At 37.0% G+C, this 144,179-nt stretch overlaps 1 long non-coding RNA gene across 1 annotated transcript; it reads left to right on the forward strand.

Annotated features, from left to right (window-relative positions):
* The first annotated feature begins 3,017 nt into the window (after window positions 1-3,017).
* Window positions 3,018-84,087, forward strand: LOC132345190 (uncharacterized). Its single transcript, XR_009494385.1, has 3 exons — window positions 3,018-3,142; window positions 31,205-31,272; window positions 83,982-84,087. It is a non-coding gene; the product is annotated as an uncharacterized lncRNA (long non-coding RNA).
* Window positions 84,088-144,179: the final 60,092 nt, after the last annotated feature.

The following is a 144,179-nucleotide window of genomic DNA, read 5'->3' on the forward strand; positions in this document are numbered from 1 at the left end:
GGATACTACTAATACAGGAGCAAAATTTATCAAAATCTTAAGATTGTGTGCTTATAGGAGGAGAGGAGTGGCAGTGATGTTAAAAGATGAAGGGGGAAACATAAGCAAATGAATTAAAATGAGTAAAATTGTATAATAAAGGTGGCAGGTGTACCATAAACTAAAGAATAAAATGTATTTAACACCACACTCCTAAATGTATATTATACTGGTTTCAAAAGAAAGAAGGGAGCTCCCAACTGCAGTCCTTGCCGCAGCCATGTTGCTGATGGAAAGGAGAATCAGAAGCAACTACACCCACTGAAGCCCCGTCCTCAGGGAAAGGGATCTGGGACAGGATCACACAGCCCTCCAGGACCAAGGGGACCCATGTTTTCAGCAGCAGCAGAGTCTTACATTTCCTCCTCGGGGTAGAGGCCCAGTTCAAGGAGGCTTAGGTCCCTGGTCTGGCCTGTATAGTGACGATTGGCAGGAGAGTTGGTTATGAACCTCCTTTCATAGGCCCGGCTGAGGGGGTCCTTCCAGGGGAGGCATTCACAAAGAACTGAGAAACCCTTGAATCGTCAAAATTAGCCTCTTAGCGAGAATGCCTGCCAACTAAACTGGACCCCAGGTTGTAGAAGATAGATCCCACCACCCTCTCTACCAAGAGAGAGCCACTGTTGACACGAAGACCCCTCTGCCTTCTGTCATCCAGGCATCGGTGTGTCTCTGTGAGACCCTGCCTTCCCACCGAGGATGGTGGGAGCCCTCTATGGCCAACAGCCATTTATTTCTTCACCTTGTAATGGCTGCTGTGAGGCTATTCCACCTGCCACCTTCAGTCAGTGACACCCACCCCCAGAGTTGAGTTTCATCACTGATCCAATCTCCAGAACCTTGTCTGCAGGGCCCCATCTTTGCTCCCTTCAGCTGCTTCCTGGATGTTCTTCTTCCACACCAGAGTCACTTCCTGAGGGGCCTGCTTTTGAAGTCCATTGTGATCTGTGGTCACTGTATTTGGTGAAACTGTGCCTCGTCTCAAAGCTTTTCTCACTGTCTCTGGTATTATGTGACTTCCCAACACTGGAGTAAGTTTTTCTGCCAAAATGAATGAGACCCTTAGCTTCTTCTAGACTTTCCCCACCTCCTGACGTGAGAGAATTATGAAGCTTCCCACAAGACTGTCTCCCTGATCCTCCTCATCCTTCTCCTGGAGTGAGTTATTCTGGATATGACACAGCCCATGGGATTTTTTAGAAAGCTTCTGAGAGTCCTCTCCAGTCCACTTTAGTTAAACTGTGTCTTTGTGAGGCCACTAGCCCTTTTGTTTGGATTCTGTGACTCTCCACCTGGCCTGCCTTTGGTGGAACCTGGATGGTACTGCTTATTAAGGGTTATTGACTTTATTTGTAAATTCAGTATAGTTCAAAAGGTTTTTTTAGAAACCAGGTTAACAAAGGAGCAGACTATGCTGGTTAGCCTGGTGACAGTTTTTCACCACCACTGCCTATCACATCTGGGAAGCATATATTCCAAAATCCCCTTCTCTATGGTACTAGATTTAAGTTGGTCAATGAAAGAAAATTCTGTGAGATTTGGAGATGGATGTGAAATAGCAGCTGTTTTTCTCCAGAAGAGTATAATGACCATTCTGCATTTCTATAGACATTCCATGAGGGCTTCTTTGGTGGTTCAGCAGTAGATAATCCACCTGCAGTGCAGGAGATGCATGAGACAAGGGCCTGATCCCTGGGTCAGGAAGATCCCTTGGAGAAGGGTATGGCAACCCACTCCAGTATTCTTGCCTGGAGAATCCCATGGACAGGGGAGTCTGGCAGGCTCCAGTCCATAGAGTTGCAAAGAGTCGAATACAACAGAATCAACTGAACATGCATTCACTCGGACCTTCCATGAGCATCAGCTTGCAGTCACAGTGGACACACATACATTTTACAGACGTCCCGCATTCGTTTTCATTGTAATTTTGATGAAGTAAAGTGGTGGCATCTCAGGCTGCTTCATACGGCTTCTACAGTCATTGCAGTGCATTCGGCTGCAGCCTTACAGAATTCTTATGGTGGTTTCATGTTTTGTAAACCCTAATTTTTATTTACATCTCCGATTACGCTAATACTTGTATTGGTGCTGTGTTTCTTGACAAAACCAAAGTCTTTGAGCTCTGACCTTTGAGGAGTTAAAAGCAATGTTGTTTTTTTGGAAGCAGTTAAATCAATCATCAGAAAAGACTTAAAAATAAGCAAATAATGACTGGTGTAGTGGAATAAATAGTGTTCCTCCAAAATCATATTCACCTAGAACCTTAGAATGTGATCTTATTTGGAAATAGAGTCCTTACAGTGGTTAATGGTTAGGGATCTCAAGATGAATTCATCCTGGATTTAGGGTGAGTCCTAAGTCTAATGACTGATATCCTTATAAGAAGAAGAGAGGATACTGAGACTCATAGAGAGAAGACCTTTTGAGGATGATTAGACTGATGTGGGTACAAACCCAGGAGTGATAAGGATTGCAGAGAGCAAAAGAAAGTAGGGAGAGGCAAGGAAGGATACTTCCCGAGGGCCTTCAAAGGGAGCTTGACTCTGCTGATACCTTGATTTCAGGCCCCTAGCATCCAGAATTTCGAGAGAAGAAATGACTTGTTTCAAGCCAGTTTGTGGTAATTTTTATAGCAGTTCTAGGATATGAGTACAACTAATTTTGAAGCAAAGTTGTATTGAGAGTTTAGCCTGGCTACTCCTTAGGATGGTTGCCTCGGCAGTCATTTTGTTTGGTCAAGGGACCGGCAGGGACCTTAAACTGACACTAGCCTTCTTATACCAGTTCAAGTCCTAGAAAGCAGCCTCAGCATCACCCACAAAAGTAAGCTCCTGACATAACTTCCCCAATAGCCTTTGTGATCCGCAGTCTCCCCTGCCTCCTAGCAGCTGGATACTTTATGATGTCACTAGATAAGACCCTGTGGTGCTTTCCAAAACCCTTCTCTTTTGATTTGAATTGACCAAGCTGGCCCTACCTTTGAACCCAGACACCCTAATAAAGGCAAGTGTCTCACCTGGTTCCTGTCTCTCTCTTGGTCTGACTCTGCCTTGACCTCCTTTTGTGGCCCTTTGAGGCCTGCTCTGTACTTCATCCAAGACCTGTGAGTAGTAAACAGCTATTTCAGTTTTGTTTTGTCTTTTTTTTCCTGTGATGTTGTTGAACATAGCTCACTATCCAATACCCTGTGCTTCCCTGTAACAGCTGTTAAATTAGCAAGGTCCTAACAGCTTGTTAGGAAAGTTTTCCTCTTTCTTTTCCACCTGCATCATGCAGCATAGAGTATGTGATAAATATTTGGTGGCTTGAATCCTAGAATTTTTATATTGTAAAAATAACAACACATTCTATTCCATCAAAATTTATCATGTCTTCAGGTATATTATACCAAGGATTCTAAAGAAGAAAAAATTTGTATTTCATCATACCAATATATAATACCATGGATCAAAACATATCTACTAAAGCAGGAACTGGTAAAGTTTAAACTGGGGTTCTAAACTGGGGTTCTAACCTGGGATTCAAAAGAGACTGTATGGCCCACAAACCTGAAATCATTTATTTATTGTCTTTTTATAGAAAAAATGTTCAACCCCTGCATTAAGATACAATTGAATATAATAAAACATGTCATAATATATGATTTGCATATAACATATGTGCTAGGGTTTCACCATTATTAAAATAAAAACTTGTCTCCATTATGGTTTTCTTTTTTCATTTTCCAGAGACTGGAAATGTGCCTTTGGAATTGATTTGTCATTGTCCCACAGTCTCTATCTAATTACTAAAGTTCAGAAAGTGGTTGTAGATAAATGTTTGTTGAGTGATTATTGAGTTCATTCACTTAATCAGAAATTTAACAGTTATAATATATGGTTGAAATGTTAGAATAAATTATATACTGACATGTTATTATAGGTTTGCAATTTTACCATTAACACCAGTATAAGCATATTAACTGCAATGTTTCTTGATGAATCGATTGACAGATATGTGAAGATTGACACTGTGAGTCCAGATGAATCTTGTTGATGTCAGGAAAAGTAAAATCAAAGACACTACGAGGGCGTTTGAGTCTGAAAACAATGGGGAAAGCTCAAGAAGAAAAGGCTTTAGACACATGGGATCTTTTCTTGATAGAGAAATAAAACAAGCCTTCACACTGAGCAAGACATCCAAGGGGAAAACTGAGAGGAATTGTGATGAAATACTACAAATTTAAAAAGTTTTCAATACAAAAACAGACGAAATTAAAAGCTCTAGTTAGAGAGGAAAATAGAGACAAGCATGGGTTGACTCTGATTGTGACATATTTCCAGTCTAGAAAAAAACTGGCTGAAATGTAGAATGCTTTTCAGTGTATTTTTGTTTTTAAGTACAAATGTTAGTGGTTCTCAATCTTTGGAAGTGGGATTTGTAATTTAAGACAATGTTAGTTTTGATATTCATACAGGCCTGGGAGTCAGATAGGAAAAAGTTAATATTCTATCACAAATATTTGTGATTTACTATCAAGCCTCTCTTGTCCTGAGTCTGACATTCTCATGATGGCTCCAATTTTGACAACTCTTCTTACATGTTTTCCTTGGCTCGCTTTCCTGCCTTAGGAATCCGTTCAATACTGGGTCTGTATATGGATCTTTGCCTTGCTTTTGTCTTTTCTCCTCATTAGCTTTCCTACTTCTGGATGCCAGTATGGTAGCATGGTTGCTGTTGGCTGTAGATAAACTTCTCTGACAAAGGCTGCTGACATGCATTTCTGGTTAACTTCTGTCCTTGGGTCTCCTTGTTTTCAGCCTACTCCTTTTAGCTATTTATTCCTGTGTGTGGTGTCTTTTAGGCTGTGTTTTCTACACAAATGGCTCATTCTCCCCCAAATCTCCACAAATAATTCTGGGTCCTTGCAAACTAAATTTATAGAATCTACTGTGAGTACTACTGAATCCATCTCTTTTTCCCCTTTTTTTCTGTAACCATTGATCTGAAGTTTGCTAATGTTCTTTTTTTTTTTTGGCCTTGGAATATTTTTTTTAAAACTTTATATAATTGTATTAGTTTTGCCAAATATCAAAATGAATCTGCCACAGGTATACATGTGTTCCCCATCCTGGACCCTCCTCCCTCCTCCTTCCCCATACCATCCCTCTGGGTCGTCCCAGTGCACTAGCCCAAGCATCAGCAGATGAATGTTTGCTAATGTTCTATGTGGAATTCTCATTTCAATGGAAAAATATTGATTATGCAAATACCACTACTTAGTGTCGCTCTAAGTGTGTCATATATTTTGATAGAAACATAAACAAGATATTGGAAGAGTAATTATTTTTGCCTGGCAAAGCAGAGTGACAGTTGACCTGATTCTTCAGAGACATCAGCAGTAATAATAGCAAAAGTTGAGGAAGGAGCCTTCAAACCAGGTGGTAGACCAATATGATGTTAATAAAAGTCACAAAAGTTGATAGTATGTTTATGAACAAGTTGACAAATAAGATGCCATAGAAAAAATAAAAAGGAATAAGTAGGTTGGAGCCACATTAAAAACCAAGAATATAAATTTAAAAGTCCTCAAAGCACAGCGGACAACAAGCAACATATTTTGTTTTGGGAAATGGCATCATCATATTTTCATTTTAGAAGATGACTAAAAGACAGAAGGTAGTTTTTAATATTATTTTTAATATTATTGTACTTAAACAATAAGTATAGTTAGTTCTTTCCCTCATCTTGGCTTATGCTGTTTTTGTTTTCTAAGGGTCCATGCCTTCCCCTTCACCTAATAGTTAATGACCTGAATTCATTTACTGATCTCACATTGGTATTCTAATATTTTCTAATTGATTTCTGGATTTTGCATTAGACTCAGAAATAGAATTTGAGGACTATATATCTGAAATTTCATATTGTAATTATTCTGGTGTACGTTCTTCATCAGTCCATTGATTGGTCTGTAGCTGGTTCTTTTCTAATCATTACATATCTTGATTTGAGATAATTCAATCAAGGCAGTTACCTGCTCAGGAGTAATCCTGTAAGGGGATGACAGAGTATGGCATATGTGGGGAATTTGGCTGTTGCACATCCAAAGTGATGCTCTCAAAACTATGAAATGTACACTGGGCTTCCCTGGATGGCTCAGTGGTAAAGAACCCTCTTGCCAGTGCAGGAGACATGGATTTGATCTCTGGTTTGGAGCTGAGCGCCGAAGAATTGATGCTTTTGAACTGTGGTGTTGGAGAAGACTCTTGAGTCCCTTGGACTGCAAGGAGATCCAACCAGTCCATCCTAAAGGAAATCAGTCCTGAATATTCATTGGAAGGACTGATACTGAAGCTGAAACTCCAATACTTTGGTCACCTGATGTGAAGAATGACTCATTTGAGAAGACCCTGATGCTGGGAAAGATTGAAGGAGGGAAGAGAAGGGGACAACAGAGGATGAGATAGTTGGATGGCATCACAGTCTCAAGGGACATGAGTTTGAGTAAACTCCAGGAGTTGGCAGTGGACAGGGAGGCCTGGCATGCTGCAGTCCATGGGGTCACAAAGAGTCAGACACGACTAGCAACTCAACTGAGCTGAACTTGGGAAGATTCCCTGGAGAAGAAAATGGAAATCCATTCCAGTATTCTTGCCTGGGAAATCCCATGGAAAGAGGAGCCTGGCTGTCTATAGTTCATGGGGTTGCAAAAGAGTTGGACACAGCTTAGCTACTAAACAACAACAGATATACACCATATACAAGTAATTGAAACCTGTGCTTATTTTACAAACATCACTTTCTTTAATCCTTAAAATACCCTTACACATTAGTCCCTATATTACAGGAAAAATATCCATGACATAATTTTATACAAAAATAAGCTATATAACTTTGCATAAAATATGATCCCAATACAATAAATAGTAAGAAATAGTTTTATTTGATTTCCTGGAAAGCATTTTAACTTGTAGTTGACTTTGGTTTTATTTTTTAAGCTGAGATTTGTCAGTTTGAATGAGGCAATTAGTGCAGTTATTTATATTTTTATATACAATGGGAATTCTTGTACATAATTCTGATAGGAGGAATACATTAAAATTTAAAATATCTATGGTCATATAATAATATTACCTCCAGAATAATACTATTTCCAGTCACTCATAAAATATGTACATGAAGGAAATATAGTAGCCTTTGTTATATCCCTGCCAAGTGTCTGTAACAGCACTAGGGTTATTTTATACTTTGTAGTTTGATGCTTAGAGAATCCTATGGAGTAGACATTGTCCAGTTTTCAAATGAGGAGCCAAATCATCAGGTGTTTAATAACCTGAAATATTTAATAATCCCATTTTTATGCTACAGAGCTATGCATTGGATTGACTCCAAAACCCCAGCTATTTTCTTAACAAGTCTGCATCAATCTTAAAAAAAAAAAAAAAAATCCTGTGTAACAAGACAACTAGACGTCTTCTTCAAGGACAGCATTTTTATACTTTGGGAGATGTGATATAATCTCCAGATTTGACATGAACTCTCCCCAGTATCCCCTTGTCCTAACTCCATTGAAACTCCAGCATTCTGATATCTCTTCTTCTATCTAAGGAGTGCTAATTGTTGATGCCTCCTCTTCCATTGCCTTACCCACATGCACTCTTTATCCTCAGATGCATCAAAGAGGACAGGAGGCAGGTCAATGGAAACTGGCAATTAATGGAAAAGAAGAAATTCCAAAAAGAAAACAAAATGTCAGGAAGTGGTACCCACTCCTTTCAAACTGTGGCCTTAATGAATGCCTTCATGTGTGTTAACATGTTTCTACTTCTTAAATATTTCTTTGAATCTAGAAAAAACTCATAATTTGTCCCATGAGTATTTTATACAGAATAAAATGTTAAAAACTTTCCATGCAAATTAAATATATAAAATTATATTATACATGATATATTTGGCATCTTTAATAAGTAGGTGATGGAAATACAGTTTGAAAAATAAATTAGGCATTGAGTGTTTAAGTAAGATCTATTTAAGTAAGATCTATTTCACTTTCTTTTGTATATAGAATTACAATTTTGCCTTTTCCAAGAGTAAGATTCTAATATGTATAAAGACCAGGGCTTCCCTTCTGGCTCATCTGTTAAAGAATATGCCTACCGATGAGGAGACACAAGAGATGTGTGTTCAGTCTTTGGGTCAGGAAGATCCCCTGGAGGAGGAAATGGCAACCAACTCCAGTATTCTTGCCTGGAAAACTCCGTGGATGGAGAAGCCTGGCGGTCTATAATCCATGGGGTCACAAAGAGTCTAACATGGCTGGTTGTGTACGAATACACATGTATAACAATGGGTTTAGTAACCTTTCTAAAAATGGAACATGTCGATATTTTAATGAAAATTATTGGCAACATTATTTTGCTAATAAAGGTTTTTTATAAGGTGAAAATAACTTGATCATGTTTCCAGAGCTCTTGTTATTGTGGTTTAGTTGCTCAGTCATGTTCAACTCTTTGTGACTCCATGGACTGTAGCCCTCCAGACTCCTCTGTCCATGGCATTCCCCAGGCAAGAATACTGGAGTGGGTTGCCATTTCCTTCTCCAAGGGATCTTCCTGACCCAGGGATCAAACCTATGTCTCCTGCTTGGTAGCTGAGTTCTTTACCACTGAGCCACCAGAGAAGCTCTTTCAGAGCTCTGTTGTTGTTTAGTCACTCAATCCTGTCCGAAACTTTGTGACTCCATGGACTGCAGCACGCCAGGCTTTCCTGTCCTTCATCATCTCCTGGAGCTTGCTCAAACTCATGTCCATCAAGTCAATGATACGATCCAACCATCTCATCCTCTGTTGTCCCCATCTCCTCCTGCCTTCAATCTTTCCTAGCACAGGGTTTTTTTTCTTATGAGTCTGCTTTTTGCATCAGATGGCCAAAGTATTGGAGCTTCAGCTTCAGTATCAGCCCTTCCAATGAATATTCACGGCTTATTTCTTTTAGGATTGACTGGTTTGATCTCCTTGCAGTCCAAAGAACTCCCAAGAGTCTTCTCCAACACCACAGTTTAAAGGCATCAATTCTTCAGTGCTCAGCATTCTTTATAGTCCAACTCTCACATGCATACATGACTACTGGAAAAACCGTAGTTTTGCCTAGATGGATCTTTCTCAGCAAAGTAATATCTCTTCTTTTTATTATGCTGTCTAGGTTGGTCATAACTTTTCTTCCAAGAAGCAATAGTCTTTTAATTTCATGGCTGAGTCACCATCTGCAGTGATTTGGAGCCCAAGAAAATAAAGTCTGCCACTGTTTCTACTGTTTCCCCATCTATTTGCCATGAAGTGATGGGACCAGATACCATAATCTTAGTTTTCTGAATGTTGAGTTTTAAGCCAGCTTTTCCACTCTCCTCTTTCACTTTCATCAAGAGGATCTTTAATTCCTCTTCACTTTCCACCACGAGGGTGGTGTCATCTGCTTATCTGAGGTTATTAATATTTCTCCTGGCAATCTTGATTCCAGCTTGTGCTTCATCCAGTTGGTATTTTGCATGATGTGCTCTTCATATAAATTAAATAAGTAAGATGACAATATGCAGCCTTGATATACTCCTTTCCCAATTTTGAACCAGTCTTTTGTTCTATGTCCAGTTCTAACTATTGCCTCTTGACTCAAATACAGGTTTCCCAGGAGGCAGGTCTAAGGGCTACTAAAATATCACTTGTGAATTCCAGAATTCCATGAGCTTAAAGCTTTGAAATTAGGCAGATGTGATTCAAAGACAGTATATCTGTGTGAGCTTTACACTATTTTAAGCTCCCTGTTTCCTCTAATGTAGAGACTAATGTGTAAGTGTATTTCAAGGATTAAAGAAAGTGATCTTTCTAAAATAAGCACAGGTTTCAATCACCTGTGTATGATAGGAATGCAATAAAAATTGCTTTCTTCCTCCTTGACTATATTCTGCTATTTTCTTTTTCCTTCCTTCTATTCATTGTACAAAAAGCCTGCTCACTAGATAACACCTCTAATATCTTGCAGTTGTACACTTAGTTATACCTTAACTGCTCCACCTTCCTTCACCATTCACCACATGCCCTCTCAAAGTTATTTCAATCAGATTCTTTCCTTCAAAATTTACATACAGCAGGAGAAGATCTTGGCCAATGACACCCAAGGAACAAATATTGTATTGGGGACATATATTAAATAATTTATATTAATACTTTATATATTCCCCTCATATCATCTACTTTCAAATCACTACTTTCTCTCAAATTCTTAAAAAACAAAACAACAAAAACAATAGCAAACACCTCACTGACTTGTTTGTACCTTATGCCTTTCAAAACTAGAATCAAAATCAGGAGAAATTTCATTTTCAGAAATGCTTCGTAACAAAATTAATCACTAATTAACTTAATTGATTCAAATATGACATATCACAGGAAAGGATGAATACATATTTGGATGAAGCTGTCTATAGGACACCTGATATGATCTCTTGTTGACTGATACTTAAGGGGCCAATAATCACACTGGTCTTATGCTTGGTTTGTTTCTCTGTGTTTCATTCAACCAGATTCATGCAACAGAAATGAAAATCTGATTATAGTAATTCCACACTTAAATATATTGGTAGCTTCATGCAAGTTGCATTAGAATATAAGCTTCATGAAGGCAGGGAATTTTACCTGTTTTGTTCACAAACAAAACTCCAGCATGTTGAAACATGCCTGGAATAATTTAACAGTGTGTATTTGTTCACTAAAGCAACTTCGTTTAAGGCAATTTTCTGTCAGTCTCTCTACATCCATATATAGCCTTTGTATGTGTATATACACACATAAACACATGTAGTATATAGTTTCTGATGAATAATGTGTGCCATATATTGGTTAGCTAATATTCTTCTTCTTATTATCAGTTCACAAATGAGCCAAAAACATAAATAATTCACAGGACTTATTAGGGTCTGAGGAAATGAGTATTCTTATATATTGTTTCTGAATATAAATTGATACAAAAATTTTGAAAGAATTTTGACAAAATTTAAAATATACAAGTAGCAACTGATACTAAACTTTTATGTCTATGTATAAATGTATATGGGCTTCCCTTGTAGCTCAGTTGGTATTGAATCTGCCTGCAATGCAGGAGACCTGGGTTGGGAAGATCCCCTGGAGAAGGAAATGGCAACCCCACTCCAGTATTCTTGCCTGGAGAATCCCATGGATAGAGGAGCTTGGCAGGCTACAGTCCATTGTGTCATAAGAGTTGGACACAACTTAGCAACTAAACCACCACTACCATAGATATATATAGCAAATGCTTTCTATACCAAAAAATATACAAATAACCTAAAGACCATAATGGAGAGATAGGCTAAGTGAATTATGATATTTTTCTATAATGTGATAAAATGTAGATTTTAATGAAACTGAAACAATGTATCTGAAAACAGTTTTAATGATTTTAACAGATTTTATGTAAATATACTTAAGTAGAAAAATACAAAATTGTGCATATAATGTATTCCATTTCTCAATATAATGAATGCAGATAGGTGTATTTATCTAGTAACTGGCATATTCTGGAAGGAAAATAAACTATTGTTGATAGTAAACTCTGAGTGCAAATTGAACCTTGGAAAGAGAAATTCTACCTATTTTTATACTCTTGTGAACATATATACCATTTCATAATTAAATGATTTCAATTTTGAAAATAATCTCTCTCTCTCTACCTATATATATACATATATATATATACATATATATATATATATATATATATATATATATATATATATATATATATTGGAGAAGGAAATGCAATCCACTCCAGTATTCTCACCTGGAAAATCCCATCGACAGAGAAGCCTGGCAAGCTACAGTTCATGGGGTCCCACAGAGTCAGACACGACTGAAGCGAATTAACACATATATAAATTTTAACAATAGCCTAAGAGCTTCTTAAGTGAATACAAGTGACATTTCTAATTTGTTTGTGTATCTTAAAACATAGTTTGGCTTATATTAGACAATCAAGATTGTATTGAAATGCAATTGTATTTGGCTTTAAAAATTATATGAAGTAGATTATAAGGTTAGATATTTATAACAGGCTACTGGGAAAATATTTTGCCTATTGCTAGTCAGATGTCTTTTGAGTAGAATTTTACCCAAATTTCAAGAATGTGTGAGTTTGAGTAACATTAAACTAGCCATAAAACCTTCAACACAGCAGTGCTTTTTTCTTGAAAGTAAGTACACGCCTAAATTACTACAGCTATAGGTACAGCAGTATACCCGTAAAGAGCTATCTTTGAATTATCATGCAAAATACTCTACTTAGAAACTTAAGTTTCTAGTAGAATTCTCTGTAGAGTAGCAATGATATTTTTGGTCATGGAGCAGTGTAGAAAGGAAATAGGACCTGCTCTGGATCAAATAATCTCAAGAAATGTTAGCACTGTCATGTTCTTTTACTGAATAGCATTGAAAATAAAGATGTGAATAATTTTAGCTGGGTACCAATAATTGACATTTTGAGCAAGCCTTGCTTCTAACATTGTTTTTACTTATAATATGTTGTCAGGATATAGGATAACCACATGGTCAACAAAAAATGTTTTGAGTGCACAAGTGTGTGCCAAGAAATCATCCAGATCCTAGAAATCAAATCATTACCAATATATTTGGTCTTTGCTGTAACAGACATCTAGACAGATATTTTTATTTATGAAAATTCCCAAAACCTTATTATCTTGAATAGTAGACAGAGAAAAATAGGGCTTTGGGAGAATCTAACCTATCCTTGGCAGTCTAGAAGTCCTCTGGTGACAGCGACATTTAGGTTGCTGTATAAAAGATTATTGAAAGTGTTACACAATTAGAAGGAACAAAATGTGTAAGTAATCAGGGGCCATGACACCTTGTGTGTGGGCTCAGTCATTTCTGACTGTTTGTGACCCCATGGTCTGTAGCCCACTGGGCTCCTCTATCCATGGAATTTTCCAGGCAAGAATCCAGGGGATTCCTACTCCAGGGGATCTTCCCAACCCAGGGGTCAAATCCACATCTGCGTCTCTTAGATGAATGTGAAATAAGGCCACTTCTTCTGCAGCTTAGAAATCTGAGGATAAGATTGAGAGCAGGACTAGATGATGATGGAGAGGTACATGCTCACTCTCAAAGATATTTTCCTCATCTTATTATCTGCTATTTTTGTGTGAATTCTTTATGCCTGTAATACACATTTAAAACATTTTAGTACTTGTGTTTCCTGCATGCTTATACTAGTTACCAGGGCTATCATAAGAAAGTAACACAAACTAGATGCAATTTATTGTCCCAGTTTTAGAGTCTAGAAGTCCAAAATCAAGGTGTCAACAGAGTTGATTCCTTCTAACTGCTGTAAGAGTTTGTGTTCCATGCCTCTCTACTGGGTTGTGATGGTTTGCTGGAAATCTCTGTCATTCTTTGGCTTATAGATGCATCACCCCAGTCTCTGTCTATATCTGTGCCTCATGTTCTCCCAATGGATGTGTTTTTTTGTTCAAATTTCCCCTTTCTATAAGGATACCAGTCATATTGGATTATTCTTCTTGTTGTTTAGTTGCTAAGTCGTGTCCAACTTTTGGGACTGTAACCCACCAGGCTCCTCTGTCCATGGGATTTCTCAAGCAAGAATACTGGAGTGGGTTGCCATTTTATTTTCCAGGGGACCTTCCCAACCCAGGGATCAAACCCACGTTTCTTGTGTCTTCTGCATTGGCAGGTGGGTTCTTTACTACTAGCGCCACCTGGGAAGGTCCATATAGGACTAGGGCCCTCCCTAAAGACTTTGGGCTTCCCTTGTGGTTCAGCTGGTAAAGAATCTGCCTACAATGCGGGAGACCTGGGTTTGATCCCTGGGTTGGGAAGATCCCCTGGCTAAGGGAACAGCTACCCACTCCAGTATTCTGGCCTGGAGAATTCCATGGACTATACAGGTCTCAAGGAGTCAGACATGACTGGGCAACTTTCACTTCACTTCACTAAAGACTTGATTTTAACTTTCTGTCTCTGTCAAGACCCTGTCTCTGTCAAGACCTGTCTCCTAATAAGGTCACTGGGGACCTGAGGGCTAGAACTCCAAAGTATCTTTTGCGGAGGGAGGGGCAAATTTATATCCACAATAAGGTTAAACCTTAAAGTTTTATATAAATATAAAAGTTTCCCATGAAGTAGAAAGGTACTGACAAGATATTTTAAGCAAAAGGGACTGATGATAATTGCCAAGATGTTTTGCTCCTGATGATAATTGCTGAGATGGAAAAAGGATTTGGGATGACAGAAAGGAGACATCACAATGCATTATCCTGGGAAAGAAACTTAACTAAACTTAACCCACTTTCCTCCACCTTTTAACTGAGTTTGAAAACCTTCCCCATTTCTCATTAAAGCCAGTCTTGAACAACTGCTATTTCTTTGTGGTATAATAAAAGCAGTTTTAGTTAGTTTTTCTAAAATAATAACTAATATTGAAGAATGCTTTGAAATATTAAAAATAAGCCAGATAAAATGCTTGAAATAGAGCAAAGTGATTTTTAATGTATCTTAGCTAAAGATTATGGTATACTTGAAATTTGGAGTAATATAGACAAGTTGATGATCTAAGGGAAAATCAAAACAAAAATCTTCTTGAAATCTAAACCAAAGATTAACTGTGAAATTTATGAATTTTTAAAAAATTTGTTTCTTCTACTTAGAGAGCCCTTAGTTGGCTAAACTGTCTCCCTCAAAAAAGTATGTTGGTTATCTCTCCAAAACTCCTAATTTATCCTTCCTGCCCCTTCCCCATCAATAACCAATAGTTTGTTGTCGATGTCTGTGTGGTCTGTTTCTGTTTTGTATATAAGTTCATTTCTATTATTTTTTTTTTTAGATTTCACAGATAAGTAACATCATATGATACTATGATGAATTTTGAGAATAAATTGCTGCTGCCCTCAATCTACATTTTTTCTCTTGAAAAAGCTCATTTATTCTAGATTCTGATGAAATTTCATTTTTTCTGTGGTGCCTTTTCTGATTCAACCGATACATAAGTACTGGATTTCTCTGGTCTGTATACTTTCACTGTCTTTTAAAAACACTCTAGGCCAAACTAATTCCTTTGTAATATTTTTAGATATTTGTCTGGTGGCCTCTATTCTGAACTCTGATTCTTTTGTGGTTTAGATATATGTTCTAAGCCCCAGATGTTTTTCATCCAATTTTGATTAAAATTGAAGTTGATACCTGAGGTTGCAAATGTTAAGCTAATATTTGGTGATAAAACTTTAATGGTAATATTTAAGAAACTGTTCACATAAATGCTTTTGATCATGCAAAGCAAAGGATTTATCCATTATTTTCATTTACAAAGAAAGACAATAGTAAATATTTACATGGAAGTTATGAAGAAAATTAAGTGAAATCCATACTTATTCTCTATCTTGTTTCTTAAGAATATTTTTTTTCTAAAATGAGGGAAGGACATTTTCCCTAATATTGACAAATTTGAATAGTTCCAGGGACCATAGGCCTGTGGCCTTGAGATTTTGCATGTTTCTTTTGGGAAAGAATAACTTTTAGAATTATGGTAAACTTTTCATTCAAATTGATAAGCTTTGTTTGACATATTAAATTAATTATCTCACCACTCCCATGATAAGTAACCTGCTGATTCTGATCTCATTCATCTATTAGGGCCCTTCAGAGAAACAGAACTAATAGTTGATAGATTAGATAGGTTGATGATAGACAGAAAAGGAAAGGTATTTATTACGAGGGAATGGTTCGTGCGGTGATGGTACTTGAGAAGCCTGCCAATGTCTGAGAGCAGGAGGAAATGGACATCCAGCTCAGAAAGTAAATTCACTCCTCCTCCACTTTTGGGTTCTATTTGTTCCCTCTGAGGATTGGAGGATGTTCACCTGCGTTGGTGAGGACACTCATCTTCACTCAGTCTGTCAATTCAAAGGCCAATTTCTTCCAGAAAAGCCCTCACAGACATACCTAAAAACAATGTTTTATGAGCTATCTGGGCATACCTTAACCTCGTGAAGTGATACAGAAAATTGACAATCATGTAAAAGCTATTAGTGTTCTATAACATGTTTCATTTTCCATGTAAACTAAATGTGGCTAACAAATTCAACTTTAAAACACAGTAGTGAACACTGATTTTCCATCATATTGTAGAGTTTGTACAATAGTGTGATCTCGTTGTTCACCTGAAACATACTGGGCTTTTAGCAAATATATTCTGAGTGAATGTATCAGTTCAGTCACTCAGTCATGTCCGACTCTTTGTGACCCCATGAACCTCAGCACGCCACGCGTCCCTGTCCATCACCAACTCCCAGAGTCCACCCAAACCCATGTCCATCGAGTCAGTGATGCCAACCAACCATCTCATCCTCTGTCGAACCCTTCTCTCCTGCCCTCAATCTTTCCCAGCATCAGGGCCTTTTAAATTGACTCAGCTCTTCGCATCAGGTGGCCAAAGTATCGGAGTTTCAGCTTCAACATCAGTCCTTCAGTGAACACCCAGGACTGGTCACCTTTAGGATGGACTGGTTGAATCTCCTTGCAGTCCAAGGGACTCTCAAGAGTCTTCTCCAAAAAAAAAAAAAAAAAAAGAGAGTCTTCTCCAACACCATAGTTCAAAAGCATCAATTCTTCAGACCTCAACTTTCTTAATAGTCCAACTGTCACATCCATACATGACTATTGGAAAAACCATAGCCTTGACTAGATGGACATTTGTTGTCACAGTAATGACTCTGCTTTTCAATATGCTATCTAGGTTGGTCATAACTTTCCTTCCAAGAGTAAGCATCTTTTAATTTCATGGCTGCAATCACCATCTGCAGTAGTTTTGGAGCCCAGAAAAAAAAAGTCAGGCACAGTTTTCCCATCTATTTGCCATGAACTGATGGGACCAGATGCCATGATCTTAGTTTTCTGAATGTTGAGATTTAAGCCCACTTTTTCACTCACCTCTTTCACTTTCATCAGGAGGCTCTTTAGTTCTTCTTCACTTTCTGCCATAAGGTTGGTGTCATCTGCATATCTGAGGTTATTGACATTTCTCCCAGCAATCTGGATTCCAGCTTGTGCTTCTTCCAGCCCAGCGTTTCTCATGGTGTACTCTGCATATAAGTTAAATAAGCAGGGTGACAGTATACAGCCTTGACGTTCTCCTTTTCCTATTTGGAACCAGTCTGTTGTTCCATGTCCAGTTCTAACTGTTGCTTCTTGACCTCCATAATAGGTTTCTCAAGAGGCAGGTCAGGTGGTCTGGTATTCCCATCTCTTTCAGAATTTTCCACAGTTTATTGTGATCCACACAGTCAAAGGCTTTGGCATAGTCGATAAAGCAGAAATAGATGATTTTCTGGAACTCTCTTGCTTTTTCAATGATTCAGAGGATGTTGGCAATTTGATCTCTGGTTCCTCTGCCTTTTCTAAAACCAGCTTGAACATCTGAAAGTTCACGGTTCTCGTATTGCTGAAGCCTGGCTTGGAGAATTTTAAGCATTACTTTACTAGCGTGTGAGATGATTGCAATTGTGTGGTAGTTTGAGCATTCTTTGGCATTGCCTTTCTTTGGGATTGGAATGAAAACTGACCTTTTCCAGTCCTGTGACCACTGCTGAGTTTTCCAAATTTGCTGGCATATTTAATGCTGCACTTTCACAGCATCATCTTTCAGGATTTGGAAGAGCTCAACTGGAATTCTATCACCTCCACTAGCTTTGTTCATAGTGATGCTTCCTAAGGCCCACTTGACTTCACATTCCAGGATGTCTGGCTCTAGGTGAGTTATCACACCATCGTGATTACCTTGGTCATGAAGATCTTTTTTATACAGTTCTTCTGTGTATTCTTGCCACCTCTAATTAATATCTTCTGTTTCTGTTAGGTCCCTAACATTTCTGTCCTCTATTGAGCCCATCTTTTAATGAAATGGTCCCTTGGTATCTCTAATTTTCTTGAAGAGGTCTCTAGTCTTTCCCATTCTATTGTTTTCCTCTATCTCTTTGCATTGATCTCTGAGGAAGGCTTTCTTATCTCTCCTTGCTGTTTTTTGGAACTCTACATTCATATGCTTATATCTTTCCTTTTCTTCTTTGCTTTTCACTTTCCTTCTTTTCACAGCTACTTGTAAGGCCTCCTCAGACAGCCATTTTGCTTTTTTGCATTTCTTTTTCTTGGGGATGGTCTTGATTCCTGTCTCCTGTACAATGTCATGAACCTCCGTCCATAGTTCATCAGGCACTCTTTCTATCTGATCTAGTCCCTTAAATCTATTTCTCACTTCCACTGTATAGTCATACGGGATTTGGTTTAGGTCATACCTGATTAGTCTAGTGGTTTTCTCCACTTTCTTCAATTTCAGTCTGAATTTGGCAATAAGGAGTTCACAGTCCGAGCCACAGTCAGCTCCCGGTCTTGTTTTTACTGACTGTATAGGGCGTCTCCATCTTTGACTGTAAAGAATATAATCAGTGTGATTTCAGTGTTGACCATCCAGTGATGTCCATGTGTAGAGTATTCTCTTGTGTGAGTGAATGTATAGATTAACCATATAGTTGAAATTTTTAAAAAAGGCCTAGTAAAAAAGACCATATTTTGACAAGTAAGAATAGATTTAAATTGCTGAGCAATGTTTTAATTTTTATTTAAATTTATAACTCATATTTATATACTACAGTGATTCTTGTTACCATAATATTGGCTCATCAAGAGAGCCTGAAAATATTTTTTTTAATTTAATGTAATTTTATTTTTTAACTTTACAATACTGTATTGGTTTTGCCATATATCAACATGAATCCACCACAGGTATACACATGTTCCCCATTCTGAACCCTCTTCCCTCCTCCCTACCTGTAGCATCCCTCTGGGTCGTCTCAGTAAACCAGCCCCACGCATCCAGTATTGTGCATTGAACCTGGACTGGCGACTCGTTTCATATATGATATTATACATGTTTCAATGCCATTCTCCCAAATCATCCCACCCTCTCCCTCTCCCACAGAGTCCAAAAGACTGTTCTATACATCGGTGTCTCTTTTGCTGTCTCGTATACAGGGTTATTGTTGAGTCTTTCCATGATCTAAAATAAGCTGTTAAAACTTAGAATATAAAGGGTGACATGTTCTTCTGGTTTTGAAGCCTGATTCTCTCTCTGTCATGAGCATTAATCCAGTGTCAGACTATGCAGCTACTGAATCTAGGAGATGGGTGAGAAGAAAAAAATCTGCCATAGGGAAAATAGGACATTCATCAGAATATTCAGCCAGGATTCATTTTGACTGCACATGGCAGAAATCCAACTGGAACACATTTACTCAGAAAGCAGAATTTATGGGTTACCTACCAGGACTTTAGAAGTCACATAGTGTTAGCTCTTCTCAGAAATGACTGAGAATGGGGGTTTGAAATACATCACATGTTGCTTATTCTCTGCATCTTCACCTCAGTATTGTCTCTCATTATTCAGGCTTTTTACAGCTCATGAGCCAGTTCTCCATGGCAGTGCCCGCTCTCAGTCTAGTGCATTTCAGTTATGCTATGCAAGGCACATTACATATCATACTTCAGTTTTATGATTTAAAAAGTCCTAGAGGAATAAATTAATTAGCCCGATTTTGCTCAAGTCTCCAAAAATTGAGTTCTTAGGTATAATGATTAGTAATCCCCTCTACAACCTTGTAATTGGGGTCAACAGAGGAACAATCTCCCCAAATAAGAAGGGTCCATACTCTTCCTGGGATGTTCAGTAATTTAGAAAATTCATCAGTCTGAGACTGTGAGCTAGAATCGGATATCATTTAATAGGAAAAAACTACTACACTATAAAATTACTATTAACACAAAGCGGTCAAAAATGAAAAAAAGTTTTCTGTGTTTATGTGTTTGTGAAAGAGAACAAAATTTCATGTCTCACTGATTCTGAGAATAATGACTTTGTTTCTTCTTGTTTGTTTTAGAAAATGAAATCAGTAGCTAATGCTTTAGACTTCCATATAAGTGTTCGAGGTCTCCTATAATAAAATAATATTTAAACAATGATGAAATGATGAAGATATAAATGATAGGAAAGTCAGTCAAGACTAGATTTCCTAAGTCAAATCCTTGATATGGTATGAATTTAAATATCTCTTTCACTCCTTTTTCAATTCCTGACCTTTTCAATGACACTCTGAAACTGACTTAAAACTGTCCAGAACATGGTAAAACAGCCAGCTCTCATTACCAGATGAACAATTGTATGAGTGAGCCTGGGAGAGATGATACAAACTCAACAAACACCCAGCTCACCCATACACTCATTAGAACTAAAAATAAGTTTAAGACACTGAATTTGGAAATATTTATTCAAGAATCCTGAAATAATTCAAGTCCTTTTCAAGAAGCATGGAACTAGTCATGCTAGCAGAGTGGCCATAGAGATGAAGTTATAAGCATGTTGGAAACTGGTAGAAAATTGTGTAAGTTACCTCAGGGCACCCAGCATATGCTTGTCCTAGCTTGGATGCCCCAGAGGGGGCATTTTGGGCTGCCAGCCACATTGTAAGAGCCCAGAGCCTCTCTTGCTTTCCTAGAAACAGTGGAGAGTTACTACTGTCTGAGATATTTCAGGATTGTCTACCTTACTTCAGAGCCCCAGAATCAACACTATTGAATACTTAGGCTCAGTGACAAGGCCAATTACATGGCCAAGCTTCCAATAAAATCACCAGTCCCTTCCAGGGCTCAAACAACTCTCAGGGTGGTCTGGAAGACCTAGAGAGAGCCTCTTGCAGTTTTGGAGCCATTGAAAAAAATGTCCAATTCTACCTGGAGGCCCAGGAGCCATTTTTGCCTTCCTAGAAAAGTTGGAGAAAGTGTTACCCCCTGTCTGAATGTCCTGAGAATTTTCAGCCTCACCTCAAGGCCAGAGCTGTTGCTAAAAGTTGAGGTGCAGTGAGCGTGTCCTCAGCTTGGCTGAGTTAATGGGACTTTTCTAAATTCCTTTCTTGTCCCAGAAAAAGTGTGTGCTGCTCTGGAAAGCATAGAAATCTTTCTCTACTTTTATTTTTGAAAGCTGCTTACTGATTATTAAATTCTAAGCTGACTGTTTGCTTGTTTTCCTGCCTTCAACATTTTAAAGAGGTTGCTACTTCTGTGGCTCAAAACATATCTTAGAAAAATTGTGTTATTCTCATATCTGTTCATATATACATGATGTGTCTTCTTTTCTCCAGCACCTTTTAAGACTTTCTCATCACTTCAGTTCAGTTCACTTCAGTTGCTCAGTCGTGTCCAACTCTTTGCAACCCCATGAACCACAGGACGCCAGGCCTCACTGTCCATCACCAACTCCCGGAGTCTACCCAAACTCATGTCCATTGAGAGGGTGATGCCATCCAACCATCTCATCCTCTTTTGTTCCCTCCTCCTCCTGCCCTCAATCTTTCCCAGCATCAGGGTCTTTTCAAATGAGTCAACTCTTCGCATGAGGTGGCCAAAGTATTGGAGTTTCAACTTCAACATCAGTCCTTCCAATGAACACCCAGGACTGGTCTCCTTTAGGATAGACTGGTTGGATCTCCTTGCAGCCCAAGGGACTCTCAAGAGTCTTCTCCAACACCAGTGTTCAAAAGGATCAATTATTCAGTGCTCAGCTTTCTTTATAGTCCAACTCACATCCATACATGACTACTGGGAAAACCATAGCCTTGACTAGATGGACCTTTGCTGGCAAAGTAATGTCAACTGCTTTCTAATATGCTGTCTAGGTTGGTCATAACTTTCCTTCCAAGGAGTAATCGTCTTTTAATTTAATGGCTGCAATCACCATCTGCAGTGATTTTTGAGCCCCCAAAATAAAGTCAGCCACTATTTCCACTGTTTCCCCATCTATTTACCATGAAGTGATGGGACCAGATGCCATGATCTTAGTTTTCTGAATGTTGAGCTTTAAGCCAACTTTTTCACTCTTCTCTTTCACTTTCATCAAGAGGCTCTTTAGTTCTTCACTTTCTGCCATAAGGGTGGTGTCATCTGCATATCTGAGGTTATTGATATTTCTCCCAGCAATCTGGATTCCAGCTTGTGCTTCTTCCAGCCCAGTATTTCTCATGATGTACTCTGCATATAAGTTAAATAAGCAGGGTGACAATATACAGCCTTGACGTACTCTTTTTCCTATTTGGAACCAGTCTGTTGTTCCATGTCCAGTTCTAACTGTTACTTCCTGACCTGCATACAGGTTTCTCAAGAGGCAGGTCAGGTGGTCTGGTATTCCCATCTCTTTCAGAATTTTCCACAGTTTATTGTGATCCACACAGTCAAAGGCTTTGGCATAGTCAAAAAACAGAAATAGATGTTTTTCTGGAACTCTCTTGCTTTTTCCATGATCCAGCAGATGTTGGCAATTTGATCTTTGGTTCCTCTGCCTTCCTGGTTCCTTCTAAAACCAGCTTGAACATCTGGAAATTCACAGTTCATGTATTGCTGAAGCCTGGCTTGGAGAATTTTGAGCATGCATGCTGAGTCACTTCAGTCATGTCCGACTCTTTGCAACTCAATAGAATGCAACCTGCCAGCCTCCTTTGTCCATGGAATTCTCCAGGCAAGAATACTGGAGTGGGTTGCCATGCCCTCCTCCAGAGGCTCTTGCTTACCCAAGGATTGAACCCATGTTTCTTATGTCTCCTGCATTGATAGGCAGGTTCTTTACCAGTAGTGCCACCTGGGAAGCCCTCTCATCACTGGTTTTTAGCAATTTGTTACATTGTGCTTTGTTCTGATCTCCTTATGTTGCTAAAGTTTAATTGAGATTCTTGAATCTAAAATCTTAGCTCTATGCATTCATCATGTTTATCAAATTTGGAAAATTTTTGGATACTTGTAGTTCAATTTTTTTTCTGCAGTCGTCTTTCAAGAATTCCAACTACACATATATTAGACAATTTAGATTAATATACTTATTTAAAAATCTTTTTAAAATTTGTACTTCAGTTTGGAAACTTTCTATTTCTTTACCTTTAATTGATACCTTGTTTTACACTCTATTATCTTATTTATCCCATACATTTCAAATACTGTAATTTTCATCTGCGATTGACTGGGACTTTATGGTGGTGGTGGTTTAGTTGCTAAGTCGTGTTCAACACTTGCAACCCCATGGACAAATCCTCTTTCAGTGGGATTCCCCAGGCAAACATATTGGAGTGGGTTGCTATTTCCTTTGCCAGGGGATCTTCCTGACCCAGAGATTGAACCCAGGTTTCCCGCATTGTAGGCACATTCTTTTGCAACTGCACTACCAAGGGACTACTTAGTGCTTCTCATTGGTTTAGAGATATATCACTGAAGAAAATGTGTTTCTGAGTATTTTACTCAATGTCCCATGACTTATGAGGTTTCCCTACTCTGGCTGGGGAAAAGCAAACCATTCATAAGTATTCTGCAAAAATTCTTTGGTCTACTTCTTTCCAATGGTACTTCTTGGAGCCTTACAGAGTTTTACTTCAGGTTTGCTGAGAACAGTATTTAGACAAACATTTAAGGGTCACCTCTTTGCAGAGTTCCAGAGCTCAACCTCTCTCAAACTCTGTTTTCTCTGGTATTCTGGCCCATGGCTCTACTTAGATCTCCTTTCCCACATTCTAGTCTCTGTCTATTTAGCCTGTTGACTACAGGACTTTATTTGATCTTCTCTCCCTCTGAGGTGCCCTGGAATTAGGATCTAGGTAGTAAATTGGAGCAGTTATGGGTTCATCTCATTGTCAAATGCTTGCACTGATTTTTGTCCAATAATTAAATGTAGCTGTTTCAAATATTTGTCCTTTTCTTTTTTTTAATGTCTATGATGGGAGGGAAATTCCAATAGCAATTAGTTCTTCATGGAAAGTTTTTGTTTTTGTTCTTATTTGTGGCTGAGTATACTTGTTTTTTCCATCTTTTGAAGCATATTCTAATTGACCTTTTAAAGTTTTCTCATACTATATTATTATAGTTGCTGTGGGTGATTTAATATTTATAAGTTCTGATTCTTGCTTTCCAGGAGGATTCAAAAAATAAATATGTTAAAGACTCAGTAAGGGCTGATTTTTCTGGCAATTGATTGTTCAGTTTAAAAATCAAAAAGAACATCAAAGATTTGAGTGTGTCTAAATTGAAGAAATCTTGCCAACTGTGTGTTTTTTCAATTAGTTTTTCAGAGAACTAGAAGATTTTAAATTAAAAATGTAATTTTGATAGTTGATAATATTGAAGACTGACTATAGCAAAAATACCCCTTGTTATGAGCCTGTAAGGAAAAATCCAAGGAAATCCAAGAGAATCTTCAGATAAATTCTTAAACTAATAGAAGAGTTAATCAAGTCTGTAGATATAAGATTGTTGTTCTATAAAGTTACATTTATATAACATGCATAAGTTCTAGAGATCTGCTGTACATCTTGCCTATAGTTAACAATACAACATTGTGCACTTAAAAATTTGTTAAAATGGTAGCTCTTATGTGTCTTACCACAGAGCAAAACAAAACTAATAAAACAATCACAAAAACCACAGCTTTTTCATGTGGATAGATAGGTTTATTGCCTCAATTATGATGCAGGTGTCATGGCTGTCTGTATATATTCAAATCCATCAAATTTTAAACTTTAAATATGTGAAGTTTTTGTTTCTCTATTATAGCTCAAAAAAGCTGAACAAACCCCCTGTACACAATGTTCATAGCAGGTGTATCTTGACTAGGATGGCGGTTAACAGTGATAGCCCCAATTTGAAAACAGTCCATATATTCTTCAATGACCTAAATAAACTGTGATATGTCCCTGCAGCGGAATAACTGTTCAGATAAAAAATTAAATTGAAAAAGAACAAACAATTGATACATGTAACAACTTGGATGGATCTCAGGGCATTATGGTGAAGGAAAAAAAAAGCCAATCTCAAAAAGTTACATATTTTATATTTCAATTTATGCATCATTCTTGAAATGATGGAGTTAAAGAAATGGAGAACATATCTGTGGTTAGAGAAGGAGGGAGGTGTGACTTTAAAATATCTCCAGAGAGTTCCTTGGTGTTGACAAGAGAATTCTATATCTTGCTTAGGATGATGGTTATTTGAACCCTAATCATGATAAAAAAATTTATATAGATTTACACAAAGGTATACAAAAAAGAATTAGTGCAAAAACTGGTTAAACCTGAATAAAGTCTGTAGTCTAACTAATTTTTATTTCTTGATGTCAAGTTTCTGGTTTTGATAATGTAGGTACTATAGTGATACAGCTGTTACCATTGAAGGATTCTAGGTGATGGGTATATGGAAACCTTCTGCACTATTTTTACAAGTTCTGGCATCTATAGTTATTTCAAGATAAAAGGTTTTAAAGTATACTTAACTGTAATTTTGAATGCCAGCAAAACTAGAAAATGTCATTCAGAAAAATTATTTACCATAGCAATAAAGTATATATATATTTTTCTTAATGATAACTAATGATAACTGAAGGGAAAATAAATCTGTAAGACATTTATAAGAAAAAAAAACTAAACCTTTTTAAAACAATTCAAGAAAACTTAATACATGGAGAGATATACATGTATGTGCATGAAGAGTTAATATGATAAAAGTGTTAATTTTCCCTAAATTATAAGTTCTATGTAATTCTCATTAAAGTACTAACCAAGTCTTTAATGAAACTTGACATGCTAATTATAAAATTTACATGAAAGCACAAAGACCCAAAAATATCAAAGACACTCCTGAAGAAGTGTGAAGCTGGGGAATGTGTTCTATGCAAACCAAAATATAACAAAGATATATTGAATGCAGTATGGTATTCAAACAAAGATTTAAAAGATGGACCAAAAAGAATAAGTATCGTGAAAACACCCATGCACACGTGGAAAATTGAGTTACAAAGTAAGTAGCATGTCGAATCAGTGGACTCTTTGGAAATACGTTAAGGCTCTCAGTTACTCATAAAGCAAAACGTAAATATATAAAGCACATAGACTCAATTCCAGGTGTATTAAGAATCAATATATGAAAATGAAGAATTTAATTTTTTAGAAGATGAAAAATTATAATAATTGCCATCTTATTACTTCAGGATTGTGAGGATTTTCTTATATAAAACATATAAAAATCACAGTCCCTAAAAAATGATTAATAAAGGTCAACATAACCCGCTTACAACTGGATAACAAACAATGCTATAAAAATTGAAAAGATGTTCCAAGATCTTTAAAAAAGATTTATAATGATCTAAAAAAATACAAAATAAAACACAAGGAAACATTACAAACTGGTTATTCATTGAAATGGAACTCAAACCCAAAGTATACAGCTTCAGTAATAATCAGTGGGTTAAAATTAAAGCCACAATTATTTCATAACCACCAAACTATAAAACACTAAAAGTCTGACATGCTATTGTCATTTAATATATAAATATTCATTTATATAGGGAGCAATGTGTGATTTACACAAAGTATTTATAAGCACTTTGGATATCTACTTGCTCAGTTCAGTTCAGTTCCATCACTCAGTCATGTCTGACTCTTTGCAATCTTATGGACTGCAGGACACCAGGCGTCTGGGTCCTTCACCATCTCCCGGAGCTTGCTCAAACTCATGTTCATTGAGTTGGTGATGCCATCCAACTATCTCATCCTCTGTCATCCCCGTCTCCTCCTGCCCTCAATCTTTCCCAGCATCAGGGTCTTTTTCATTGAGTCAGTTCTTCGCATCAAAGAACTGCTAATATCTAATTCATATGACAATATGCAAAACCTATAGCTTGGCAATTCCTCTCCCAAGAATCATTTGAATATCTCACATTAGTATTTCTTAAAGATTCATAATAGCCTTTTTACTATAAAAATTAACCCGTTATTCATATTGTATGTTATTTGGTATATTTTTACAATGAAAAAATTTAATTGATGTATATTGTAGTTTCCATTCTTATTAGATTTTTAAAATAACATGCATCTTTGCAAGCGACTTTGAATGCTTTATTCACGTTCTACTCTTTGAATGAACCATGTTGTATTGCAGTTATCTATTACTTTTATGTTGGTAGTTTTACTCATGCCAGGGTTAAAAATTTATTTTTATTGTGTTTAGCAAAATAATTCCTTACGACTTTTTCTTAATACACTCTGTAGATATACTTTTCCATTCACTTTTGTTTTCTTCTTTATTTCCACTGAATTAGCTTAGCTTGTGGTTTATCTATTGTTTTTCCCATTTGCATTTTCAACAAACCATTGATTCATTTATTAGTTCTGATTTTCTGTTTTCTAGTTCATTAATTTAAGCTTTTATATTATAGTGTGTAGATTTATCCTTCAATTTTCCTTGTTCTATTTTTTCTGTATTTTTATCTAACTCCTTGGATTTATTTATTTATTTATTTTTAATTTTATTTTATTTTTAAACTTTACAATATTGTATTAGTTTTGCCAAATATCGAAATGAATCCGCCACAGATATACCTGTGTTCCCCATCCTGAACCCTCCTCCCTCCTCCCTCCCCATACCCTCCCTCTGGGTCGTCCCAGTGCATGCAGCCCCAAGCATCCCGTATCATGCATCGAACCTGGACTGGCGACTCATTTCATACATGATATTATACATGTTTCAATGCCATTCTCCCAAATCTCCCCACCCTCTCCCTCTCCCACAGAGTCCATAAGACTGATCTATACATCAGTGTCTCTTTTGCTGTCTCGTACATAGGGTTATTGTTACCATCTTTCTAAATTCCATATATATGTGTTAGTATACTGTATTGGTGTTTTTCTTTCTGGCTTACTTCACTCTGTATAATAGGCTCCAGTTTCATCCACCTCATTAGAACTGATTCAAATGTATTCTTTTTAATGGCTGAGTAATACTCCATTGTGTATATGTACCACAGCTTTCTTATCCATTTGCAGCCCTTCTTAGTTTGCATTCAGAAAAGAAAGTTTGCTTTCTATTTTTATATTCTAAATTCTAAAAAAAAAATTTTGTTTCTTTTATATTTATTTATATATTTATACTTTAAATGTTAAATTTATAAATTAAATATAAATTTTCTAAATACATTTATATTTTATTTGTTTTTTAATTCTGATGGAAATAAATTGTATTCTAATTAATATTTGTGTCTATTATTCTCCTTTCATTTCCTGTAGTTTTTATTCATGCATATTGAAGATCTTTGTTTGATTTTAAAGTCACTATAAAGTCTCCTTATTACAACCATCATGATTCTATCTCAACTTTTTCTTCGTGTTGTTCAGTCACTCAGTTTTGTCCTACTCTTTGCAATCCCATGGACTACAGCATCTCAGGCTTCCCTGTCCTTCACCATCTCCCAGAGTCTGCTCAAATTCCTGTCCATTGAGTTGGTAATGCCATCCAACTATTTCATCCATTGTCACCTTCTCCTGCCTACAGTCTTTCCCAGAATGAGGGCCTTTCCCAGGATTGTGGCTCTTCTCATCAGATGGCCAAAGTACCAGAACCCCAGCTTCAGCATTAGTCCTTCCAATGAATATCCAGGGCTGATCTCTCCCAGGATCAATTGGCATGATCTCCTTGTGGTCCAAAGAACCCCCACGAGTTCCTCTAGCACCATAATTCAAAAGCATCAAGTCAGGCACTCAGCACTCTCCACCGTCCAACTCTCACATCTGCACGTGACTGTACCAGAAAAACCATACCCCTGACTTTGCTCAATTTTTAGATTTTTCTTAATTATTTTTTATTACTATGATATTGAGATATTTGGAAAAATACTTATGACATATTTTCATGATTCAATTTATTATTTTTTTTAGAATACCCTTCTTTTTCTTGAGAAAAGTTTATCTCTCCCCTTAAGTTCAAACTGTTGATGTAAGATTATGCTTCTTGTTTTCTTTTTATTTGCATTTTCTGGATATGTCTTTAACCATCCTATGACTTACAAGTTTCTTGCTTTAGTTTTAACTTTGTCTCATATTTAACAAATAATTATTTTGTTCTTTGAACTGCTGACTACCAACATATATGTATACACGTGAGGGTATGTCTAGGTTTGCATTATTTCTTTCTTTCAATCTTCCTTTATAATCTTTGCTTGATTTGCATTGTTTTTGTCTTGTATTTCTTATATATTTCCTTCTGAATATTTGGGGGCTTACCCTTGGTACTTCTTTTCATCATTATATTTATTGCTTTATATGCAATATCAACTTTTATATAATGCTACATATTAATTATTTGGTGTGAATGATATTACACATAAAGAATTAACAGTTTCTATTTTCTCCTTCCCATTCTGCCTCAAGTTCTAGTTGGGCTCCTTGTATTTTGTATTTCTTTTATCACAGTATTTAAATCTGGCTTCATAGAATTTCATGGATAGGTTGGAAGAGAGGCCCTTTTAAAATATAACAAAATTCTGATTGTTTAGAACTTGTAAATTATTATTTAAAATTCCTGGTGATGCTAACATGTAGCTAGTGTTGTAAAATGACAGTAGATAATTTTTAGAGCATTAAAAAAAAAGGAATCCTCACCAGCCGCTATTCCTGGATGTGGCTTCACAGCTTCTTGTTAAGTAGGAAATCTCTGTAGTTCATGATCAAGGTGTGACGAGTGCAGTGGTTCATCTGTGTGTGTGTGTGTTTGTATGTATGTGTGTGTGTCCACATGTCTACATGTTTGTATGTAAGCATTTTTCTAGTATGATTTAGTTGTTAATGCTTTTCAGATGATATAGTTTGGCCGATCCAGGACACCATGCTATTTGGTTTAATTTTCCCTTTACAACCCCAACAACTGCTTTTTACAGAAGTAGTTTGTGCATTTGTTTATACAGATACCCTCAGCCAACTCTCAGAACTGCTAAATAAGTTTCAAGTTTCAACTCCTTTCAAGAAGGCTATTACAGCAAGTTCCTACAGCACAACTTTGAAATTCCAAGCAAGAAATACTTGGTCTTGACCCTACTTTTGAGGCCTTTTGGTCTACTTGACCTGAAAGATCTGCTTGTCCTGTGTTCTCCGAGGTGGTCTCATTCACCTAGTACCCTTACTTGCCCTTTTTACATGGCACATAGGGTTACAGGTATTGGCTAGTTCTTTAAAAAAATTTTTTTTTTCTCTGCTTCTCATTTACCTTTATTCCAGTGGTTTCAGAGCAGAGTGGGGTTAGAGAGAAATGTGCTTGGTCATATGAGTGTTTAAGAATTGTGAAAAGTGATTTTAAGCACTTTTAATTATAATAATTTCTCTTCAAGTATCTTCTTTCCCTAAATCCCTTTGATCACAGTTCCAGGTTCAATATTTGCTTTTTGTTGGATAACCAATAGATATTGCCTGGGTTAATGTATAGGATATGAACACATTCAAAATCTGGAAACATTTGTCTAATTTTTATATCAATCTTCAGCTCCCCTTTGTTTAGAAAATGAAAACAAAGATTGTTACTGAGTTTTGCTTGTTTAGTATTTAAAAGAGATTTCCCCTTAAATCTCCTTCAATATATCAACTTTCTGAAATATAGAATAAAATATTAAGATGCTGGCATATATTAATATATTTTTTATAAATTAAAAGACCATTTACCCTTTGTAGACAATCATTTATTTAAAGCATATCAAGTGCTACCACTGACTTTCATCTTTATGAGAACAACTATAAGAACTCATACATTATATTTACAGAAATAAAAAGTCATAGAGCTTATAGTAAAATGATATACATAATTGCTAACAACTGTTGATCATGTATTAAATGCCAAGCACCATGCCAAGCAGTATGTTTATGTCATTTTGTTTAATCTCCTCAACAATTAAGACATATTTGTTCTTTCATCTAAGAAAAATTATAAGTGCTGTGCTGGAGGATGAAATTATATTAAAGATAAGAATAAGGATTTTAAACAAGAAGATGGAACAATCTTTCTTAAAGTCTGTCATTCCAGCTGCCAAATGATATCAGATGAAGTAAGAATAAATGTATAACAGAAAATTCAGGATAAGATAAAGCATTATATTTTTTATAAGAATAATCAGAAAACACTTCAAAAAATTTTTAAAGTGTTATGAGGAATAGATTGATGTAAACAATTTTATGAATAATATTCCTGTCACTCTGTAGGTAATACCTCTAAGGGAAGACTGAGCAGAAAAGGAGTGATGAGCCATGATACTGTTGCCATGTTCTGGGTAAGTGATCATGATAGTCTGGGCTGGGATTTAAACAGAGAAGTTAAGAGAAATTAATCACACATGTACAGTTACCCAAGTCCAAGGTAAGAGAAACCCAAGTAAGACGGTAGGTATTGCAAGAGGGCATCAGAGGGCAGACACACTGAAACCATAATCACACGGACCACAGCATTGTCTAACTCAAGGAAACTAAGCTATGCTGTATGGGGCTACCCAACATGGGCAGGTCATGGTGGAGAGGTCTGACAGAATGTGGTCCACTAGAGAAGGGAATGGCAACCACTTCATTATTCCGGCCTTGAGAACCCCATGAACAGTATGAAAAGGCAAAATGATAGGATACTGAAAGAGGAATTCCCCAGGTCAGTATGTGCCCAATGTGCTACTGGAGATCAGTGGAGAAATAACTGCAGAAAGAATGAAGGGTTGGAGCCAAAGCAAAAACAATACCCAGTTGTGGTTGAGACTGGCGATAGAAGAAAGATCCAATGCTGTAAAGAGCAATATTGCATAGGAACCTGGACTGTCAGGTCCATGAATCAAGGCAAATTGGAAGTGGTCAAATAGGAGATGGCAGGAGTGAACGTCGACATTCTAGGAATCAGCGAACTAAAATGGACTGGAAATGGTGAATTTAACTCAGATGACCATTATATCTACTACTATGGGCAGGAATCCCTCAGAAGAAATGGAGTAGCCATCATGGTCAACAAAAGAGTCTGAAATGCAGTACTTGGATGCAATCTCAAAAATGACAGAATGATCTCTGTTCATTTCCAAGGCAAACCATTCAATATCACGGTAATCTAAGTCTATGCCCCAACCAGTAATGCTGAAGAAGCTGAAATTGAGTGGTTCTATGAAGACCTACAAGACCTTTTAGAACTAACACCCAAAAAAGATGTCCTTTTCATTATAGCGGACTGGAATGCAAAAATAGGAAGTCAAGAAACACCTGGAGTAGCAGGCAAATTTGGCCTTGGAATACGGAATGAAGCAGGGCAAAGGCTAATAGAGTTTTGCCAAGAGAATGCACTGGTCATAGCAAACACCCTCTTCCAACAACACAAGGGAAGACCCTACACATGGACATCACCAGATGGTTAACACCGAAATCAGATTGATTATATTCTTTGCAGCCAAAGAAGGAAAAGCTCTATACAGTCAGCAAAAACAAGACCAGGAGCTGACTGTGGCTCAGATAATGAACTTCTTATTGCCAAATTCAGACTTAAAATTGAAGAAAGTAAGGAAAACCACTAGACCATTCAGATATGACCTAAATCAAATCCCTTATGATTATACAGTGGAAGTGAGAAATAGATTTAAGGGACTAGATCTGATAGAGTGCCTGATGAACTATGGACTGAGGTTCGTGACACTGTACAGGAGACAGGAATTAAGACCATCCCCGTGGAAAAGAAATGCAAAAAAGAAAAATGGCTGTCTGGGAGGCCTTACAAATAGCTGAGAAAAGAAGAGAAGCAAAAAGCAAAGGATAGATGGAAAAATATAAGCATCTGAATGCAGAGTTCCAAAGAATAGCAAGGAGAGATAAGAAAGCTTTCCTCAGTGATCAATGCAAAGATATAGAGGAAAACAACAGAATGGGAAAGACTAGAGATCTCTTCAAGAAAATTAGAGATACCAAGAAATATTTAATGCAAAGATGGGCACAATAAAGGACAGAAATGGTATGGACCTAACAGAAGCAGAAGATATCAAGAAGAGGTGGCAAGAATACATAGAAACGGTACAAAAAAGATCTTCACACCCAAGATAAACACGATGGTGGATCACTTACCTAGAATGAGACATTCTGGAATGTGAAGTCAAGTGAGCCTAAGAAAGCATCACTACGAACAAAGCTAGTGGAGGTGAAGGCATTCCAGTAGAGCTATTTCAAATCCTGAAAGACGATGCTGTGAAAGTGCTACACTCAATATGCCAGAAAATTTGGAAAACTCAGCAGTGGCCACAGGACTGGAAAAGGTCAGTTTTCATTCCAATCTCAAAAAAAGGCAATGCCAAAGAATGCTGAAATTACCACACAGTTGCATTCATCTCACACGCTAGTAAAGTAATGCTCAAAATTCTCCAAGCCAGGCTTCAGCAATACGTGAACTGTTAACTTCCAGATGTTCAAGCTGGTTTTAGAAGAAGCAGAGATCAAATTGCCAACATCCACTGGATCATCAAAAAAGCAAGAAAGTTCCAGAAAGACATCTCTTTCTGCTTTATTGACTATGCCAAAGCCTTTGGCTGTGTGGATCACAATAAACTGTGGAAAATTCTGAAAGAGATGGGAATACCAGACCACCTGACCTGCCTCTTGAGCAACCTGTATGCACGACAGTGAGCAACAGTTAGAATGGGACATGGAACAACAGACTGGTTCCAAATAGGAAAAGGAGTACATCAAGGCTCTATATTGTCACCTTGCTTATTTAACTTATATGCAGAGTACATCATGAGAAATGCTGGGCTGAAAGAAGCACAAGCTGGAATCAAGATTGCCAGGAGAAATATCAATAACCTCAGATATGCAGATGACACCACCCTTATGGCAGAAAAGTAAGAGGAACTAAAAAGCCACTTGATGAAAGTGAAAGAGGAGAGTGAGAAAGTTGGCTTAAAGCTCAACATTCAGAAAACTAAGATCATGGCATCTGGTCCCATCACTTCATGGGAAATAGATGGGGAAACAGTGGCAGACTTTATTTTAGGGGGCTCCAAAATCACTGTAGATGGTGATTGTAGCCATGAAATTAAAAGACGCTTATTCCTTGGAAGGAAAGTTATGACCTACCTAGATAGCATATTAAAAAGCAGAGACATTACTCTGCCAACAAAGGTCCATCTAGTCAAGGCTATGGTTTTTCCAGTAGTCATGTATGGATGTGAGAGTTGGACTTTGAAGAAAGCTGAGCACTGAAAAATTGATGCTTTTGAACTGTGGTGTTGGAGAAGACTCTTGAGAGTCCCTTGGACTGCAAGGAGATCCAACCAGTCCATTCTGAAGGAGGTCAGTCCTGGGTGTTCTTTGGAAGGAATGATGCTAAAGCTGAAAGTTCAATACTTTCACCACCTGATGCGAAGAGTTGACTCATTGGAAAAGACTCTGATGCTGGGAGGGATTGGGGGCAGGAGGAGAAGGGGACGACAGAGGATGAAATGGCTGGATGGCATCACCGACTGGATGGACATGAGTTTGTGTGAACTCTGGGAGTTGGTGATGGACAGGGAGGCCTGGCGTGCTGCAATTCATGGGGTTGCAAAGAGTCGGACACAACTGAGTGACTAAAATTAACTGAACTGAATTAAACAGTTAGAGAAGAATGTGATTACAGAAAGGATTATTGAGTTAATAACTTAAGCACTTGGGTAAGGGTGTTGTTGCTTTTACTGACATTGGAAAGATTGGAATTTAGAGGGATGTCCTAGAAAATAGGACACTTAAAATACATCTGACTGCATGACTCCCAAGAAGAAATCTTAATGATGTAAATCTGACATGCAGAGTTTTAGTTCTGAAGATTAGGCTTGGGTAGAGACTTTTATTCTGGGACTATCAAGTGGAGAGAGTGTAGAGAGAAAAGAAAGGACTTTTGAATTGATCCTGAATGTATTATCATAGTAAATCACTTACCTGCGATCTGTGGTTGTTACCAGTTCCTTGGGAAGAAGGGCACAAGGCACTTATCCAGATCTCCAGGACAAAGACAAGGTGTCCCTAGGCTGAAAACACACCTTGTGACATTAGTAAAGAGAGATTTCCATGGAATCTGATGGTCCTCACTCCTGTGGGGGATTTCATTCCTAGTGTGATGCCGTCATGAAACTTAAAGGCTGGGACGGTTTGCCTTTCAGGCAGGGAGACTGTTGTTGTCTCACGCTTTATACAGTATGTTCATTGTAGGAAATTATTTTCTTGCATTGTACATTTTGGTATTTTTCTTTAAGTCATCGTTATTCTAAAGTTAGAAAAATTGGAAAGTATATTCTGCTGTATCCATTTTGAAAGTAACCGGACTAAAGCTTTACTTGCCAGTTTAAAATGTAAGTATAAGCATATTTTTAGAATAAAAATGTGAGTTTGGAGTAGCAGTATGTGATGAAGAACTTCAAAGGACCCAAAAGAATGTGCTTTAATTACTAAAGTTATATATAAAAAAATACCCTAAGATCACCTCATTTCACATTTATCTTTTCCTTTTGAGTAATGTTATTTAACATGTGGCAGTGGAAACTACATTATGCTTTTGAATATTAACAAAGCATTTAACAAATATTTCATGCTATCCTTGTAAGCAAACTGAGACATATGTGCTGAATATTAGTAGAATCTGGTGCCTTCTTAACTAATGGAATAATCATGCCAAATGTGTGTAATTATCTGTCAGCATCAACCAGAAAGGAACATTTTAGTAGTGATGTTGTGAAACTCTGTTATGAATTTCATTAACTTTAATATTTTGATAATATATTATTATTATTAAACCAGTTTATTAGCTTATTATTTTAGTAGTGTTTCAATAATATACAAATAAAGCTGAGAAGGATTATTTGAACTTTTATTTTTCAAAACTAATTTAATTATGGTCAGGAAAGTTATAAACTAGCCAAACATTTTTGCCCAATACATACTCAGAACTGCGTCTTTTGTGTGTATATGCTGCTGCTGCTGCTAAGTCGCTTCAGTCATGTCCGACTCTGTGTGACCCCACAGATGGGAGCCCACTAGGCTCCTCCATCCCTGGAATTCTCCAGGCAAGAATACTGGGGTGGGTTGCCATTTCCTTCTCCAATGTGTGTATATATGTATGTTTAAATATGAGTAGAGACATTACTTTGCCAACAAAGGTCCGTCTAGTCAAGGCTATGGATTTTCCCAGTGGTCATGTATGGATGTGAGAGTTGGACTATGAAGAAAGCTGAGTGCCGAAGAACTGATGCTTTTGAACTGTGGTGTTGGAGAAGACTCTTGAGAGTCCCTTGGACTGCAAGGAGATCCAACCAATCCATTCTGAAGGAGATCAGCCCTGGGATTTCTTTGGAAGGAATGATGCTAAAGCTGAAACTCCAGTACTTTGGCCACCTCATGCAAAGAGTTGACTCATTGGAAAAGACTCTGATGCTGGGAGGGATTGGGGGCAGGAGGAGAAGGGGAAGACAGAGGATGAGATGGCTGGATGGCATCACTGACTCGATGGACATGAGTCTGAGTGAACTCCGGGAGTTGGTGATGGACAGGGAGACTTGGCGTGCTGCGATTCATGGGGTCACAAAGAGTCGGACACGACTGAGCAACTGAACTGAACTGATCTGAAATATGAGTTAACATTTCCAGCTGAAAATTTGCTAAAAAGAGAGGAAGAGGAATGCTCACTAAGAGTTTGGGTTGGACAAGACTTTCTAAAGACAAGGGCATGTATTGCTCTCTAGAAAAACAAGGAAATGTAAAGCAAGTCAAAGCAATGACCCAGATGGCAGAACACAGAAGGCAAGAGAGAAATGAGTTTGTGCATGTATGATCTCTCCAGGACTGCAGGGTTTCCTTTTATTTTCTCATAAGCAGCTTGTTAACACATGCTCTAGAAATTGAAATGCAGGAACCAGCTCCACATGGATGTCTTACAGGAATCTCAAATCAATATTTACAAAACCCATCTCAATGGGTTTTTTATCACGCATTCTGTGATATTCTGTCTGAATTATGTCTTGCAGAGCCTTTCCTTAGACTGGGCAAGAAATATTGGAGGTACCTGTCTTCTTCATATAAACTCCTATGATTCTATATCCTACACAATTCTTGACTCTGTTTACTTCTAGTTATACCCATGCCCATTATCTTATATTATAGTATTAATAATACTACTATATGTACTGTATAATACTAATACTATATAGCAGTTGCAAATTACTTTACCAACATTCTTACTAGGAATCTTCAGTTATCCAGTATATACCTTGTACATCCTTCAGAGTAATTTGAAAATATAAATCTAATCCCCTCTTAACAATCTCTTCTTTTAGTTTGGGGATAAATATTAAAGTTAATATTGTTCACTAGGAATTTCATTATTAGGCAGGCTCTATTTGTTTACCCATCTAACTGTATTCACTTAAAAAAATTAATTCTTGTGTCTACCCATGAACAATATAGTAGATATTTTACTTCTCAAAAGGGCAAATGTCTCTCAACTTTGAAACTTAGCTTAGAGTTAGCAAAACAACAACAACAAAAATATAGACTCTGGGTCAAAAACTTAATGTGCAATTAATAATTATGAGCAAAATATGGGCCAGTTAATTTAAAAAGCAATTGGAATTGATATTATTTGTCATTTATATTTGTGTTTAATACATTATTCATCAGATTTCTCAGGTCTATCATGCTGATCACATTGTGACTCATACAAGTTGAGGAAGGTGGAGGATATATTACATGGATAACAACAGTATGGAGCAGGAAAGATGTTTCCTGGGGCTTTCTACTTCAGTGGGAAATCTGAATAGAAAGAGCTCATGAAAGCAAGACTAGGGAAAAAAAAAAAAGAAACAGAGGAAGTCATTTAGTGATTTAAAGATATAAAAAATTACAGGAAGACACAAAGCTGAAAGAATAGAAGAAACTAATGCCTGGTGATTTTTGATTAGATGTGAGATATTTTAGCTTGTTGGGGGCTGGATATTTTGCATTCCTAAAAGTATTCTTGAGCTTTGTTTTGGAAGGCAGCTAAGTTATTTGGGAACAGTTTGATAATTTTGTGTTTTGAATTTAAGCTTTGTTAGCATTTAGTTCAGGGCTAATTTTGTCTCCCTAGTGACACAAAACACTCAGTGCTCTAACCGAACCCCAAGTTTTCACACACTGGCTGATGAGAACAGGAATTATTCAGTCCTGTGTGTGATCTCCAGTTATTGTCCCATATATCTCTCCAGGCTTCAGGGAGTTTTTTAATCTACACGCTTTTTCTTTTTTTAATTAAAATTTTAGTTTTAAGATAATTATAGATTCCCCAGCAGTTGGAAAAAATGACACCAAGAGAGCCCATGCATCCCTTACCCAGTGGTCCCAAAGATGACATTTGGCAAAACTATAGTGCAGGATCTCAAAGCAAGACATTGACATTGATACAAACAAGATATGAAACAAATCTGTCACTACAAGAATCTCCCAGGTTACACATTCACTTTCCACCCTGTCCTTACACCTTTCTCCGTACTTAAACTCTGGGAAACATGAACTGGCTCACCATTTCTAAAAGTTTTCACTGAGCGAATATTATATAAATGAAATCATATATTGCATAACCTTCTGTTATTGGCTTTTTTCATTCAGTGTAATTCTTAAGAGATTCATCCAGGTTGTCATGCATATCAATAATTCATTCTTTTTTATTGCTGGATACTATTCAATGGCATTAATGAACAACAGGTTTTTCTTTAAAAACTTTTAACTTATTAAAAAAAAACATATATATGCGTTAGTATACTGTATTGGTGTTTTTCTTTCTGGCTTACTTCACTCTGTATAATAGGCTCCAGTTTCATCCACCTCATTAGAACTGATTCAAATGTATTCTTTTTAATGGCTGAGTAATACTCCATTGTGTATATGTACCACAGCTTTCTTATCCATTCATCTGCTGATGGACATCTAGGTTGCTTCCATGTCCTGGCTATTATAAACAGTGTTGGTTTGGGAGAATGGCATTGAAACATGTATAATATCATGTATGAAACGAGTTGCCAGTCCAGGTTCGATGCACGATACTGGATGTTTGGGGTTAGTGCACTGGGACAACCCAGAGGGATGGTATGGGGAGGGAGGAGGGAGGAGGGTTCAGGATGGGGAACACATGTATACCTGTGGTGGATTCATTTTGATATCTGGCAAAACTAATACAATTTGTAAAGTTTAAAAATTAAATAAAATTAAAAAAAAAAAACAATTCACCCATTCCTGAGTTAAAAGCAGCATCTTTGTTTGTTTGTTTGTTTTTAACCAGTCACTGGCTGAAGGCCATCTGGGTTGATTATTTGTATTTTTGACTCATAAAATAAGACTGCTGTGAACAAATGTGTCCAGGTTTTTGTGTGGCTATAAAGTCTAATTTCTCTGGAATATATACAGAAGAATGCAGTTACTGGATCACATGACAGTTTCAAGTTTAGTTATTTAAGAAACTAACAAATAGTTTTTCAGATTAGCAAGGTTCCCAATGTACCCACAATAAATGAGATAATAATCTTCAGCAGAGTATCACAGATTTTCAGAACATCAATGATGAAAAAGATTATTGATGGTTAAGAATGGAGAACAATACTTGAAGATTTAACAGGCCATCTGAGTTTAGTAAATAGATCATATTGTCCAAAACAACGAATTACTCAAATAACATGTGGAGTGTGGCGTTCATTTCTGCAAACTGTGGTTTAATAAGGAGCTCAAAAAAATGAGAAAGCCAAAGTGTAGGAGAGAAATAGTTTAGGTATAAAGATAATGTATAGCCTGAAAAATGAAGAAGAGATTTGGGTATGGTGTGTGTGTGTGTAGGCAGATGAGTGTCCCTGTCTCTCTTCATATTTATATTTTCTAAAAGCCTTCTGAAGTCAGTATTATTTTCTGTACAATGAATATTGAAGTAGAAATGATAAGAATTCTGCCCAAAAAGAAAGGAATAATACCAGTGGCTCATCAGAGAAACAACCATATGGTTATTTCACTTTTTAAGTTTTTTTTGAAATGATACAAGTGAAATCCAATTTTAACAAGTAGAACTCCTTACTGCCAAATTCAGACTGAAATTGAAAAAGTGGAGAAAACCACAGGATCATTCAGGTATGACCTAAATCAAATCCCTTATGACTATACAGTGGAAGTGAGAAATAGATTTAAGGGACTAGATCTGATAGAGTGCCTGATGAACTATGGGTGGAGGTTCATGACATTGTACAGGAGACAGGAATTAAGATCATCTCCAAGAAAAAGAAATCCAAAAAAGCAAAATGGCTATTTGAGGAGGCCTTACAAATAGCTGTGAAAAGAAGAGAAGTGAAAATAAAAGGGGAAAAGGAAAGATATACCCATTTGAATGCAGAGTTCCAAAGAATAGCAAGGAGGGCTAAGAAAGCCTTCCTCAGAGATCAATGCAAAGAAATAGAGGAAAACAATAGAAAGGGAAAGACTAGAGATCTCTTCAAGAAAATTAGAGATAACAAGAAATATTTAATGCAAAGATGGGCACAATAAAGGACAGAAATGGTATGGACCTAACAGAAGCAGAACATATTAAGAAGAGATGGCAAGAATACACAGAAGAACTGTACAAAAAAGGTCTTCATGACCCAGACAATCACAATGGTGTAATCACTCACCTAGAGCTAGACATCCTGGAATGTGAAGTCAAGTGGGCCTTAGAAAGCATCACTACGAACAAAGCTAGTGGAGGCGATGGAATTCCAGTTGAGCTATTTCAAATCCTGAAAGATGACACTGTGAAAGTGCTGCACTCAATATGCCAGCAAATTTGGAAAACTCAGGAGTGGCCACAAGACTAGAAAAGGTGAATTTTCATTCCAATCCCAAAGAAAGACAATGCCAAAGAATGCTCAAACTACCCCACATTTGCACTCATCTCACATGCTAGTAAAGTAATGCTCAAAATTCTCCAAGCCAGGCTTTATCAATATGTGAACAGTGAACTTCCTGATGTTCAAGCTGGTTTTAGATAAGGCAGAGGAACCAGAGATCAAATTGCCAACATCCACTGGATCATGGAAAAAGCAAGAGAGTTCCAGAAAAAACATCTATTTCTGCTTTATTGACTATGCCAAAGCCTTTGACTGTGTGGATCACAATAAACTGGAAAATTCTGAAAGAGATGGGAATACCAGACCACCTGACCTGCCTCTTGAGAAATCTGTATGCAGGTCAGGAAGTAACAGTTAGAACTAGACATGGAACAACAGACTGGTTCCAAATAGAAAAAGGAGTTCATCAAGGCTGTATATTGTCATCCTGCTTATTTAAATGATATGCAGACTACATCATGAGAAACGCTGGGCTAGAGGAAGTACAAGCTGCAATCAAGAATGCTGGGAGAAATATCAATAACCTCAGATATGGAAATGACACCATCCTTATGGCAGAAAGTGAAAAAGAACTAAAGATCCTCTTGATGAAAGTGAAAGAAGAGAGTGAAAAAGTTGGCTTAAAGCTTAGCATTCAGAAAATGAAGATCATGGCATCCGATCCCATCACTTCATGGCAAGCAGATGGGGAAACAGTGGAAACAGTGTCAGACTTTATTGTTCTGGGCTCCAAAATCACTGCATATGGTGATTGCAGCCACGAAATTAAAAGACGCTTACTCCTTGGAAGGAAAGTTATGACCAACCTAGACCACATATTAAAAAGTAGAGACTTTACTTTGCCAACGAAGGTCCATCTAGTCAAGGCTATGATTTTTCCAGTAGTCATATACGTATGTGAGATTTGGACTATAAAAAAAGCTAAGCACTGAAGAATTGATGCTTTTGAACTGTGGTGTTGGAGAAGACTCTTGAGAGTCCCTTGGATTGCAAGGAGATCCAACCAGTCCATCCTGAAAGAGACCAGTCCTGGGTGTTCATTGGAAGGACTGATGTTGAAGCTGAACTCCAATACTTTGTCCACCTGATTCAAAGAGCTGACTCATTTGAAAAGACCCTGATGCTGGGAAAGATTGAGGGCAGGAGGAGAAGGGGCCGACAGAGGATGAGATGGTTGGATGACATCACTGCCTATAGATATAGGTTTGGGTGAACTCCAGGAGTAGGTGATGGACCAGGGAGGCCTGGTGTGCTGTGGTTCATGGGGTTGCAGAGAGTCAGACACTACTAGGTGACTGAACTGAACTGAACACTATTTAATTACAGTAAAATATTATAATATCTGTAATGAACACATTGTCAGAATGACATTCATAGCTTTAGAACTTGATGATGAAGTGTGGCTCAGACTATCTTCTTTATAATAGACTGGAATGAAATTTGGTTTTATCTCAAGAAGAAAAGTACTGCCCACATATAAACTTCACCCTTGAAGCTTCCTCTAAGTGATAAGAGGGATTACTTTATTTTTATGGACTATTTGTGAATTTATTTTTAAAATAGCTTGATAGATTTGGGGATTTTGAAATGGGTGTAAGGCTGAAAGGTAATGTCATTTTTCTAGGAAGGCACAGAAGTCAAATGCAGTTAAGTTTACTTTGGTTCTTTGCCTTGCCACAAATAAAAAAAACTGCCACATCGTATTATTAGCACAGCACTGTTTATAGGGGAAAACTTCAACACTGAGATTGACAGAGAAGTTTTGTGCCATAGAGGATTTTGCTTTGACAACATTTCCTGTTCACCCCATAAGAAAGCCATATTATAACAGGGGTCCACATGTAAATTTTATTAGTGCTAGTTAAGGAAGAAAGACTTTGAGTTAAGTTCATTTCAGTTCAGTCGTGTCCAACTCTTTGCAACCCAATGGATCGCAGCATGCCAGGCCTCCCTGTCTATCACCAACTCCCGGAGTTCACTCAAACTCATGTCCATCGAGTCACTGATGCCATCCAGCCATCTCATCCTCTGTCATCCCCTTCTCCTCTTGCCCCCAATCCCTCCCAGCATCAGGGTCCTTTCAAATGAGTCAACTCTTCACATCAGGTGGCCGAAGTATTGGAGTTTCAGTTTTAGCATCCTTCCAATGAACACCCAGGACTGGTCTCTTTTAGGATGGACTGGTTGGATCTCCTTGCAGTCCAAGGGACTCTCAAGAGTCTTCTCCAACACCACATTCAAAAGCATCAATTCTTCGGTGCTCAGCTTTCTTCACAGTCCAACTCTCACATCCATACATGACCACTGGAAAAACCTTATCCTTGACTAAACGGACCTCGTTGGCAAAGTAATGTCTCTGCCTTTTAATATGCTGTCTAGGTTGGTCATAACTTTCCTTCCAAGGAGTAAGTGTCTTTTAATTTCATGGCTGCAGTCACCATCTGCAGTGATTTTGGAGCCCCAAAAAATAACGTCTGACACTGTTTCCACTGTTTCCCCATTTATTTGCCATGAAGTGATGGGACCAGATGCCATGATCTTCGTTTTCTGAATGTTGAGCTTTAAGCCCACTTTTTCAATCTCCTCTTTAACTTTCATCAAGAGGCTTTTTAGTTCCTCTTCACTTTCTGCCATAAGGGTGGTGTCATTTGCATATCTGAGGTTATTGATATTTCTCCCAGCAATCTTGATTCCAGCTTGTGTTTCTTCCAGCCCAGAGTTTCTCATGATATACTCTGCATATAAGTTAAATAAGCATGGTGACAATATACATTTTCTTATTTGGAACCAGTCTTTACCTATATTGAAATTTGTTTATGGTAGTCTAACTGATTAAATATTCAGGGCAAGAAATCATTTTCAATGATATATCTTATGTTATATGTAAAAGAGTTGGAAGTCTATGTTATAACCCCAGTTCTGCCACCAATTGATTGTGACCTTAAGAAAGTATATCTATTCATTATTAAAATTACCTTGTAAGTAAAGCATGTTTTAATATTTGTCATTTTAATGGGAGGTTGTTGTAAAGATATCATCTGTGTGTATATTACCATGATAGGTATTGTGATCCGTGTCAGAATTTGTAAATGCTTCATGTATATGGAGCCTGGTAGGCTTCAGTCCATGGGGCCATGAAGAGTCGGACACGACTGAGCGACTTCACTTTTACTTTTCACTTTCATGCACAGAGAAGGAAATGGCAACCCACTCCAGTGTTCTTGCCTCAAGAATCCCAGGGACGGGAGAGCCTGGTGGGCTGCCGTCAATGGGATCACACAAGTCGGACACGACTGAAGCAACGCAGCAGCAGCAGCAGCAGCAGCATGTATATTCTTATCCCACGATGAAGAACTTCCATAACTATCAGTTACAGTTATTATAACTAGTTTGAATATATTTTTCATATTTGAGTGTAATGGGCTTCAAATTCTGTGTATATTCATGATTATTTTCAAATAATAAATCTTCAAATACAGACCCATATGCTCTGTGTTGTTAGTTTCACATGTATTCAGGAATATAGCTCTAACAGAGGAATTAGGACCTACTGCCTTCAGAGTCAAGAATTCTACAAAGAAAATACAATTAGTTGCTATTGGTTTTTTATTATGTAGACTCTACCATTTTTTTGTTAGTTAAAATTATAATCTGAAATATACATGCTATACATATCTAACTCCTCAAAATTAGTTAGTAATTAATTTTAGCTTTTCTGATTGCTTTATTCTTTTCTGAATTCTATGTGGTCTTAGTTTTCTTTTTCTTTTTTTTTAGCTTTTTAAATTTTATTTTATTTTTTAACTTTACAATATTGTATTGGTTTTGCCATATATCAAAATGAATCCACCACAGGTATACATGTGTTCCCCATCATGAACCCTCCTCCCTCCTCCCTCCCCATACCATCACTCTGGGTCGTCCCAGTGCACCAGCCCCAAGTATCAAGCATTGTGCATTGAACCTGGACTGGCGATTAGTTTCATATATGATAGTATACATGTTTCAATGCCATTTTCCCAAATCATCCCGCCCTCGGCCTCTCCCACAGAGTCCAAAAGACTTTTCTATACATCAGTGACTCTTTTGCTGTCTCGTACACAGGGTTATTGTTACCATCTTTCTAAATTCCATATATATGCGTTAGTATACTGTATTGGTGTTTTTCCTTCTGGCTTACTTCACTCTGTATAATAGGCTCCAGTTTCATCCACCTCATTAGAACTGATTCAAATGTATTCTTTTTAATGGCTGAGTAATACTCCATTGTGTATATGTACCACTTTTTTCTTATCCACTCATCTGCTGATGGGCATCTAGGTTGCTTCCATGTCCTGGCTATTACAAACAGTGCAGCGATGAACAATGGGGTACACGTGTCTCTTTCAATTCTGGTTTCCTCAGTGTGTATGCCCAGCAGTGGGATTGCTGGATCATAAGGCAGTTCTATTTCCAGTTTTTTAAGGAATCTCCACACTGTTCTCCATAGTGGCTGTACTAGTTTGCATTCCCACCAACAGTGTAAGAGGGTTCCCTTTTCTCCACACCCTCTCCAGCATTTATTGCTTGTAGACTTTTGGATCACAGCCATTCTGACTGGCGTGAAATGGTACTTCATAGTGGTTTTGATTTGCATTTCTCTGATAATGAGTGATGTTGAGCATCTTTTCATGTGTTTGTTAGCCATCTGTATGTCTTCTTTGGAGAAATGTCTATTTAGTTCTTTGGCCCATTTTTTGATTGGGTCATTTATGTTTCTGGAATTGAGCTGTAGGAGTTGCTTGTATATTTTTGAGATTAGTTGTTTGTCAGTTGCTTCATTTGCTATTATTTTCTCCCATTCTGAAGGCTGCCTTTTCACCTTGCTAATAGTTTCCTTTGTTGTGCAGAAGCTTTTAAGTTTAATTAGGTCCCATTTGTTTATTTTTGCTTTTATTTCGAATATTCTGGGAGGTGGATCATAAAGGATCCTGCTGTGATGTATGTCGGAGAGTGTTTTGCCTATGTTCTCCTCTAGAAGTTTTATAGTTTCTGGTCTTACGTTTAGATCTTCAATCCATTTTGAGTTTATTTTTGTGTATGGTGTTAGAAAGTGCTCTAGTTTCACTCTTTTACAAATGGTTGACCAGTTTTCCCAGCACCACTTGTTAAAGAGATTATCTTTAATCCATTGTATATTCTTGCCTCCTTTGTCAAAGATAAGGTGTATATATGTGCGTGAATTTGTCTCTGGGCTTTCTATTTTGTTCCATTGATCTATATTTCTGTCTTTGTGCCAGTACCATACTGTCTTGATGACGGTGGATTTGTAATAGAGCCTGAAGTCAGGCAGGTTGATTCCTCCAGTTCATTTTTCTTTCTCAAGATTGCTTTGGCTATTCGAGGTTTTTTGTATTTCCATACAAATTGTGAAATTATTTGTTCTAGCTCTGTGAAGAATACCGTTGGTAGCTTGATAGGGATTGCATTGAATCTATACATTGCTTTGGGTAGTATACTCATTTTCACTATATTGATTCTTCTGATCCATGAACATGGTATATTTCTCCATTTATTAGTGTCCTCTTTGATTTCTTTCACCAGTGTCAACATCCTCTGGATCGTAGAAAAAGCAAGAGAGTTCCAGAAAAACATTTATTTCTGCTTTATTGACTATGCCAAAGCCTTTGACTGTGTGGATCACAATAAACTGTGGAAAATTCTGAAAGAGATGGGAATACCAGACCACCTGATCTGCCTCTTGAGAAATTTGTATACAGGTCAGGAAGCAACAGTTAGAACTGGAAGTGGAACAACATGTTGGTTCCAAATAGGAAAAGGAGTTCATCAAGGCTGTATATTGTCACCCTGTTTATTTAACTTATATGCAGAGTACATCATGAGAAATGCTGGACTGGAAGAAACACAAGCTGGAATCAAGATTGCCGGGAGAAATATCAATAACCTCAGATATGCAGATGACACCACCCTTATGGCAGAAAGTGAAGAGGAACTAAAAAGCCTTTTGATGAAAGTGAAAGTGGAGAGTGAAAAAGTTGGCTTAAAGCTCAATATTCAGAAAACGAAGATCATGGCATCCAGTCCCACCACTTCATGGTAATAGATGGGGAAACAGTGGAAACAGTGGCAGACTTTATTGTTCTGGGCTCCAAAATCACTACAGATGGTGATTGCAGCCATGAAATTAAGACGCTTACTCCTTGGAAGGAAAGTTATGACCAACCTAGATAGCATATTCAAAAGCAGAGACATTACTTTGCCAACAAAGGTTCGTCTAGTCAAGGCTATGGTTTTTCCAGTGGTCATGTATGGATGTGAGAGTTGGACTGTGAAGAAGGCTGAGCACCGAAGAATTGATGCTTTTAAACTGTGGTGTTGGAGAAGATAAAGCTGAAACTCCAGTACTTTGGCCACCTCATGCGAAGAGTTAACTCATTGGAAAAGACTCTGATGCTGGGAGGGATTGGGGGCAGGAGGAGAAAGGGAGGACAAAGGATGAGATGTCTGGATGGCATCACTGACTTGATGGGTGTGAGTCTGAGTGAACTCCAGGAGTTGATGAGGGACAGGGAGGCCTGGTGTGCTGCGATTCATGGGGTCGCAAAGAGTCAGACATGACTAAGCGACTGATCTGATCTGATATATAGGTCTTTAGTTTCTTTAGGTAGATATATTCCTAAGTATTTTATTCTTTTCGTTGCAAAGGTGAATGAAATCGTTTCCTTAATTTCTCTTTCTATTTTCTCATTATTAGTGTATAGGAATGCAAGGGATTTCTGTGTGTTGATTTTATATCCTGCAACTTTACTATATTCATTGATTAGTTCTAGTAATTTTCTGGTGGAGTCTTTAGGGTTTTCTATGTAGAGGATCATGTCATCTGCAAACAGTGAGAGTTTTACTTCTTTTCCAATGTGGATTCCTTTTATTTCTTTTTCTGCTCTGATTGCTGTGGCCAAAACTTCCAAAACTCTGTTGAATAGTAATGCTGAAAGTGGGCACCCTTGTCTTGTTCCTGACTTTAGAAGAAATGCTTTCAATTTTTTCCCATTGAGGATAATGTTTGCTGTGGGTTTGTCATACATAGATTTTATTATGTTGAGGTATGTTCCTTCTATTCCTGCTTTTATTCCTGCTTTCTGGAGAGTTCTTATCATAAATGGATGTTGAATTTTGTCAAAGGCTTTCTCTGCATCTATTGAGATAATCATATGGTTTTTATTTTTCAATTTGTTAATGTGGTGTATTACATTGATTGATTTGCAGATATTGAAGAATCCTTGCATCCCTGGGATAAAGCCCACTTGGTCACGGTGTATAATCTTTTTAATCTGTTGTTGGATTCTGATTGCTAGAATTTTGTTGAGGATTTTTGCATCTATGTTCATCAGTGATATTGGCCTGCAGTTTTCTTTTTTTGTGGGATCTTTGTCAGGTTTTGGTATTAGGGTGATGGTGGCCTCATAGAATGAGTTTGGAAGTTTACCTTCCTCTGCAATTTTCTGGAAGAGTTTGAGTAGGATAGGTGTTAGCTCTTCTCTAAATTTTTGGTAGTTAGTTTGTTTTCTAGGATCATTTTCCTTTTGCATGAGAACTCATTTTAGTATTTTTTTTTTTTAATATTGAGTGATTTTCAGGGCTGGGAGGAGGGGGAGTTGGTAATAGATGAATAAGTTCTGAAGATCTGCTTTACTCCATCACGCCTGTAGGTAATGATACTGTATTTTATGCTTAAAATTTTGTTAATATTGATCTACTGGCTAAATTTTATTTTGTATACTTTATGTTATTTGAAACAAAGGATTTGTTTTCTTTATCTTTGAAGGAAATTTTCACTAGGCCTAGAGATCTAGGTTATCAATAATTTCATCATTTTAAAGATGTTATTTTATCAGTTGATAGCTAAATTACATACCTTTAAAGAAAACATATGATTTTCTTGCCTATGACTGGTTATATTTAAGAATCCTATGTTATAAGAATAATTTTAAAAATTACTTGTTTCCCCAGAACCTCCCTCCATCTTTCCCTCTTTCCCTACCACTTTCTTCCTTCCTTCCTTCTTCTGTCTTCTCTCTCTCTTCCTTTTTCCTTCCTTCCTTTATTTCTTCCCTCCTTCACTCCCTCCTCCTCCTCCTCTTTTCCTGTATCTCTCCCTCCATCCCTTTCGGTCTCCCTCTCCTTCATTTTTTGCTGTGTCTCCTTGGATTTGGCCTCATTCATGTTTTTAGCCCTCTATTAATAACAAATGTGAAGTCTGGAACTTGCACATGTTTTCTCCTATTTAGTGATTTCTGAACCCCAGTGTTTATATTCCCAATGCAGTGAGCTGTCTAGAAATCTCTCCACCTTTCAGATACTTCTGCTCGGTTTCTTAGTCCCTTGGCCTTGACAAACATCTTAAAAAAAACAACAACAACAAAAAAAAACTAATGTGTAGTGTCTGTTCAACTTCTCTGTGTTACCCTTCCTTGCGATCTCAGGTCATCAGTTTCTAGATAACGTGGCAGTCTCAAACTCACTATTTGTGCCAGAATTTCCCAGAGATTGCATCAAGTTCCACTGGATTTTCCACCTGTGAGCAGAAATCTTTTGTAGCATTTCTCAGCCGTTTGCCTTACTCCAAGACTTGGTCAGCATCTAAGGGCAAAATAGCATGCAGAGAGTTCTAGGTATCTCAGTGTGCTTCCCTGGTTTTCTAAGATCTGACCCCTTAATTACTGGCTGCAGTAGTAGTTACGCAATACTTTCAAAGGCTGGGCTGATTTTAACTGGTTTGCTGTACTGAACTGTGAACCAAGAAAGGAACAACAGAGGAAGTGCAACATTCTCTGCAGAGTCAAATCAATATGTAAGGATGGAATATGTGTAGCATGTTGGTAGAAAAAGGACAGTTTTACTTCAATTGGAACATGATATGGAAAAAGGTGGCATTGTTATATATGACTAGGTAATGAGGAGTCAGAATATGTAAGGAGTATTATGCCATTCTAAATTACCTGTTTTCTTCCCTGAGTGGATTATATACTTAGAAGAGTTAGCAACCTAGCATCTCTTCTGATTATTTATTCCCCTATTGTGTCTATAATACTTTCCACTTAAAAAAAAATCTCAGTCTCTAAATTACTCTTCTAGTTCTGTGCTTCAGGTATCTGAGTCAAGTGCATTGATTTAGAGCAAAGAAACCAAGAAATAAGAAATGAAAGAGAAAAAGTAAATAGCATTACGGGAGAGCGTTTATGATTTTTACTATTGAATTTTGGCCAAAGGCAATACATTTCAAAAATATAAAATTTCAGGTTTTATTTTCAACTATGCATTTCAACTTGAAAATATTATGACAGAGAACCATTTATAAAAGTAAAAACTGACAGTCTTAAGGTGCATGTAAAGCATATAAAACCATACATATGGGATCTTCCTATTAAATAATATTGCCCTGGAAACAGAAACTCTTATCAGTTTTTGCTTCAATAAACAAACCAAATCTGTTTTTCCCTGGCAGGAATTTTTAACTTTTCTCAGTTTAGTTGTAAAAATTTTGCTGGCCTGAATTGCAGCTTTCTAAACTTGATAATATTTTCTTCCATTTAAACAATAGAGTAAAGACTATATAAACAATGTCTGGCAGTCACAAAATGAGTAGTGGAGAAGTAATATTGTATTTTTTGTGGGGAGTTTATAGAGTCCTTAATCTTAGAAACAATCACAAATCCAAATCGTGTTTCCCAATGTTAAGTTTTGTGCCGAGGTCTCATCTATAGTAGATGTAAGAGCTACAAGATTACATGCTATAAGATTCTTCCCTAGAGGAAATGAAACAGCAGGTGCTGGAGAGCAAACATAAACTACCCAGATTTTACATTGCGTTACATGAAAATGGTCTCTACAGAATCTCTCCCCAATGTCAAGGTGTTTATTGTCCAAATTTTGATTTGCACTTATTTTGTTCAGATTGCATGATTTGGGGCATTTGTTATCTTTCAGAAGATATATGTCTAGAGGTATACTTTTTTTTTAATTTTATTTTATTTTAAAACTTTACAATATTGTATTGGTTTTGCCATATATCAAAATGAATCCGCCACAGGTATACATGTGTTCCCCATCCTGAACCCTCCTCCCTCCTCCCTCCCATACCATCACGCTGGATCGTCCCAGTGCACCAGCCCCAAGCATCCAGTATTGTGCATCAAACCTGGACTGGCGACTCATTCCATATATGATATTATACGTATTTCAGTGCCATTCTCCCAAATCATCCCACCCTCGCCCTCTCTCACAGAGTCCAAAAGACTCTTCTATACATCAGTGTCTCTTTTGCTGTCTTGTACACAGGGTTATTGTTGCCATATTTCTAAATTCCATATATATGCGTTAGTATACTGTATTGGTGTTTTTCTTTCTGGCTTACTTCACTCTGTATAATAGGTTCAAGTTTCATCCACCTCATTAGAACTGATTCAAATGTATTCTTTTTAATGGCTGAGTAATACTCCATTGTGTATATGTACCACTTTTTTCTTATCCATTCATCTACTGATGGGCATCTAGGTTGCTTCCATGTCCTGGCTATTATAAACAGTGCTGCGATGAACATTGGGGTACACATGTCTCTTTCCCTTCTGGTTTCCTCAGTGTGTATGCCCAGCAGTGGGATTGCTGGATCATAAGGCAGTTCTATCTCCAGTTTTTTAAGGAATCTCCACACTGTTCTCCATAGTGGCTGTACTAGTTTGCATTCCCACCAACAGTGTAAGAGGGTTCCCTTTTCTCCACACCCTCTCCAGCATTTATTGCTTGTAGACTTTTGGATCACAGCCATTCTGACTGGCGTGAAATGGTACCTCATAGTGGTTTTGATTTGCATTTCTCTGATAGTGAGTGATGTTGAGCATCTTTTCATGTGTTTGTTAGCCATCTGTATGTCTTCTTTGGAGAAATGTCTATTTAGTTCTTTGGCCCATTTTTTGATTGGGTCATCTATTTTTCTGGAATTGAGCTGTATGAGTTGCTTGTATATTTTTGAGATTAGTTGTTTGTCAGTTGCTTCATTTGCTATTATTTTCTCCCATTCTGAAGGCTGTCTTTTCAGCTTGCTTATAGTTTCCTTTGTTGTGCAGAAGCATTTAAGTTTAATTAGGTCCCATTTGTTTATTTTTGCTTTTATTTCGAATATTCTGGGAGGTGGATCATAAAGGATCCTGCTGTGATGTATGTCAGTGAGTGTTTTGCCTACGTTCTCCTCTAGGAGTTTTATAGTTTCTGGTCTTACATTTAGATCTTCAATCCATTTTGAGTTTATTTTTGTGTATGGTGTTAGAAAGTGCTCTAGTTTCTTTCTTTTACAAGTGGTTAACCAGTTTTCCCAGATCTTGGTAGCATTAGCAGTCCTGAGTATCTTATGATCTTCTATAAAGTACATAACTACACTTGATTTCATGGGGATTCTTTCTCATGTTCTGTAACCTTTAAAAGGAACTAACAAATGAGACTTCTGAATAACAAGTGCCATATTAAACTGTAGTTAGTTATACTTTAAAATATCTACTTGAAAATAATAAAGAAAAAATCTATTATTGTTTCAAGCTTAAAAAGTATTTTCCCTATTTTAAAACTAAGACATTATATTTCTTAATGAAAAGTTTTAATATAAAAAATAAATATACTTCTCTATAAAGATAACACTCAAAATTATTAAAGCTAATGTTCAAAAATATATTAATATATCTATATTAATTTAACCATCATACTGCAACTGATATTTTTATTCTGTAGTTTTACTTAACATTGTAGTATTTGCACTTCCCCAAGCCATTAAACCTGTATTTATTAATATCATCTTGCTGTGATAAGCTTTCCCATCATAATTATTTACTATACATTATTTAATCATTTGCTATTGTTGAACAATTAATTTTTTATTTAAACATTATACAATTTTATAATAAACATCTTTGTGCATTTAGCCTTTTATATATCTCTTGTTGTCTCTTTTTATAAACTCATAGATGTGCAATTGTTGAAAAAAAAGTACACAACCAAACTGGTTTCTTTTAGCTTGTGCCAATTAATCAAACTGCAAACATTATACAGAGAAGGCAATGGCACCCCACTCCAGTACTCTTGCCTGGAAAATCCCATGGATGGAGGAGCCTGGTGGGCTGCAGTCCATGGGGTCGCTAAGAGTCCGACACTACTGAACGACTTCACTTTGCCTTTTCACTTTCATGCATTGGAGAAGGAAATGGCAACCCACTCCAGTGTTCTAGCCTGGAGAATCCCAGGGACGGCGGAGCCTGGTGGGTTGCTGTCTATGGGGCCGCACAGAGTTGGACACGACTGAAGCGACTTAGCATAAGCAGCAGCAAACATTATATGAAAGAACACTTGATTTAGCAGGTTTCAACTCCTATTATTCAACAATACATTATTCAGTAATACAAAAATTCCTAGGTGGCCTATTTCAACCTCATTTAGAAGATGTAACTTTTGTTGACTTCATAAAGGATGTGTCTGAAGGAAGGAATGATGTTTTTAAAGCTCCATGGCATTGACTTATTTGGTCATTAACATTGAGTGAAGTATTGGACTTTGGGGGTATCCAGTGCTTTACATCTTGAACTTCAGAGTGTCAGCAGAAGATGTAGGATACTCCAAACTTCAGGGCAGAATGGACCTACTTTATTCATCTGGGTGTGTGTGCTCAGCTGCTTAGGTCATGTGTGATTCCTTGCAACTCTATGGACTGTAGTCCACCAGGTTCTTCTGTCCACAGGATTCTCCAAGCAAGAATACTGGAGTGAGTTGCCATGCCCTCCTCCAGGAGATCTTCTCGACCCAGGGACTGAACTGCATCTCATGTCTACTGCTTTGGCAGGTGGAGCCTTTACTTCTAGCACCACCTGGAAAGCCCTATTCACTTTCTAGTGGGGTTTTTTTCTCATAGGCATGAAAATCTTGATGAGATTCATGTTTCCCAGAGGTCTTCCTGGAACGCCTAACTAGTGGGCCTGCTTTTCTACAGTGTCTCTTCAAGATAAAGAGCTTTCCCCATGCTACAATGTACTGATTTCAGGCTATGAAAGACCCTCTGCTGCTGGCTACAAACTGCAGTGCACCCGCTGGCTAGAAGTCTCTATCCCACCCACAGGGTGCTTTGACCTGTGCAAGATAATTGCCACCATTAAAAGGGAGTGGGGGGTAGAGACTGAGAACTCAGTGAAAAAGGGGATTTAAAGTCTATCCAATAGAACATATTAAGGATACCCTGGTATTCCTTCTGATTTATCCAGCGTTTATTTTGAATATATTTTTCTTATATCATTCTTACTTCCAATTCTCTTTCCCCTACAACTAAACAGTAAACACATGAAGATCAAGCCTAGGAACCTCAGAGTTGAGGCCTTATGGGAAAGTCAAGAAGAAGGTGATAATGCTAATCAGGTCATACATTTTCAAAATTTATTGTACATATTCTCTCTTCAGGACAGGATTGTGGCAGATTATACCATGCCTTTTTATATTCACTTAAGTGTACTCCAAGGGACAAAATAAATCTCTTTAGATCAGTGAAAAATAATAAAAAAGATAGTAGATTATCTTTTGGTTCAAAATTTAAGCCTTGAGTTTAAATTTAGTATTCTGCTTATTTTCATCCAAGTGTTATCATGTGAAATTTCAAGAATGAACAGGGTGTTTGAATAAAAGCTAGTGTTTCTGTTCACATAAGTGCCTGAATATGAGAGGCATTAATTATTTAATTGATAATTCAATAACCTTTAATCAAATAAAAATCTGTCACCACATAATCAGCTTTCTTTATTTAGGGGTAAATACAAAGTACTTTTTTAAAAGTTCTCATATCAAGCATAAGCTAACTTTTGTGATTAATATATAGAAAGGAACAATACCTCTGTTGGTATAAAAGAGATTTTTGAAGACTTTTGAATTCTGCTGTTTTGACTATCCAGCTTTTAGTAGAGCATTTCTCTCAGAGTATAACTAGAAAAACTGGGCAATATACTCAATACAAAACAAACAAAGTCTGCTTTAAGGTTGGGAGAAACAGATTGATGTGAGTCCATCAGATATGTCTGATTTTTAAACAGCACAGTTGAAAAATGAGAGAGACTGATAGGCAACTCCAGAAAAAGAAAAGAAACACTGCAATTTTCTGTGTTGTGGGCTTTCACAAATTCTTTTAGATTTAGTCATAACTATTCAAAGCTTTTTATTGCTATTGAAATCGATATTTTAAAATTTTTATTTTTCAGTGCTAGTAATAGAAAATAATTGTCATGTAACAATCTATCTCATAATTATGCTGAACTCATTGATTTTGATAACTTATCACTAGACACTTTCTTACTTGTCTCAAAAAAGAAAAGTTTTATTTCTTACTTGATTATCATTCCCTGGGTCTGGAAGATGCCCTGAAGAAGTGAATGGCTACCCACTGCAGTATTTTTGCCTAGGAAAAATAAGTCCCATAAGAGAGGAGCCTGGTGGGCTATAGTCCATGGGGTCGCAGAGTCAGACACCACTGAGCGACTAACACTTACAATCATCACTGCGTTTATTCCTTTCTCTTTTCTTACTGTTTAAGCTATGGCTTCCACTCAGTTTTCAGGAAAGTGATCGTAGTCAATATCCTTTCTCCTTCAGTAGAGAAGTTTTCAATGTTTCCCCATGACATATAATATATGCTGTAGCTTATTGTAGATACCTTTTATTAGAAAGGAAATTTTCCTCTTATCATTAATGTCTTACATTTATTTATAAATAAAGGATGGTGAATCTTCTGAAATGCTTATGAGATTAGGGGATTTTTCTTCTTATTCTGTCCTGTGTTGTGAATTTCATAGATTAATTTTGAAATGTTAAACCCGAGTACATACCTGAGATAATTACAACCTGGTCATGATGTAGTCCCATATTATACAATCCTAGATTTTAATTGTCAAAAATTTCTTTATATATTTACATTTCTATTCTTGAGAGGATTTTGTTTCTTAGTTTTTTTTCCTTTATCTTGCTGAATAAAGATAATAATAAGAATTAGATATATACCTAATATAGATATCCATATCTTTGTAGATAATAAAGAATATCTATCTATCTATATATATATATATTTTTGGTGTTTGTATGAAAGTTAGAGTGACCTCCGAAAGTAAAATATATTAGGTATTCTGAGAAAAAACTTTTAGCTTAGTTTATTTTCTCTATTGCAATTTGAATTTTTAATGTCCTTAATGTCTGTTCTCATATTTATTAATCATTTTATCACATTTTTTCTTGCATTTCATTTGATTTTTATAACTTTCTGAGATGGATACTAATATTATTTTTACTTTGCTTATTCTAGCATATACATTTAAGACTAAACAACTAATATTAATTTTAATTAGTTTTTGCTCATTTCTAACATATACATTTAAGACTAAACATTCCCTTCTAAATATGATATATCATACTTTATCATTCAGTTAAAATGTGGTCTGAAATCAATGTGGTGTTTTTTTGTTTGTTTAGTTTTTGATCCATATGTTATTTAGAAGTGCATTGCTTACTTTCCAAAGATTTGATCAGATTTTTAGTTACATTTGTACTATTGATTTGGCTTAATTTCAGTCTTTTGAGGGCTTCCATGGTGGCTCAGACCGTAAAGAATCCATCTGCAATGTAGGAGATCTGAGTTTGATCCCTAGGTTGGGAATATCTCCTGGAGAAGGGCACAGCAACCCACTCCAGTATTCTTGCCTGGAGAATTCCACATACCGAGGAGCCTGGCAGGCTACCAACAGTGGGATTGCGAAGAGTTGGACATGACTGAGCAGCTAACACTTTTTTTAAGTTTTATGAGATTTGTTGAGACTAGCATTATGACACATTATACAGCCAACTTTGGTAAGGTCCGTCATGGATTTGAGAATAGAAAGATGATGCTGTGAAAGTGCTGCACTCAATATGCCAGCAAATTTGGAAAACTCAGCAGTGGCCACAGGACTGGAAAAGGTCAGTTTTCATTCCAATCCCAAAGAAAGGCAATGCCAAAGAATGCTCAAACTACTGCACAATTGCACTCATCTCACACGCTAGTAAAGTAATGCTCAAAATTTTCCAAGCGAGGCTTCAGCAATACGTGAACCGTGAACTTCCAGATTTCAAGCTGGTTTTAGAAAAGGCAGAGGAACCAAAGATCAAATTGCCAACATCCACTGGATCATGGAAAAAGCAAGAGAGTTCCAGAAAAACATCTATTTCTGCTTTATTGACTATGCCAAAGCCTTTGACTGTGTAGATCACAATAAACTGTGGAAAATTCTGAAAGAGATGGGAATACCAGACCACCTGACCTGCCTCTTGAGAAATCTATATGTAGGTCAGGAAGCAACAGTTAGAACTGCACATGGAACAACAGACTGGTTCCAAATAGGAAAAGGAGTATGGCAAGGCTGTATATTGTCACCCTGCTTATTTAACTGATATGCAGAGTACATCATGAGAAACGCTGGGCTGGAAGAAGCACAAGCTGGAATCAAGATTGCCAGGAGAAATATCAATGACCTCAGATATGCAGATGACACCACCCTTATGGCAGAAAGGGAAGAGGAACTCAAAAGCCTCTTGATGAAAGTGAAAGAAAAGAGTGAAAAAGTTGGCTTAAAACTCAACATTCAGAAAACGAAGATCATGGCATCTGGTCATGGCAAATAGATGGGGAAACAGTGGAAACGGTGTCAGACTTTATTTTTCTGGGTTCCATAATCACTGCAGATGGTGACTGCAGCCATGAAATTAAAAGACGCTTACTCTTTGAAAGAAAAGTTATGACCAACCTAGATAGCATATTCAAAAGCAGAGACATTACTATGCCAACAAAGGTCCATCTAGTCAAGGCTATGGTTTTTCCAGTGGTCATGTATGGATGTGAGAGTTGGACTGTGAAGAAAGCTGAGCGCTGAAGAATTGATGCTTTTGAACCGTGGTGTTGGAGAGGACTCTTGAGAGTCCCTTGGACTGAAAGGATATCCAGCCAGTCCATTCTGAAGGAGATCAGCCCTGAGATTTCTTTGGAAGGAATGATGCTAAAGCTGAAACTCCAGTACTTTGGCCACCTCATGCAAAGAGTTGACTCATTGGAAAAGACTCTGATGCTGGGAGGGATTGGGGGCAGGAGGAGAAGGGGATGACAGAGGATGAGATGGCTGGATGGCATCACTGACTTGATGGGCATGAGTCTGAGTGAACTCCGGGAGTTGGTGATGGACAGGGAGGCCTGGCGTGCTGCGATTCATGGATTCACAAAGAGTCGGACACGACTGAGTGACTGAAATGAACTGAACTGAACTGAACTGATAGACCCTTAAGTTATTGAGTTGTTCTATATTTGCCAATTATGTCATGTTTCTTAATCATTTTGTTCAATTTTTCTATAGCTTACAGATGTTTCATCTTATTTTATCAGATGCCTTGACATCTTGAGAATTGTGTGGCTCTCATGTTTTGGGATATCTCTAGCTCTGTTTTTAGTTCTGATAGTTGATATTAATGTCTCCAAATTTAGAATTGTTATATATTCTTGGTGAGTGAATACAGTATTTTTAAATGTCCCATTTTATCTCTAATAATGCTTCTTGTCTTAAAATCAACTGTGTCTGATATGCATAGTTAAAACAAAGTTTGATTAGTCTCCATGTATTATATATTTTTCAAACCTTTGACTATCAAATTTTATTTATTTTTACACTTGAGGTCTATTTCTTGTAAGAGGAAAAAAAAAGAAAGTCTCCAAAACAACAGAATACCATCAAGCTTTTTTCTTCCTGTGCCTCTTGGGTTATGAATATCATGCAAGCTTTAAGTAATAACAAACGTAATGGTACCTATTTATAGATAGCAGTGGTGTATAATATATTTATTTATAGAAGTTATAAAGTATTACTTCTGAGAAATAACAACATGAATTTTATTTTGTATGCTCTAAAACTGTCATTATTATTTCCTCACATAAATATGTCATGTTAAATGTTTAACAATTTAGTAAAAATAGCTCTTCAGTTTAAATTTTATAAAAAGTTATTTTAAATAATGATTTTATGCAGTAGCTTTACAATGGGATTTCTTATCATGGATTCCTCATAGCTAAAGTGGCTTTTTCTTTATCTTTCTCTAGTTCTCCAAATATGATATCATTGTTTCCTAATTAAAATGATTTAATATCTCTCAGTTTGTTATGTGGCAGTGCCCAATTTCTTTAACATGTGAAAAAATCTATATCCCCCATGATATAGCTGCCTATAGCTCCTAATTCTTCTTTTTAATTCCTTAATCCTAAATTGCAGTTCTTTGAACAAAGCACGTGCATATAAGTGCTTTGAACAATCTAATTCTCACAACCAGCAGGGCTGTTTTCATGCTCCTCCTAAGATGGATCCTTTTTTTTTTTTTTTTTGTCCACCACCCAGAACCAGTATAGTTTTGGGGAGAAGCAGTATTTGACCACATCTCTCTTCACCATTCTGACATATGTGAACCCAAACATATCACCACCAAATATCCTGTACTTGTTTCTATTATTAACATTTATTAAACTATACATAATTCCCTTATCTGTCCAACAGAATGATTTTGAAGGCAAAGATTATATTTTTAATCTTTGTATCTTTAATTTCTAATGCCTACATAATAGAGCAGTTTCTCTAAAATGGAAGAATTCTTTCTAAGATAAGAAGTCATGGTATGCTGCTAGCAGCTCTGGCTTGGCATATGAGTTGACAGTCAAATGTATAATTTACACAGGCTTCTCTGAGAGTATGTAAACTCCTTGAGACTGAGAAAACCACTGTCTCTAAAATGTCTTAGCTTCTATATCTAGCTTGTCACAGATCCCATTGTGATTGTCCTGACTAGTCTTTCAGTCTCTTCACACATGTAACTAGCTCTTTGCTGTTTTTTTTTAAGTTAGTTTTTATTGGAGTATAATTGATTTACAATTTTATTTTAGTTTCCGCTGTACAGCAAAGTGAATAAGTTATGCACATACGTATATCCACTCTTTTTTAGATACTGTTCCCATATAGATCATTATACAATTTTGAGTAGACTTCTCTGTGCTGTATAGTACCTTCCTATTAGGTAGCTATTTTATATACAGTAGAGTGTATATGTCAGTCCCAATATCCCAATTTATCTTTCCCCATTTCCCTCTCGGTAACTATAAGTTTGCTTTCTACATTTGTGACTGTAAATGAGTTCATTTGTACCATTTTTTTTAAGATTCCACATATACATGATATTGTGATATGTGTCTTTCTTTGTCTGACTTACTTCACTCTATGAAATCTCTAGGTCCATGTCACTGCAAATGACATATTTTGTTCTTTTTTGTGGCTATATGTACATCTTCTTTATCTGTTCCTCTGCTGATGGAGATTTAGGTTGCTTCCATGTTCTGGCTATTGTAAATACTGCTGCAGTGAACATTGAAATAAATACATCTTTTCAAATTATGGATTTCTGTGGATATATGCCCAGGAGTAGGATTACTGGCCTTATGGTAGCTCTATTTTTATTTTTTAAAGGAATCTCCATACTCTTCTCCACAGTGGCTACACCAATTTACATTCCCACCAACAAGGTAGGAATGTTCCCTTTTTCCTTACCCTTGCCAGCATTTAATTGTTTGTAAATTTTTTGACACAGCCATTCTGCTTGGTGTGAGGTAATACATCATTGTAGTTTTGATCTGCATTTCTGTGATAGTGATGTTGAGCATCTTTTCAAGTGCCTCTTGGCTATCTGTATTTCTTTGGAGAAATGTCTATTTATATCTTCCACCTATTTTTTGATTGGGTTGTTTTTCTGATATTGAATTGCATGATCTGTTTGTATACTTTGGAGATTAATCCCTAGTCAGCTGCTTAATTTGAAAATGTTTTGTCCCATTCTGAGGATTACCTTTCATTTTGTTTATGGTTATCTTTGCTGTGCAAAAGCTTTTAAGTTTAATTAGGTTCCATTTGTTTATTTTTGTTTTTATTTTCATTACTCTAGGATGTAGATCAAAAAAGATCTTGCTGTGATTTGTGTCAAAGTATTTTCTGCCTGTGTTTTCCTCTAAGGGCCTTACATTTAGGTCTTTAATCCATTTTGAGTTTATTTTTGTGTATGGTGTTAGAAAATGTTCTAGTTTCATTCTTCTACATGTAGATGTCCAATTTTTTCAGCACCACTTATTGAAGAGGCTGTCTTCTCCATTCTTGCCCCCTTTGTCATAGATTAGGTGACCATCGGTACCTGGGTTTATGTTTGGACTTTCTATTCTGTATCATTGATCTATATTTCTGTTTTTGCACCAAAACCATACTCTTTTGATTACTGTAGCTTTTCATATAGTCTGAAGTCAGGGAGCCTGATTTTTACAGCTCTGATTTTCTTTCTGAAGTTTGCTTTGATTGTTCGTGGTCTTCTGTGTTTCTATACAAATTGTAAAATTTTTTGTTCTATTTCTATGAAAAATGCTGTTGCTGGGACTCACTCTCTTTAGTTGAAACTCATTAAACTTGAAAGTGAGAGTAGCTCAGTTGTGTCCGATGCTTTGGACCCTATGCAGTATAGACTGCCAGGCTCCTTTGTCCACAGAATTCTCCAGGCCAGAATACTGGAGTGCGTAGCCATTCCCTTCTCCAGGGGATCTTCCCAACCCAGGGATCAAACCCAGGTCTCCTGCATTGCAGGCAGATCCTTTACAGTCTGAGCCACCAGGGAAGCCCAAGAATACAAGTTGCTCATTATTTGACAGATAGAGAGGCCTGGTACATAGTTCTCATCTTGGATACGGTATAGGTAAGTTACTAACAATTATGTGAGTTTCCACAGGTCAGAATTCTCAGACTTACTCAGGTCTAGCTAGAGGAAAACTCACAAAAGCACTGTTAATTCTTCTCTGGTACTAGGGATTGAACCCAGGTCTCCCGCATTGTACGCAAACGCTTTACCGTCTGAGCCACCAGGGAAGTTCAACTTCACTATTGCAAAGCAATTCCTTTGTATAAGGGAATTAGAGCATTTTGGAGAAAGGAAGATACCATCTCCTTAAACAAGAAAGGAAAAATTGTCCCTCCTATTACTAATTTCCCAGGGCAAGTTCACAGAATCATGAGAGTATACGCTTTGTTTCATAGAATGACCTGAAGTAAGTGGATTTTCAGGATAAAATTTTAGGGTCAATTCCCAATTTCCTAATTTATCTTGTCTAAAGCTACAATCAGGAACATAGAAGTTATCAGGACAGAATCTTAGCATTTGCTAATGTAGCTAATGAGGACTATTGATCCTTAACTAGTAACACCAAACACAAGATCCTAAGTGGCTCTATTGCACAGTTTTCCTCCCATCCTTTCAGAGAATTTCAACTACTGCTCATATTGATAATTACTATGATGCATTCAAAAAGGTCACAAGATGTTAAAGACGTATCCCTTACTTGACAGAGCAGATTTTCCAGTTACAGAATGTGTCATTTTTCTTTGATCTCAAATATAAGTGTTAACACTTAAATGTCTTGATATTCTCCAGTCTTCAAATTTACATTTTTATTTGTGATTAAACAAGATACTTAGAAGTCCATGAAATGTGTTTAATAATTTACATACTTATATATAATTTTGATATTTTTCAGAATTTTATGTGACATCTATTTTCATGAGATCACAAAGAAATATCTCTTTAATATATATTTTTATTTTCAAATCGTATACTTCTCTGAATTTTTGAACACTTTGTTCTGTAAAATATACTGAATCATGAGATTCCATGCATAATAGAGAAGGTGACATATTTCAAGAGTAAAACTGCTGACCACAATCCCCAAAAGAAGCAAATGAGAATTCCACACTGGCAGGTCACTGGGAATAACAAACAAGACTACAGTGTATTTTATAGTTTGGCAACATGTAAAACATCACTTGCTGCCTTCAGGGCATTCCCACTAGGATAGAGCAGCAATGACTTGCTGACAGCCCTTTCTTGTATGATCATGGAAATATCCTAGGTTATTTCCATTGTTTATAGGCATCATTTAAGGGACTGCAGCTGTGGTTTCACTTGAGCTTTCCACCTGTCATATGGTAATTGCCTTAGAATGAACACTCTCTAAAAGGAAGCAGAGATTCTTGAGATGTATTTGGCCCTAGTTTAGTCAGAGATGTACATAAATGTGCTTATTTTCCCATTAAGAAGAGAAGCATACAGGAATGCACCTCAACCCCTGACAGATGGTGATAGAAACTCATCAGTTACCCTCAAGCTGCCTTGCCATAATCCTAGTGGAAAAAAATTTATCTACTGGTTAGATTTATAGCATTTAAATTATGATACCTTTTAAGTAAAGGCCAGAATTATCATCAGGGAGAGATGGATCAACTGTGTTATCCATTATATAACCAAATGTTGAAGGTGAAACCTTGTATTTAGAATTTTAAATGAAATAAAGAAGCTGTAAGACTTAGGTTTCATCTCCCAAAATTATCCAATAAAATCATTAAACCTTTTGAGTAGGGGTAAAATTATAAATAGAAAGGCAGAGTGGCAATAATTATAGCTTTATCCATATACTTAATTGGAATGAAACTCTTAAATCATGCATCATGAAGTAGTATGATTTAAGAATTTCATTCCCATTAAATGTGCATTTTAGGTTTTCATCTTAAGTGCGAACATTAAAGCTCAGCTAAATGTTATGATTTAACATGAGAACTAAAATAGATAAAATGAAAAAATAGGCCAAAATTGAGAAGAGAATACTCTCCTTGTTACCACTTTAGTTTCTATGGCAGAGAGTTGGAAAAACAATGTCCCTTAGTTAAAAAAAAAAATCTATACGTGTATTATTACTGAAAACTTTTAGACATAGATCACTTAAATTAGATATTCTTAAATACCTATTGTTCACATGCCATTGGTGTATTAAAAGGAATATAATAGAATTTATCTAAGAATGATAAAAATGGACTCATAAGAGGACTCAAGAAGTCAGGCTTTGTGAATCTTAATTTTAAGAGGTTTAAATAAATACTATGGAAAAGAGGATAGAAGAAGATTAATTGGGACTCAGAGAATCAAGTGAGGCTCTTTAGAGAATACTTCACTTGGGTTTGAGTTATGAAAAATCAGTAAAATTTCTACTGGCAGAGAAAAAGATTTCAGGTGGTGATGATTTCAGCAATGCCCAGAAGAGTCGGAGCATCAGGCATATCCTGGAAGTAGAATAAGAACAGCCTTACTTATCTTTTCTTATCCTAAGAAAATAGTCTTTATTAAATAGTGATGAAGAGCTAAAAAAGGGACAAATATGCTGTGGCATTCTTTATAATGATGCCTTTTGGCAATTGTGGAATGAATTATGTTTCCCCCCTTAAAAAAAACATTAAATTTCTAATCTCCAGTATCTATAAATGTTCCCATAGGGCCTTTGCAGATGATCAAGTTAAAAGGAAGTCACTAAGGTAGACCTAAATCCAATAACAACTGGCTTTCCCAGGTGGCTCATTGGTAAAGAACCCTCCTATCAAGGCAGTAGACACTGGTTCAATCCTGGGTCAGGAAGATCCCCTGGAGAAGGAAATGGAAATCCACTCCAGTATTCTTGCCTGGAAAAATCTCATGGACAGAGGAGCCTGGCAGGCTACAGTCCATGGGGTCACAAAGAGTCAGACATGACTTACTGACTAAACAACAGCAACAACAAATCCAGTATGACTGGTGTCCTCATAAAAAGGGGAAATTTAGGCAGAAACAGATACATACAACAGGGAAGATGATGTGAAGATATGGAAAGAGTACCATCTACAAGTCAATAAATGCCCAAGTCTACCAGAGACTCATGGAATAGGTTTTCCCTCACAGCCCTTGAAATTAATAGATCTTACTGATGCCTTGATTTTACATTTTCAGCCTCCAGAACTATGAGGCAATATACATTTTTGTTGTTTAAGCCACCTTATTTGTGATGCCTTGTTTTTGCATCTTTGGGGTATGAATACAGCTGTGTGTGTGTGTGTGTGTGTGTGTGTGTGTGTGTGTGCTCACTCAGTCACATTTGACTCTTTGCAACCCCACGGAACTGTAACCCACCAGGCTTTTCTGTCCATGGGATTTTCCTGGCGAGAATTACTGGAGTGGGTGGCCATTTCCTGCTCCAGGGGATCTTCCTGATCCAAGGATCAAATCCGGGTCTTCTGCATTGCAGGTAGATTCTTTACCAACTGAGCCACCACCAGGAAATACAGTTTTACTGTGGATTATGGATGTAAGGGGCTGAAACTGAAGGCAGAAAAAACAGTTTTGAAAAAAAACTCATTCCTAAACTAATTGGATTAATTTAGGAGTGAGTGATTATGTCATAAGATTTAGGAATGGAAAAGTTGGCCTATGATGAGAAACATTGTAATAAAGAATATTAGGATTTTTAGTAAGTTAATTGTATGATTGATATATTTAAATGTCATTAAAGTTGCTCTCCAGATGTATCTCTTTAGTGACAGTTACCCAACTTTGTATCCAAATCTTCTATTCTGCAATGATTATCATCTTGGATTCTAGCCACCTCTCTTTTTTGAAGACTTTATTTGGAGCAATTTTAGATTCACTATGAAATTAAAAAGAAAGCATAGAGATTTCCTAAACACCCTCTGCCCCAAACATGCATAGCCTCCTTCACTATTAACATCTCCCACCATCGAGGTACATTTTTTATAGTTGATGAACCTACATTACACATCATAATCACCCATAATTTACATTATAGTTCACTCTTGGTGTTGTAGTTCTGTAAATTTCAGGGAATGTATAATGGCATGTATACTTCATTTATAGTATCTTGCAGAGTACTTTGACTGCCCTAAAAATCTTCTGTATTCTGCCTATTCATCCCTCAGCCCCAAGCAACCAGGGATAGTTTTTACTTTTCCAGAATGGCATAAAGTGGGATCATAGTATGTAACTTTTTCAGACTGACATCTTTCACTTGGTAATAGCATTTAAAGTTCCTTTATGTCTTTTTATGACATTATATCTCATTTTCTTTTATTACTGAATAAATTCCATTGCCTGGATATACTACACTTGGGGCTTCCCAGATGGTGCTAGTGGTAAAGAACCCACCTGTCAATGAAGGAGATGTAAGAAACATGGATTTGATCCCTGGGTCAGGAAGATCCCCTGGGGAAGAGCAAGACAGCTCACCCCAGTATTCATGCCTGGAGAATCCCATGGAAAGAGGAGTCTGATGGGCTAAAGTCCATGGAGTTACAAAGAGTTGGACATGACCAAAGTGACTTAGTACCCACATACTACAGTTTACTTATCCCTTCACCTACCAGGGGACATCTTGGTTGCTGCCAAGTTTTAGCAGCTATAAATAAATCTGCTATAATAAATCTGCTATAAACATCTGTGTGAAGGTTTTTGTGTAGACATGAATTTTCAACTCATTTGGGTAATTAAATATCAAGTCGTACAACTGCTGGATCATATAGTAAGAGTTATGTTTAATTTTGTAAGAAATCACCAAATCATCTTCCAAAGTAGCTATACCATTTTGCATTTATGCCAGTAATGGGTGAGAACTCCTGGTTCTGCATCCTGGCCAGTATTTGGTATTGACAGTGCTTGGGATTTTAGCTGTTCTAATAGCTGTAGGGTGGTATCATGCTGTTGTCTTAATTTGAAGTTTGCTTATGTTATGACATGAAAGGTGGAACATCTTTCTATACCCTTTCTTGCTATTTAGATATCTACTTTGGTGGAATGTCTTTTCAGACATTTGTGCCCATGTAGAGACTTGCACATAGATGTTTATGGTAGTAGCTTTTTTCATGATTTCTAAAACTTAAAAGCAACAAGTATGTCCCTCAATGGGTGAATGGATAAACACTCTATGGTATAGACATTACAACATAATATTTTTCAATAATAAAAAGAAATAAGCTCTCTAGCCATGAAAAGACATGGAGGAACCTGAAGTACATATTAATTGGTGAAAGAAGCTAAACTGAAAAAAGCCACCTTCTGGTATGATTCTAGCTATACAACTTTCTGAAAAAGGTGAAACTATGGAGATAGTATAAGGATCAGTGGCTGGAGAAAGGGATGAACAGGTGGAGCATAGTCATTTTTTATGGAAGTTAAACTAATTAGGATAATGTAATGAATACAGGTCATTATGCATTCATTGAAACTCACAGAATGTACAACACAAAGAGTGAACCCTAAGATGCTGAATGCTTTTATTTTTTCCCCTTCGATTTGCTGGAAACCAATGTACATCATTGAGAGGATGGTGCATGATTTAACATTATCCGATGCCGGGAGCCAGCATGAGGAACTCCGCCCATGACAAAGGTCATGAGGAAGGAGGCTCGGCATAAGCAAAGGCGGGATCAAGCCTGAGGAGTCCCCCTGGAAATTCTCGAGCATCTACCCCCAAACCAGAGTCTGCCTACTTTCTGCTTTGTGCTTTCACCTACACGTCTGACTTTACGGGGGGCTGTCCCCCACTACCTCTCTGAAAAAAGAGTTAGCTTACAGCTCCAGTTAATAAGTCCTGGGTGTGACAGTGTTTCAACCTACAAACTCCTTTGGAAGTCCTCTAGCCTGCCTGAATAGGTTTTTCTGGCCACATGTGATTGTTCAGAGCCTCCCAACTGTGAGAGGCGGGAGATGTTCTAAACTGTCTAAACACAGATTCCTTTGAGTAGTTAAAAAATTGATTAGAAATTGTATTGATGAAGGGTTTTTCACTTATTGGGCCAATGTTTGCTGCTAAGTCTCCATATCCCTTACCTGCTGTGTCCCTGGCAGTGTATTGATTAATATAATTGGTGTAAGTAGTAGCTTTAATGTTTGTAACCTTGGACCCTTGAGTTAATTCTTTTCTTCATTGAGCCCACCACACCTCCAAAAGCATTTCCCTATAGGAAAGCAACTTTATCTAATGCTTTTGGAGGGTGTCTCCTGACTTTGGAATAATGACCTTTAGAGAAAATAAGTTTCTTAAAATGTTAACAGGCCTCCTGGCCAGAAGATGATGTAAACCACCTGAACTTTTGCATATGATAAGTTTGAAAGTCTGGCTTCGATTAGGATCAGGAACTGCTGTCCTTGCATGACTCCACCCCTTCCCCCATTATCCTCTATGCACAACTTAAGGTATAAAAACTACTTTGGAAAATAAAGTGCGGGCCTTGTTCACCGAAACTTGGTCTCCCCATGTCGCGCTCTCTCTCACTCTGGCTGAGTCTCCATCTGGAGTGCGGAACCCACCATGCTTACTAATTATGCCTGGGCTTCTAAGATCCGACCGGGGAGGCCTCAGTGTCTCCTCTCCTTAAGGAGAATGGAAGGACGCCTGCAGCCTATGTAAGTGGTGCAAACTTCTTGTCTTGAAGTTTTATTGGTTTCCCGTGTAAACCAAGCTACTCAGCCTCTTTTCTCCACTGAATTTCCTCACTGAGCTATCCTCATTCTATTAGTCTTTATATCTTTGATAAATATTTAAATAAATAGGTCGCCTATGCCGTCTCTCCTTCGAATACCCTGGATCAGCCAGAGCTGGACCCCAGCAATCCATAGAAAGTTTAAAATATATCAATTCTTGGGCTGTACCCAGACTTACTGAATCAAAATCTTTAGAAGGTATTTAAAATAAATAAATGACTCTTCACCCAGTCAGCTCTTCACTCTTCACGCAACCCAGTCAGCTCTGGCGTCACTGACTTGCTTTCTCTTTGCTGGACACATTAACCATCCTCTAACTTCAAAGATTTTTGTGCAGCTTAATAAGACTTACCCTTCCATCTCCTTCAGGTCTTCTCAAAGGTGCCCTTTTCAGTAAGACCTCCTTGTTCACTCTTTTAATATATACATACTTCCTTGATCATCCTATGTGACTGAGCATGTGTGTGCATGCTCGGTCATGTCTGAGTCTTTCAACCCCAGGGATTGTAGCCTGCCAGACTCCTCTGTCCATGAAATTTTCCAGGGAAGAATACTGGAGTGGGTTACAAGTTTCCTACTCCAGGGGATTGTCCTGACTAGGGATTGAATTCATATCTCTTGAGTTTCTTGCATTGGCAGGTGAATTCTTTACCAGTAGCAATACCTGGGAAGGCCTCTGATCAGCCTGTTTAAAATACCAAATGTTCCTTCCCAGCACTGCCAGTTCTCTTTCCCGGCTGTATTTTTCTCTATAGCTCTTACCATCAGGTATGTCATCTGTTTCACTGTCCAGCTATCTACACTAGAATGTGTAGAGAAGAAGGGAGGGAGTCGAGGAGGGAAAGAAGGAGAAAAGAGAAGAAAGTAAAAATGAGAAAACCAAACCTTAGAGGAAATCTCAGCTAGCTGAGGTTATCACAAGTACCTGCCAAACCAAGTGAGTGAGTGAAGTCGCTCAGTCATGTCTGACTTTTTGCGACCCCGTGGACTGTAGCATACCAGGCTCCTCCAGTGAAATATGACTAACCTAAGATTCATGTATGAGAGTTTATATATGATTTTGAAACTCATAATTATTGTTCCTCTCTAATTTTGTTATCATAATAGCATCTCAGAACATGTTTGAAGTGAACTGAAGTGAAAGTCATTCAGTTGTGTCTGACTTTTTGAGACCCCATGGACTATATCCATGGAATTCTCCAGGCCAGAATACTGGAGTGGGTAGCTTTTCCCTTCTCCAGGGGATCTTCCCAACCCAGGGACTGAACCCAGGTCTCCTGCATTCCAGGAGGATTCTTTACCAGCTGAGCCACAAGGGAAGCCAAAGAATACTGGAGTGGGTAGCCTATCCCTTCTCCAGCAGATCCTCCCAACCCAGGAATCAACCTGGGGTATCCTGCATTGCAGATGGATTCTTTACCAACTGAGCTATGAGGGAAGCCCCTCAGAACATGTTTATTTTCATTATATTCATGTTATTCTGTGAGGGGATCTATATGGATTTGAGATAAATTTATCCATTGGGGTCACTCAGGTAATGTTATATTTAAGTAGAGAAAGATGTTTTTAAGTCAAGGAAAATTGGAGCTTGGTTAATGCTGATTCTCAACCAGAGTTGGGTCAAACACAAAGATAGTATTTTACTTTACCAAAGCTGACCAGACAGGGAATGTTTGAATTTGTTTGTCAGGGCTATTTTCAATAGGTCTGTCTGAAAAGCACATTTCAACAATAGATTGATCCCCTTGGCATTTTATATCTTTGGGTGAGCTGCTTTAGGTTAGAAATTAAAACATCCCATTATATAGCTACCAAATGGAGTTCAGTGCTTCTGGCATTTAAGCTTGTTTAAAAGTCCTGCAAAGAGTATCTGTTTTGTAAATGTCTTTTGTAGAAATGGATGAAATAGTGAGTTAGGATCTTAAGATAAAAGAAAGAAAAGCTTGTGTAGAATAATACAGATACAAATTTAATCTCATAACAAATTTAACACAGCAGCAAATCTGAGTTTTGAAAGATCAAAATAGGTTATAATTTCATTTAGGAAGATGTTACTTTGTGCCTTTCTTGTTTAGAACTAAAACATTTCTGTGCAATTTAAGAAGGTTGGTCTCTTCATACTATACCGCAGTTTTATGATTTTTGTTTTTGCAATGTTTAATTCCTTTTCTTGGATGGACAAATTATCCTTGTGTGCCCTGCAGCCAACTGTAATGATTTCCACTGACTGCAGTAATGAGGGCAGAGATGATTAACTCTAGGCCTTTCTCTCTCTAAAGTCAGCAAACAAGTTACCAGCAAAATGTATACTTTGTGTTTTATATATGTATATATATATATATATAGTTTTTGATTTTATGTGTGTGTGTGTGTGTGTGTGTGTGTGTGTATATAGTCAAACAAGCAAGAATATTCTTATCTTCCCTCCCAGCAAGAGTTAAAAAAATCGCTAAACCACCAGCACGGTTATTGCCAGTTGGCCAGAGGACCAGGTCACTTGCACGTCCTCCCTCAGCAGGTAGAGGGTATTTGCATACTTGGCTGCATTCTTGAAGGACAGATGCTCTGGTGATCCTGATCTCAGTGGGATGCAGAGGCCCTGTCTCCTACAGCTTTACTTTAGCCCATTTTAAACAAAGAGTTAAGCTAGAATATAGAACTCTTTCAAGAAAAAAAAATGTGATAATTCAGATGTATAAAAGCTAAAGTAAACATTATTTTACCCCTGGACCTAAGATGTACCTTTTAACTTAATAGTCTTTGATCGTGAGACGTTTACCTTGTTTTACTGATGGAGGAATAGTGTCTGACTACATGTACTGGATTGTTGTGGCTATTGCTAAAGAAGATCTCCTCTGCTCTAGATGATTCTTTTGGTCTTTGCAAAAGAATAAAGTGTTTTTCTAGAGGAGTTTTTACTCAGAATTTGCCTTTATGCCTCTCCTGGAAAATGCCTGGTAGTTAACTGTACAGATCTGAACTTCTAGGCTTCTATGTATTTTGCATTCATTATATTCCTCACACTATTCTTGGTACCATGGGTACAACAAAGAAGTAAAATAAACATGCCCCCGTGTAAGGAAATTTCCAACCTAGTTGTTGAACAGAAGACACCTACAATTATGCAATTACTATGTTGGCTACCTATAGAGTCTTAGAGATACTCCTGTTAGAATATTCGCTACATGTTAAGGTAGTCATTTACATAAAAATTTACATATTTTCATCCCTAGTTAGTGACACAAAATTTAATTTATAGTAGATATTTAATATTAGTTATTTTATATGAGAAAAAGTTTTGAATTCTATGAAAAGAGGTTTAATTTCTTTCATACTAGAGACACATTTTTATGCAATATTTATTTACTCTTTCTAAATATTTGAGGCCATTTTAGGTGAAAGACCAATTAAAAAACTAAGCAATTATTCTTCATTCATCTATCCAACTCATGATTATGTCTTACAGATCCAGAAAATAAATATCAAATCTATTCACTTCTCCACTGTTGTTATCAAATCCATATTGCCATTATCTCTTGCCTGTGTGTGTGTGTTAGTCACTCAATCATGTCCAATTCTTTTTTTTTTTTTTTAAACTTTACATAATTGTATTAGTTTTGCCAAATATCAAAATGAATCCGTCACAGGTTCTTTATGATCCCAAGACTTCTGCAATTCTATATTAAATGGATCACCCTCTTTTCAATGTTTGCTTCTCTACTCCCCCACTGGTGGCAGCTAGTTGAGGTTTCTTTAAATGTTAACCAGAGATTGCTACTCCCTAGATTAGAACACTGGAATGACTCCTATACTTTTAGAATAAAGTCGAACACCTACCTTAACCTGACTAACAAAACCCTGCTCAGTTTGAACCTGCTGTAGCTCTGACTTCATCTTTGTTATTCATCCTTACCATTAAACCCCACACACATTCTGTTCTTTTTCAAAGGCTCATTCCAGCCATACATTCTTTGAACCAGTCATTTTCCCTTGCATATACCTCTCTCCGACTTTGTTATACCTGGGCTCTTTATTTGATCCTTCATGCTTCAATTTAAATTCTACTTTTGTATCCTTTAGAATGTTGATACTGAGATAAACGAAAGATGCACCCAAGAGTAACTTTATAGTTGGTTAACTATTTTACTTACAAGAATTCTGGAAGGAGGACTATCACAAGGCTAGTTAATGAAGAAGTCCAAATGTATCAAGCGCTTGTGCAGTCTCTCTGCCCATTCTCTTTACTTTCTTTTCAAGGTTATGATGCCATCAACAAATCCAAGAATCCTATTCAAGAGTGAATAGATGGATACAATCAATGCTCTTTTAGGCAAGAAGTGCCAGGGGAATGGCTATTAGCTCACTTCCTCAAAGAAATAATTTTGGTAACACAGCATATAGTTGCCATTCATCTCCTTTTTATCACATCACCCAATTTTTATTTCTGGCATAGCATTTATAATCATCTGGGTTTTTTTTTTTCTTTTTCTATTTTCTGTTTGTTTAATACCAGTCTCCTTTCATTAAAACGTAAGCTATTGGTAGCTATTTTGTTTATATATGAATTTCCAGAATCTAAAATCATGTCTGGGACATAGTAAGTTTTCAACAGATTATTATTCAGTAGATGAAATAACAATAATAATAAGGGAATGATACTGATATGTGCGAGTGAAAAGATTTCAAATGTTACATAAGTAACAAACTACTAATACTTGAAAACATCTTTTAAGATTGAACACATATATACCTGTGGCAGATTCATTTCAATATTTGGCAAAACCAATACAATATTGTAAAGTTTAAAAATAAAATTAAATAAAAATTGATAAAAAAAAAAAAGATTGGAAAAAAAAACACAAATTTTTCAAAATTATAATAATGAAAAACAAAGAAAAATAAATATTGGTTTAAAAAAATAAAAGAACAAAGCAATCAACCCTGTAGCATATATTCAATTGGTAAAGCCTCTTATAAGTAGTGTTACAGAATGATCAATCCAATTTTCTTACTAAGGTGGATGTCATCAAATATGCCTAGAATATGAACTCTGTGATGTAATTTTCAAAATTTCCTTCAATAATTTTTGTAAAATACCCGTGACTTTTCAAGCCTTTTTTTTTTAATTTTCAGCTAAGTTTTATTGCTAGTGGGAATTGCATATTTTTAAGAACAGTGTTATATGCAGTTGAAGAAGTTGAAGTAAAAGTCGCTCAGTCATGTCCGACTCTTTGCAACTCCATGGGCTATACAGTCCATGGAATTCTCCAGGCCAGAATACTGCAGTGAGTAGTCTTTCCCTTCTCCAGGGGATCTTCCCAATCCAGGGATCAAACCCAAGTCTCCCACATTGCAGGCAGATAAGCCACAGGGAAAGCCTTTTTGTTCAATGCAATAGCCCTAAGGAAAAAAAAAAAAAAGTTATGTGGGGTCTGTGACACGTTTTATCTTGCCTGCATGCTAAGTCGCTTCAGTCTTGTCTGACTCTGTGCAGCCCTATGGAGTGCAGCCTTCCAGGCTCCTTTGTCCATGGGATTCTCCAGGCAAGAATACTGGAGGCGGTTGCCATGCCCTCCCCAGGGGTATCTTCCTGGCCCAGGAATCGAACCTGAGGGTACTTTACCTCTAGTGCCACCTGGGAAGCCCTGTTTTACGTTCTTTCTCTCTCTCTAGTTGAGAAGTCGTGTCCAACACTTGCAACCCCGTGGACTGTAGCCTGCCAGCCTCCTCTGTCCGTGGGATTCTTCAGGGAAGAAGGCTGGAGTGGGTGGCCATTTCCTTCTCCAGGGGATCTTTCCAACTCAGGAATTGAACCCAAGTCTCCTGCATTGCAGGCAGATTCTTTACCGACTGAACTATGAGGGAAGCCCTTTTTACCTATGTGCCTTTAAAAATTTTTTAGTCATAGCTACTGCCGTTGAACATGTTGGCATACGGATTTGGTGGCATGCACTTAATGTTTTACATTGAAAATATAAACAGGCTTTTAAAGAAAACTCCAAATGTTTTTTTATACTAGATGCTACCCCTGTTTATGTGCTTATTTCCAATGTTTATTTCTTCATAAATAATTTTGTAGTGTGTTGAATAACAACCGTTGTAGCCTGGCTACAAAGTCATTGTTTCTGTAGATGATACGAGCTAGATGATTTAGTTTGTATAAAAGAGGACAAAACCTAAATATATGTGTATTAAAAATTATCTCTGACATTAAAATAGGTTCAATAGCCGAAGTGTAGCAATTATTATAGCCATATTGAGTCATGGCCTGGCCTATCCAACTGATTTCAAAATCAGTTAATACACATGACCTGGGGAGCATCCATGTCAGGTTTACTACAGTCAGAGAATGGAGATTTCTTACAATTGGACTTCTGGAAATCTTCCTTTTTTAAGGGTCTTATATAATACATTAAAAAAAAATAGATCTTATATTCCATTATTTATATTTTATTTCCTTCCTAAGTATAATGGATCCAGAAAAAAGAAACTAAGTAGCCATATAGATCAAAATTTATAACAATATTGTTACTCAAATTTGGATTAAATGTCTTTTTAAAGAAATAAATGACAAGGAATGAAGATTCTTCCTCGTTAAAAACATAAGTAATGCATGGTAGAAAATAATTAAAGTATGAGAAGAGAAAATAATTATGTATTTACTTAATAGAGATAAAGAAAGTAAATTATTATTGAAAGAAAAAATGTTGATTTTTTGAAATATGGCTGAACAGAATCAATACAGAGATATATAGGTATACAGGTATAGCATGGAAGTTATAATAAGGGTTAAAATGATCACTTTCTGGCTTAAGATGTAAAATCTATCAAGGAGTGATGGCAATAATCGTCTTATAGGTATTATGAAGATTTATGTGCAAGTACATAAAAACTGCTTAAAAGAGATCGGGCATGTGGTAAGTGCATTAGGCTTCCCTGGTGGCTCAGACCATAAAGAATCTGCCTGCAATTGGGAGACGAGGGTCAATCCTTGGGTTGGAAAGATCCCCTGGAGAAGGGAATGGGCTACCTACTCCAGTATTCTTGCCTGGAGAATTCTATGCACAGAGGATCTTGGTGGGCTACAGTCCATGGCGTGACAAAGAGTCAGAGATGACTAAGCGACTAATACACACAAGTGCTCACTAAATGTTAGCTATTAGTATTTCCTAAATGCTCTGAATGCTTACTTTTAGAGGAGGGGAAATGGTGATCAAGAATGTTGACTCTGGCTTATATATTTTCTGAGAATAAAAGCTCTTCACTTAAATGGATCCATAGGAAATAATGTTTTAAGGAAAATTCAGGTTTCAGAAATATTGAGAAATAATGCTGAGGACATGACAATATATGGGGTGTGGGGGTCCCTTTCTAAGGATATGGGAGTTAGAGAGACCATAGTGTTTAGATTTTTGTGGGCAGTGGAAGTGTCAACCTGTGAATCAAAGGCGAAAAAAAAAAATCAGAGCACTGCGATGATGGCAGCACACGGCAGGGACCTGTTATTTGGGCATTGACCAAGGAAAACAAGCATGATGATCAGCATCATTAATTTCCCCTCCAGTACTCCTTTGGAGAACAGTAGCTATTTGAACTTTGCAGAATGAGTCTGAGGTCAGGATGAAATGTGCTTTGGTTAGAAGTGGAGCTGGGTACTTCTATAGTCCAGTGGTTAAGGCCCTGCCACTTCCAATGCAGGAAACGTGGGTTTGATCCCTAGTTGGGGAGCTAACATCCTACATGCTCTGTGATTTGACAAATAAATAAACAAATACTTTCTTAAAAATCCAATTAAAAAAAAAAGTGGTTCCAAATGATTCCCTCAATCCATCGGTGTTTGTCACAGAGATGGACCCTGTGGTCGCTCGGGACAGGGAGCCGATAGCTCTGGGATAATGTGCTCTCTGTTGGGGATGAATTGTTTGATCGGATCAGTCTGTACACAGTCTGGTCAGCACTCTGCCTAGCCCTGAATCCTTCCAGGTCTCAACATCTCCATCTGGGGAGGGTTTAGTGATAGTATCCTCTTCATTGCATTTTGGGATGACTAAATGTGTTAACTGATGTAAAGCACTTAAGACAGTGATGGAATATTGTAAGCTGTTGATAAATAAAGCATATTCCAATTTTATTTTCTTTCCTTTAAAAACATTGGTGTAAAGCATAGCAAACACAATACTCAGACGCCACCAGAGAACTACAAACATATGAAACATAAACTTTTCAGAAAAATAAGAAGAGTGCTGTGTCAAAAAGAGTACTGTGCGTACTATTAAAAGGCTTCTGTCTTAATCTTGCCTCCTCTTCTAAGTTCATTATGATTATGATCTGGTAACTTGCCGTCTTCCAGTTTCAGTATCCTTATCTGTGAAACGTCAATTGTCATAAATGCCTTTCTACTTCCTAAAGGAAATGGCAACCCCCTCTAGTATTCTTGCCTGGGGAGTCCCATAGACAGAGAAGCCTGGCGGCCTCCAGTCCATGGAGTGGTAACACAGTCAGACACCACTTAGAGACTAAAGAGCAACAACAATTTCCTAAAGGGCTATTAGGGCAAAAGAGACTTGTAAACCGTAAAGTTGTATTTATTACATAGACTTATACTAGAGTAAATGTAACATCATTATTACACATTATTATTAAATTGAAATATTTAATTGTACTTATCTCTACCTGAATATTGGAGATGATAAGGAAACTATTCGATTAATAAATGATAACTGATTGAGATGCATAACTGAGTAAAGATTACCTAAAGAATGCTATAAGAAAATTTCCTTTTCATATGTAGTATATTTATATGTTAAATTTACATGATGCTTTATAATTTTGTTTCTACTGACATTTCATTATTTTCTGAATATCTTTACAAATGTTTGGGGTTCGTGCTGTTGTCAGCAGACTGTCCCCAAAGAATGAACTCTTTAAAGAGAAAATACACAGGATGAATCATGCTCTTCTTGTGTGTTTATAATACTGTTGGTAGCTTCTTGTATGGGTTTTGTATCTAATGTCTTAGGCTGCCTGTGGAATGTCAGTGGTAATGCTTAGAACAGTATAGCTTTATTAATTCAGTTTTAACTCATTAATATTTCTTCCCCTAAGTTCCATAAGAGAAAATATTCAGGTAGTTTTAGGATAATGAAAATTTTATTTCTAAGCAGGGCTTCTGAATTATTTAACTATGTTTTTCATATGAAGTGTTAGAAACCTCGGCAAAGAAGAGTGCAGTATATAAATTTGAAGGAAATTATCTGGAATTTTTTTGAGCCCACTTTACTGTAAGTCTTAACTTTATATGTTATTCCTGATTAAAGGAGGAAAGAACAAGAATATTAAAAAGAGTAGACTCCACTAATCACATAATGTTAAATAGAGGCACAGCACCTCACACCTCCCACACATCACTGCAAAATGTAGCGGAAGCAACAATATCTTCAGAGAGGTGAATTACAATAAAATAGATCAAGAGAAAAATTATGATAAATGAGAGTAGAGCTAACAATAATTTTTTAAATGTATCTGGGAGACATAATTACCTCTATGTCTCATTAATCTCCTTCAGTAAAGAAACTTTCATTTATTCAAATCTCCTTTGTTTTAAATGGCTTAAATTCACTTTCCAAATTTAATCTACTCTAAAATTAACCACACAGGGTTAATGATTTCTTCATTAAGTAAAAGCTCAGCACACTTAGAGATTAGATCAAAGAGTCTGAGAAGGGTTTCTTCCTGGGTTCTTATGGTCAGGGAAGGGTGCCTTGAGCCAGCTGATGTCACTGTGACGTTCATCAGTTCAGTTCAGTTCATCGCTCAGTCGTGTTCGACTCTTTGCAACCCCATAAACCTCAGCATGCCAGGCCTCCCTGTCCATCATCAACTCCTGGAGTTTACTCAAACTCATGTCCATCAAGTTGGTGGTGCCATCCAACCATCTCATCCTCTGTCATCCCCTTCTCCTCCCGCCTTCAATCTTTTCCAGCATCAGGGTCTTTTCCAATGAGTCAGCTCTTCGCATCAGGTGGCCAAAGTATTGGACTTTCAGCTTCAACATCAATCCTTCCAATGAATATTCAGGACTGATTTCCTTTAGGATGGATTGGTTGGATCTCCTTGCAGTCCAAGGGACTCTCAAGAGTCTTCTCCAACACCACAGTTCAAAAGCATCAATTCTTCAGCATTCAGATTTCTTTATAGTCCAACTCTCACATACATACATGGCTACCGGAAAAGCCATAGCCTTGACTAAATGGAACTTTGTTGGCAAAGTAATGTCTATGCTTTTTAATATGCTGTCTAGATTGGTCATAAATTTCCTTCCAATGAGTAAGTGTCTTTTAATTTCATGGCTGCAGTCACCATCTGCAGTGATTTTGGAGCCCCAAAAAATAAAGTCAGGCACAGTTTCCATTGTTTCCCCATTTATTTGCCATGAAGTGATGGGACCTGATGCCATGACCCTAGTTTTCTGAATGTTGAGATTTAAGCCAACTTTTTCACTCCCCTCTTCACTTTCATGAAGAAGCTCTTTGGCTCTTCTTCACTATCTTCCATAAGGGTGGTGTCATCTGCATGTCTGAGGTTATTCATATTTCTCCGAGCAATCTTGTTTCCAGCTTGTGCTTCATCCAGTCCAGTGTTTCTCATGATGTACTCTGCATAAAAATTAAATAGCAGGGTGACAATATACAGCCTTGACATACTCCTTTTCCTATTTGGAACCAGTCTGTTGTTCCATGTCCGGTTCTAACTGTTATTCATAGGCTTCTGCAGTGATGGTGTTGCTTGTCTGCCTGATAATTGCATATGCTGCTGGCAACTGATGCTAAAACCTGTAGCTGGTAACTATGATGTCCCTTCTCTGTTGCCTATGTTTTAAGTCCTTGAATACTGTCTTCTCTCATCAATATATTACTTTCCTTTTTAACACTGTGTGCTACACATTGAATCAACAAAATTGTAGAAATATCATGGTTTTACACGAAGTTATCTTTCAACATACAACCTTTCTGTTTCTGCCAGGAGATTTGTTGTGCTAGCAATCCAGGATCAACTTAATCAAATTTCAAGGATTGAGTAGATGTAAATCTGAGCCTTAGTTCTTGTGAGTTCTGGATAATCAGTTCAACTCAGTTCAGTCCCTCAGTTATGTCCAAGTCTGTGCAACCCCATGGACTGCAGTATATCAGATGTCCCTGTCCATCACCAAATACCGGAGCTTGCTCAGACTCATGTCCATCGAGTCAGTGATGCCATCCAACCATCTCATCCTCTGTCATACCCTTCTCTTCCTGCCTTCAATCTTTCCCAGCATCAGAGTCTTTTCCAAGGAGTCAATTCTTCACATCAGGTGGCCAAAGTGTTGGAGTTTCAACGTCAACATCAGTCCTTTTAATGAATATTCAGGACTGATTTCCTTTTGGATTGACTGGTTGGATCTCGTTGCAATCCAAGGGACTCTCAAGAGTCTTCTCCAACACCACAGTTCAAAAGCATCAATTCTTCAGCACACAGCTTTCTTTGTAGTCCAACTTTCACATCCATACATGACTTCTAGAAAAACCATAGCTTTGACTAGATGGACTTTGTAGGCAAAGTAATGTCTCTGCTTTTTAATATGCTGTCTAAGTTGGTCATAACTTTTTCTCCAAGGAGCAATAGTCTTTTAATTTCATGGTTTCAGTCACCATCTACAGTGATTTTGGAGCCAAAAAAAAATAAAGTCTGCCACTGTATCCACTATTTCCCCATCTATTTGCCATGAAGTGATGGGACAAGATACCACAATCTTTTTCTGAATGTTGACTTTTAAGCCAATGTTTTCACTCTCCTCTTTCACTTTCATCAAGAGGCTTTCTAGCTATTCTTTACTTTCTGCCATAAGTGTCGTGTCATCTGCATATCTGAGGTTACTGATATTTCTCTCAGAAAGCTTGATTCCAGCCTGTGCTTCATCCAGCCCAGCATTTCTCATGATGTACTCTGTATATAAGTTAAATAAGCAGGGTTTTTTGACAAGGCTGACAATATACAGCCTTGAAGTACTCCTTACCCTATTTGGAACCAGTCTGTTGTTCCATGTCCAGTTTTAACTGTTGCTTCCTGACATGCATACAGATTTCTCAAGAGGCAGGTTAGGTGGTCTGGTATTCCCATCTCTTTAAGAATTTTCCAGAGTTTGTTGTGGTCCTCACAATCAAAGGCTTTGCCATAGGCGATAAAGCAGAAACAGATGTTTTTCTGGAGCTCTCTTGCTTTTTTGATGATCCAGATGTTGGCAGTTTGATCTCTGGTTCCTCTGCCTTTTCTAAAGCCAGCTTGAACATTTGAAAGTTCATGGTTCATGTACTGTTGAAGCCTGACTTTGAGAATTTTGAACATTACTCTGCTAGTGTGTGAGAAGAGTGTATTAGTGTGGCGGTTTGAACATTCTTTGGCATTGCTTTTCTTAGGGATTGGAATGATAACTGACATTTTCCATTCCTGTGGCCACTGCCATGTTTTCCAAACTTGCTGGCATATTGAGTGCAGCACTTTCATAGCATCATCTTTTAGGATTTGAAATAGATCAACTGGAATTCCATTACCTCCACTAGCTTTGTTCGTAGTGATGCCTCCTAAGGCCCACTTGACTTTAAATTCCAGGATGTCTGGCTCTAGGTGAGTGATCACACCATTTGGTTATCTGGGTCATGAAGATCTTTTTTGCATACTTCTTCTGTATATTCTTGCCACCTCTTCTTAATATCTTCTGCTTCTGTTAGGTCCATACCATTTCTGTCCTTTATATTGCCCATCTTTGCATGAAGTGTTCCCTTGGTATCTCTAATTTTCTTGAAGAGATCTCCAGCCTTTCCCATTCTGTTGTTTTCCTCTATTTCTTTGCACTGATAACTGAGGAAAGTTTTCTTATCTCTCCTTGCTATCCTTTGGAACTCTGTATTCAAAGGGGTATATCTTTCCTTTTCTCCTTTGCCTTTCACTTCTCTTCTTTTCAAAGCTATTTGTAAGGCCTCCTTGGACAACCATTTTGCCTTTTTGCATTTCTTTTTCTTGGGGATGGTCTTGATCCCTGTCTCCTGTTCAATTTCAAAAACCTCTCTCCGTAGTTCTTAAGGCACTCTATCTATCTCACTTCTACTTATTGATCATAATTCTCTGAAATCAAGATGAGTTCACCAGGTTACCATCTCTGAACTCCAATTTCTGCCCCCTAGCATAGCAGGACTGATAACAGCTTCTCTGCTACTTCCTCTTTAGTCAGAAAATACTTCTCTGCTACTTTCTCTTGAGTCAGAAAATAGTTAAAAGAAGCCCTAAACTTGTCTCTGCCTGTGCTTTCATCCTCTCACAGATCCTAACTGGTTATTCTTCACACCCTTAGCATTTCCTTTGGGTTTTGAAGTAGGTGTTTGTGTCTGGGTTTTTAAAATTGTTCTCAGCAGGAGATTTAGTGTAAATCAACCTTCCTTTACTGAAACCAAGTCTGATTGTTATTAATAAATGCCTCTTAAGGATGAATGGTAAAATTGTAAAAAATATAAAGGGGAGTATAAAAAAGTTGTATTCCTTCCTTGACCATCCTAAATTACAACATGTAAGAAATGGTGTCTGATTTTAATACATGTTCCTCTCTTATCCAATCTTGAAAATGCGGTGGAGAGTATCAGACAAATCCTATTCATATACATGTTTCAGACTTCAGAGGCACCCATTATGGAAATTTTCAATAGATTTCATTTAAAATCCCTTCATAATACCTTGAATCATTAACTTGGGATATCTTAAATATCTCAACAACAAAAAAAGGCAGTGCATTTGATAATCTTTCAGCTGGTTTGTTAATGAGTAAGCAATGTTTATAAGGATTTTGTTTAATTCTCTTGAACCTGGTGAGTGTTATAATAATAATTGATTGCAGCTACTCTACAAATGATTATTTTATATCTGTTATGAATTGCTGATTTTACTTTTATTAATATGCTATAAACATAAGTTTGAAATATGATTTTTTTTAGCTTTTTATAAAGGTTTTCTATGTAATTACTCATAATCTGAAATTTTAGTTGGATTGAAGGGAATAGAGCAACTTTTAAATCAAAATCTTCACTGAAAGTGTTGAAACAATCTAAGCATGTTTATACTCATCTTAAATATAAACTTGAAATTTGGAAATACTTCTATTAAAACAAATTTATCCATGAATCAAAGCAATTCTACCTGTCCATGTATCAAAATAAATCAATGAAAACCAAGTAAAGCTATGCCTCATTAATCTGACAAAAGCAAATATCTTTAATCAAAATTGTCAAGTATCTTTAATTAAAATTCAGAAATTTCCTTTCAAACCAGTAATATAATTGGAGTGTTTACTTTATAAAACTTAGATCACCATCTTCAAAGAGAACAAAGTGTTAATATTTGAGTTCTTCCAATAAAAAGTGTGAACAGATGATATCATTTGAAGTATAATATTTGCATGCACAGAAAAGGGCACTGAAATTTGAATGCAAAATTCATATTGTAGCTTCTAGCTAATGACAAGTATAGTAACCTCAAAGAAGTAGAAAATTCCAGAAATAAACACAATAGAAAACAATAACAAGCAAAATGCCTATCATAGGCATTGGGATAAGAAATAATACCATTTGTCTGTCTGGCAGAAGACAATATTTCTGGTAACAAGTTTTAGATGCTGAGAGCAAAGTGATTATTTATCAAAAAATAGATTTGTTTTCAACTCCATTCGTAGAAATGGCTAAACTTTTAGTTGGGAAGATACAAGAAGTTATATATTGTAAGTTAAATGATCTTCAAAAACAAGTAATAGAAAGGGGATCAACTGAAACCCAAACATTATAGATCCTGTTAGCCTCATCTCCATAGTAAGTTTCTATTTCCTAAAATATCCAGTGTTAAGAGAAATAGTTTTAAAAGGAAATTTTGGAGTCAGATTTCTTGGGTTCTAACAGTGATTCTACTTGTTACTGAGTGTGTAATTGGGCCATTGTTACCTCAGTACCCCGGTTAGTCCGTCAATAAATGGAGTGGTTTTAAGGATTGAAAGGCAGTTTAAATACAAAGAATGAGTGGCATATAATTAGATTTCACTGCTACAATTATTTATACCTATGAAACTCTCGCCGTTAAATTAGTATGGAATTCAGTCTTTTCTTTCTAAAATTTCTTTCTGGATATAATCTTGAGAGACCCCAGGGTAATATACTTGTCATTGAATCAATCCTTCCGATGTTCCCCTGAGATAACCTACAAGGAATCACATGTACTGTTTAGGTTGGTTTCATATCCCTTCATCATTCCAGACTCATTCTCAGGGCAGACCAAGAAAGCTCCTATGTTACCCCTGCAAGCCCACTGTGGTTTGTTCATCATGACCACTTTCTTGTACTTATTTATGCAGATCAAGATTACCTTCTTGGTCTGCTCCTTTGGCTGAGAGGAATTATGCTCTTTTCACTTTAATGCTCAGTGAGGGTGACAGAGATGTCCCTTGTGCTATTGCTTTTTTATAATTAACCTTCCTCAAGTCCTCATTGTGGCACTAATATTAAGATGGGAATTTTTCTTCTTTTTTTGTTTAGAGGGCCAGGAGCTCTTTCCGCATTAACTGCATGCTGATCAGAGAATCAACACTTGATTGCTATATCCTAGGCTCTGAAGTTGAAATTGTTTACCTGCAGAGACCCATTTACCATATGGTGAGTTTCCCTTTGGGAGCTACTGTTATTCATTACTCCTTTCTATATCTGACTGAGAATGTACCAGATAAGTTTAAGTAAGGATGTGTTTGAATATCAATTTATTTTATTCTACCTTTCCTGCTCTAAGAGGGGAAAAAAATGTTCTCTTACAGCATAGCCTCCAAGTCCCAGGTCCCAGCAGCTGTATTTGGGGAAGGAACACTTCCAAAAGAGGGCAACTGACTCCTCTTGCTTAAGCACCAGGTTCTTGACAAACCGGGTTGTCTTGTTAAATAAGTATATGTGCAATATATTGTATTTTTATAGATGTGAGCATTAACATGTTTTAATATAGAGATAATTACTTTAAAATTTAAGACAACCTGTATGTGAGACAGCAAAAGAGACACAGATATATAGAACAGTCTTTTGAGTCCAGGTTTGATGCAGGATACAGTAAGCTTGGGGCTGGTGCACTGGGATGACCCAGAGGGATGGTATGGGAGGGAGGTGGGAGGTGGGTTCAGGATGGGGAACACGTGTACACCCATGGTGGATGCATGTTGATGTATGGCAAAACCAATACAATATTGTAAAGTAAAAAAATACATTAATTAATTAAAAAATCAAAAAAAAAATTAGATATGACATATGTGTTTAAGTTTTGAAATAGGCCAGATCCTGGCTTATTTAAGAATCCCTTATGAGATGATGTTCAAATTATTTTTGTCTATGATATATAACTTTACTATTGAGGAATTTTGGAGGTTTTTGTGAGCACAAATAGAGGTGATTTTGATTCTTTACTTTGCAATTTTACTACATTTCATGAGGCAGCTAAAACTTTATTCCTACTTTTATTATTAAAGGTCACACATTAGAAACATGATTCACAGGAGCATAATGGGTAAATTGTTGCAATAAATACTGTAGAACTAGAACATTATAGATTTTTTTCAATTTTTATTTTGTTACTCTAAAATACAGATTCTGAAAAAAAATAAAATAAAATGAAATACAGATTCTGTCTTTTGACCTAAGCGATTATTATCTAGGAAGAAGAACTCAAACTGAACTTAAGAAATGATATAGAAAAAAGTACATCTGGGTTTGTGATATTAAGAAATCAAATCATTTCTTAAGGTCCTATTCTTCTATTATTAGAAAAGTGTCATTAATGTCTATAGGCATCTGATGGGTTGGGGAAGACTTTAAAAGGAGTCAATAGATTAATCAGCGTGCATTATTTTATTGAGAGCAGTATGTAAATGTATTTAATGCATGAATAAAATGCAAATCAAAATTGGAAAAAGCTCACTTAAAATTAACTATATTTACTACAAGAGAATTAAAATCCTTATTCCTCATTTGCTTTTATTTACTAACTGGTAAGAATTGACTGCTAGTACTGTATTTTCAGATACAATATTACAGCTTTAAATGGAAATGTGTATGTTTTAATTCCTTTTATTTTCCACAGTTAGACTACATTTAACTTTGAAATAGATGCTACGAATGTAAGAAATTTATAAGAAATAACAAGTGTTTTTATTAATTTCATTACTAGTTAGAAAAAAAAAAGAAAAGCAGAACATTACCTGGCTTTTTCAAATGTGTAATATATGCATATGTATATATAATACATTATGTAAACAGTTAGATTGATAGATAGACAGGCAGATAGATATTTTGCTTCAAGTCCTGGGCTCTGAAGCTAAGAGTTGTTGTTATGTTCATGCGGGTGCATGCTCAGTCACATTCAACTCTTTCAGCCCCATGGACTGCAGCCCACCAGGCTTATCTGTCCATGGAATTTTCCAGGCAGTACTGGAGTGGGTTGCCATTTCCTACTCCAGGTAATCTTCCTGACCCTGGGATCAAACCTGTGTCTCCTGCATCTCCTGCATTGACAGGCTGATTCTTTACCACTGAGATACCTGGAAAACCCGTTGTTCTTATAGTAACTTCTATGTCTATACTATAATCTATGAAAAGTGCCTTTTTATAGGATCTTATTCATTCCAATTTAAATTTGTTAAATTTTTACAAGCAAATTATTTATCATTTATATTCACTCAAATTATTTCAAAGTTATTTACTGTGTGCCTATATATAGTAGGTGGGCTTCCCTGGTGGTTCAGCAGTAAAGAACCTGCTTGGCAATGCAGGAGACAAGGCCCTTGGTTGGGAGGAACCCTTGGAGAAGGAAATGGCAACCCACTCCAGGATTCTTACCTGGGAAATCCCATGGACAGAGGAGACTGGTGGGCTATTGTCCATGGGATCGCAGAGCCAAACACAACTTAGCAACTAAACAATAACAACAACATATATAGGTGTGTGTGTGTGTGTGTGTGTGCATGTGCCCAAATAAAAATATATACAAAGACCTGTGGTAAAAATACCAGAGAGCCACAAGCGGAAGCCAGGGAGAAAGGTTTAAACTATTTGGTCGTTGGGCTAAGCTTTGAATTATGGAAGAGGCATTTTACATAAAATGAGTATACTACCCAAAGCAATTTATAGATTCAATACAATCCCTATCAAGCTACCAACGGTATTCTTCACAGAGCTAGAACAAATAATTTCACAATTTGTATGGAAATACAAAAAACCTTGAATAGCCAAAGCTATCTTGAGAAAGAAGAATGGAACTGGAGGAATCAACCTACCTGACTTCAGGCTCTATTACAAAGCCACAGTTATCAAGACAGTATGGTACTGGCACAAAGACAGAAATATTGATCAATGGAACAAAATAGAAAGCCCAGAGATAAATCCACGCACATATGGACACCTTATCTTTGACAAAAGAGGCAAGAATATACAATGGATTAAAGACAATCTCTTTAACAAGTGGTGCTGGGAAAACTGGTCAACCACTTGTAAAAAATGAAACTAGAGCACTTTCTAACACCATACACAAAAATAAATTCAAAATGGATTAAAGATCTCAACCTAAGACCAGAAACTGTAAAACTCCTAGAGGAGAACATAGGCAAAACACTCTCCAACATACATCACAGCAGGATCCTCTATGACCCACCTCCCAGAATATTGGAAATAAAAGCAAAAATAAACAAATGGGACCTAATTAAACTTAAAAGCTTCTGCACAACAAAGGAAACTGTTAGCGAGGTGAAAAGACAGCCTTCAGAATGGGAGAAAATAATAGCAAATGAAGCAACTGACAAACAACTAATCTCAAAAATATACAAGCAACTCCTATAGCTCAATTCCAGAAAAATAAATGACCCAATAAAAAAATGGGCCAAAGAACTAAACAGACATTTCTCCAAAGAAGACATACAGATGGCTAACAAACACATGAAAAGATGCTCAACATCACTCATTATCAGAGAAATGCAAATCAAAACCACTATGAGGTACCATTTCACACCAGTCAGAATGGCTGCGATCCATAAGTCTACAAGCAATAAATGCTGGAGAGGGTGTGGAGAAAAGGGAACCCTCTTACACTGTTGGTGGGAATGCAAACTAGTACAGCCACTATGGAGAACAGTGTGGAGATTCCTTAAAAAACTGGAAATAGAACTGCCTTATGGCCCAGCAATCCCACTGCTGGGCATACACACTGAGGAAACCAGAAGGGAAAGAGACACGTGTACCCCAATGTTCATCGCAGCACTACTTATAATAGCCAGGACATGGAAGCAACCTAGATGCCCATCAGCAGATGAATGGATAAGAAAAAAGTGGTACATATATACAATGGAGTATTACTCAGCCATTAAAAAGAATACATTTGAATCAGTTCTAATGAGGTGGATGAAACTGGAGCCTATTATACAGAGTGAAGTAAGCCAGAAAGAAAAACACCAATACAGTATACTAATGCATATATATGGAATTTAGAAAGATGGAAACAATAACCCTGTGTACGAGACAGCAAAAGAGACACTGATGTATAGATCAGTCTTATGGACTCTGTGGGAGAGGGAGAGGGTGGGGAGATTTGGGAGAATAGCAGTGAAACATGTATAATATCATGTATGAAACGAGTCGCCAGTCCAGGTTCAATGCACGATACTGAATGCTTGGGGCTGGTGCACGGAGACGACCCAGAGGGATGGTATGGGGAGGGAGGAGGGAGGAGGGTTCAGGATGGGGAACACAGGTATACCTGTGGCGGATTCATTTCTATATTTGGCAAAACTAATACAATATTGTAAAGTTTAAAAATAAAATAAAATAAAAAAAAACAAATACATTCTAGTTTGGTAGTAGTTTTGTTATAGAAAAATTACATACACACTATTTTTCAACTATCTTCAGTAAAACTAACTAACCAAGAAAATCATGAAAAAGCCACTATTTTTACATTTCCTTTGTGTCTATTTTGCCCAAGTTTGATGAAGCACATGACATTACTAAGCCAACTCTGAAAGTTAGAATTGGTAATGTCAGGACTTCTAAGGTACAAGCAGGGCAAAATGATACATCATTTTTAATGCTCTCTGATGATAGATTACATAGTTATCAATAGTGATAGTTCCTCAGAAGAATGACACAATGGAGAAACTCTTTATGTGTTCATTGGCCCAGGTAGTAGAACTACATTTTCATTTTTTCACACACAAAAGTCCAACATGACCTCCAGGAATAGAGACTGCCAAGTCACCAGCAAAGGATCTCATAAAACTGAACCAAGAGAATACTAACTACATAGAAATCTACTCCTGGTGAATGATAAAGACTCGCTTTAAAATTGGAGCTGACTGCTTCTGACATAGTGGAGAATTTAGATATTTTATCATTATTGTTCTATTTCATTAAGCTCTCATTACATCATCAGAAAAGAAAGTCAATACTGACTTTACCAATAAGGCTCAAGAGAACTATTAAGAATAACTACACCTTTCAAGCCTCATCCTAAGCAGACTTACTGAATGTGGCAAGTTATAAAAATAACTAAGAGGCATTTTAACAATAAATATTTAAAAGGAAGAAGAATTAAAAAATGAAAAGGAGAGAATATGTAATAGTAGATGCTGTATCCTAGCCTTTATTATAGGATATCGGCACATATAGTCAAGCTATGGTTTTTCCAGTAGTCATTACAGATGTGAGAGTTGGACCATAAAGAAGGCTAAGTGCCAAAGAATTGATGCTGTTGAATTGTGGTATTGGAGAAGACTCTTGAAAGTCTCTTGGACTGCAAGGAAATCAAACCAGTCAATCCTAAAAGAAATCAAATGTGAATATTCATTGGAAGTACTGATGCTGGAGTTGAAGCTCCAATACTTTAACCACCCGATGTGAAGGGCTCACTCCTTGGAAAAGACCCTGATGCTTGGAAATATTGAGGGCAGATGGAAAATGAGGCAACAGAGGATTAGATTGTTGAATGGAATCATCAACTCAATGGACATGAGTTTGAGCAATCTTCAAGAGACAGTAAAGAGAGGGAAGCCTGGCATGCTGCAGTCCATTAGGTTGCAAAGAGTTGGACAAGTCTGAGTGACTGAACAATAGCAACAATCAGCATCATAGAAAGGATCTTGAACGGGTCCCTTACCTCATACTTAATATTGCTAAGAACATGGATATTATTTTAAGAATAAAGTGGGAAATGAGAAACAACTGAAATATGGATAAAAATGAGAAAGAACTTCTAGTTCATATTTGTTTATAGTTTTAAAAAGATAAAGTTTTATGAAAATAAGTATCACATTTATCTCAGTCCACATCCATTATCAATGTAGACTCTACTGCAGTACTTCTCAGGCTTTTTCTTTCTTCTTCTTGCTCCTGTGACTCTTCTCTCCACTCCCACTCCCTTTTCCCCCTCAAATTAACAGGTGGTCAAAGCATGTGTTTAGTCTGGGTTGTTGGTCGGGGGTGGATCTGAAGACCATGGCTGAAGTTATGACTTCAATAACTTTCTCCTGGAATTCGGTGAACAAAATATTAGCTAACTATGTATGGCTGTGTTCATAAAGCCAGAGAATGTCAGAAAACAAATCCAAATCCCCTAAATCCTTCATTTCTCACTTTTATATGTGAGTTTGGGTGTTTGATGTTCACCTGCCCAGGGTATCTTGTGCAATAAGTTTATTTTACAAACAAGCATTTGTGTGATGCAACCAATATCTGAAAATAAAATCTTTTCCCCAGGCATTGTTCAGAGAAGAACAAAAATAAAAATGACTTTTTAAAATTAAATTCCTAGGAAAGATCAGCAGTCCTGGCAACAGGAGTCAAAGTCAAAATTAGTTCCTGATTCTTTCCTAACTGGCTTCACTTGGACAGGACTAAACAGCTCTATTGATTATTTATCATATGTTCTCTTTCCACTATCTCTTTTTTTTTTTTTTGGTCTTTTCTCTCTAATATCTGGTAATTTTCATATCATCAGGCCCAGAAGCTGATAAGAAATGAGGGGCAATATCAGGATTCACTTGCTGTGATCCATGAGAGTGACTTGGAAGGAATCTACATAGTTCTTATTTTTTGCCTCAAAGTTTACAAGGAGTTAAAAAATCAGAAGCTTAAAAGTAGGGAGAGATACAGTCTATAAAAACGTTTAGCAGTTTTAACAGAATATGAAGTTACCTTAAAATCAAGTAGTGATAATTGGTTAATTAGAAGTAGGAGATTGGTGCTGTTAAGCGATTTCTTGGAAGAAAGCATGAACATAAAGGAATAAAAGCTGAGATATAAAGATAATTCTCCTTTTTAATGTCTCCAGTTCAAAAAATATTGGTGATCTTTTAGATTTTCAAAAATAGTGCCATGTAGAAAACAGTCGAAGTAATTAAAAGAGGATCATTACAGAGCAGCATGAGTAGTTTGCTTTATTCACTGATGATCCACCAATTTAAAAAATGCTGAATAGAAAAGAGATTTAAGTGTTTACATTCTCTAAGCTGATATTATTAACAGCTCAGAATTCCATTTATTTAAATGGATGCAATAATCAGTATTAAAGGGATGAGCTGTTTCATGATTTTCAGGGTTTATCTCTTTAAAAGAAGGATCCATCTGTATGTTCTAAGATTTTAATTATTTGTTCCTTGTTAATTTTTAATTTCTATCTTGGATAAAGTCAGATTGACTCTTTCAGGTGTACATTGTGTGTTTTGACAAATGCAGAGTGATGTTCAGTTCAGTTCAGTTCAATAGCTTAGTCGTGTCCGACTCTGTGACCCCATTGCAGCATCCCAGGCTTCCTTGTCCATCACCAACTCCCAGAGCTTGCTCAAACTCATGTCCATCGAGTCGGTGATGTCATTCAACCATCTCATCCTCTTTCATCCCCTTCTCTTCCTGCCTTCAATCTTTCCCAGCATCAGGGTCTTTTCCAATGAGTCAGTTCTTCACATCAGGTGTATTGTCTGTCCCTTGGTAGCCAAATCATCCTCCCACCCCCACAATAAAACCTTGTCAACTGCTGAAATGTTCTCTGTCCTTACGATTTTGCCTTTGCTGTATTATATAAATGTAATCATACAGAATATAAACTTTTGAATTTGGGTTCTTTCACTTCAAATAATGAATTGGAGATTTACCTATATTCCTGTTTTTTCCCTTTTAATACTGAGTAGTGTTCCATTGTATAGATATATCAGTGATTTGATTATTCATTTTCCTATTGGAAACAAAAGACTCTTTTTACTTTTTTTTTTTTTTCAGTTTTCAGTAAAGCTGCTGGAACATTCACATGTAGATTTCCATGGTGAGAAGGTACAATCATAGACTTTCACTCAACCCAGGCTCCTTTACTTACTGCTGTTGAAAATATTTAACAGGCTAACAACAGAGTGTAAAGGTGATCCCTTATATGTCACCATCTCATCCATCAACCACTTGACTATATTAGATTATCTGTCCTTAGTGATGTACACATTCATCTTTGGTGAAATCTGCATATATTCTGGGTATGGATTTGTCTTTTTGCACTTCTGGACCTTAACCAGTAATATTATCTGAGAGCTTACTAAGTTTTTGATCTATTATCACAGACTCTCACCTAACTTTTCACTGGATGAAGAGACATACTGTACATAAAAGGAGATGCAGCAGTAGGGATATGACCATGAAATTAACTGGACCCATTCCATGATGGCGGAGAAGGCAATGGCACCCCACTCCAGTACTCTTGCCTGTAAAATCCCGTGGATGGAGGAGCCTGGTAGGCTGCAGTCCATGGGTCCTGAAGAGTCAGACACGACTGAGCAACTTCACTTTCACTTTTCATTTAGTGCACTGGAAAAGGAAACGGCAAACCACTCCAGTGTTCTTGCCTGGAGAATCTCAGGGACAGGGGCGCCGTCTGTGGGATCTCACAGAGTCGAACACGACTGACGCGACTTAGCAGCAGCAGCAGCAGCAGCATTCCATGATGAAGGGCAGGAGGAAAAGGGGACGACAGAGGATGAGATAGTTGGATGGCATCACCGACTCAATGGACATGGGTTTGGGTAGACTCTGGCAGTTGGTGATGGATAGGGAGGCCTGGCGTGCTATGGTTCATGAGGTCGCAAAGAGTCGGACACGACTGAGCGACTAGACTGAACTGAACTGAACTGAACTGATTCCATGCTGCATCACTCAGAAACTGCCAGTCTGGATAGGATCATGAAATGGCCTCATGAGATAAGAAACTGGTGATGAAACTGCAGTGAAGGAGTGTCATCTTCCGTAATAAGTTTATACTCTAATAGAGCAATCATCATTTTCTTTTTTTTTAATTTAAATGTATTTATTTTAATTGGAGGCTAATTACAATATTGTATTGGTTTTGCCATACATCAACATGAATCCAACAGGTGTACACGTGTTCCCCATCATTTTCTTTGTTTATTTCACATGGATCTATGGACTTGGGATAGAATACTTGGATTTGAGAACTTAAAGGAGTCAGTGCAAAGGATCCCATTTACTGTCACTCCCAAAAGCTTACTTGGGTAAATTTGTGTTACTCTGGGGTCTGCAAGTTTAAAGGGCTTCCAGAGGAAAAATGCTTTCAATAGAGGACATAGAAAAAATGTCATTACAATTCATGCTCTGTTTATCCATTTACTTAGTCCATGGTTAATCCTGAGAAGAATAAGCAAGAAAGAAATTTGACATGATCACCAGTTTATTGTAGAGCTGCTGCTAACCAATGGAGAAATGTACCTAGTTGCTCTCTGGGGCCTCAATTTTTACAGTGGAAAGACGTTGTAGTTAGAAGCACAACCTAGTAATGGCATAAAGACCAGGGCTTATACCTCTCAGCAGTAAAGGCCTGGGATATCCTTTAAGACCAGCAGAGATGCTGGCTGAGAGTGAGGAAAATCAAAATGAAGTGTAGAAGAGGAAGATTATGAGTATTAGTTGTGGTGGTCTTACAGCCAGGTGCAGTGGTAGAAACTGGTGTTACTAAGTGGCCTTTTGTCAGTTTTTCCTGAAAGAGACCCACCAAAAGGCTGCAGGAGATGGAGGTGCCGCAAGAACTGTCTTGCTCATATGAACTGCTCATGTAGGGACTGCTGTGCAAGGCAGATACATACTGGCCTTCAATATTTTTTTGTCCTACTTTGAGCTTTGTTCGATTCCTGATTTCTGGATTAGTTATAATGAGGGGTAGAGAATGATGGTGTTATTTTTCTTCTATACCTGAGACAGTGTTTTCTAAAACAGAGGATTTCAGGAGAGTTTTGGAGTTTCTAGGTCTTCTAGTTACTTCCAAGTGTCATCTTTCTGAATTTTGATATTGTATATTTTCCTCTACAAGTGGCCTATTCTGTACAAGACCTGATGGCATAATTCTGTTGCCATTATAACTCAGTAACTTTAATCCAGAATCTTGATTTTCCTCGTTACAATTACTGTTGTAGTCTACAAAGTCTACAAAGGAAGACACAGTTTTACAGAACGGTCATAGAAAGATTCCCTGTGTGTGTGTGTGTGTGCACATGTGTATGTGTGCGTGTGTGCTGCATCACTTCAGTCATGTCCGATCTTTGCAGCTCCATGGACTATAGCCCACCAGGCTCCTCTGTCCATGGGATTCTCCAGGCAAGAATACTGGAGTGGATTGCCACACTCTCCTCCAGGGGATCTTCTTGGCCTAGGGATTGAACTTGCATCTCTAACATCTCCTGCATTGGCAGGCAGATTTCTTTACCCCTAGTACCACCTGGGAAGCATATGTATGTGTATGAGGATGTAAGATTTTAATAACTAAAGGAAATAATGCAGAGCTTGAAGTTGTTTTTCTCTAGCTTTCTGATGCTAACTAAATACATAGTTTTATCGCTTGTCAATCCCTAGTGCCCTCAGTGAATGCATGACGTCAGATGACCTAAGACCCAAAAGTTATCTCTCATCTACTTTCCCACTCCATAATATGAATGTCACTAACATTTGCATCATCTCAGATAACCATTTCTAGGTGTATGACACTTCAGTGAAGTATAGTGATAAAATTTTCTGTAAGAGTTGGTGTTGCTGCTGCTGCTGCTGCTAAGTCTCTTCAGTCGTGTCCGACTCTGTGCCACCCCATAGATGGCAGCCCACCAGGCTCCCCCGTCCCTGGGATTCTCCAGGCAAGAACACTGGAGTGGGTTGCCATTTCCTTCTCCAATGCATGAAAGTGAAAAGTGAAAGTGAAGTCACTCAGTCGTGTCCGACCCTCAGCGATCCCATGGACTACAGCCTTCTAGGCTCCTCCGTCCCTGGGATTTTTGAGGCAAGAGTACTGGAGTGGGGTGCCATCGCCTTCTCCGAAGAGTTGGTATACTTTTATGAAAAAAATGTTAAAAATCAACCTTATTCTTCAAACAAATTGGCCTGACAATATCCTAAGTAGGATATTCCTAATACCGTAGGAAAACTTTGCCAAGATGTTTTGTGGGGCACAAATGGCATACTTTGATGATTTCTGAGCCAGACATTTACTGTTTTCTCTAGAACACTGGCAGCAATGACACAGGACAAAATTCCGTCCTTCTTGCTTTTTTGTTATCAATTAAACTTCCTGGTGGGAACAGCAGTGCTCTGCTGGTTCTTATGGCAGTTAGCACTTATAGAATCTAGGGGATTTTAAAATTTTAAATGAGATACCTTAAACATTTTTGTAGGTCATGTATCAAATGCAGGAAATGATTTAATGTTATACAGAGGAGATAACTGAAATGGTAGGTTCAGTTCATGGCTAATACATTTCTACAATTAGGATCACATCCTCTATTTGTTAGATACATTATAATTTAGTATCTCCACCTCCTATGTACTTCAAAATACATTGTATTTAATTCACTTCATTTAAGGAGACAACACTTTGGACTTCTAAAAACTGAATTTACTAATTTTTAGTTACCTAATTATTTAAACTGTGGAAAATTCTGAAAGACATGGGAATACCAGACCACCTGACCTGTCCCTATAAAACCTGTATGCAGGTCAGGAAGCAACAGTTAGAACTGGACATGGAACAACAGACTGGTTCCAAATAGGAAAAGGAGTATGGCAAGGCTGTATATTGTCACCCTGCTTATTTAACTCATATGCAGAGTACATCATGAAAAACACTTGGCTGGAAGAGGCACAAGCTGGAATCAAGATTGCCGGGAGAAATATCAATAACCTCAGATATGCAGATGACACCACCCTTGTGGCAGAAAGTGAAGAACTAAAGAGCCTCTTTATGAAAGTGAAAGAGGAGAGTGAAAAAGTGGGCTTAAAGCTCAACATTCAGAAAACGAAGATCATGGCATCTGGTCCCATCACTTCATGGCAAATAGATGGGGAAACAGTGGAAACAGTGGCTGACTTTATTTTCTCGGGCTCCAAAATCACTGCAGATGGTGATTTCAGCCATGGAATTAAAAGACGATTACTCCTTGGAAGGAAAGTTATGACCAACCTAGACAGCATATTGAAAAGCAGAGACATTACTTTGCCAACGAAGGTCCATCTAGTCAAGGCTATGGTTTTTCCAGTGGTCATGTATGGATGTGAGAGTTGGACTATAAAGAAAGCTGAGTGCTGAAGAATTGATGCTTTTGAACTGTGGTGTTAGAGAAGACTCTTGAGAGTCCCTTGGACTGCCAGAAGATTGAGCCAGTCCATCCTAAAGGAGAACAGTCCTGGGTGTTCACTGGAAGGACTGATGGTGAAGCTGAAACTCCAGTACTTTGGCCACATGATGCGAAGAGCTGACTCACTTGAAAAGACCCTGGTGCTGGGAAAGGTTGAGGGCTGGAGAAGGGGACGACAGAGGATGAGACGGTTGGATTGCATCACCGACTCAATGGACATGGGTTTGGGTGGACTCTGGGATTTGGTGATGGACAGGGAGGCCTGGCGTGCTGTGGTTCATGGGGTCACAAAGAGTTGGACAGGACTGAGCGACTGAACTGAACTGAATTGTTTAAAAACATGAACCAGTGAATATGTTAATAGTGTTAGTGCCAACTGCTGATCAAGTTGATGCACATAAACATTTTGGTCTTTTATTCCATGACCCTTAGCTCAGTGATATTTATTGATTTCCTAGTTTGGTATGTTATTTTAAGTTCAACCATTGATTCTCCATGATAATCCTAAGAGAATTACTCTCTAAATGTAGATATTCACATCTGGATAATATGAATAACAGTGGCATTGCCTCACAAAGTTTGAAGGAATGAATAGACAACTATTTTTGACAGGATGGTGCATTAATTAGCTGAATATGCATTGGTAAATTATTTCAGCTCTCTGAGTACATATTCCTTATTTATATACTGAAAATCTAAATAGTGGTTAAAATGAAAAAAATGTTTCAAGTAAAATGCCTAGATCGCACAGTGTCATTTGCAGTAATTTGTTGTGATTGTTATCATTACTCTGCAAGAATCTTTTTGGTTGAGTAAATCCAGATTCTGCTTTTTCCTGGAGTGAGCAAAGTTGTCAAAACAATAAACATCAAAGTAAGAAGTTAAGTCAAATTTTCAAAACAGGTGTTTCCTCAAATGTGTGTTGTAGACATTAAAGTTATCATTAATCTAATTGGATTTCCAACAGTTGATAACCTGAATGTAACTATCGTCATTGGTAGTCATTTATAATTTATCAGCATTCATTTAAAGTGGTATCTGATCTCTTCCCACTTAGCTGGCTTATTTAAGTCCATGTCCTCAAAGCAATCTGAGGAGCCAATGCCCCATAGGAAAATAGTAGTAGTACTGATAATAATAACGATAAAATAAAAATAAATGTCAATTCTACCATGCCTGGCCTCAATTAGTTCTTATGAGAATTTGTATAAAGAACATAATTAAATAATAGCTTAAATCCTCTAAAAGCAAAATTAGGCTTAAAGATAAAACCAAGTGCTCTCCAGCACCAGTTGCCCTATGTGATTTTTAAAGTTTAATATCCCCTTTAAATGAGACCACAAATATGACATTTCACAACTTCTGAGCCAGATATGTACAATTAATGCAAATTAAATTTCATTTGCATTTAATGTTGAATATTTTCTTCTCATTTGCCATGACTTTCCCTTATTTGTATCCTTAGGCTCTTTGTGTTTCAGAATGAGAACAATAAAAATATAGATTTGCATATACTCTCTTTGATCTTTGTAAGATCAACCATAAACATTGCTTCTGCTGTGGAGAAAAAAAAACCTAAATGCTTTAGGTAATGGTGTCAGAGAAGCCACTCAGAAAAAAACTGCATATGAAAATTATATTAGATAATATTTGCCTCAAAATTGAACTTGGAAATTATGAGAAAGAGAAGATCAAGTGTGAAAAAGAAAACAAGATGCAAATTTTGTGTGGTATTTGTATAAAGATGACAGTGATGACTTATTAATGGATTTATTATTTTTTGGCAAGTATACCAAACTATACTCCTAAAAGTAGTGACCTGGCATTTGGTCTCATCTCCTTTGTCTCCTTCTTAGGGTAGTGACCTCGAATGGTATAGAAACAAGGCATTTGGCTGTGTTGGACTCTGGCTTCAAAGATATAAATTATTCTTAAAGGTGTCTCTAACCTTACACTCTCATATTCTAATTTATATGCAAAATATATGCCCCAAATTGCATAAAATGCAATGTTTCAGAAATCATCTAATACCCCTTCCAATCCCCTGATCAAAAAACAACAAAAAACAATGTCTTTTTTTCTCTATGTAAGCGAAAGAACTAAACATTTTTTAAATAGAATTGAATTTGAAAAAATTATGTAACTTGACCAACCAGCTCTCCAAACCAGCTGCCACAGAAACAGAAAAAGGTGAAAGTGTTAGTCGGCTCAGTCAAATCCAACTGTTTGTGATCCCATGGACTGTAGTGCACGTGGCTCCTCTGTCCATGGGATTCTCCAGACAAGAATCCTGGAGTGGGTAACCATTCCTTTCTCCAGGGGATCTTCTCAACCCAGGGATCGATCCCTGGTCTGCTGCATTGCAGGCAGATTTTTTACCATCTAAGTCGCCGGGGACGCAGGTTTCAAAGCCTAAGACTCAGTTATGAATTTCAGGGTGCCAACACTACTGTGTGTTACTCTTCTGCTCGTAGACTGGGTTTATTGTCTTCTCTGATTGCAAGAGACCTGGGTTTGATCCCTGGGTTGAGAAGATCACTTGGAGAAGGAAATGGCAACCCACTCCAGTATTCTTGGACAAAATTCCATGGACAGAGGAGCCTGGCAGGCTACAGTCCATTGGGTTGCAGTAAGTTGGACATGAGTTAGTAACTAAACCATGACACACCACTGATTGTTAAGTTTCTAAGAAAGCTTTCCATCGTCAGAGGGCCCAAAGCATGTTTACTGTTCCACTACTTTGCTTCCCTGGTGGCTCTGAATGTACTAAAAAGAATCTGCCTGCAATGCAGGAGACCCGAATTTGATCTCTGGGTCAGGAAGATCCCCTGGAGAAGGGAACAGCTACCTAGTATTCTAGTATTCTTGCCTGGAAAACCACATGGACAGAGGAGCCTGGCAGACTACAGTCCATGGGGTAGCAAAGAGTAAGGTACAACTGAGCAACTAACACTTTCACTCTGACTCATGGATCTGTTCATTAAAATGAATAAGGACCATTAACTCTTGAAACACAGAGAAAGAAAAGGAAGTTTAAAGTCACAATAATATTTTTTACTTTGCACAGGATTGCAAGATGGTTTAGGCACATGGGTAAATAATTTGTTTTATTCCACACTGATTGGCAAATACTTCTCCACCATGGAAAATATTTAGACAAATAGATTGGGATTCATACATATTTGGATTTTGATGGTGAAGATTCATCAACCCTTGGCCTGAGAGATCTGCTTGCTATTTGAAGCCTTATGTACCTTTAGCTCTCCACCACCCAGCACTCTCACTTCTCATAAATTTACTCCTGCTTTGGATAGACAACTATAAAGCTTAGAACACCATGGTTTATTTCCTTATATCTGAGCTTCCCTATATTTTCTTACTATTTGATAACAACAGCAAATACCTAAAGTGATACGATGAGAAACTATTAGAAATATCTGGAAATCAAGTCAATATACCTATAGTGTTCATTAAGAGATAACATGAACAAAGAGATTTATTTCAAGTTTAATATTCAAAACATTTACTGAAATAATTCTGAGCTCAATTGGAGCTTAGAGTGTTTGTGGTAAATTATTCATTGTGAAGTGAGCATTAACAGTCACGGTGTTGAAATTATGTAGATATTCAGTTCCTTGTATAACTTTCTTTTTACTTATTGGAATCTTATACAATGATTCTTGGCTTATCTGGAAATTGAAATCATTTCATAGTTTTTCTTTTTTTTATATACTTTTTCAGTTCTTGGATCTTTAATCCTTTGTGAGAAATTGCTCGACCCAGATGGAAACTCCTAGCTTCAGATGGCAAATAACTGAAAACAAATAAGCACATAGTAATCAGTTACCAAATTGATTTAGATGCCAGTGTAAATATTAATTACAATGTTAAAATATTATAAAATAGTTTAAAGTTAGTGACAAAATAAGAGTTATTTTTCTAAAAATATAAGCAAGAAAAGAAAATAAATATTAAGGAGAAAACTTATTTGCAAATCTTTTTTGAATCAACACACGTTCTTCCGTATACTCAAGAGATGAACCAGGGCACTGAAATGCAAATAAACTTTGAAACTGTACTAACTTATAATGGTACCTTATATATGTTTAATAGAAGAGGTATTTTTCCAGATTTATAACCTTATGCTTTAAACTTTTCCAAGACTTTATCATTTAAACTAAAAATAGTTTATAGATGTTAGTGAAAGGGGAAACTGTTCTTTAATCATGGTAAAGTGGGAGGATTATCTTAATCTAGTTTAGAAAATCTTCCACAAGGCTGAGCTTACTTGGAGAAGCCAGTCAGTTCAGTTCAGTTGCTCAGTCGTGTCCGACTCTTTTCGACCCCATGAATCGCAGCACACCAGGCCTCCCTGTCCATCACCAACTCCTGGAGTTCACTCAGACTCATGTCCATCGAGTCGGTGATGCCATCCCACCATCTCATCCTGTCGTCCCCTTCTACTCCTGCCCCCAATCCCTCCCAGCATCAGGTCTTTTGCTGGTCTTTTCAAATGAGTCAACTCTTCGCATCAGGTGGCCAAAGTATTGGAGTTTCAGCTTCACTATCAGTCCTTCCAATGAACACCCAGGACTGATCTCCTTTAGGATGGACTGGTTGGAGAAGCCAGTAGATACTGACAATGAAAGCAAACTAGATCTGCAGTTAGGATTCTTTGGGGCTAAAACTGATGAGGTTTTAAGAGACACCAGAATGACAATGTTTTGAGCTGGATATTTGATAAATATATTGCAAAGATATTGTACTTGATAAATGAACTTGTATATAATACCTGACTTTTGGTATTATTGATATTTTCATCATGTCAGTCTTAAATCACGACTATTTAAATAACTAGGAAATGAGTGTAACACTTTAGCTTTTGCTTCTGATCATTTCATGCATCATTGTATTTTTTAATTAAACTTTTAAAAAAAATTGAAATGTAATGCATGAATATGTAGCTTAAATATAACTGAGCAAAGAAGTCAATAATCTTACCAAGAAACCATTACTGTACCAATTTTCAAGCATTCTCTCCCCAGGCAAGGTAACAACTCTCTCCATAATAAAAATACTTCACTTACTTTTGAATGTAATTAAAATGGAATTATATATTATTACTGTTATATATTATATGGGCTTCACTGGTAGCTCAGACAGTAAAGAATCTGCCTGAAGACCTGGAGACCCAGGTTCAGTCCCTGGGTCAGGAAGATCCCCTGGAGAAGGAAATGGCTACCCACCACAGCATTCTTGCCAGGAGAATTTCATGGACAGTGGAGCCTGGTAAGCTACAGTCCATGGGGTCACAAAGAGTTGGACACAACTGAGCAACTAACACACACACACATGAACCTGAGCCATTTCTACCCCCACCAGCAACATTCAAGAGTTCCTGCTCCTTCACATTTTTTCTTTTTAAACTTCTGGGTCTGTAGTAGACAATTAATGGTATTTACTTTGAATTTCCCTGAGAACCCCCACCAAAAAAAAAAAAGGACATTTTTTCATTTGGAATCATCCCTGTTTTTAGTAAATAATAGACTAAATTATTTTTGCAAAATATAAAATTTTCTATTTATAGTTTTAAAATGTAAAGAATAATTTTAAATGTCCTTAACATTCCTATGGTCAATTCATTCACACACCATCTTTTTTTTGCTTTTATTAAGGGGAAAAGGAGAAGGCAATGGCACCCCACTCCAGTACTCTTGCCTGGAAAATCCCAAGGATGGAGGAGTCTGGTGGGCTGCAGTCCATGGGGTCGCTAAGAGTCAGACAGGACTGAGTGACTTCACTTTCACTTTCCACTTTCATGCACTGGAGAAGGAAATGGCAACCCACTCCAGTGTTCTTGCCTGGAGAATCCCAGGGATGGGGGAGCCTGGGAGGCTGCAGTCCATGGGGTCGCACAGAGTTGGACATTGAAGCGACTTAGCAGCAGCAAGAGGAAAAAGTTTCTTTTTAGGTTTATAATTTGTATTTTTAGAATTTTAAAAGTTATTTTTCATCTGTCATGTTGTGTATTAGCTAAATCACTATTATACTATGAAGTATGTATATGTTATTATCAAATAGCATTTTATAAAATAGAGCATATATAGAGATACAGCATTATATATTTAAAACAACATTTTCATAACAATTTAAATATTTTTTTCAATATTTAGTATTTAAGTATTTAAGGATTGCCTTATCACTATATATTTTTTCACATGGTTGATAACATTTTCTTCAGGCGGTAAAATGACCCTTGGAAGTAGTGGGAAAATCAATGGGAAGCTACAGGGAAAACATATCTAGATGAAAAACAGACTTAAGAAATAAATCTATTCAGTAGCTTTTTCAGTTGGATTGATCTAAAGATTAATCATTGCTTGGGTCTCACCCATGTATACTTTTATATGGACTGAACTAATTCATTTATGACTTTTTAAAAAGCAGTCTTCATACTCTGTAGATTTTCAGAATGACCTTTAAGAAATGTTGCCTCCAGGGTGAACAGAACCATGGGCCTTGACATTTAAATATTTTCTAATAAGCCAAGAAAGAGTTAAACATTGCATTAAGTGGCTTGCTTATGTAAGATTCTATAGTCTATTGACTACACTGGAATTATATCACTGTATCTGATAAACCTGTTCATTTATTTTAAATCTCAAGAACGATCATTGTACATCTCTGACTGAAAAACCGATCAGCTCATGTTTCATATACAAGCAATGTCTGCCATTATATGATATCTGTCATAATTTTTTGTTCATTTAATTTTTGGTTTGTCAAAATATTTCTATTTTTTAAAAATTAGTTTTGTGTTGCTTTATTATTCTGTGTTCCTTGCTACTGTATTCTTGGTAAGTATTCACGTTAAATATTTGCAAACAACAATTTGGTTTTATTTTATGTGTACTCAAAGTCATGAACTTTTCTTTATATTTAAACTTAAGATATCCTTGTCAGCAAATTGCAAGAAATATCCTTGTTGGAAGTTTGGCTATTAGCTATTTTTTTAGAATATATATTTTGTAAAATAACAGCTTAAAAGAGTAAAACATATAGCCTTCTTCTTGATGATGATGATTTTTTTAATATTTTGCTCAAAATTACATTTAAAATATTTTATTTTCTATAAGGTTTTCTGTAATCAGAGCCTGTTAAATTTATTTTATATCCTTAAGAAATTTGTTTTCCCTGCAGAAATGTACTAATAAGTATTAACAGCCTATTGGAGATTCACAAATTTTACCAGCAGAAAATATGATAGAAAGTAGAGATAGTAAATTAGTTGCAAAGCTCAGGGAAATACTAAATTTAAACTTTTAATGAATATCATTACCATTATGGCTTTCCCCTCTTGGATAATTCTGATAATACTTATTGGCATAGGAGAATGGCAAATAACATTTTCCCTTTATTCTATGAATTTAAAATTTAGTCCATTTACAATGTTAAAACATTATTTACTTAATGGTATATTGGCTACAAAAAGAAATATTAACCAGTACTGACCCATAATCAGAAAGAAATTAGGATGGACTTACTGGAATTTAAGACATGAAATCTATATTATTTTATATTTAGATTTCTTTCCTTCTTTCTTTTTTAACTCTTTGTTCATCATTTTCAGGAACTCTTGTCTGTAGAGAAAATCTGAGTGTATTAACTTCAGGCATATGTTTATATTCTGCTAGCTTTATGTCTCTGGGAAATAAAAGAAGAAGATATGCAACAACAATGAATATAAATAATTGAACCAGTGTACATCTTTGAGCAAAAAGAAACCCATGCATATATATTGGCATCTGAAAATACCTTTGCAAAATTGTTAGTCAATCTATGTTTTAATAATTATAACTTCATAACAAAATCTGATGATGGAAGTGCTCTAAAAGGTACTTTGTAAAGAATAACTGCCATCACCTGAAAATTACAGCTAAAGTGATTCAGAATTCCAGAGTGCTGAAAAAGAATGAGCTACTACAAAGACACAACATTTCCACTCCTTAAATTTTGATTTTTTATATAAAAAATAATCCACAATGACATGCTCCCTGCAAATTTTACTTAAAATTCAGAGGTATATGAGACAAAAATTGACAATGACACTTTTCCATGCTTCACCCCCAAAGTCCCTCTCTCTATATAGATGGTTGGCATGCCTTCTCCTAGAATTTTGGTCTCTGAACGAACACACATATTCACATAACTATAATATACATATATGCTTGAGTATATCTAATTTTATATTTATTTTTAAACTAACAAAAATTAGTATGTCTAGTTTTGTGTATATATATATATATACATATTGCCTTCTGTATCTATATATAAAATACATATAATAATCAATTTTTATATATAAATGAGTATAAAGTACACATAAATACATATATAAACATATGAATACATTCATAAATAACATATCCCTCAATCTCTGATATTTGTAAGCTTTGATTTGGTGCTATGAACAATTAACTTGGGGGAGCTTTTTAAGATGGTTTTTACAATGATAATCCAATTTAAGTGATATCTAATTTGATTTTTTTTGTATCTAATTTACCAAAAATCAAACATTGCTTTGAATTATGTCCTGTTATCACTTTATTTTTTTTTCTTTTCTTTTCTTTTAAATTTTATTTTATTTTTAAACTTTACATAATTGTATTACCTGTTATCACTTTAAAAGAATAATTAAATATGATTCAGCCTCATTTGTCATTTCTTCTTAAGTTTCTCCAGGAGTAACTTCTCTAAATACATGCTCGTTTATAAACTCGTATTTGAAGTACAGTATTTCAGTATCCATAACGTTTTTTCTAAGTATTACCATATTCTAGACCATGAATAGTAATGAATGGCAACCATCTCAACTTAAACAGTGTCAAGTAGTGGGCCAGGACTTGTTCTAGGTATTAATAAACCTGGGTTTTGGATTCGGCTTTGCTAAACATAAATATTCTTTGAGCCAAGAGATCATTAAAAAATGTAGAGAGGTTAAATACACAGAACACACAGAAGTTATCCTGATTAATAGAGTGTAATATACTTGCTCTGTCAATAAGACTTGTAAAAATTAAAAGAGTTTAAAAAAAGAAAAGATGGAATTTCAATATCTTATTTGTAATAAGATACAATAAGATAAAATCTGTGCAAATATATTTGAAAATTAAAATTTACTATTCTGATTTAAGGCATTAATTCTACAATTATTCAAAGATAGTGTCTAAAAATACCTTCTAATATATATTTTCAAATTCAGTTCTAATTTTAGCCTTTGATTTCATGAATGAGGGGCAAGAAAAACCCATTTGACTATTTGTCCAGTTTGCTATTTCAGTCTCATGAAGTTTTATTTGTTTCAAAGCTTCTTTAAAAATAATAACTGCCTGAACTCACTGGGACATTTGTTAGAACGTACTCCTGGGAAAAATAACACAACTTCAGATACCTGAAAACCATCCAGTTACACCAGCATTGCAGAACTGTCTTAAAAGCATTACTACTAAGATCCTGTGTTTTAAAAGTAAAAGAAAATGATCTTTGAATGTGTTAGATTATCTATTTTTAGAAAATAGATATTCTTATATTTGGGGTTTCTTTTAAAAAAAGGAATGAATTAATGTGATATATGAATACATTTCAGCATAATAGTTTCAATGAGAGAGTTCAAACCAATACGGGCTATTTTAAAGAAGACAGTGTATACTTCCTTCAAATATAGAAGTTTGTTTTGGGAATGAATCTAAATATAATAATGTTTATTGTATGTAAGAGTCATCATTAAGTTTATATAATCTTGATCAAGCCATTGAGAAATATACTTGATATCATCCTTGGGATAATTCTAAATACTCTATTTTTCAGTAGTCCCTGAATGAGATAGGATGAACTTGATCATTATTTAAATTGTGTTTATTGTACATATACCAATTTAATATATAGTTCTGTTTAGAAATACATAAAAAAATAAACCATTGATCCAACATTTCTTTGAATTAGAGATAAGCTATAACTCTTAAATAAAAAACTGAACTTCAACAAGTTTAGGATGCATATTGGAGGATCACCTAAAGTGTTACTATGTAATGTTTTGTAACCATATTACAATTGCCTTGCACTTGCAATGATACAAAATCGCAAGCTGGCATAAATATTCACAGATAAAAGAGTAGGAATAAAAGTACACATGGTATATAGAAAATTTTGGAAACTTCATTTACATTATTCATTGACTACAGATGTAGCCATATAACAGAATTTGAGGTTTGCTATTGAAATTATGTTTTCCATATTCATTCGTGACTACCAGCTACTTAAGCAGCATACTAGAGCTTTCTTTAAAAGAAAATGAAAATGTACTGAATGTTCAAGGTTGAATGAACCCTGCAATTTGTCCTAAAGTCCAAGAAATTCATTCACTGGAAGACAATTATAAGAGGAAGAGTCTGACATTTTGCAAAAATCACACAATTCCTGTTGCTTTTAAGTTCATTTTTCTATGTAAATTTGGCCATAAAATAGATCAAATGATTATTTTTCAGTTTTGTAATTTTTCATATGATTTTATGGAAGAATTGTATATTTTCAAATAAAGCTAGCAGTTTTTCTAAGAGAAAAGAGGAAAGAACTTGGCAATTAATGCATATCATCAAACCACATTATTCATTACGTATCAAATCAATTTGGCAGAATTTATATGTTACTATTAAGGAGAAAAGATAAAGAAACTATGATCCTCTTCAAGGGGCTACTATCTTTCTGAAATTAGATACATTATCACTTAGCTCTGTGCCACCTTCAGCTTCATAGACATTCTTTTTTTTTTTTTGCTCTTTATTTATTTATTTTTTGTATTTCTGGATTGCATATATTTTGGAGGACATGTAGATAAATTATTTAAACAATTTATAAAACAATTTAGCAAACAGGAAATTCTTAAGCATAATATAGGATACATTAATTCAAATTAATCTATAGTGGACATAAATTTATTGTAAAAATAAACCTATTGTCCAAAATATATATATTTTGTGTGTGTGTGATTTTTTTTAAATTTTATTTTATTTTTAAACTTTACATAATTATATTAGTTTTGCCAAATATCAAAATGAATCTGCCACAGGTATACATGTGTTCCCCATCCTGAACCCTCCTCCCTCCTCCCTCCCCATACCATCCCTCTGGGTCGTCCCAGTGCACTAGCCCCAAGCATCCAGTATCATGCATCGAACCTGGACTGGTATCTCGTTTTGAAATATAATAACATTTATTTGTAATTTCAAATTAGGATCTTAAAAAAGAATAAAAATTGCCCACAATGCTACCAAAAGATAATCTCTATTTACATTTTTTTCTATTTACATTTTTTAATTAATTATAAAGATATCAAGGTAAGATAAGTTATAACGTTATTAGCAGATCTTCCTTTTTTAAATCTCTGCTTCTTGGAAGGAAAGCTATGACAAACCTAGACAGTGTGTTGAAAAGCAAAGACATCACTTTGCCAACAAAGGCCTGTATAGTCAAGGCTTTCCAGTGGTCACATATGGTTGCAAGAGCTGGACCGTAAAGATGGCAGAGTGCCAAAGAATTGATGCCTTTGAATTGTGGTGCTGAGAAGATTCTTGAGAGTCCCTTGGCAGCAAGGAGATCAAACCAGTCAATCTTAAAGAAAATCAACCCTAAATACTTTGGAAAGACTGATGCTAAAGCTGAAGCTCCAGTATTTTTGTCATCTGATGCAAACAGCTGACTCATTGTGAAAGTCCCTAATACTGGGAAAGATTGAGGACAGAAAAAGAGGGTGTCAGAGGATGAAATGGCTGGATGGTATCACTGATGCAATGAATGTAAACTCAGGCAAACTTCAGGAGATGGTGAAGGACAGGGAGGCCTGATGTGCTACAGCCATGTGGTTGGGAAGAGACAGATACAACTGGGTGACTCAACAACAGGAACATATGCATATATTTACATATTGATATACATTTATTTTAATTTATGTTAAATTAATTATACTATATATATTTAGTTTTGTACCTTTTTTCACATTAATTTCAAGATTGTTCTATATCAAACACATAATTTTCCTTTGTACTAGTTTATGAAAATTTAATTCAGTGGTTTGTGTATTTTCCAGATATATTGTGATAAACATCTTTGAATGCAGAAATTGATTATATCTTATTTGGTATTCTTTTAGTACAGATGTCCCATCAGTTCTGAATTATTATTACATAAGACTGGAACTCAGCATGACATGTTTAAGCAAAAGACGGATTTATTAAATAATGTAACTGAAAATTCAAGTGATTTTGATTTGTAGATAGAGTCCCATCAGATATTTAAATACGTCTGGGGAAATCAATAGGATGGTGCCAGTCAGGTACTCTCACCCCAAGCTCTCATGCCTTCTCGCCCCATGTTCTGTAAACAGTGTCTTTGCGTGATTGTGTAAGGCAAGATCACTGATAGCACTGCACATTCTTGTCAAGAGGTACTTGCTTGGTCACAGGCTACTTTGTGTGGTATACCTATATGAGCTTTACCATGAAAGCCCTGGCTGCTGCTGCACTGGGGCTACATTTGAGCAACATCATGGTTATGGTATCTGAGCTTATGTTATGCTATGTTACAGCTACTTTATGGTTACATTATGGCTGCTGCTATGGCTCCTATGTCAGCCAGGAAAGAGGTTGCCACCTTTTTGACCCAGTTGGTAAGACTGGTAGTAAAATAGAAAGTGTTGTCTGTACAACCCGGCCCTCTAGTTTTCACAGGTACCTAGACTTTGCAAGCTTTAATTCTGTTTTCCATATTCCTATGCTGAGTTCCTTAGTTCAGTGTTTTTTAAGTTAAATATAAAGGACATATTATAAAAATCCATTATAATTTATATCAAGTTGCATCTTCATGCATAACTTTTATCAGTTATAATCCATATGTTTGACCTCTATGTCTAAAGCCTGAATTTCAAATGAGCCCTTAAAATCCCAGCATATATTGTAAAGTAATTAGTCTCCAATTATAATAAATAAATTTAAAAAAAAAAAGAAAAATAATCTCAAACTAGAAGTACTAGTTTGAGCACTGAAATCTAGGTGGAAAGTTTAAGGATTTTAGTTAAGACATGTACATTACCTTAGGTTAAGAGGATTTTTATGGAAATAATTCAGTTTCTGTAGTTGGCTATACCAGTCCCCCTGGATCATAGCCTAGATCACAGTTGGTGAAGGAATCCCAATCCTATTCAGGCATCAAAATGAAATTCATCTGGCTAAAACAGTGAAATTAAAAAAAAAAAAAAAAGCAATATGATTTTGGGGATTTTAATTTCCTTACACTTAAGAATTTTAGCTTTTTATTTCGTTAAGATTTAAATAAGCAAGTTATCTGATATATGGCCTTTAATTTCAACTGGAATATAATCAAGTGAGGGAATAAATATCGGTTCAAATTTAACATATTTTAATAATGCTGACATTTAACTATTTGGAGTAATTTTCTATTGGCATTTTGATTTATTGCATAACACCCTTGAACCAACCATCTCAGAACATGTGGCTGGAAATATATGATATAAGACTTAGACCAGGGTGTGAAGTTTTTGCCTGGATGCCTTTCAGAGCCTTGAGGTTTAGGTGTAAAAGCTGAGCTGCCTATCAGTAATACTCGGAGTATTCACAGTGGAATTTATGTAACTGCAGATAGAACAGCTCCACAAAGGTGAAAATCTCATTTTCCTCACGTATTGCTGACCAGTCTGCTTTTGGTTGACTCTAGGGTCAATTGTTAAGTCCAGTGAGTAAGAGAAGTGAGATGGTGGGGTGAGTTTGGGGGAGGAACAATTAAATTCGTGGAATGCCAAACTCAGCTTCAGCTTCATCTCATGGTGCTGCTTTTCTGAAATTGCCTAAGTCTCTTCTCACAACCTATCAAGATCACTGAGACAGCCTCCCCAGTGTCTGCTATTTAAGCTTCCTTGAATTCAGAGACAAGAGTGTAAGAGGCATAATTGATTATAGATAAGGATGTGTTTAAAACATGAAGTTGTAAAACATTCCCAGAGATGTTAGTTGCTAGTCCTTGAAATACACTGAATAGAAACAGTCCCACCACAAAGAAATTGCCCTGGCTTGGACTGATGGAGCCCTCACAAACAAGCTACTCTTCAGCAAATTGTTTGATAGGCTCTTTGGGGCACCTCCTTGCCCCTGTTCCTATCTCTTGGCTCTAAAGAGCTTAGACAACAGGCTTCTTTTGTTTTTAATCTTTACATCAACATGGATTTTTCTGCTCTAGTGTTTGATCTTTCTTATTCTTCAATTTGACCTCCACCTCTGCTATATGGCCCCAGAAAATTAAAGCCTATCCTATTTCAGCCTACTATAGGTTTTTTTCTAAATCACTGATCCCACACATGACATACTTCTTAGGCAGCCCAGCATGTATTGGAGAAGGAAATGACAACCCACTCCGATAGTCTCGCATGGGGAATCACAGGGACAGAGAAGCCTGGTAGGCTGCCGTCTATGGGGTTGTACAGAGTCAGACCCGACAAATGACTTAGCATGCATGCACCACCAGTTCCCTATGTCCTTCCCTGAGTCTACCAGAGTCCATGGTTTATACAACTGTCAAGCATGTGACTTAAATGTTTTGAGTAGAACTTTGGGCATTGTCATTTTTGGAAATATTTCACTGTCGCTCTGTATCTCTCTAGCAATGTATTTCCCATTAACATCAGTGTATTTCCTCAAAAATAACAGACTGTGCAAAAGTAACCAAGAATAAATGAATATTCCAGTGCCTCCAGAGTAATTCACAGACTTGAATGAGAAAAAAAAATTACTGGAAATGAATGAAAATTCATAAATATAGTGCACTGATTTTAAATTACCACATAGGCAGGGCTGAATCTATTCCTTTGTCTATAATATTTGCATTTCAAAATTTGCCTCAATTTTTTTTCTTTTTCCAAAAAAGATGTATTAATGTCATAATGAATAAGCCAAAGCAGACCAGCAGAAATCACAAGTGCATGACCAATTTTTATCCCTGATATAAATTTCCCTTTGTTCTTTTGCCCAGCCTTCCCCAAATTCTGTAAAAGTCAGTATGGCCCCAAACCTGATCACTTGTCTAGTTCTTACAAACCACTTCCTTAAAAGAGCAAAAATTATCAGACAGCTGCAGCAGTTCAGCTTACAGGGAAAACGTAGCTTGTCATTTTCAAGGTAAGTATGCAGCTGTCTTCCTGTCACTTAAGGTTTTTTAAGACAAATCTAATTAAATGTCTACCTAAAGAGGCTGACAGAATAATTCTGAGCATACTAATGAAATTTGTCATAAGGCAGCACAACCACCATTCTGCTTCTATTTTTTGCCTCTGGCTAGCAAACCTAGAAGACCTTCTTATTTGAAGTAAAATGTATAAATGCTTTCTTGATTAATATGCTTATGATATATATTAAATTAAATTATTTCATCTTTTAATTGAGCTTCTTTACTCAATTACTTTACTATTTCAGCCTACCACAGATTTCTTCTAAATCATTGATCCCACACATGACATGCTTCCTAGGGACTAAACTATTCATCCGAATATGGAAAGTTGAATGCTTCCATAATGAAATTGGAATTTTTGTTTGGTCTTCTGAAATCACGTGTTACTTAACTCTCTGATCTCTACCTATCCTTTATTTTTCCTTTTCTAACATAATAAGAAAACTATTTTAAAAATAAGTATTTAAATTAAGAACTGACATCAAGTCTGAGTATCGACTTTACTCATTTTCCTCAGTTCTATTTTTTACTCCTAATTTTAAGTTACGTGGCTGGCAAAACCTCTCCAAATTAGAGGCTGTTTATATGAAGTATAACTCTAACTAGATTATTTTCTCATTATCATACCAGATTGTGTCCAGGGTCTATATGTAACAATGTGATAACTAAATTCCTAGAAAAGTTGCATTTTATTATTTATTGCACAGATGGCCTGGTTGAATACCTGTTTTTTTATGAATTAGCTTGTTTATTATGTATTTGTTTGTATTTATCAAATTCAGATGAGGCTGTAAATTCATGATTTCTGAAAGATAGCTTTGTGTCTATGAATATGCACTATATAAGGCATTGGTTAGTGTCTCTATAGTTATTCTTTAACTCAGGTTTTCAGTCAATTTGCTAATGTGTACAGATTAGTACTTTTTAGTAAGTTCAGTTCAGTAGGTCAGTCGTGTCTGACTCTCTGTGATCCCATGGACTGCAGCACTCTTGGCTTCCCTGTCCATCATCAACTCCCAGAGCTTACTCAAACTCATGTCCAGCAAGTCGGTGATGCAATCCAACCATCTCATCCTCTGTCATCCCCTTCGCCTGCTGCCTTCAAACTTTCCCAGCATCAAGGTCTTTCCCAATGAGTAAGCTCTTCACATCGGGTGGCCAAAGTATTGGAGTTTCAGCTTCACTATCAGTCCTTCCAATGAATATTCAGGACCAATTTCCTTTAGGATGGACTGGTTGGATCTCCTTGTAGTCCAAGGGACTCTCAAGAGTCTTCTCCAAAACCACAGTTCAAAAGCATCAATTCTTCAGCACTCAACTTTCTTTATAGTCCAACTCTCACATCCATACATGACCACATACATGATCACATCCATACATGACCATATGGAAAAACCATAGCCTTGACTAGATGGACCTTTGTTGGCAAAGTAATGTCTCTGCTTTTGAATATGCTATCTATTGGTCATACCTTTCCTTCCAAGGAGTAAGCGTCTTTTAATTTCATGGCTGCAGTCATCATCTGCAGTGATTTTGGAGCCCCCCAAAATAAAGTCTTTCACTGTTTCCATTGTTTCCCCATTTATTTGCCATGAAATGATGGGACCGGATGTTATGATCTTAATTTTCTGAATGTTGAGTTTTAAGCCATTTTTTGTCACGCTCCTCTTTCACATTCATCAGAGGCTCTTTAGTTCTTTTCCCTCTGCCTTAAGTGTCATATCATCTGCGTATCTCAATTATTTATATTTCTCCTGGCACTCTTGATACCAGATTGTACTTCATCAAGCCTGGCATTTCTCATGGTGTACTCTGCATAGTCGTTAAATAAGCAGGGTGACAATATACAGCCTTGACATATTCCTTTCCTGATTTGAAATCAGTCTGTTGTTTCATGTCCAGTTTTAACTGTTGCTTCCTGACCTGCATACAGATTTCTCAGGAGGCAGTTCAGGTGGTCTGGTATTCCCATCTCTTTGAGAATTTTCCACAGTTTGTTGTGATCCACAGAGTCAAAGGCTTTAGTGTAGTCAGTAAAGCAGAAGTAGTTGTTTTTCTGGAGCTCTCTTGCTTTGTCAATGATCCAAAAGATGTTGGCAGTTTGATCTCTGCTGCTGCTGCTGCTGCTGCTAAGTCGCTTCAGTCATGTCCGACTCTGTGCGACCCCATAGATGGCAGCCCACCAGGTTCCACCGTCCCTGAGATTCTCCAGGCAAGAACACTGGAGTGGGTTGCCATTTCCTTCTCCAATGCATAAAAGTGAAAAGTGAAAGTGAAGTCGCTCAGTCGTGTCCAACTCTTCGCGACCCCATGGACTGAAGCCTACCAGGCTCCTCTGCCCATGGGATTTTCCAGGCAAGAGTACTGGAGTGGAGTGTCATTGCCTTCTCTGATTTGATCTCTGGTTCCTCTGTATTTTCTAAATCCAGCTTGAATATCTGGAATTTCATGGTTCACATACTGTTGAAGCCTGACTTGGAGAATTTTGAGCATTACTTTGTTGGCATGTGAGATGAGTAAAATTGTGAGGTAGTTTTAACATTCTTTGACATTGCCTTTTTTTTGGATTGACCTTTTCCAGTCCTATGGCCACTGCTGAGTTTTCCAAATTTGCTGGCATATTGAGTGCAACACTTACACAGAATCATCTTTTAGGATTTGAAATAGCTCAACTGGAATTCCATCACATCCATGAGCTTTCTTCATAGTGATGCTTCCTAAGGCCTGCTTGACTTCACATTCCAAGATGTCTGACTCTACGTGAGTGATCACACCATCATGGTTATTTGGATCATGACGATCTTTTTTGTACAGTTCTTCTCTGTATTCTTGCCACCTCTTCTTACTGTATCCTGCTTCTTAGGTCCATATCATTTATGTCCTTTATATTGTCCATCTTTGCATGAAATGTTCCCTTGGTATCTCTAATTTTCTTGAAGAGCTCTCTAGTCTTTCTCATTCTATTATTTTTCTCTATTTCTTTGCATTGATCACTGAGGAGGCTTTCTTATCTCTCCTTGCTATTCTTTAGAACTGTGCGTTCAGATGAGTATATATTTCTTATTTTCCTTTGCCTTTTGCATCTTTTCTTTCCTCACCTATTTGTAAGGCCTCCTCATATGATAATTTTGCCTTTTAGCATTTCTTTTTCTTGGGGGTGTTCTTGATCACTGCCTCCTATACAACGTCATAAATTTCCATCCATAGTTCTTCAGGTACTCTATCAGATCTAATCCCTTGAATCTATTTGTCACTTTCATTGTATAATTATAAGGGGTTTTCTTTAGGTCATACCTGAATTGTCTAATAGTTTTCCCTACTTTCTTAAATTTAAGTTTGAATTTGGCAATAAGAAGTTCATGATGATCCACAATCAGCTCCCAGTCTTGTTTTTGCTGACTCTATAGAGCTTCTCCATCTTTAGCTACAAAGAAGATAATCAATCTGATTTTGGTATTGATCATCTGGTGATGTCCATGTGTATAGTCTTCTCTTGTGTTGTTGGAAGAGGGGCTTGCTATGACCAATGCATTCTCTTGGCAAAACTCTGTCAACTTTGACCTGCTTCATTTTGTACTCCAAGGCCAAATTTGCCTGTTATTCCAGGTGTTTCTTGACTTCCTACTTTTGCATTACAGTCCCCTATAATGAAAAGGAAATCTTTTTTGGGTGTTAGTTCTAGAAGGTCTTGTAGGTCTTCATAGAATTGTTCAACTTCAGCTTCTTCAGCATTACTTGTCAAGGCATAGTCTTGGATTACTGTGATACTGAATGGATTGCTTTGGAAACGAACAGAGATCATTCTATCGTTTTTGAGATTGCATCCAAGTACTGCATTTTGGGCTCTTTTGTTGACTATGATGGCTACTCCACTTCTTCTAAGGGATTCTTGCCCACAGTAGTAGATATAATGGTCTTCTGAGTTAAGTTCACCCACTCTAGTGAAATGGAATGACTCCAAGATGGCAAAGTAGAAGGATGTACACTCATCGAGAACCCTAAAATTACAACTTGCTGCTGAACAACCATCAACAGGAGAATGTTTGATCCCACCAAAAAAAGATACTCCACATCCAAGGGCAAAGGAGAAGCCCCAGCTAGATGATAGGAGTGGAGAAATCACATTTAGAATCAAACCCCATACCCACCAGAGACACTCAGAGGGCTCAAACAAACTTTGTGTACACCAGGCCAGGACACTGAGACCCTACAGAGACTGAGCCAGAACTGTGTTTGAGTGTCTTCTACAGATGTAGGGTCAGCAGTGGACTTCACAGGGGCAGGGGCTCTGGGTGCAGTAGACCTTGCTATGACATAAGCCCTCCTGGAGGAGGTCACCATTAACTTGACCATAGAGCCACCTGAACTTACAGAGGACTGGGGAAACAGACTCTTGGAGGACACAAACAAAAACTTGTGTATACAAGGACTCAGGAGAGAGGAGCAGTGACCCCACAAGAGACTGACACAGACTTGCCCATGAAGGTCCCTTCAAGGATGGAGTCATATTGAGAGTCATGAGTCTCTCACATTGAGACAGTCATGTGTTACTGAAACCTAGACTGTTCATATAGCTTAACCTCATTAAGGTCTCCATAAAAACTCAAGACCCAGGCAAGCAGGTGTGGAGATCTATTTGGTTTTTCAACCACCAGAGACAAGCCTGGTAAGTTCCCTTTCTCATTAAACCTGCCATCTACCAGTTGGAGTAATATGCCTCTTTCTTGGTCTCTTAGCTCCCTGTGTACAGGGACCAGTTTAAAATTTCACCTGGGAACCCCAGGGTAGTTGCTGGCTGGTGGTAGAAGCTGAAATTTATGCCTGACTCTGTGATAAAAGAAAGAGATGTTTTCCTTTGATTTTTGGCTGGAGTATGATGTGTAATTGTCAGAAAGTCCTTCGAGCTGTCTCTTTCCCAAAGTCTTTGGCTAGAGTGAGCAGGCTTTTCTTGGGGATTCTTTTATCTGTGTCTGCAAGAATATAATTAATTTTTATATGAATCTTGTATAATGTAGTCAATAAATTCACATTAATTCTGGCAGCTATTTGGTAGATTTCAGCAGATGTTCTGCATAGGTGATCAGGTTCTCTGGGAATAAAGACAGTTTTACTTCTTTTCAGTCTTGGTCTTTTCTTTGTCTTGTCTTTTGTACTGGGCTGACTCTTGAGAGTCCCTTGGAATGCAAGGAGGTCCAATCAGTCCATCCTAAAGGATATCAGGCCTGGATGTTAATTGGAAGGACTGATGCTGAAGCTGAAACTATTGGCCACCTCATGCGAAGAATTGACTCATTGGAAAAGACCCTGATGCTGGGAGGGATTGGGGGCAGGAGGAGAAGGGGACAACAGAGGTTGAAATGGCTGGATGGCATCACCGACTCCATGGACATGAGTTTGAGTGAACTCTGGGACTTGGTGATGGACAGGGAGGCCTGGTGTGCTGCGATTCATGGGGTCACAAAGAGTCAGACACGACTGAGTGACTGAACTGAACTGATAACTCCCGTGCAACACTGAGTTGGTGATGGTAGAGTTCCTTGTCTTGTCCTTGATCTAGGGAGAAACCATTCAATTTTCATAATTAAGTATGAGTTTAGAATAGATTTTTTTAAACTGTCCTTTACCAGATTCAGGAGGTATCCTTGTTCTTTGTTTATGGAGAGATTTATTATTATGGTTTTTGTTGACTTTTTATGGTCTTATAATGAGGAATGGATGTTTTTCTGTGTTCATTAAGAGTATTACATGGTTTTCTTTATTTAATTTGTTAAAAAGTGACCTAGACTGAGAAGTTTTGAAATAGAATATCAAACTTGTATTCCTGGGATAAACACCAAGGGTCATGAAATATTATATGCTTTTGGATTTGATTTGCTAATTTGTTTAGAATTTTTGCATTTGTGTTCATGAAAATTAGAACTTTCTTATCATGTCTAGAATAATTCTAGCATCTTGGAATGAACTAGAGAATCTTTCCTCCTCTTCAGTTATCTGGAAGAGTTTGCATAGAATTAGTATTATTTAATTGTATTTATCTGCTTATTTACTTACTCACTTGCTCACTGTGCTGGGTCTTCGTTGCTGCGCATGGGCTTTCTCTAGTTGCAGCGAGCAGGGGCTACTCTGTTGTGGTGCCCTGGCTTCTCACTGTGGTGGCTTCTCTTGTTGTGGAGCAAGGGCAATAGGGCACAGGACTCCATTAGTTGCAGCCGGTGGGTTCAGGTGTTGTGTGACATGAGCTTAGCTGCTACTCAGCAACTGCATTGGAAGGCAAATTCTTTACTATCAAGCCACTGGCAAAGCCCCTAGTGTTATTATTATTTCTTTAAATACATATAGAATTTACCATTAACATGGAACAACAGACTGCTTCCAAATAAGAAAAGGAGTACCTCAAGGCTGTATATTGTCACCCTGCTTATTTAACTTGTATGCAGAGTACATAATGAGAAACGCTGGGCTGGAGGAAGCACAAGCTGGAATCAAGATTGCCGGGAGAAATATCAATAAACTCAGATATGCAGATGACACCACCATTATGGCAGAAAGTGAAGAAGAAATAAAGAGCCTCTTGATGAAAGTAAAAGAGGAGAGTGAAAAAGTTGGCTTAAAGCTCAACATTCGGAAAACTAAGATAATGTCATCTGGTCCCATCAGTTCAGTTCAGTTCAGTTGGTCAGTCATGTCTGACTCTTTGTGACCCCATGAATCCCAGTACTCCAGGCCTCCCTGTACATCACCAACTCCTGGACTTCACTCAAACTCACGTCCATCGAGTCAGTGATGCCATCCAGCCATCTCATCCTCTGTTTTCCCCTTCTCCTCCTGCCCCCAATCCCTCCCAGCATCAGAGTCTTTTCCAATGAGTCAACTCTTCGCATCAGGTGGCCAAAACACTGGAGTTTCAGCTTTAGCATCATTCCTTCCAAAAAACACCAAGGGCTGATCTCCTTTAGAATGGGCTGGTTGGATCTCCTTGCAGTCCAAGGGACTCTCAAGAGTCTCCTCCAACACCACAGTTCAAAAGCATCAATTCTTTGGCGCTGAGCTTTCTTCACAGTCCAACTCTCACATCCATACATGACACCTGAAAAAACCATAGCCTTGACTAGATGGACCTTTGTTGGCAAGGTAATGTCTCTGCTTTTGAATATGCTATCTAGGTTGGTCATAACTTTCCTTTCAAGGAGTAAGCGTCTTTTAATTTTATGGCTGCAGTCACCATATGCAGTAATTTTGGAGCCCCAAAAATAAAGTCTGACACTATTTCGACTGTTTGCCCATCTATTTGCCATAAAGTGATGGGGCCAAATGACATGATCTTCGTTTTCTGAACATTGAGCTTTAAGCCAAATTTTTCACTCTCCTCTTTCACTTTCATCAAGAGGCTTTTGAGTTCCTCTTCACTTTCTGCTATAAGGGTGGTGTCATCTGCATATCTGAGGTTGCTGATATTTCTTCCAGCAATCTGGATTCCAGCTTGTGCTTCTTCCAGTCCAGCATTTCTCATGATGTACTCTGCATAGAAGTTAAATAAGCAGGGTGACAATATACAGCCTTGATGTACTCCTTTTCCTATTTGGAACCAGTCTGTTGTTCCATGTCCAGTTGCAACTGTTGCTTCCTGACCTGCATGTATGTTTCTCAAGAGGCAGGTCATGTGGTCTGCTATTCCCATCTCTTGAAGAATTTTCCACAGTGTATTGTGACCCACACAAATGCTTTAGCAAAGTCAATAAAGCACAAATAGATGTTTTTTCTGGAACTCTCTTGTTTTTTCCATGATACATTGGATGTTGGCTATTTGATCTCTGGTTCCTCTGCCTTTTCTAAAACCAGTTGAACATCTGGAATTTTATGATTCACGTACTGCTGAAACCTGGCTTGGAGAATTTTGAGCATTACTTTACTGGCGTGTGAGATGAGTACAATTGTGCAGTAGTTTGAGCATTCTTTGGAATTGCCTTTCTTTGGGATTGGAAGGAAAACTGACCTTTTCTAGTCCTGTGGCCACTGCTGAATTTTCCAAATTTGCTGTCATATTGAGTGTAGCACTTCCACAGCATCATCTTTCAGGATTTGAAATAGCTCAACGGGAATTCCATCACCTCCACTAGATTTGTTCGTAGTGATGCTAAGCCCACTTGACTTCACATTCCAGGATGTCTGGCTCTAGATGAGTGATCATACCATCATGATTATCTTGGTCATGAAGATCTTTTTTGTACAGTTATTCTTTGTATTCCTGCCACCTCTTCTTAATAGCTTCTGTTAGGTCCATACCATCTCTGTCCTTTATTGAGCCCATCTTTGCATGAAATATTCCCCTGGTATCTCTAATTTTCTTGAAGAGATCTCTAGTCTTTACCATTCTGCTGTTTTCCCCTATTTATTTGCATTGATCTCTGAGGAAGGCTTTCTTATCTCTTCTTGCTATTTTTTGGAACTCTGCATCAGATGTTTATATCTTTCCTTTTCTCCTTTGCTTTTCGCTTCTCTTCTTTTCACAGCTATTTGCAAGGCCTCCCCAGACAGCCATTTTGCTTTTTTGCATTTCTTTTTCATGGGGATGGTCTTGATCCCTGTCTCCTTTCCAATGTCACGAACCTCAGTTCATAGTTCATAGTTCATGAACATAGTTCATCAGGCACTCTGCCTATCAGATCTAGTCCAACAAAGGTCCATCTATCTAGTCAAGGCTATGGTTTTTCCAGTGATCATGTATGGATATGAGAGTTGGACTATAAAGAAAGCTGAGCACCTAAGAATTGATGCTTTTGAACTGTTGTGTTGGAGAAGACTCTTGAGATTCCCTTGGATTGCAAGGAGGTCCAACCAGTCCATCCTAAAGGAAATCAGTCCTGGGTGTTGATTGGAAGGACTGATGTTGAATCTGAAACTCCAATACTTTGGCCACCTGATGTGAAGAGCTGACTCATTTGAAAAGACCATGATGCTGGGAAAGATTGAGGGCAGGAAGAGAAGGGGACGACAGAGGATGAGATGGTTGGATGGCATTACTGACTCAATGGACATGGGCTTGGGTGAACTCTGGTAGTTGGTGATGGACAGGGAAGCCTGGCATGCTGCGATTCACAGGATTGCAAAATGTTGGACACAACTGAGTGACTGAACTGAACTGAACGATTAAAATCATATGGGTCTGGAGTTTTCTATATGGAAAGGTTAACCATAAATTCAGTGTCATTAATAGATATACAAATCTTCATGTGATCTATTTCTTTTGGAATGAACTTATGTTGTTACTGTTGTTTCTGCTGGGAGGGTAAATGTCACTGTGATTTTATTCCTGTTCACCATAAGGGGTAGCAAATACCAAAAGGGGTTTCCATTTAAACACCTCTAGTGGATATTGTTTAAGGGACTATCTCTATGCAGGGAAGTACCATGCATTGTTTACTCTTGTGCTTATCTAAGGTGAAAAAGAAAACACAAAAAATTAGATTGATATAAAATAGCCTGTGCATCTTTTTTTTTTTTTTTATTTTTTTTTTTTTTTTAAATTTAAAAAAATTTAAACCTTTATTTCTCATGTGTTCCCCATCCTGAACCCTCCTCCCTCCTCCCTCCCCATACCATCCCTCTGGGTCGTCCCAGTGCACCAGCCCCAAGCATCCAGCATCGTGCATTGAACCTGGACTGGCATCTCGTTTCATACATGACATTTCACATGTTTCAACCTGTGCATCTTTAAATGGTTAAAATTATAGTAAGAACTAAATTCTGCTTTCTCATGTTGTGGTAGGATATTGTCACTGAAATAAAGGATATTTTGCATGTAGAAAGCTCATTTATCTTTACCTTAAAGATAAATTTAGAAATCAAATCCTAAAGCCTGAAAAATCAGAGGTAAGTTTCTCGACATCTGTATACCTCTGGAAAAGTATGTCGAACTTTAGAAATTTTGACAGAAAACATTTTTTATAATTTCTTACTGGTTTTAATTTCCTAAATAGAATATGGGATCCTAAACTTTTCTTGGATTTGTAAAGATGTATTAAGGATATAAAATTACTTATAGCTTATAAATATACATTTAGAGAACATTATTGAATGATACATATAAACCCATGATGATGGTTAACTGAGATTAAAAGAAAAAGAGAAAAATCATACTTAGGAAGTTTTAACAAAAGACTTAAATATTTTGGTAAGATTTTACTTAAATTTAATGTGACAAAAAATAAAATTTGCAAGGTCACATGTCATTTATCATACCCATTTTTGAGATTGACCTCAAACTTAAGGAAATAGTAAATTGTAAGAATATACATTGCTCCAGAATATTTTAAAATAATATTATCCATATATCTAAAAATAGCTTAGTTGGAATGCCAAACTTTCCATTTATGGGTTTCTTTAAAACCCATAATGTACATTTTAAAAGGTATGTATGGGTGTATGTGTGCATTAAATATGTGCATGTGGAAAAGAAAAATAATTAAAGTCATATTTCTCCTTTTGAGTCTATGCAGACATTTAAAAATTCTATCAGAAATATAATTATCAGGGTCCCATTTCTTCCCTTAGGCTTTACTTAACACATTTTGAAGTATAATAAATTAATGGCTAGATTTATACTTGAAAACCTTCATCTGTTTTTTTTTTTCTTTTTTTAATTTTATTTTATTTTTAAACTTTACAATATTGTATTAGTTTTGCCAAACATCAAAATGAATCCGCCACAGTTATACCCGTGCTCCCCATCCTGAACCCTCCTCCCTCCTCCCTCCCCATACCTTCCCTCTGGGTCGTCCCAGTGCACCAGCCCCAAGCATCCAGTATTTATAAATGTAAATGATACTAGGCAAAAACTAAACAATTCAACAAAAAAGTCAGTTTACCAAATCAGTTGATTTTTTCCTTACAAATTCTCAAATGGCAGAACAGGCACCTTTTAGTGCCAATTTTTGCCTATACTGACACTATAAGTTTGCAATCTATTAAAGAAAACTTGTATTTCATAGATATATACCAGTGATATTGCTTCGTTTAGAAGAATTCAATTACAATGCATTTGGAATTCTATCTGTGTTATAAAGGTGGTCACCCAACAATTGAGGTTTTGATTATATGAATTGTGTATTTTTCTTCCTTTGTATCTCTTGCATTGTCCAGCACACTACTAAAAGCTCATTACTGATTAATCATCATTTGTTGATTTACTGATTAATTTATAAAATAAAGTGGCAAATGATCCAATGTCAGTTTTTAAATGTAGTGATTAATCCTTTCTGTCTGTATCAACACAAAACCATTTCCCATTTAAAAAGTCATACTAAGTAATTTCTAGTACGTAAGTGTTCATCAAATTTTAATTTACTTTTCTTAGTCTTGAATGCATAAAGCATATGACTTTGATTTTTATTTTAAAGCCCAAAATCCAAATTCAAACCCCTAAATTTAAGATATGGTATTATTTCTGCTAAACCACCATTTCTAATGAGACTAATATGTAATCAATATGTAACTGATTAGTTTCCATTTACTTTGCATAAATTTAGTTGCCATTTATTATTGTTCAACATACTCATATATGAATACTTATTTCATAAACTAACAGACATTCTGATTACTTCTTATTTTACATTTTAAAAGAAAAAAAATGTTGGTTTTGAAAACTTACTTTTCTAAGATTCAGCAGTTATGTTTGATTCTTTTATTGAGGCCATTCCTTTACTGGGGAAAAAGTATTTGTCATCTAAATTTTGATAACATCTTGCAAGTTTGAGTTTTTTGGTTTTTTTTTTTTGCATTTAACCGATTGAGTGATTAATTCACATGTCTGTGAGTCCTAAATTTTATTGCACCATACTGAAGAACACAAGATTTGTTACTCCTCTGCGAGTCACTTAATACTTAATGTAGTTCACAGGAGAGAATTCTAAATTGATAAAGAGATCCCTGAGGAACGTTGCAGCTGGCTTGGATATCTTTTCTTGAACATGCAGTTTTATATAACAATATACCACAGTAATGGGTCTTCTTCCATAATTCATAGCAAGCAATTAAATGATTTAATACACTTTGGGCTTTTATCTCCAGTGCCATGAACTACTGTGATAAACATGCTGCCTATACAGCCATTATCACTCATTCTATGCACTTTACCCTGTTTCCTCTTACCTCCCCTCTGAGCCTATTTATCTTCAGAACAAGCAGCCCTTTCTGCATCTTCAATCATGGCTCTTCATTACTTCATTTCTTTTTTCAGATGTGACCAATTGCCAGTTTAACTTTCTGAGTTTTCAAGGTGTGCTGTATTTTGATTTCCTGTCTTATGACCTTTGTTTTCCTGCCTCTCCTTTTTATGGCTCAAATATGTCTTTTTATTCTCTGCTGACAACCTGAGCTTTTGGATCATTGTTTCTGAAACACTGCTATTTGAAGTATACAAACACAAACTTTTCACAAGTAGATGACATTATTAGTAAATTATTCTCATAATTTTAAAAATAAAATAGTTAAAAATAAAATATAAAAAAGTTTTTAATTTGTTGATAGAAATTAAAATAGTCTTTTTCTTATTTGACTTCTTAATATATTTTCTTAGTTTTTTAAAAACCTCTATTTCTTCATAGAAACATCCTTATTTATAAAATTCTTTGTTTTCTTTTAGATATTGTGAGTTTTTTTAATTTTTAATATAAATTTATTTATTTTAATTGGAGGTTAATTACTTTACAATATTGTATTGGTTTTGCCATACATCAACATCAATCTGCCACAGGTGTACACGTGTTCCCCATCCTGAACCCCTCTCCCACCTCCCTCCCCGTACCATCCCTCTGGGTCGTCCCAGTGCACCAGCCCCAAGCATCCTGTATCCTGCATCAAACCTGGACTGGCGATTCGTTTCTTATATGATATTATACATGTTTCAATGCCATTCTCCCAAATCATCCCCCCCTCTCTCCCACAGAGTCCAAAAGACTGTTCTATACATCTGTGTCTCTTTTGCTGTCTCGCTTACAGGGTTATCGTTACCATCTTTCTAAATTCCATATATATGCCTTGGTATACTGTATTGGTGTTTTTCTTTCTGGCTTACTTTACTCTGTATAATAGGCTCCAGTTTCATCCACCTCATTAGAACTGATTCAAATGTATTCTTTTTAATGGCTGAGTAATACTCCATTATGTGTATGTACCACAGCTTTTAATAGGAAGCTTTTTATTAGACACACTTTCTAATTTTGTATTTCTATTCTTTTTGTCAGTGCCATGTAGCAGATATTCACTAAAAACTTGAATTTTCCAAAGAAATAGGAGTTTGTACTTTTTGTATCCTAAATCTGAAAAGAAAAATATCTTAAGTTTTTTATTCTATTTTGGCAAAATACAATGTCTGGAATGATATGATTCCATTATCAAAATTTAAGAGGCAAAATAATATACATAATGAAAACTTTTAAATTATATTTAGTGTTTAAATACTTTAATCTATTAGAGGGGAAAGAAACTATAAGGACCATATTTCACATAAGCAAATAATACTTCTACAGAGTATAATCAAAAATCTAAAGAACGTTACAAATGACTCAATATGTAAAAATACAGATTCATTTACATTATTAAAGATGGAAAGGGAGTAGTATGTTAACATATCTTATAGAACTAATATATAAATTCTAATTCAAAGTGATATAAAGTATTAAAGCAATACTATATAACAACATATTAAAGTAATACTATTTATATATAGTATACATTTTAATTCAAAGTAATACTAAATTACTAATACTAAGTCAATAATTTATTGATCTACTGTATTCATTCTTTACATGCTATAAAGAATAATTTAACTTATTTGATATAGTGTCAAAACTTATAGATCCTACAAAATGTAAAATGGAGATAAAACTATGATGATTATGTTTTTATTGTGTATCACAAAAATGAAAATACCATCTATTATGTTTTCTATTCCCATCTATTAGATTTATAGCATAAATCCCAGTGACCTTGGAATTAGAATGTATCTTTAACAAACTCAACCATTTGAGTAATAAGCCCTCTGCATTATCTTAAATCTGTGAACTTCCAGCCTCTCCTTAGTTGAGTGACAGAGCACTCACTAGCTTACAGAATATGCTATTGTTCTTTTGGTAGGACTCTTTCTTTAGCTAGAAATAAAATCTGTCCTTTTGAAATTATTATTTAACAGTCTTAGTTTTTTCATCTAGAGTTATATAATGGAAGTATTCAATTTCTGTAAGTTATCAATCAATTATTTAAAGGAAAGTTAATTGTCAAATCTCTTTTCTAAGTTAAATATTTTAAGTTACTGCAATAAAATGTCATTTGAGTTACAGGGACCCCACTTTTAAAAATGGGCTTGTTGAAGGATAATTTACATGTGGTAAAGTCTACTCATTTGAAGATACAGTTCAGTTAATCATAACAAATGATTTTAATTACAACAAATGATTTCTGAATGTGACCACCATACCAATCAAAACCAAGAGCATTTCCACCAACCAGAAAAGTTTCCTCTTGTTTTGCAGTACATAATATCTCCCCACAGTCAGTGACAATGCATTATTTCCCACGATTTTGTGTTTAAACTGTCTGGTTTAGAAGTGGTTTTTTTCTTATGGGTTATTTTAAAGTTGCTCTAAAAATCCATATCCAGGTCTTTGTGTGGAAATGTGTTTTCATTTTCCTGGGGTAAGTACCTGAAAGAGGTATTCCTGTGTTTTATGACAATGTACATTTAATTTTGGGCTTCCAGGTTGGCGCTAGTGGTAAAGAACCTGCCTGCCAAGGCAGGAGACTTTAGAGATGCAGGTTCAATCCCTGGGTTGGGAAGATCCCCTGGAGGAGGGCATGGCAACCCATTCCAGTATTTTTGCCTGCAGAATCCCATGGACAGAGGGGCCTGATGTGGTACAGTCCATAGAGTCTCACAGAGTTGGACACAACTGAAGCGACTTAGCACATCATAGCACAGCACATGTCTAATTTTATAGAAAACTGACAAGTTGCTTCTAAAGGGATGATACCATTTTGTGTTTCCATCAAAATGTGTACAGTATCTTGCCTATACTTTTCATCTTTTTATTAATGTCCATATTTTAAAAATTTAGCTATTCTGGCATTATATCCTCCTGTGCATTACTCTGGTGACCAGTGATTCATACAAATGTTTTGTTTCTTTAGTTCCTATTGGCCACCATGTAATTTTGATGAAATGTCTTTTCAATTTTTTTTGCATTTTTAATCGGATTGTCTTTTGAGTTATAAAAATATTTATGTATTTTAGGTAAAAGTTACTTAACAGATATGTATATTGTAAATATTTAATCCTACTCTTTGGCTTATCTTTTCCTTCTGTAATAGTGCCTTCTGAAAACTGCTGCTGCTGCTGCTGCTAAGTCGCTTCAGTCGTGTCTGACTCTGTGTGACCCCATAGACGGAAGCCGACCAGGCTCCCCCATCCTTGGGATTCTCCAGGCAAGAACACTGGAGTGGGTTGCCATTTCCTTCTCCAATGCATGAAAGTAAAAAGTGAAAGTGAAGTCACTCAGTCGTGTCCGACTCTTACCGACCCCATGGACTACAGCCTACCAGGCTCCTCCATCCATGTATTTTCAGGCAAGATTACTGGAGTGGGGTGCCATTGCCTTCTCCGTCTGAAGACCAGAGATGTTAAATTTTGTTAAAGTCAAATTAATTTTTTTTATTTTTAAACTTTACAATATTGTATTAGTTTTGCCAAATATCAAAATGAATCCGCCACAGGTATACCTGTGTTCCCCATCCTGAACCCTCCTCCCTCCTCCCTCCCCATACCCTCCCTCTGGGTCGTCCCAGTGCACGAGCCCCAAGCATCCAGTATCGTGCATTGAACCTGGACTGGTGACTCATTTCTTACATGATATTCTACATGTTTCAATGCCATTCTCCCAAATCTCCCCACCCTCTCCTTCTCCCACAGAGTCCATAAGACTGATCTAGGTTTAGTGCCTATGTAGCTAATACATTTTTACCTATAATAACTGAAAAATCTGTTTTCTTCTGGAAATCTGGTGTTAACAAAATTTAGTATTAACATTAGGTTTTGATCCCTTTTAACTTAATTTTCTTGTATAGTATTAAGAATTGTTCATTTTGTGTATTGTTGTCATTCAGTCAATAAGCTGCATCTGATTCTTTGCAACTTCATGAACTGTATTCCACCAGGCTCATCTGTCTGTGTAGTTTTCAGGCAAGAATACTGGAGTGGGTTGCCATTTCCTCTTCCAGGGGATCTTCCTGACCCAGGGATCAAACCCAAGTCTCCTGTGTCTCCTGCATTGGCAGGAGGATTCTTTGCCACTATGACAGCTGGAAAGCCCTATCTCACCCTGATTTCAAGGGTTCCTTTCTTTCAAGGATCAAATATCTACCAGTCTCTGCCTATTTTGATTGCTGTCTAAAATTTAATAAGTATTTCTTATGAAAAGCATCTATTTTAACAGAAATTCATATGCAAGTTAATTGGGTCTTCTGGCTCAGGGTCTCTCGCAAAGCTACAATCAAATGTAGGGGCAGGGATGGAGTTATCTCAAGGCACAACTGGGGTGAAATCTGTTCCCAGGCTCCCTCATCCGGCTGTTAGCCACCTTAAGTTCTCACTGTATTTGACCAGAGATCAGTGCCTTGCCTTCAGGTTCCTTCCTCTTCCATTGTGAGGACCACAGGCAAGGGTGAGCAATATGGAAGGCAGACTTTTGAAATCTAGTCTCAGAACTGACACTGTTACTTTCACCATATTTATTGTGTTAGAAGACAGTTGTCACTGGATCAAGCCCACCTTCAAGGGGAGGAGATTACGCAAAGGCATGGATACCAGGAAGCAGATACCATTGGGGATCATCTTAGAAAAGATCCTCAGGGAAAAGACATGTCAGCATTGCCATTCTTCCATGTGTGTAATGTTGTTGTTTAGTTGCTAAGTCCTCTCTGACTGCCACCCCATGGACTGTAGCCCACCAGGCTCTTCTGTCCATGGGATTTCCCAGGCAAGAATACTGGAGTGGGTTGCCATTTGCTTCTCCAGGGGATATTGTCAATCCAGGGATCAAATCTGCATCTCCTGCACTGGTAGATAGATTCTTTACCATTGAGCCCCCAGGGAAGCCCCCAGGATGGAACATCTCCTGCCAATCTCTGACTGCCTTAGTTACTGTCTAAAATATTATAAATATATATTATAAATATATTTATTTATATATAAACAAATTTAAATATAAAATTTATATATATAGTTTAAATATAAAATTATATATGTCTGTATGACCATGACTGATGATTAATGTCTGTGGAAGATAATCCATTTTAGGACTTCCCCACAATTACCAAGAGTACAACTTCTTTTCAGGCATTTTGTCATTGAATTCATCATTACTTATGATTACTATTTATTCTCTTCAAAGACATAAAATACATGATTGTTATTTCCCTATAAACTTCTGTGGTAGTGAATTCTAATATAGTTACTCCATTGGTTTTTCTGTTGAGACCAGTTAGCAAAGTCATAGAAAAATTTTATATTGTTAATACCTTCTCTGACTTCAGTATATCTTTTTTTTTCCCCTTCTATTGCTTAAACTTTATATCTCTAGAAAATATCTAAATATTTGGAGACTCAATACCATGCTGTTATAAGGTATGTCAGAAAAGAAGCAAAAAAAGAAATTAGAAAACATTTTGACCTAAATGCAAATAAAAGTACAAGTCAAGTATATCTTAATATCTAAAGTCAAACTCATTAGACTGTGTCAGCATTTTTAAAAAATTTCCTTATTTTATTCCTCTATTTTTCTCTTTAGGGAATCATCATGTTCTAATTGTGGTATGCAAATTTTGTAGAGAAGAAATGAATGAAAGTTGCAAAATTAATGACTTTACTAAGTTAAAGGTCTTTTTATGGCACTGCAACCTGTACAAGTTATTTGTGCATGTATAATTTCTCTAATCAGTTCAGTTCAGTTCAGTCACTTGTATCCGAATCTTTTCGACCCCATGGACTGCATCACACCAGGCTTCCCTGTCCATCACCAACTCCCAGAGCTTAGTCAAACTCAGGTCCATTGAGTTGGTGATGCCATCCAACCATCTCATCTTCTGTCGACCCCTTCTCCTCCCACCCTTGATCTTTCTCAGCATCAGGGTCTTTTATAATGAGTCAGTTCTTCACATCAGGTGGCCAAAGTGTTGGAGTTTCAACTTCAGCATCAGTCTTTCCAATGAATATTCAGGACTGATTTCCTTTAAGATGGACTGGTTGGATCTCATTGCAATCCAAAGGACTCTCAAGAGTCTTCTCCAACACCACAGTTCAAAAGCATCCATTCTTCGGCACTCAGCTTTCTTTATAGTCCAACTTTCACATCCATACATGACTACTGGAAAAACCAAAGCTTTGACAATTGGACTTCTCTTGACAAAGTAATGTCTCTGCTTTTTAATATGCTCTCTAGGTTGGTCATAACTTTTCTTCCAAGGAGCAAGCATCTTTTAATTTCATGGCTATAGTCACCATATGCAGTGATTTTGGAGCCCCCTAAGTAAAGTCTCTCACTGTTTCCATTGTTTCCCCATCTATTTGCCATGAAGTGATGGGAGCAGATGCCATGACCTTAGTGTTCTGAATGTTGAGTTTTAAGCCAACTTTTTCACTTTCCTCTTTCACTTTTTTCATCAAAGGCTCTTTAGTTCTTTGCTTTCTGCCATAAAGTTGCTGTCATCTGCATATCTGAGGTTATTGATATTTCTCCTGGCATTCTTGATTCCAGCTTGTGTTTCATCAGCCCAGCATTTTGCATGATGTACTCTGCATATAAGTTAAATAAGCAGGGTGACACTATATAGCCTTGACATACTCTTTTCCCAATTTGGAACCAGTCTCTTGTTTCATGTACAGTTCTAACTGTTTGTTCTTGACCTGCATACAGATTTCTCATGAGGCAAGTAGGTAAGCTGGTATTCCCATCTCTTTAAGAATTTTCCACAGTTTGTTTTGATCCACAGAATCAAAGGCTTTGTCATAGTTAATAAAGCACAGTAGATGTTTTTCTGGAGCTCTCTTACTTTGTTTGATGATCCAACAGATGTTGGCAATTTGATCTCTGGTTCCTATGCCTTTTCTAAATCCAGCTTGAATATCTGGAAGTTCACAGTGCATGTACTGTTGAAGCCTGACTTGGAGAATTTTGAACATTACTTTGCTAGCATGTGAGATGAGTGCAATCGTGTAGTAGTTTGAACATTCTCTGACATTGCCTTTCTTTGGGATTGGAATGAAAACTGACCTTTTATAGTCCTATGGCAACTGCTGAGTTTTCCAAATTTGCTGGCATATTGAGTGTAGCAGTTTCATAGCATCATGTTTTGGGATTTGAAATAGCTCAACTGGAATTCCATCACCTCCACTAGCTTTGTTCGTAGTGATACTTCCTAAGGCCCACTTGACTTCGCATTCCAGAATGTCTGGCTCTAGGTAAGTGATACACCATCGTGGTTATCTGGATCATGAAGACATGAAGACATGAAGAAGTTCTTCTATGTATTCTTGCTACCTCTTCTTACTATCTTCTGTTTCTGTTAGGTGCATACCATTTCTGTCCTTTATCGAGCCCATCTTTGCATGAAATGTTCCCTTGGTATCTCTAATTTTCTTGAAGAGATCTCTAGTCTTTCCAATTCTATTATTTTCCCCTATTTCTTTGTATTGGTCACTGATGAAGGCTTTCTTATCTCTCCTTGCTATTTTTTGGAACTCTGCATTCAAATGGATATATCTTTCTTTTTCCCCTTTGCCTTATTTAGCCATCAACTGCACATATCTTCCATACATACAATCCCTGTGATATTAATCACTTTAATTTTTGTTCTCAAAATTATTTCTACATCCATTTAGCTAGCCATAATATGCTAAAGTTTGGATAATAATTAAGTTTGATAATCAGCTGGATAATTCAGCAAAATTAGCTCAGGAACAGAATTAAAGAAGTAAATTTCAGTGTCAGCACCTAAAAATTTATTCTTTTTCTTCAAATATTGTAGACTGGAAGGATAGCTTGAGATTGGAATCAAATTGAGGAAATTGTCTGGTCCTTGAATCTCCATAGTTATAAAAGTAGCTGTGGTTGTTGACCTTAGGAAAGCTGATTCACCAGAGATCGCTTTAGTTTCCTCCTCTATGAATCATGGCTAACACTTCTTTCATATTATTACTGATAGATATTGAGAATTAATAAGTTAACATTGCTGAGTTCTTTCATTTCCTCAAAGGTATTATTAAGATCTTATATTATTCTCAACCTTCTTCACACATTCTCAGAAATAAGTTCACTAGTTAAGAAAGGGAAAAAAATAAATAATAGCAATGTCACCTTTGGAGAGAAGAGTATTAATTATATCCTTATTTTAATTAATGTAAAATAGCTCATATTTAGAAAGAAAACAAATTTATAATATACATGTGAGAATTTTTTATGTGAGAAAAATAATTTATAGTATACATATGACAGTATACATTTGTTTTTCATGGAGGCAGAGGATTAATATTACTCTGAAAATTCCTTAGAGTAAAATGAACAATTGTAGGCTCTTAATAGCTCATATAGTGGGCAATTTTTATAAACCAGTGCTTACCTAGAATATCCCAGGATTCCCACTGGTGCTGCTTAGAACTTGGGACTCCTCTCATATCCTCTTTTTCGCACCCCCCCCCACCCCGCCCTTGTTTGGCTACTGCCAGGGCTTTCTACTTAGTCCTTCTTGTCTCATGTGCTCAAGATCCAGTTTAGAGAGAGGGGGCTCTGGTATCCGCAGAGACAGGAGTGAGCAGTGGAGGCAAGAGAAAGGGCAGATTGAAAAGTAGGATTCATAAGTTAAATACATATAACTTTGCTCCCCTCACCTCCCCGGGTAGGCTCTTGTTTCTGGTTTTCTCACATTTCCCTGGCCTGATTCTTTTCTTCTACTCCCTAATGATTATGTTTCTTATCTCAGATCTCTCCTGTGGCTCATGAACATGTTGGAATTGGGAGGAATCTGATTCTAGACACTTTTTTTGAAGTATGGAAAGGTTTTCCACCTCTGTCTCCAGGCATATGTGTTGACAGCACGACTACCACTTGCTTAGGACTATTTTTCTCTCCCTTCCTCCACATAAGGGAAGACAGTCACCGCCCTCAGTTGTGTGTAGTGGCACTGAGACCTGGAACAAGAAACTGAGGAGAGTAGGAACAAACACAGTGAGCAGCCACGAAAGTTTTGAAAAGTGAGAATCATCAGAAGTTGTGTACTCTTTCTCTATTTTTCCAAAGAATTTTCTTTCCCACTTTAAGGCAGTTTCCTGGTTACCTCCTATTCCTACATGAACCCTGAGGATGCTATTTAAGTTTTCCCTTTACATGTTATCGCTTTTGTTTTAGGCAGTGATTCATCACCAACATGATCTACCATTGAGGAGAAGTATATTATTTTTGTCCCCAAGAAATGAAATATGTAGTGTACCATAATCACTTAAGAAAATTTATACTTACAATTTTAATTAAAAGGCAGAAAAATATTAAAAGTGGTCTGTTCATGTCCTCACAAAAATATGAGTAGTGATCTTTTCAGAGGGTGATGGAAAGTGTTAAGAGAGGATTTTGTGAGAGGATAAAGCTTTATAGAGAAGCTATAGTAAGAGAGAAGGCTGATGGTAGATGTCTTGCCCTCCCATTATTCTGTCTGTCCAATTTGTATACCATAAATGGTCTATAAAAGTGGTCCTCATTAACCAGAGTATTGCTATAATCAGTGCTACTGTCTCAGTCTTAATCAGCCATGAAAACTAGAATTACCCCTTTAATATTTAAACAGAGCAATATATCACAAAATTGAACCCTGAGAATTCATGCTTAACTAATTGACTGTGTTACTTTTTTCAACTCACAAATCTCACAAAATACAACCACATATCATCTATGACAACTTTTGGACATTGAGTACTTTGTTACAGCCAACTTCCACAGTAGTTGTAGGTGTGATGATGGTAACAAAGGAATATATAAGTGTACTAGTATTACAGGAAGCCTAACATCAGCAAGTTGGTTACATATATAGTTTCATGGCGTTGATTTAGTTTTGTGGCGCCACTTAGAAGGCAACGCTTTTATATAGTGTTTTTTTCTATAATAAAATGTATTGTGTGTGCCAAATTGTTGATGTGTAAGTGTCAGTTTTGGAATGGCCTTTACTCATAATTGGAGAAGGAATGGCTACCCACTCCAGTATTCTTGCCTGGAGAATTCCATGGACAGAGAAACCTGGCAGGCTACTGTCCATTGGGTCATAAAGAGTCAGACATGACTGAGCAACTAACACTTACTCATAACTAATGTCTGTTTAGTTATGGGCCAAATCACATCTCCTTTACTAAATACAAAATCTGTGTGGTATATTTCATCTAAATAATGTTCCCCCAATTCCAGCAAAAGGTCAATCCCTGTTCATTGATCATTTCTGAATAATCAAGAAATATCCAAAGCTTGTATGATGGAATCACTTTGCTTAATCAGCTTTTTAAATGTTGAGATCAACTTGTCATCAAAATGTTCATTTTGAGATATTCAATAATTTTATCTTTTTGCATAAAGTGAAAAATAATAGCAGAAAAAATTGAGGGGAAGAGACTAATATGGCATGGGACTTTTAGAGAACTCTGTTACTGGGTACTTGTTGCTTATTTTGTTCTTATTTTCAATATTGCCTGACTCGAGAATCAGTCTTTGTATCTTACTACAGCAATGTGTGTATAGAGAGATTTTCTGGGCTGTTGTGGCTGCTGGAGCTACTACTGGTTCATGGATCTTTTCAGTGTTATGGACATCCAGTCTTGAACCTTGAGAGCAATCAGAGCGGTCAAGCGCTTTTCCAGCTTTGTCTCATTCTTTCTTAGCCTCTGTACAATGACATGGGAAGGTGATTATACTTTTCTGAAGTACTTCTTTGCCATCCAAAAACATGTATGAGAGTCTTCATTATGAGACAATAATATCTCAAGGGAAGATGACTAAGAATTGAGAAGAACTGAGAATTGAATTGAGAGGTCCTATCTCTTTGGAGTCACAGGATCATTCTTTTGTACTAGGGGACATACTAGGGGACATACTAGGGGACAGCTTAAGAGGCAGTGCTTTGAAAGGAGTGTGTTTCTTTTTCATATTTTCTTCATGCCTAGTTATTTTTCCTTACTGCTTCCTCTTTCAAACCCCTCTTACAAGCTAGTACAAAGACACTGTTTCAAAAGGGGCACTAATTCATATCAGACACAACAGAATATCATTTCACTTAAACACATGCCTCATGTTAGCATAGCTTTGTCACCATCTTTCAAAAAATACACCCTCTATGATTATAATGTTGGAGAAGGCAATGGCACCCCACTCCAATACTCTTGCCTGGAAAATCCCATGGATGGAGGAGCCTGGTAGCCTGCAGTCCATGGGGTCGCTGAGGGTTGGACACGACTGAGCGACTTCACTTTGACTTTTCACTTTCATGCATTGGAGAAGGAAATGGCAACCCACTCCAGTGTTCTTGCCTGGAGAATCCCAGGGACGGAGGAGCCTGGTGGGCTGCTGTCTATGGGGTCGCACAGAGTCAGACACGAATGAAGTGACTTAGCAGCAGCAGCAGCATGATTATAATGTAAAGCAATCGTTCCTAATTTGGGTGCTTAAATATTATATTATTTTAACAAAAGAAAATATTGGTGGGTAGAACTGTTCATGAACTCATCATTAATAATAGTTACTAAATAATGTTTACTGAATATTGTTAATATTTAATAAAATATTAATACATGGTTGAAAATGTATTTAATGTCTCTAATGAAAATAATATAGTTGAGGGACACTTTTATAATCATAAAGATAGCATCCAAAAATACTCTAGTAGAAATGCAACATATTATGAGCAAAACTAATTAACACAGTAATTTCTTGACTGAGAGTAGTCAAAATGTTGCAGTTAATCTGTTCTTTGTCCACTTCCTGACCTCAAGACTTTGTTCCATTTCTGGTTCCTGGTAAGCAGGAAATGGATATCTGTTTTGTAAATGTTGAATGGACATCAGTTTGTCACTCTGCCAACCTTTAGGAGTAGGCAAGCAGACATTCCCTAGGTGACTAAGCTTCCATGTTTTGTGATTCTCTCTCTCTGGCTACTCTCCCTCTGACTAATGTTAGCATGCTACTGCTGCTAAGCTGCCGTCTATGGGGTCGCACAGAGTCAGTTGTGTCCGACTCTGTGCGATCCCATAGACGGCAGCCCACCAGGCTCCGCCGTCCCTGGGATTCTCCAGGCAAGAACACTGGAGTGGGTTGCCATTTCCTCCTCCAATGCATCAAAGTGAAAAGTGAAAGTGAAGGCGCTCAGTCGTGTCTGACTCTTCGAGACCCCATGGACTGCAGCCTACCAGGCTCCTCCGTCCATAGGATTTTCCAGGCAAGAGTACTGGAGTGGGGTGCCATTGCCTTAATTCTCGTCATATCCAAACAACTCACAGTGCCTTCATTTGTTCAATGACTCAGTCTCTGATTCAGATGCATCAGAACCAAGTCACATGGCTTCAAATTTAAATTAACTACTTCTTTGTTGTTAGCACCCTCCAATCTCTCCCTTTCCTTTCTCAGAGCATCCTCCTCTTTCTCCATCAGATAAGCCCTGGTGTATACCTGTGTAACGAAAATATTTTAGAGCAAGTCCTCTTTCCAGCTCGGTCTTCTTAGTCAAATCCTGAATTTGATAACCATGTTCTCTATGCCACTTCCCTTCCATGTCCCTTTGTTGTGATGAAAATAAGTAATTTTAAGCCTTAGAAACAAGAAGAAAAAGACGAAGTCTTATAATTCTCAATTGCCTACAAAATACTCAGGATTTTGAGCTATGATATCCAGAAAAATGACCATGTGACTGATTAGATCGTTTCTCCTTTCTTTACTTCATGATGGGAGCTGATGAGAGACTTAAAAATAAACTAATACAATTATATAAAGTTTAAAAATAAAATAAAATTTAAAAAAAAAGAAAAAAAATATACTCTTTCAGTGAAGAGTGTGGGGCATCTCCTGCAAAAGTAGATATAACACTGTATGCTTTCTTATGGTTATTATGTTCTAAAAGGTAGGCGGCCTTCTAATATTTTTTCTGACTCATAGTAACTTTAATTTTAATGTATACCTCTATTATTAATTGTTGACTTCCCTGGCGGCTCAGATGATAAAGATTCTTCCTACAATGCAGCAGACCTAGGTTCGATCCCTGGGTCAGGAAGATCCCCTGAAGAAGGAAATGGCAGCCCACTCTAGTATTCTTGCCTGGAGAATCCCATGGACAGAGAACGCTGATGGGTTACAGACCATGGAGTCACAAAGAGTCAGACATGACTGAACAAGTTTCACTCACTCATTATTAGTATAATAATTTATATACCTGTTACTCTAACTTCAAACAGTGAAGAGTTTAAAATATGTATATGTTTGTGTGTTATATATAATATGCATATTTTTTGTTAAATTTCATCATTTATATTATGATTAATATCAACATATTGATAGATGCTACTATTATTAATTGGCCACAAGATATGAAGAACTGACTCATTTGAAAAGACCCTGATGCTGGGAAAGATTGAAAGCAGGAGGAGAAGTGGACAACAGAGGATGAGATGGTTGGATGGCATCACCGACTCAATGGACATGAGTTTGAGTAGACTCCGGGAGTTGGTGATGGACAAGGAGGCCTGGCGTGCTGCAGTCCATGGGGTCACAAAGAGTTGGACATGACTAAGTGGCTGAACTGAACTGAACTATTATTATTAACATAGTATTTCATATGACAGTAGATGCTATTGTAGGTGGTATTCATGTATGATTTTATTGCTCTCTAAATAGTAATAGTCTCCCAAATCTTGGATGTCTGGCCAATGTAGCATATTTTTAACTTTTTAAACATGCTATGTGCCACTTCATGATTTATTAAGATGTTAAATCTCGACTTTTCCTTCTTAATGTTTACATTGAATTCACCAAATACTCAGGATTTTGTGTTCCCTTGACTTGAGAATACTGAAAACAAAAGTTACAAGCCACTTAACTTTTTTTTTTTCAATAGCCTAAACTTCTTTGAGGGGCTTATGCACAGTGAGAAGGGCAGTCACTCTTACGAGTGGGAAGTTGAGGGCTGATAGCTGTACTACTATAAGTGTTTTCTTGGTTGGTTTCCTCCTAGGGACCCAAGTGATACATGTAGGAATACTGTAAACCAAGGACCAGGGGTCCTTTCTGCAGTCTGTTTCCCATGCCCAAGGATGCACAGAAATAGAAGAGCAGCTGGGCTTAAATTTGTCACAAAAGCATACTGCCCACATCTCTTTTGTGGCTATAGTGATCTCATAGCTGGAGAGGCTTTTGTGACTAGTCTGTTCAGGTGAAGATCTGGGGTAACAGCAGCTGTGAGAAGTTTGACAGAAAGCCAGAATTATGACACAGGTTGAATTTCCTGTCATCTTGCAGGATTGGAGTCATTTAAAGGGAAATATAGAAGTGCTATTTCTTTTCTGTCTGATTTTATAGTGTAAGGTTTCTATTCACATCACTTGATCCTTTTCTACCACAAAGCTTGGGTCATTATCTCTCTGGTTTCTATCTCTTCATCTAGCTACATTATGATATTAAATGCCACTATCTCAGAAAATACTTCTGTTATTCTTCTTTCCAGACTAGTGCAGTTTCCTCCCTTATAACCTGTACTGGCCTCCATATTTTCCTTTGTGTCATTTGTCATAATTTATATACATATTTATTAGTATTGTTAGTCATTATATGCCTGTTTCATCCCTCCACCTACAGGAAGAATGTAAGTTCCAGAATGAGAGGTCTTGACATGAATTGATTTCTTTCCACTTAGCATAGATTGTATAATTTTGTAGAGCAGGCACTCAATGCATATTGATCGGATGAAAGAGTGAATATAGAAGTGAATGACTTAAAGTAAATTTGACTTGGAGATGAAGTTTTGTCAGATATCTTTTGGGGATTGTGAGAATAAAGTGTCTAAGGCAATTTCAGGACACTCAGGAAATACTGGGTCGGCACTGAACACCTACCAGTTTTCCACCAAGAGCTCATGAAGTGAGGTGTCTCCCTCTTGTAGATACTATAGCCCTCAAGCTTTAAGACCTTGAATCCCCAAGTTCCATCTCTCTCTCTTAAACACACACACACAAAACACCCCCACCCCTCAAAACACACACTCCTTCCACCACTGTCTCAAGTGGTGGTAAAGAGAGATAGTCTTGAAAAGAACAGAAAAGAGACTTGCAATATCCTTGATCACTAGGTGGTATTTATTCTACTTATTTCTTTAACCACGTTTTAAATCTTTGTCTTTTCTAGCTTATTGTAACCTACTGATGGGATTAAATAAAGTAATATAGGGACTGTGTGTGTGTGTGTGTGTGTGTGTGTTTTACTATGGAGTCTCTAATTCATTTCTATTAATGAATAGAAATTAAATCTGTGAATAAGTGAATGGATATGCTAATAAAACAGTGAAACTAATACCAGTAGGAAAACAATTAAGAAAAAGATGTTTCGAAGACAAAAGTAGCAGTGATAGCAAATTTATAATTTGACATTAGTTAAGAATATTATATTTCTTGGCTAAATTGTTCCTACTTTGAAAGAAAAAGTTACTTTAAAATCAGTTTGTATTCTCAATGTTTAGCATTGTGTCTAACACATGGAAGAGTTCATGTTTTTGTTGAATCAATATGCTAATGTATGGCATATCCTAGCCATTAGAATCAGACTTGGCAAAACTCCTTACTACCTACTATAAACCCGTACATTGTATCCTCCATTCGTCTTTTCTCTCTTAGCAGTTTTTATTCTCCACTCTGTATGATGCCCTCAGGGTTTCTCCCACAGCACACTCAGAGCCTGCCATTGGAGTTGCCATGCCAATGCCTAAACTCTAGATTTAGTGCTACTCAATCTTCCCTACTTTATTTCTCCTGTTTAGAATGTACTTTCTTTCCACTCCCTCTCACTGGCATTCAAATAGGCCTTACTCCATTTTTAAGAGAAATAGTGTGTGGGAAAGGGTAATCAGTAAATTGGACTAACTCCAGTGAATCAGGAAAATAAGACAATATAATTGAAATCTCAAACAAATTTGGATAAATTGTTTTTTTAAAAAACATTGTTTGGAAATTGTCCCAAAGTTGTTCTGCCAACTGTAGGTACTTTTGTTGCTCAGCATTTAAAAATGTGTATTTTAAGAACCAGGGGGATTAGAGACACTAAGACTAAATTTCAAGCAGGAGGCAAGAAACTCAAGGTTGTTGCAAGGAGAGAACAAATTACTCAGGGAATCAGCAACATGGAGTCCTCCCAGACTAAGTCCAACTCAGCTGCCACCGTCGCTCTGACAATTCCCTTCAGCACTTGGGTACTTCTGAACAGCTGAGGTTGGCCTTTCATTTTTATAACTAAAACAGCAAATGAAAGAAAAATCTCTTTATTGTTTGTTAGTCCTGACTGAATTATATCCTTGGGGAGAAAAAAGACTATCTTCTAAGTGTCATGAAATGCTTTATCACTAACAACACTAACAGTGAAGATTAGATTAGAATCAGCCTTCTATTAGGTGAAAGAATGAAAATATTCTGGGAAGTACCCCTTCCTTTGACTGAAACACTCTTTCTTAAAATATTAATACTAATGTTGCTGACTCAGTCTTCAGTCCTGTTACCACAGAATAGGATACAAGCAAAAGACGCTTCCCTCTGTTGAGGTCTTCCCTCCCTTTTCATTGTAGTATTACTCCAAGAGTCTACCTGGAAGGTTAGCTCCATGCCCATCGAGTCACTTCTTTCCATTTCTTGGCTATCAGGCTTATATCTCTTCCTATGTTTTGCAATTGCTTCAGGTTCTTCAGATATCTGTTAACAGAAGTCCTCTTAGCTCAGGCTCCTCTTAGACCTAGAGTTAAAAGGAAGAGCAAATAATGGTTTTGACACCATGCTTTGTGATGATCACCATACTGGGGACTATAAATGAAGTATAGAGTGAAAGAAAACTTCACCCCTGCCCCTTAAATGAGTAAATAAAGAAGGGTATGAATAAACTAAACAATTTACATGTGACATTATGTACCCCAGAATAATTCCAGTGGAAGTATTTTTAGGTAATTGGTAATCTGCTATAATTCAACATAAAAAAAAAAAAAAGTGACCAGGATGTACTTCAGCTTTAGTATATGAAACCAAATATATGCTCAAGTAACTTCTGTAAGGGGCTTCCCTGGTGGCTCAGCTGGTAAAGAATCTGCCTGTAATGCAGGAGACCTGGGTTTGATCCCTGCGCTGGGAAGATCCCCTGGAGAAGGGAAAGGCTACCCACTCCAGTATTCTGGCCTGGAGAATTCCATGGACTGTATAGTCCATGGGGTTGCAAAGAATAGGACACAACTGAACAACTTTCACTTAATCACTCAGCTTTTGTTAGAACAACCTAACTAACCCCTGTCAGTCCCATATCCTTTTACTGGAGTCGCCCCATCTGACAACAAACTACTTGAAAATTTTGGCTGTAGTTCTGTCTCTAATACCACTCTTTCCTCAGTGTTTTCCAGTCAAATGTACATTCTCACCCGTCCACTAAAAATGCTTTAACATGTTCACCTCTATAGGGCTTACTGGACGGTCACTATTGGCAACACATAATGGGTGACTGCTTTACCCATTTAACATCCTATATTCTTGTTGAATGGGTCCAGTAGCACAGGAAGAAATAAAATGTGGCATATTTCACTGTGTTCCTGGATGAAATTCATTTCTACTCATTCCTAGTCCTATACGTTAAAAAAAAAAAAAAGCAGGTGAGAGCATGAGTGTATTAGAACATACATCTTGCTAAAACTAACGAGAAATTCCCTGTTTTGTTTTTTTCCATCACTCTTGCATTAGGGCCTTTACTCGTTCTGAGAGAAGACTTTCCTATGAGGAGGATAGAAAGAGTGGGGTGGGGGAGTACAGCAATCTAAAGTGTTTCAGTCAAAGATCAAAAATATTCTCAGAAAGTGTTGATATGGGACTTGTGAACAATTTTATGTAGAGCTGTTTCTTGATTGACATTGTCCATGTCCTTTACAAAATGGCTAAGAATCCCAATGAAATATCATATAAATCACATCTATCATATGTTTCCCCTTGAACTTTGATTTTTGTCAACCTTGAAGATCATCATCACACTGACTGATGCCATGAACAGTTAGACTTAAAGTTACAATCATCTCTGTCTGATAAAATCTTGACAGCCAGATTTTTACCACCAATAACATAAGGCTGATTATAAAGAATGTATAGGAGAATGAGTCAAATAATCTTAAAATATGCATGTGTAGTAAAATTTACTGCAGTATTATATTTTATTGCTTCAATCCCAGATGTAGTCATTTAGTTCAGCTGCTTTTGACATAGATTTAGCCTAAAGTTTTTGTACTCTAATTGCCATGAATTGAATGCTTGTGGTCCCACAGAATCCACATGTTAAAACCTAATCTCTGGTGTTAATGGTGTTGGAGGTGAGAGCTTTGGAAGATACTTAAATTATGAGGGTGGATCCCTCGTAATGTGATTAGTGCCCTTATGAGAACAGACACAAGAGTGCTTGCTTTCTTTCTCTCTGGTCTTCACCATGAGAGGATACAATAATGCAACCACTGAAGTGGTCTCTCACTAGACACTGGATCTGCTGACACCTTGATCTTGGACTTCCTAGCCTCCAGAATTGTGAGAAATACATGTAATTTAAGCAATGTAGTCTATGGTATATTTGTTTTATAGCAGCCTATACTGACTAAAGCAGAAATTGGTACCTGGAAGTGGGGTGTTGATGTAACAAATACCTAAAAAAATGTCAGAGTGGCTTTGAAACTGGCGAATGAATAGAAGCTGGAAGAGTTTTGAGATGCAGCCTAGAAAGTCAGTAAGGAAATTTTAAAATCAACTCTGGTAAGGTGTCAGAAGGAAAAGGAGCAAGCTATAGAGATTTAATCACAGACTTAAGAGCATCTCAACAGGCACCAGGAATAGAGATGGGATTATACCATCAGAAACCATGGCAGCTGGAGAATCCTATGGACAGAGGAGCTTGGCAGGCTACAGTTCATAGGGTTGCAAAGAGTTGGACACGACTGAAGCAACTTAGCTGCATGCATGACTAAAGGAAACAGGAAACAGGATAGAATGAAGGCAGGCTGTGAACGTGTGCTATCCTTCAAGAAAATGGAAGAAGGCCCCAAAGGTGATTCAGAGATCCTCCGGGCTATTGCCAAGGCTTCAAACACAAGCCATGGGGTTGGGGCAACCCTGGGGGCACAACCGCTGTCTTGACACCAGCAGTGTCAGTGAAGAGCATCAAGACTTGTGTAGTACCATCCTGAGCCATGTGAGTGACATTACTACCCGACAAGGTCCAAAAGGGGGAGCATTGAGTCAAAGAAGATTATTTTTGAGCCTCAAGATCTAAGGGAATTTGCTTTGCCAGGTTTGATATTTGCTTGGGACCAGTTACCTCTTCCTTCCTATTTCTCCCTTTTGGAATGGGAATTTGGTTTCATAGGTTCACAGCTGGAGATTTTTGCCTTGTGATGAATCACTGTTTAACCCATATCTGATTTAGATATTTAGATGAGACTTTGAACTTTAGAATTGATACTGGAACATGTTAAGACTTTGGGGGCTATTGAGAGAGAATGAGTATATTTTGCATGTAAGAAAAATGTGAGTTTTGGTGGGGAAGGAGTGTTATGGATTGAATGTGTCCCTCTAAAATTCATATGTTGAAGCCTAATCCCCAGTGTGATGGTACTTGAAGTGGGGCCTTTGGGAAGTAATTAGGTCATGAGGATATAAACCTCAAAGATGGGATTAGTCTTTTGGCTCAACTGGTAAACAATTCACCTGCAATGCTGGAGATCTGGGTTTGATCCCTAGGTTAGGAAGATTCCCCTGGAGAAGGGAAAGGCTACCCACTCCAGTATTCTGACCTAGAGAATTCCATGGACTGTATAGGTCATGGGGTTGCAAAGAGTCGGATATGACTGACCGACTTTCACTCACTCACTTATGAAAGAGACACAAGAGTGCTAGCCTCCCTCTCTCTGTTTTTCGTCATGTGAGGATTCAGCAAGAATGATCTGCAAACCAGGAGGTGGGCTCTCACCAGACACTGGATCTGCTTCTCGGCCTTCAGGACTGTGAGAAATAAATGCTTGCTGTTTAAAATTCTCAGTCTGTGCTATATTGGTTTTAGCAAGCTGAACTGACTAGGACACAGACTAAGCCTTTAATCCTGGATATAATGACTCATGAGAAGCAAATGTGAAAGCCTGGGGTGGAGAAGTGCAAATCTGTCACCATAGAAGAGATAATCCATGGTGGCAGAAGAGCTGAGTAGCTACCTACACAATTGCAAGGCAGCAATACGGCATTACAGTGTAACTGGGATTTTGTGTACATAAATTTAATTAATAATTTATATGAAGAGACACTAAGTTATGAGTTAGAAAAAGAAAATGAACATATGCCATAGTACACATTTCCAAAATAAAACAGATGTTCATAGTAGAGGAGGACAGTAGAAGTTTGCCTTAAGGAGACAAAAAGCTGAGTTAGATAAATTCTCCA

Source organism: Bos taurus, chromosome 4, assembly GCF_002263795.3.
Source record: "Bos taurus isolate L1 Dominette 01449 registration number 42190680 breed Hereford chromosome 4, ARS-UCD2.0, whole genome shotgun sequence".
Taxonomy (NCBI): Eukaryota; Metazoa; Chordata; class Mammalia; order Artiodactyla; family Bovidae; genus Bos; species Bos taurus.